Here is a 133,475-nt window from a genome sequence, read left to right as displayed (position 1 = left end):
TATTAGAACATAAGGCTATTCGATGTCCAAAATTTTAAGAACATTTTAAAGGCTTTGTCGACGCAAAAACACCCTATTTCTTAGGAAAATGGTCAAAAATACTCACAAAATGGTCAAAATAAGAACATTTTTAGGCTTAAAAGTCAAAAAGTTAACAACATCCGAACGCGTGTGCTGTGTAAAATATTCAAAAACTCATACTTAACGGTTTTTTTAATAAGAGTGAAATCGTATGCTTACTCATCAATATTAATTCACAAGCTTTTTGATATTGAATTGAAACGAATGTGGAGTAAGATTGGTTAAAAAGAAGAAAAGAACAATATTTTTTGCTTATATCAGCCTAATATAACAATAGGGAGACGCACGTCCTGATATGAAACGGAAACATATATGTAAAAGTAAAACCTTTAAGACAATAATTCAAAGCAGAAAAACGCTTTCGATGATATGATATTCAATTGTCAATTTTCGAGTCTCAAAATCTTGAAAAAGTGGCTTTTGACCAGATTTTCATCCCGATTTCGCGTACAAAAAAAGTCATAACTTTTGATACATCAATTTAAAAAATTTTTCGGAAAAAAAATTAGATAGTTCAATCTTTTGCATATAATTAAAAAAAAAATTGAAATTAGTATATGTAATCACATGATAACGAGTGCAATTCGAATATAATTGCATGAGTGATTTTTTTGTTATTAATTTTCCGAGTCCAAAAGGACGAGGAAAATTTGAAACAAAAAAATCACGATTGCAATTTTCGAATTGTACGAGTAATCGCACGATGAGTTATTTTTTCTTATTTGGCGCTTCTTCAGAGAGAGCATTTAATCGTTAATTGCATCCTGCAGAGAGCAATTAATCGTTAATCACACTCTTCGATGCAGCGCCAATGTTTACAAAATTGATTTGAATGTTTTTTCTCGCATTATTTTTTTCATCGAACGTTTTAATTGCATTCGAAATTCATTTTGTGAGAAAGAAAATCTATAGAAACGACAATAAAAGAAAACATAGAGAGAAGAGAAAAATATAAAACTTTCAGTGTAATTTCTGTAATTTACTTTCATAACTGGGAAAAAGTAGTGAAACCCATTGTGCGATTAGCTCGTAATCACATAATAGCTCGTACAATTCGAAAATTGCACTCGTGATTATTTTGTTTCGAATTTTCCTCGTCCCTTCGGACTCGGAAAATTAATAACAAAAAAATCACTCGTGCAATTATTCTCGAATTGCACTCGTTATCATGTGATTACATATACTTATTATGTGATTACGAGCTAATCGCACAATGGATTTCACTGCTTTTTCCCAGTTAGGAAAGTAAATTACAGAAATTACACTGAGAGTTTTATATTTTTCTCTTCTCTCTGTGTCTTTCTTTTATTGTTGTTTATAGACTTTCTTTATCACGAAATGAATTTCGAATGCAATTAAAAAGTTCGATGTAAAAAAATGTAAGAAGAAAACATTAAAATCAATTTTGTGGAACATTGGCGCTGCATCGAAGAGTGTGATTAACGATTAATTGCTCTCTACAGGATGCAATTAACGATTAATTGCTCTCTTTGAGGGCGCGCCAAATAAGAAAAAACAACCCATCGTGCGATTAAAAGGTTAATTACCCATTAAAACCGCTAAGCACTTTTTGTAAAATAAGGTAATATAACATTTTATCAACGTCTTTTTAAAGTTCATAATGAATAAACTCACAAACAACTTTTAAAGACAGTCTTTTGTTAAAAGTGTAAAGGAACTCAAAGCAAAAGTTTTATCTTCAAAGCTCATAACCGATCTTTTGACCATGGATTTATTATAGAGACTCTACTCTTGGGTAGCTAATAGCCGGGGAGTAGAAATAAGCGTGTACATAGCATGTTTTTTGCATCTTTCTCCCAATTTAAAACGTCGCATAACGACGTACAATTAGTAATTAACTAGACGAGTTTGAATCTCAGAGGAGAATTTAAAGTCTCATTGGGAATTGAATAAGTGTATTTTGATGATAAATGCAATCAAAATGCTATGAAGAATCATTTTACTGGTGGAAGGAGCGTGAACAATAAAACCATTACTGCGGACAAGGCTTGTACATGAGAAATCAGTAAAAATCAGTCAGTTGTTATTCCAGTGCCTATAATAATTCCATGTTTTGACTGTGGGTCAGAGCTGTTGTGCGCATATATGTATTTTTTGAGCTGCGCATTTATGTAATTAGTAAATAGTTTTATGATTACATTTTTGTGAATTTCAGTCATATGTGAAAAAAGAATTTCTTCTCGTGTACTTATTTCAGGAGACACGTTATACCACTTAATATTCAACGTCCACTTAACATCCATTTAACGTCTTTTTCATGATAAATATTTATTAGGTTTGAATTTTTAAATGAAACTTAGCATGGTAGGGCTTAGGTACATATCACACCGTTTGAAAATGACAACGTCCATTTAACATCCATTTAACGTCTTTTTCATGATAATTACTGATTACGACTGAATTTAGAAATGGAATTTAACTTAATAGATCTTTGGTATATACCACGCCCTTTACAAATGACCGATGGCTTACCAAACCCTTTGAAATTGGAAAAAAAATATTCAGCGTTCATTTACACGCTTTTTTTTTATAAGAATACACTTTATAAGAATGTCCATGATGAAAATGGCCTAAAAATTAAGAATATGCTAAGAATATCACCATCATGGAATTTTGCTATTCAAGCAAAGAATGTCATTTTTAGAGCATTTTAAATTATAAATAGCCAATTACCCCCAATCCTTGCAGCTTGCATTATCAACCGAATCAGAGACCGACTTGACGCAGAAATACCACTCTCTCAAGCAGCCTACCGAGCGAACAGATCCACAACCGAGCACGTCTTCGCGGCAAAACTTGTAATTGAACGGACTATAACATCAAAATGTGAAGCCGTTCACTTAATACTTCTTGATATGAGCAAAGCGTTCGACAGTCTTAATAGAAACAAACTGCTGCATGACTTGCAATCTACCATCTCACCAGACGAACTCCACATTATCGCAGTCCTCCTTAATGTATCGCTCAGTGTCAAATGCAACCAAACTCTAAGCTCTGAGTTCGCAACTGACACCGGAGCACCACAAGGAGACTGTGTAAGTGCTAACGAATTTACGTACTACCTAGCAAAAGCACTACACCCGCTGAAAAACCACCAAATACCCAACCATCCTGATGCACTTCCTACTGTACCATCCATTCCTGCTGACCATCTAACAGACCACAATTACGCCATTGTCACAGAAAAAGAACAAATCGATATTGAAATGGAGTATGCTGACGATATCGGGAAAGTAACTTCAGACTATCGCGCACTGCAAAAGTTTAAGCAGACCGTCCCAACAGAACTAGAAAACGAGATCTAGTAATAAATCAGGACAAAACGGAACAATTTACCATCACAAGAAATAACAACGAATGGAAAAAGTGCAAATATTCGGCAGTATGCTTGATACATCAGAAGACATCAAAAGAAGAAAAGGAATATCGATTTCAGCTGCCAACAAATTACGAACGTTGTTCTGTCATAAAAAGTTGACTACACAAACAAAAATGTCAGCATTCACGACCTACATCGAACCGATATTCCTGTATAACTGCGAGCTGTGGAGTTTAACAACCTGCCAAGCCGAAAATTCCATTGATGCATTCCAAAGAAGATTGTTGCGAACTTTCGTAAATGTGAGCTGGCCAGAAATCGTGAAGAATGCCGAAGTGTATCAAAAGACCAACGCGGTAAAGTGGAGCAAACGTATCAAAAGTAGAAGACTGAAGTGGCTGGGAACTGTATTACGAGCAAATAGTTCAACACCTATGAAAAAGCACTCGAATATGCCAACACTAAGTACCAAAGACCGCGAGGGAAACCAACTACAACTTGGCTCAGTGTTGTCAAAAATGACCTTAAAACATTAAATATTGAATGGGACGACGCAATAGAAATTGCAAAAACACTAAGGAGTGGAACATTATCATAAATCGTTGATAGTTATACAACTTTTTTCTACTGCTTCTTTTCGATAGTTATCGACAAAGCTGATAATGCCTCAATTCCTTTCGTCGGGAGATATTTTATTATATATTTTTATTCTTTGTACCTACCGGTAATGTAATCGTTTTTTACGGAAAGACCGAATTGAATTGAATTGAATTACCCCCAAGTAATAAGAATGCTGTAAGAATATTTTAGGATGATTTTCCCAAAAAAGTTAAGAATATCCATGATGAAAGTGATTTACACCATTCTTATGAAAAAAAAGCGTGTAGCATGTATTCATTTCTAGGTTATTTAGATTTATTTTAAAATAAAGTTTCACACAAGAGATTTAGAGTATATACATATACCTTTTTTGGAATGTGAAAACACTATGAAAAAGTGAAACACAATTGTGTTTTTTTTCTTTTAACTTTTAACTTTTAGTTTAACTTTTTATTTCAATCACACGTTACATTGAATTTTCAAATCGTTATACCTACCTTTTTTTGAAATGTACAGTAAATTATTTTCAATGTCAACATAATGAGCTTCCCATCCCCACTGGAAATTTGTGATTGAAAACACTAAAAATCAATATCCCCAGTCATAAAATGAATGGGATTTTCTATCCCCACTGAGATATTTTTCCTCAATTCATCCCCATTAGCGATAAAATTCACACCGGGTCAGTGAGGCAGGGGTGTTAAAGGGGTGTTATTAGGTTATTTTATAGGATTCGTGCATCTGTTACATGGTATTTTCTAGTCAATTTACGGGGGAATGCCCAAATCAGTGCTTCCTTTCATGAAAAACTTTAAGAAAAATTGACTTTTGCAATTATTCAAATTGACTGGAGAGTTTAAGCAGTCTCTTCTATTGTTGTTGGCTTTGTCAAATTTATATCCAAATTCTCAGAAGAGCGCTCCACAATAAAATTATGATTACTGCAGTGACTTTAAAAACATGGTATTTTCTAGTCAATTTACGGGGGAATGCCCAAATCAGTGCTTCCTTTCATGAAAAACTTTAAGAAAAATTGACTTTTGCAATTATTCAAATTGACTGGAGAGTTTAAGCAGTCTCTTCTATTGTTGTTGGCTTTGTCAAATTTATATCCAAATTCTCAGAAGAGCGCTCCACAATAAAATTATGATTACTGCAGTGACTTTAAAAAAACTATGTACTGAAAACACGAATCCTTTGAGGCTTTGAATTAGGCTAAATTTGATCGTGTACAAGAAAATACTAGTTTCTTTCATACATGCATACAAACTATAAATATAAAAGTCGTATGCGTGCTTTGAGGCAAACAGGGAATCGAAAATTTTAATAAAATTATCATAGAAAAGATATTAAATGGATGTTAAATGGACGTTGTCATTTTCAAACCGTATGGTAGGGTACTAAAGCCTTTTCATGCTAAATTTCATTTCATAGTTTTCAAGTCCATAAGATAAAATTTATTTTACATGCTGACTGAAATTTGCAATAATTTAATCATAAAACCGTTCGCTGATTACATAACTATGCAGCTCGAAAATTACATATCTGCGCAAAACGATTATACATATCTGCACAGAAATTACATATCTGAGCAAAATAATTACATAAATAATATTACATGTTCTTATTTTCACCATGAGTGTATTTGTGTCCATTTTTCTAAGAAATCGGGTATTTTAGAGTTCGCAAAGCCTTAAAATGTTCTTAACTTGTCCTTAAGATTTTGGCCATCGAAGCCATTATGCTCTTATGAAAAAAAAGTACAATGAATGATAAAAATAACGTACTTGACGTTGACATGGCTCTTGGTAGGAAGAACGACATCTAAAAAACAGTCTCACGGCGGCCATAAATAAATTTCTTCACTCCATATAGATGCATATTTAAACCAAGAATCAATAGAAACAAACAAATTTGCAAAAGATTTCATCCTTATAAAAATTGCAAAAACATGTACATGAAATTTTCATTTCTTTTTCTCATTTAAAAAGTTGGTAGGTTTGACGCCTTTTTATGCAAATGATAAGAAGCTTTTGTCTCTGAATAAAAAAGAATGGAAACAAAATGCTATGTATGTCAATTATTTACTTTTTCCATATTTGGGGTGACATAACAATGGGAAGCGATGTATTTTTTTTGACAAAAGTAATTTTGAGACTTTTTTGTTTGCGGTGATGTCTCAAGTTGCTCTGGCGTTGTTCCAAAAGTTTATCTTTGTTTTGTACATGTTTTTTCATAAGAAAAATGTCATTAAGGATATTCTTAACTCTTCAAAGTTCAGCCCAAAAGTATTCTTACGATTCTAGGAATCGAAAAAATGCTTTTTTATATAAGAAAAATTTTATAAGAACAACGAGGCTCAAAATTCCCAAAAGATAAGAACATTTTAAGAACAATGCTGACCCCGAATCTACTCAATTTCAAGTAATTTAGGGGACAAAGTAGTAAAATTGGGTATAACATCTAAATTTCTCAATTACATCCTATAAATAAGAACAGTATAGGAACAATTTGAGGCTCACAAGTGCCAAAATAATTAAGAACAGCCGAGCCTCAGAAAAACTTTACTGGTTCTCATAAAAAAGTGTATATTGCATTTTTGAGAAAATTTTGAGCATTACTGGGAAATAATTAGAAATTTAGAGTTGAAAATGCTGTAAGATTATAAATCCACGCCGAGTCCCATGATGGTGGTATTCTTAGCATATCCTTAGTTTATTTGGTCAATTTCATTATGAATATTCTAAAGCATATTCTCATAAAGAAGCGTGTCGTGCTTATGGTTATATTAAATTACCCACTTAAGAAATTAACTCAACCCACTCATTGCGAAACAACATCGCCTCGTTTACGCAAATAAGATATCATTTTCGATTAATTTTGATGACTTTTAAGAAAAATGAGGAGAAATGAGTACTAGTGATTTTCTCAGCAAAATCGTGACCGATGCCATAACACGTTTGTGGTAAATTTCCACGAATACAAAAAAGTTTCTATTTTGATATTTTTCTGAAAACGTCCGAAGATAGAGGATGGAACAGAACTTCTCCTTGACTCGAACCGCATGTACAGTATAAGTTGGAAAAACTGCTTACCTTTTCCGTGTCATTTGACCAATATACTTGTCATTTCGGTTTTTCAAAGAGAAAGGAAAATAACTTAAGGGGACACATTTTTGCGGAAACAAGTTTTGGCGGAATTTAATTTCGCGGTTCACAGCTCTAATTTTGAAAGTTTCGCAGAATTTAATTTTGCGGTTGAAAGGATTTTTTGTTTGAAATATGGCCTATTTTGCCCTAAAAAGATCGATTTTATAGGTTATTTTTTTAATCATGACAATATTTGTGTTTCGCGGATTTGACAAAAAACCGCGAAATAAAATTCTGCGAAAATTTGTTCCGCAAAAACTTCTTCCCTCCATTCTAGGGGTCATACACTGTAGGTTAGAACAAATTTTCTTTTAATGATTTCGTTGCTAAACTTAATACTGTCCTTAAAAAAAGTAATACATAGTACATAAATATCAAATCAAGTTATTACTCTTGGGTACCTAATAGCCGGGGGGTTTGGAATAAGGAGGGGGGTTGGAAAAAATCTCAAAATTTAATAAGCGGGGGGGTTGGAATAAAAATGGCCTGGGTGGAAAATGTTCGAAAAGGAGGCTGATACAGCAGAATTAGGGCAAAAGAGGGAACTTTCAAAAAAAAATTTCCCAAAAATCAATAAGCGGGGGGGTTGGAATAAGAATGTCCTGGGTGGAAAATTTTCGAAAAATTAACTAGCGCCCCCCCCGGCTATTAGGTACCCGAGAGTAGGTGGGGGGGGGGCGTACGAGGGTCCTGGCATCTTTAAAAAAATCACCGCAATATACCCACACATTTTTACGAAATACCGACACTGATATTTTTTCCAAGCTGTTGGTGAGGGTTGAATGGCATTTCCAAGTAGGTAGCATTTCATTAGCACTTCTGAGTAATAGCCCTTTGATTTAGCACCGTTTATCCGACGTTTTAAGCAAAATTACAGTATCACTGATTGAAAATTTAACATTTTCCGTCACCGAAAAGCATCTCAAAAACCGAAATACCGACTCATATCTTGTTGATCACCGAAATACCGACGCAAAATCAGCTTAATACCGACACACCGACAAACTGGTACGCCCCCTTGAAAGTGCCCATTATTCTGACCCATGCATAAAGGTGGATTCAACTGTTTGTTTGAAGACTTTGAGTTTGATTTTCTTTTCAATATCGGTTTTCCATTCATTGTACAATATATTGAATGCTCTCCAAAGGTTTTGCTAAGGTGGGTGTTCCTAACCCATCCTTTTCGGATTTTATGAAATCAACCAAGAATTTAAAATCATCCATCTTTTTAATGTCCACCAACCCGTTCTTATTTGGAAACCCCCGTTTAATGTTTTCAGCTTTTAAAAGCTGAATCACTCTTAAAAGCCTCGTTTTGGTATATAATTACCTTATTTTAGGTTTTAGACAATTTCCAAGCCCCGGCAAATAACTCCCTCCCGTTTATTGTATTTTGAAAAGATTTCGGCGCCCTTCTATTTGGGATCTAAAAGAGGTTTGAAAGCAAACGGTTCAGTTGAGCTTTTCTATCAAATCATTTTTGCGGTCATTAAATTTATGTCATTGCGAAATGGATAGAAAGAGGAAAAATAAATCATCTGGCTGTCACGAGACGAAGCCTCTCAAAACAAAGAAAGCGAAATGACATTTTCCCCCTTTTTTCGTAGAAAAGTACAAAAAATCTATCAATTTTCCCATGATTTTATCGTAAGATTGAACGATAATTAGATAACACACATCTGCAGATAATTCTCCCAAGCTTATAAAGAATAGAATATCTGTTTTCCTCTCCTGGAAATTTTCATCTGTTTCCCTTGCTTTTTGTGATTGATATCTGTTCCCCCCCAGAAAGTTCGATCTGTTTCCAATGCATTATCATCTTTTTGGAAACAGATATCTGTTTCCCAATATATTATGTCATCTCCTAGAATTATTGATCTGTTTCTCTCTCTGATGACGTCATCAGCTGGAGCAGGGAAACAGATAGTTTTAAGGGAAAGTTCTTTCCTAGAAAATCGGATCTGTTTCCCTTTTTTTCAAAAAAAGCTCTCTCCTGGCAATGGGAAAGCGCATTTGCATTTGCATTTGTTTGCATTTGTTTGTTAAGTCTGTTAAAGCTACCCTGAGTAGACCAATAATAGCATGTGTCAATCTAATCACTGTAGAAAAAAAATCTAAGATCACGGCCCCCGGCGTGCGAATGGAATTGAGGGGGCCAAAAAATATGTCGCCCACCATGGTTGGGCGACGAAGAAAATTTTCGACTTTTCACCCTTATTTCACCCCTCTAAACGGTATATGTAAGATCTTTTAAAGTAAAAAAAATTACTTTGCAAAATATTGGGGGGGGGGGCAGAAGATGAAGAGCAAATATTACCATATTAATGTCCAGCAGACTGTATCAGTATGCAGTTTACTATTTACGATTTCCCCAGAAACCTCCAAGTGTAATTGAAATGAGTTTCTTTCAAAAGAAATCTTTTACATAATCCCCAAATGTATAACAGTAATTACTAAACTTTTAATTATGGAAATGTCACTTTAATTGAATCGAAATAATAGACAGACTTTATGTTATGATTCTCTATCACTGACTCTTTTTAAAAAGCATTAATGACATTTTTTAGTTGTGTTTTCAACAACGGGAATAAAAATATCAACTTTGAACCCCATCCAAGATCTTGGATGGTCGTCATGGTTACTTTTGTCTGCGTTGATTGTGCGCTGAATAGAATCTGGATTGGTCGGCACATCGTCGATATATGATTTCGACCTGTGCTTTGCACGGTATGTTTCTTCATCACCAGCGGTTTGCGTGGTGGTGTGATTGGGGGTATTTCTTGCGTGGGCGTGATTTATGTTTCGAAAATGCGTGATGGCGTGATAAGAGTGTGATTTGTTTTCACGTAACGCGCGATGAGAGGATTCGTATTGGCCTGACGGCGTGATAAGATAATTTTTTTGGTGTGATGACGTGATTTGGGACCACGTTGGGGTGGGGGGGGGGCTCATTGCATGATGTCTAACCTCCGTTCAACGAGTTGTCACTACGCTGCTTATACAAACGCCTCGATGCGGCTCATTTTATCGCATTTGATCCGATTCTAGTACTTTCATTCCCTGTTAAAAATACGACAAATACGACAATTTGTCGTTTCTCATTGTTTTGATAAAATAACGCGTTCCAAACAAAGAGAAAAAGTTTGTAATTTCTAATCGTACATATAGCTCTTCGCAAGCGTTGAACCGGATCCGGATGAGTACCACCACCTGGGAAAATGGATGTTACACGTTTTTTTTTTTATTAGAACCCAGTTTATAAGAACATTCAGGCTGAAATTCGTCGAAAAATTAAGAACACTGTAAGAACATGCCCAGCCTCGGTTTGAAAAAAAAAATGACTAGAAACTACAAATTTTTCCTCTTTTCAAGCAGTTCTAACCGAACTTAGGGATGGATTTTCTAAAATTGAGAGTCAAATATTGTCCAAATTTTACCAAATTTAAGTGCTCTTCATTTTGCATATTTTTCCGATTTAGAGTAATCTGAAAAATTAAGAACTAAACGCATTTAAGAACATTTCAGGCTGAAAAATGCTAAGGAAATAAGCACATCCAGGCTCAGCCAAGTTTTAGGTGTTCTAATAAAAAAAAACGTGTATTTCTTTTTGATTTTTTTATATCTTTTCATTGTATAGGGTCGATCTTTATCAGATGCATAAGCAATCAAGAAAATGTAATCAAATACACCTTTTCGACCGTAGCCACCAATTGCCGCGCGGGCTTTTTTTTGTCCGTTTTACCACCCTAAAACTGTCCCAGTCTTTTATTTTTTCGCACCTATAGACAATAGAAAAAGGTGTTTAAAAAAGATTGGACGGAGTTTAGGGGGGGGGGTAATTGAATAATTAAGTTGTATAGAGTTGTGTAATAGTGTAAAGAGCACCTGGTCTCGATAGCCTTTCTCTCGATGATATCTGAAAAGATAGGCTTCGTAAAGAAGAATTTTTGACATTGTCATTCGACGTTCTAAAAAGTTTTCGACCACCAGAATTAGGAAAACAAACACTGATGCATTGAAAGTTGTTAAACGTAGAGAACTGTCAACATTCATTTATCCATCTTGTGCTCGGGGGGTTTGCGAGATGACGGGTATGTCCGAGTCAAAGTTTAAAAATCGACCCTCAGAGAGAGAAAATTTTCGAAAATTTTGCCACCCTTAGAGAGACTATTTACTCAAAATTTCAATTCAGCCAAAATTTTCAAATATCAGTCCAGTGATTTTTGATTTTCGTAATTTTGGAGCTCTTACAGTCTTATAGATACTCAATTGATTTAAAAAATTTATCTCCCCCACAAGACAAAACCTTAATGTCAGCCAAAATCACTCTTGTAAAACCACATAACATTTGCGTAATCTCTATATAATTGATCAATGCCCGGTTTCTATATATGGAAGAGAATAAATGAGATTTCAATTTGTTTTTGGTCTCGAAATCGTTATGAAAATTACAGAACATGATCCAAAGAAACAGGAGAAAAAATAAAATTATTTTAGATAGAAACAAAAACTTTCTCGAAAATCGTAAATTGAGTTCTTCAAGAAAAGGATTGAGCATTGGGGATATTTAACAGTCCGACGTCAGTGGAAAAAGATGAAAACCAGTATAAATTTACTTAATTGGATAGAAATCTTTTTGATGAGAAAAATGCCAAGGTTGTGAAAAGGACACTTAAGTGTTTGTTGGTGTCAAAGAAGTGTTGATGTCATTTCAAAACTCAAGCAGTAAAAAAGATCAAATATCGTAAAAAACATTTCCTGCCCATGACAATGTTATATCTGTGAATTTAATTCAAACGCGAAATTTGACCCTTGCAAGATTAAATCATATTCAACTTTGGACCTATATCGAATCTATACCTATTTCAGCCATTATTTTACTTACGATTTACTATCCAAAAAATAGTTGATCAATCGAATCACTATCTGAGCCCTAATTGGTTAATTTGGATTAATTACATCATAATTTTGAGTTTCAACCAATCAGATTGTGGGGTGGACTTTTGGATAGTAAGACGTGAGTACGGTATAGCGGTTATAACTCTTTATCCATTCCTCTAATAGTCTGGCTGATTTATAAAATAAAAGGGGTCAACCTTGAAAAAATTTCCGCACTAGGTTTCTTGGTACCGTTAGAAGCGCTATTTTATGTAGATTAACATACTCAGAGCCTCACGATGAGGCCCTTGGGCAAAAAATTTTATGAAAACAAACCTGGGGGGTACTTTTTTGCCCAAAATGCCCGGAATTCGAATTTTCGTAACAAAGTTGACCTATACGTCATGAACTTTTAAGACCTAAAAAACTGCTTTGATTAAATCTTAATTAGAATTTATGAATTGCATTGAAATAAGGACTTCCTAAAAATATAAAAAATCGGGTTTTTCGGAAAAAACGGGCCATAAAAATCGGAAAATCGGGGAAAACTGCTTAGAAAACCTCAATGAATATTGAAAATATGACAAACTAACGCTTATTAATAACATGACAGGTTGACAAATCTAATTCTAAACTTCTGAAAGCCAAAATAATGGTAAGGATCTAGCTCTTCTGGAAAATCGGATTTTTAAAATCGGAAAATCGGGAAAATGTTAGAAACTTAACTTCTCTTTTAGAATTTCACAAAAGTATTTCAAAAAGTGTTAGATATAAAATGGTCACAACTTTTGAAATTCTGTTAAGTAAAGTAACGTTAAAAAGTTATGAAATAGGTTTTCAGGGAATACGGGCTCACATAATCGGGAAATCGGGCACACAGAATCGGGAAATTGAGAAATGTAAGAATATGTTAAATTATGCTTTAAAAATTCATGAGATCTCTCATAAAATCTATTAGGAAATCTAAACAAGTGTTTCCAGAATGTTAAAGTTATTCCTCTCACTCATCAAGGGCTCCTCAGTTTCATAGCAGTATCTGAATTGGGTGGTGGAGCTTCTGAGTTTTTACACCCTTCACCATGACACCCACCACATGCAGCAACACAATAAAGCCCATTGCGACGGTACGAACATAAGTTTGAGTTAATTCACGGACGGGTTCCGACTTCAAAGTTGTCAAATTTTTGTTTTCCCTAAAGAAACAAAACTGACTTACTTGACTTATCAGCACACCTCTGGTTGAGGCTTCGCCCACTTGTGAACTTTCTCTCGCCATCTGGTTCTATCACGTGCGTATCGTTCGGCCGTTGCTAATGGAAGACCTGTGTCTTCCCTGATTTTATCTTGCCATCTTTTTGCAGGTCTACCTCTCCTTCGTGTGCCTTGGAACTCATCTTTCAAACATATTTTAGCTAGACTCTCCTCGGGCAGTCTTGCTACATGCCCAAACCAAGACAAGCGTCTCTTTTTGATCATATAGACAATCGGCATTTTGAGCTTTGCTCTCTTACGTAGCCGTTTGAGTGATATCCGGTCTTGGAGTCTAATCCCCAGTATGGAGCGAATACAATTGTTTTCGAATACTGAGAGTTTGTTTTCATCAAGCTTTGTTAGAGACCAGGTTTCCGCGCCGTATATTGCGATTGGGAGAATGAGAGCATTGTACAGTCGAATTTTAAGAGTATTTGAGACATCTCTCCTTAACCAGATCTTCTGCTTTAGTTTTCCAAAGGCAATATTTGCAAGTGCAATTCGTCTTTTGACGTCCTTGGAGGTACTAGGAACATTTGATCCAAGGAAAATGAAGTCTTGAACAGTCTCAACATTTTTATTGTCAATTATAAGTTGCTGAGGGCTGGCTGTGATGGCTTTGCATTTTGTAGTATTGATTTTCATGCCGTATTTCAAACAGGCGTCCTGTAGTTGAAGAAACAAAAACCTGTTGCGAAGGTACATTTCCTGGCAAAAGCTATGGTATAGAATCACCATCATCAGCTGCTAAATGCAAAAAAATCATTCTAATATAATCAGAATGTAATTTTATTGAAAAGAACTTGATACCTTTTTGATGTATGGTAGAAGTTGTATCACATCCAGACCATATATGCATGAGTAAATAACAACATATCACAAATGATCGTAAATAGCTGAAATTTGACTGATTTTCCAGTAAAACAGCTTGGGCTTTACTTTCTCTTTATTCTTCTGGTCATTGATGAAGAACATTTCTCCCATCCCCACCTTCCAATGATACAACATCAGGATGAAAATATCGGTGTCGTCTGCTGTTATTACAGCGTTTCTTCCTGCTTTGGCATAGGATAGTCTTTGTTCCACAATCAACACATGTGCATCACTGTCAATTTGGTCTGTCAGGAATTCTTGCTTTTTGAAAGCAGACGAAAGCATTTCGATCAACTGAACTTTGTTAGATGGTTAGATAAGAACAATTCTCTGTTGGTAGTCACTTTACCATCTAGTGAGATGGAAACAGAAGCTGATGTTTTCCGATCGTCGATCGTGTTCTTGTCCTTTTGTTGACATTTCATCCTCATTTCCATCGAAAACAATGACGACAGTAGAAAAAACACTTGAAGTTATTCTTGAGGAAGTTGACATACTCGTCGATCACCGCTGAATATGTTGTTTTCGACCACGAGACTTTGTGCAGCAATGCACCACCATCGGTGAGATTCTAGCCCGGGGGGGGGGGGGTACTAGGGCAAGATGGGTTACGGGGATGCTCCGCTGGTCAGGGTACCTTTTTTAACCTCCACGAGTCCCAGGTAGGGTCGCAAAAACACCAAAATAGAAAAATCAGTCCCTCGTAGGGTGCCTATTTCTGGAAAATTTGGGGAAAAAGTAGAAAATTTGAGAAAATTTTGGAATTTCAGTCCCATTCAGGGTCACTTTTTTTGCAAATTTCGAGTCCCACGTAGGGTCCATTTTTCGAACCTCAGCGGAGCACCCCCGTCTGTCGACAAGGGTAGTACCCCCCCCCGGGATTCTAGCTGGCAAGCGTTTGCTTGCATGCGTTTGCTTTGTGATGAAGTGGTTACGAAGGTTTGACTTTTGAGGTTTTCGCATCATTCCAAGCTTGAATAATGATATAGGTTCGGGGGTTAGGTCAGGACAGAAATTTTCACCAACATCCTCAGTGAAGTTGCCAAGAGCAATGAGTCGACTAAACACTATTGTCTCCAATCTTGATTGCTGAAAGCATGTCTTCGAAGGTTTTTGCTTTCTCCTTCTGTGAATCCTGACCTCCTCGAACACAACGTCGTCTTGCTTCAACGTCTTCGGCGACATCACAGTTAATCTCTGGCTCAGCGATCAGTTAACTCGAGAGACTCTTCAATTCAGGCTCTGTCTTGTCGAACGGTTTGTGGTTGCCAAACCAATCCTTCACGGTAGCGAAATCTGTATCGCCACGCTTCATTCTGCTCAGCGAAAGATTGACATGTTGCTCGCTCGTTTTGACATAGCGTTGTGGATGTCGGCAGATCAATGAATGCTTCCAATCCAAAGTTGACGTGTTGATGCGGCGATTCCCCTACTACAAGTGAGGCCTCCATTGCTTTTGATTAATTGCATCATAACCTGCTTGATGATCAAATCCGACCATAAACCAGCCCAAAATCTATCGCTTCGTCTCACAGTGTGGTTCGTCTCACAGTGTGGTAACCATTTGAAAACTGCTTGTAAACCCAAGGGTGAGTTATCTTGAGCTCGAGTATATTTTGGAGATGTAGCCTGGCGTTCTTAGCGTAGTGGATGTGAGTGGTTGCTGCAAACAGGTCGATCATCCGAGAAAAGGTAAAGCTTCCAATCTCCTTTCTTTCCTGATCTAATGAAATCCTTGACAACTTCCTTGTAATCAAGATATTGAAACCATAATTTCGCGGTACGTGAGCATGTTTTCAGATCATCTTTGTAATCTTCTAGAAGTTCCAGAAGTTTGGATATCTGCTCATGTCCAAATCAATGGTGGGATCAACAGAATTGGCAATCACGTTCAGATCGGTTGTCAGATCTTCGATTTCTACAGCCTCATCATCAGAACCAACAAGTGGTGACACCAATTTGCAAACAGGAGCAGATTCAACTAGAAAATGTGCCCTCAGTGCTCACTAGTGATGTGTGGAACAGTGTTCTTTGCATAAATCTGCTCCATCGATTCCTCCAAGCCACTTGCTTTCATTAACGATCATACGCTTTAATCCACAAGGGTTGATCAAACGTAATCACAGGGGTGTTGATGCCTGAGAATTCCGATTGAGATTTTACAAACATGAGCGTTGAGTAGGCACATGTCATATCATTCGGGTTTAAGTCGATGATCGGGAGCAGCGATACTGAAGATTGACCATGGTAGGTGCCAGCGCAGACTTTGCTCATATACCCGGGCAAGCTTGGTTGGAGCATCAGATGAAAGTGAAGGACGTGAAATATACTATCATATATGATTCCTTCGGGGAGAACGTTGAACTTTAATCGTGTAGCATTGTTTTATGGTGTAGATGAAAAAACGAGTCCCACCTCATGAAGTGTTCTCTTTCCGTCAATTGTGCAAAAGTCGTGATCGACGTTATCATCGGACCATCGCCCGAACTTACCGACTAGATTCGCGAAGCTTTTTTAATCCCTGGCCTTCAAAGAACAAAGTTCACAAACTCAAAACATTGAGAAATCTCATGAAATTTTAAAGCATAATTTAACGATATCTTACATTTCTCAATTTCCCGATTATGTGAGCCCGTATTCCCCGAAAACCTATTTCATAACTTTTTAACGTTACTTTACTTAACAGAATTTCAAAAGTTGTGACCATTTTATATCTAACACTTTTTGAAATACTTTTGTGAAATTCTGAAAGAGAAGTTAAGTTTCTAACATTTTCCCGATTTTCCGATTTTAAAAATGTGATTTTCCAGAAGAGCTAGATCCTTACCATTATTTTGGCTTTCAGAAGTTTAGAATTAGATTTGTCAACCTGTCATGTTATTAATAAGCGTTAGTTTGTCATATTTTCAATATTCATTGAGGTTTTCTAAGCAGTTTTCCCCGATTTCCCGATTTTTATGGCCCGTTTTTCCCGAAAAACCCGATTTTTTATATTTTTAGCAAGTCCTTATTTCAATGCAATTCATAAATTCTAATTAAGATTTAATCAAAGCAGTTTTTTAGGTCTTAAAAGTTCATGACGTATAGGTCAACTTTGTTACGAAAACTCGAATTCCGGACATTTTGGGCAAAAAAGTACCCCCCAGGTTTGTTTTCACAAAATTTTTTGCCCAAGGGCCTCATCGTGAGGCTCTGAGTATGTTAATCTACATAAAATTGCGCTTCTAACGGTACCAAGAAACCTAGTGCGGAAATTTTTTCAAGGTCAAATCCTATTTCAGCCAGACTATAATAGTTTCTTAAAAAAACCCGGTTTTATGGCTTTTCGTACTATAGGGAAGCCTCCATAATTCGACCGGTGAATGAGAAAATGAAAATGTTCGACTTATAGAAACTCTCGCGTTGTAAACGTTCGAATCATGATGAGATCTACTGTACTATTATTATTTTCCAGTTTTAAACCACTTCGGAGCGTCTTTTGGTTTAGCGTTGTACTTTTTGTTCACTGCTGCGGTGATCGTATTGCGTGCTTCGGTGCTGTTCGGTATTTTATCCGGAATGTGTTTTCCATTTTGTAGGGTAGTACTGAAATAAGAATTTTGTAAAATTACCGGGTTTATTTGATTAAACGCGCCTTAACTCTCTACTCTCGGGCACCTAATAGCCGTCCCCCAGCTAATTAATTTTCCGAAAATTTGCTACCCAGGACATTCTTATTCCAAACTCCTCCCCCCCCCCGCTTATTAATTTTTGGGAAAATGTTTTTGAAAGTTCCCTCTTTTGTCTTAATTCAGCTGTATTAGCCTCCTTTTCATTAATTTTCAGCCCGGGACATTTTTATTCCAACCCCCCCCGCTTATTAAGTTTTAAGATTTTTTCCACAGCCCCCCCCCACCCCCGCTTATTCCAAACCCCCCGGCTATTAGGTACCCGAGAGTAGGCTTGTAGGATTGGGGTGTTTATTAGCGGCGTTTATTAAAATGTTTTCTGAGCAAGGCCATTTGCATGATGTCAATCAAAACCTTTTCTTCTGCAGATTCGGGGTAAAGTTAGTTCGATTATATCTTCATTACTCATAAATTATATTCTGAGTTTTTTTTTCAAGAAAAGAAACGTAGACATTTATGGGAGTAGAATTATTGACAGTTAGTGTAGTTGCAAAGAAAAAAAAACGACAATTTCGAGGATAAACATAAAAACAACATCTATAACGTCCATAGAATGTTAGATGAACGTTAAAATAATGTTGTTTGCCAAGTATGAACAAATTATTCACGCCAATAGACAGTTCGCCATCAAGTACAATAACAAAAGAATCATCTTTCATCCTTCATCTTTAAGTCTATAAAAGCTCTTTCATAAACAGGGGCTTATAAGAACAAACTAAATAAGAATATAAGGCTTTGATGGCCAAAATATTCAGAACAAGTTAAGAACATTTTGAGGCTTTGTCGACTCTAAAACACCCAATTTCTTAGGATAATGGGCCTTCTGAAATAGGCCATACTGTAGATTGTAAGATGTTCTTACGATATCCTTATAAATAGGGGTGGTTGGAAATATGTAGGCGTTATTACCTGGGGAGGGAGTAGGGTTCAAAATTATACTCTAAATAAAGTAAATTTCCCTTACGTGAATTTAAATTAAAAATTAGATCTATATCTTGGGGCAAACGAGGGCCTTTTTCTCTTGGAAGCTGAACTCGAGACTCCTGCATGGGAAATGAAGCTAATTAATTTCCTATCCAGAAAGTCTGCGCGTGGTTTTTACACAAACGCCGGATTGAAAGTAAAATCTATCGCTAGATTAAAAAAAATGCAGTCCTCAAAAACAAAGGAACCGCTAGATACCATTCGTCGTCATGATTGCGGCGCGTTCTAGGTGCGCTCTGGATGGAAAATAAGTGGCTTCACTTTTTATTGCCTGAGAAAGGTTACAGATTCTACTCTAGTCCTTCGGGCTTTAAACTCAATGTTATTATCAGGGCACGCAAACTTCTTAAGCAGCCGATATAAAGATACACGTTTTTTTAAAGACACACACTTTTAAGAAACATTCGGCTCAGAATGCCTAAAAACTAAGAAACATCTAAGAAACATGCTGAGGCTGAGAAAGAGAAAATTTTTAATTCGGTTTTTTAAGAACCTTCCAATCAAAACAAATGTTTTTTTTTCTTTGCATAAAAAGTAGGCTGATTATGTCAAACAGTCTAGAAACATGTAAGAAACATTTAAGGCTCAAAAGACCGATTTCTTAAGAAACATTGAGGCTGCTTGGTAAAACTAGTTTCTTAAAAAAAACAAACTAATATATAGATATGAACTCGATAGCGGTTGAATGGGTTCTGTCACCGGAGACGACCTAATGAGCCATCATTTTTGATACTTGAATGGCACTTAGAGAGAGCGACGAGACTACAAGAAGCCGAACCACGTGAATGCCATGGTGCAATAGAATGCATATTATTCTTAGGTTCAAAATAAACGGGGGGGGGGGAGGTGTTGGAGAATTTTCAAAACTTTAATAAACAGGGTGGGACCTAATTGCCGGGGTGTTGGAAATTGTACTTCTGAAAACCCAAAAATAAGGTAAATATAGGCTAAAATAAGAAATGGAAAATTTTCGAATGCGGGGGGGGGGCGTTTATTTGGAACCTAACCATCTATTAACACTTTCTTGGTTTCAAAGGCTCCTCCTATGACAAAATTTGACCTGGCAAAAATTAGCATTCGATTACTCAGCACATTACAGCAACATGGGACATCTAACTCGGGCTTACAAAATGGAATTCAAGCATCGAACTACATACGACTACCCCTTTGAAGTACCGAGGAATAGAAAATGGACCCTCTTAACAGGGGATCTGCACAAAGAAAAAGAAGAAATTGTCTAACTAATTGTTCTAAGCTTTTCACAAACTGTGGTAGACAGAGGGGGAGAAATTTTGCAAATACTTAGAGCATAAAGCAAAGAATCACATTACACATTAAAACGTGTATTTAGCTTATTTCTTTCTAGAATAGAAATAATATGAAGGATTTCTATAAACAAAAATGACAAGATGCATAAGTAAGCACTTGAAGGAATTAGATTGACTCTTCCTAACTCTTCTAATAAGGGACCGCCCTGGTTCATTCCCTGCGGAAGCGGATGACTAGAAACCACTTATCCTTTAGTCTAATTAGTATTTTCCTAACCTTAGATCAGATTTTCATTGTTTTTAGTACACCCCGCGCGCTGATATTCTAAGGGGATGTGTGATAACAAACGATGTGAAGAAAATAAGCTCTCGGATTTGGAAAGGATTTCGCATCGTTTCAAAGGACTGGGAATGACAGTAAAGTTGCGTGATTGTGTTTAGAAATTGGGCAACGTATCAGAAAAAAGTCCCATTCTAACTTCAATTTAATCTAACAAATTTCAGGTCATTTACGTCAGCGGTCATTTGGCCTTCACGAATGATATTTTTACTTATCATAACAAAACAGTTTCATATTAAATGTCAACACTTACTTCTCAATGGATTTATTTTTGTTTAAATGCAACGTCAGCAGATTCTGTGCTTCCTCGACACTCTTGATGCAGTCCAGATAGGACTCGCCCAAGACGTGATCTAGATTAAAAAAACGAGATATGGAAACGAAATATTTTGACAAGAATAATCTGTGGCCCGTTAAAATTATGCAAGCAAAGGGGCTTCGAAGATTAAAAAATTTGACAAATTACACTAAAAATATTTGGTAAAAGAAGTTAGATAAAAAAAATTTGAATAAATTCCAAAAATTTGACTTATTTCTGCCAGTTTTAAATTCACCAAACAAATAATAGGATGTCTAATTATGTTGAAGAAGTTTCATGCAACTCCAGAATATCTAGAGTATCTAGCCGTGTTCTGTAGGCTGCGTGTCACCACTTTCGTTTTCGCAAGCAATGTTTCTGTTCTCGAGAAGTTTGTTTTGATTGATCCTTTGATAGATCGGATAGAGCCTGGTTTAGACTTAATTCAGCCTTTGTTTTGAAATTTAAAGCCCATCTACATGGGCAGAATGTGCAGATGGGACCTCCAAAACCCGACCCTTAAAGAGACTGGTTTTTGCTGAAAAGGTGTCCCTTAATTTTCTTTGATTTTTTAAAAATTCCTACCGATAGAGAGACTTTTTCAAAATAATGTCCTAAAGATCGTGAATTTTCCGACGCTAAAAGAGAGTAATTTAAATTTTTCTGATTTTTGCAACTCTTAGAGACTTACCGTCCGCACATACCCAGCACCCATAATACATCATTAAATGATAAACTTTTAAAATCTATTAATGAGGCTGCATCAAAGAACATATCAGAAATGCAAAAATCTACCAACCGTGCCATAATAATGATGAAAAGCTTCAGGAACTCTATAAACTGAAAGATGATCTTATGTTACAAAATTCCGATTAAAAAACTATAAAAGCTACCAGAAAGAAAATCCGACTATCTTAAAAACAAATACCTTGAACCAGAGGCCGAACAAATTAATCAATTAGCGGTCAAAACTTTTTCACCGTGCTAGGAATCAGAACACAACACTAAAGCCCATTCCCAACCTCAAAAACTTTTAGAACATTTTAAATCTCACTTTCAACCGAGATCTTTCTTCAGAGTTACATGAACCCGCCGAAGTAAGAACTGACCTACCCACCTTCATCCACGAGTTAAGGGAAAAATCGAGGATGTGTCCCATCGATGACAACTCACCTTCAATGGAAAAAATCGAAAAACACATCAAATTTTTAAAAAACAACAAAGATAATAATGACATTGATGCAGAGCTTCTCAAATTTTACAACGAACCAGCTTTGCACCACATATTGCACAAAATATCCCTTAATGTTTGGAATCAATTGGGTATCCCAGGATCGTGGTGGTAATTCACGCCTTAAAACATTGTGGAAGATGAAAGGATCCAAAAGCGACCCATCCAAATACCGTGGTTTAAGCATCGGTTCAACACTTTGCAAACTACTCGTTAACATTATCCTTGAGCGCCTTCAGCTCTGGTACAATACCCAACTTACCGACCAACAAAACGGTTTCAGACAAAACCGAGGAGCCACCGATGGAATATTCTTACTGAAAAGAATTTAACAGATCACTGACAGAAAATAACAGCCACTCTACCTACTATTGGTAGACCTTACAGCTGCATATGATCACATCCCCAGATCCTGGCTATTCCAGTCTATCAAATTACGATTCCCCGACAGCGAATGTCCTACAGTCATTCAAGTACTCGAAAAACGCTATGAAAATACTTCGCTAACATACCCTGAAGCCAACAGTACCTTTGCTACCACTTCTTGTGTGAGGCAGGGTGGTCCCGAAAGCCCCCTTCTCTTTAATCTACAGTATACATTGATAACGTAATGCGCATCTTCGTTGATAAATGCGAAAATGAAAATGTTGGTTTCTATGAATATTCTTACCGAATAAACCCTAGAGCTATCAGCCGGGATAAATGTCCAGAAATGAGAAGAAATAACGTCACAATGCATGGTACAAAAACGATCCCATGGAATGGATATGCAGATGATCTAATCTAATCAAAAAAACTGAATCCATGGTTTTCAATCACTTGCAGAACCAATACCCACAGTCAATTCTCAGCTTAAGAAACAACAGTCTCAAAAATGTTGAGAATTTCGTTTACCTTGGTGCCCACATTCGCTGTGATCAACCTAACACAGGAGATCCTGAAATAAATAACCGGATTCAATTGGCAGTTAGTAAATTTACTGACATGAACAATCTTCTTCAGAACATGAGAATCAATTTAAGAACAAGAGTCAAATTTCTGGAAAGTTTTGTTCGTATACACTGGCCTACGCTTGCCAAGATTGGAATGTCAACAAAAAAGCCCAAATGGAACGCCTTGATGTATTATCGGGGAAAACTTCGTCGGAGAAAAGTGACGAAATTTAGGCCAAGTGACGAATATTTTTCCCCGACGAAAATTTTCCCCGGCCTTAATGCGTTTACCAACTATCAGCAAGTGACGAATATTTTTCCCCGACGAAAATTTTCCCCGACGAAGTTTTCCCCGATAAGGTAACCTACCATGGTTTCCTCAGACGTATCGTTCGAGGAGGCTTTCGTTTCGTCAATGAAAGTGAGAATGACTACCGTTATCGCATTAGTAATGAACAACTGCACAACCTCTGTGGAAGTGTTGATGTTTCTTGTTTTATTCGAAAACAACAACAGAATTATATAAAACATGCGAATAGAATGCCCCTTGGATGATCAGTAAAAATGCTTGCCTTCAACTGTGACAATTATACATAACGTGGAAGGCCTTGTAAGACTTTATTAGATCGAATTGTTGAATCAAGTGGATTGTCAATTGATGGTCTGTGCAATCGAGCACTAGACAGAAATAGCTGTTTGAAAAATTTATGATGATTGGAGTGACTCACTCCTCTATAGTGCTATGATTAGTATTTAGCTATTTCAGTATTATAATTTATATATTACTGTTAAAAAGTGTGTACGTTATTTTACATGTTTAAATCGTTATGCCAAGGGTTATGAAGTTATGACAAGGGTTAAAAAAAACCAATTTAGAATTGTCTTATATCATTCTTTTTAATCTGATAAAAAAAAAAGAGTTACATTATTCTTAGTGACTTTCCCGCTTTTTTCCTGAAGAATTGTCATTTCAACTGGACGGCATATTTAACGCCGAGCGAAGCGAGAAAAATATCTATTAGCGGAGTCGTTTCGGACGCACGACACTGGTACAGTTTAATTCTAATAAATGATGCTCTTTCTAATAAGTTTTGACTTAAACAAAAAATTACGTCACGGGGACAGTACACAATCCAAATATGGCTAAATAATAAGACAAACGGGGGGGGGGACTAGAGTCATATTTTGAAAATATTTCTTTTTTTAGTTGATCGTGCTTTTAAGTCATCTTCAACATCCAAAAGATATTTAGTGCGTTCAGCTACAGCTTAACCGGCGTGCGACGCCAGGTAGCGGCTAGTATTAAAATAAAACTCTTGATTGAATTACCTGTTTTTTCCAAACTGACGTACACTCTTGAGGCTGGACATAATTTGGCCTGTAGTGATAAACGAAAGTATTATGTATTCATTCGGTGGCTTAAGAGTCCGGAACGAGTTAATCTCATATCTGAACATCCAATCCCATAGAATTTACCACTAAATTTAAACCCTTAAGGGGAGTTATTCTCTTGCTTGAGGGCTATTTTTTTGTTTTGAAAAAGTGCTGGGCTATGTTTTGAGTAATCGAACTGGGAGCTGAAATGATAATTCAAATAATTGTGAAAAATCTTTCTTTCTTTATTTTGGGAAGGGATAGAACCTTGACTCCCCCTTTGAAATCTCAAGATCGACTGATGCTGTGACCTTGAAATTTTGACCAGTGGAAGATATGGATAATTAGAGATGATTTACTAAACTTTGGTTCGGCCACCTGCCTGATCGTAATTTACAGACCAGAATGTAAATTAGCTAAAAGCACGTATTGACCGAAATTAACGGAAATATAAACTAAATAAATTTTAGAAAATTGAATCGTCACAAAAACTTTTGAGCTCTCCTACATTTTGGCGAGGTGAAATTGACAACTAGGTACTACGATGCATTTTCCCAGAGTCATTTACCAATATTACAGGGGGTGGTGGTACCTAAGGCAAATTTTTCTGAGAACTACGGTTAGTGCCTCCGTTGGGTTTAATACCCTTTGGATGTACCCATTCTGGACAAAAAAGGGCAATTTTGGCAATTTTGGTCTGTAAAATACATGATTCCAGCAGGTGGCAAAAAATTAATCTTGTGCCTAAGGATTACATATCACGAGTTGCCGTAGAAACAAATAATTCAATAAATTTATAATTACATTTACAATTTTCTAAGAGCAGCGGGGGCAAAACAAACCTGATATAACGTTGCTTTCTGGTCTTTCAAAACATTTTTCGGAGGAGTCGTAACTAAAAAGCAAAATAGAAAAGTAATAGAATAGGTAGACGAAGCTATCGTCCGTTTAAAGGTCAGTAAACGCGAGAAAGAGTTAGGGCGTCAAGGTGGTTTACGGGAAAAAAGTGGCGGTAGAGTTTTGGAACACTATAAACATCTCCGCCACTGCTTACTCACTCCACCCGAATTTATCACGCCTCTCCTAAACTATTCCCTTTTTTAGTGATCTTGTGTAGACGATAGGATCGTCTATAGAATAGGCCTTGGTAACGAAAGCTTCGTTTTGAAACCATTACCAAGGTGATTAAATCTCTTGAGTCTCCAGTGTTACTTTTATAAATGGTGTAAGCTCCTCATAAACTCCTCTGGGAATGAATTACCAAAACAATATTATGAAAACGAGGTAAGCGTTGCTCGTAACTGAATTTATAAAAAGGTCTATCGAATGTTTCACGAATTTGAAGAAATAAGTAACCTCGGTATCCAGACTCAAAATTTCAGAAAAAAAACTTAACTCCACATACAAAATTCTAAAATCATATAGGCTGCCGCACCTAGAACACAGTTTGTTTTGATACGGTCTGTGAGTTAACCCTTGTTTACAGAAATTCAATATTTTGGAAACCCAGTGTCAGACAGGCAAAATATGCAGATTAGATATCAGTAAAAGACTCTAAAGAAACTGTATAGTATGCAGAGGGGTCTAAACCCCATTTTTATTTCATCCCCTCTATATGTGTATCCCCCCTATTTAAAAAATTTTTCGAATCCACGCTATTTTTAGCAGCAGTCCATCAGTCATTCAAAACTAAAAACATTGAAATTTGTATTAAACATTTTTAATTTGAAGAAATAAGTTCAATACTTTGGAAACCTAGTCAGACAGACAAAATATGCAGATTAGGTAGATGTCAATAAAAGATTCTAAGGACTGTCAAAACTGCCTATATATCAACAATAAAGAAAATTAGCCTCCCCAGTTTGGCCCAATTTGGGTCGAACCATCCCTTTATAAGCATGTGTCATTCAGTTAAGTAGATAGAGTAGAAGGCGACCCTCCACTTACATAAATCAAATTTCTTGATACTTTTATGAATATACGGGCGAAGGAACTCTCTCAACGACTTGACTGAAAATGAAAAGAATAAAAATGAATAGAATGTTTTACATATCTGACGTCAAAAACCACTCTCCAATGAAATAAAATCATTTTTACTAAACGGTCCCACGAGTACCTTATCGGCCCTTTTTACGCCGGCCCCTTTTACGCCGGCCCTTATAACGCCTCAGCTCAATGCTTTTCATTTTTAGCCCGGCCCTAACCTAATTCTGACACCTTACGCCGGCCCTTATTACGCCAGCGACGAAAAAATAACGTCATGTTAATAAGGGCCGGCGTAAAAAGGCCGATAATATTTGGATTGCAGTCTGTAAACTAAATGTCAACCCCTTACCCCGAAACCATTTATTCGAGAGGATGAAAAAGCGCTTTAATTGATAAGTGTTACCATTAGGGTACCACATTAAAAAAAACTCCGATCAAAATTTTCCTTTGCCGGGATTAAGAAACTTCCTACAAGATAAACATATATAAAGCTCAGTGGTTCTTACCCGTTTCCAGGGGACAAAAAAAAAACGATTCAACTGAGTAGTGCTACCATTAGGGTACCACATTCAAAAAAAAAACGCTGATGAAAAGATTTTGCAGTGCGTCTTACCCGTTTCGAGGGGGCGGAAAAACGCTTGAATTGACTAGTCCTACCATTAGGGTACCACATTCAAAAAAAAGCTCTGATGAAAAGTTTTTGTAGTGCTTCTTACCCGTTTCGAGGGGGCGGAAAAACGCTTGAATGGCATGTTTACGATCTGGCAAGAGAAATCGGACCACAACCTGTAATGGAAAGAGAAAAGAAACGTAGAAATGACTTTTGAGTGTCGCTACAATAATAGAAAGGGGTTTGGAACGCTGATCTTTAACTACTTGACTGGGATTGGGCTAACTGTATAGAGAGAGAGAGCGTGTCCAGGTTTAGAGCTGACTAGTCCACCATATTGTTTTCGATTCTAGTTGCTAACAGCGCGATTCGCATGTTTAGAAATTCGAACGTTCAAAAACCTTAAGTAAATTTAAAACAACATGGCGGAATACAATCAAGGTCGAAAAATATTAAGATTTTAGTGTATTTTAACCTTTTTTTAGAATTTAAAGTGCTATTTAGCACTTCACCTTTTTTCATTGAATATTTCGATTTTGGAGGGGCTTGCGGTGGCTTCTAGGCTATATTCCAAGCCTTATTGGGGCAAAGTTTAGATTTTAAATCCTGAGATCCCAAGGTCCTAAGTTTTTGGTCTACTTTCCAACTGTAGTTTAACGCGCTTAAAAATAATTTGTGGTTTTTAAGATTTCGCAGGGAAATCCCCTTTGCCTCAAATATTTTGTCCATGATTGTAGTCGACTTCAAAACTGGACAAATTTACATGGGAAATCTGTGAGCCTATCTAGTGACTAAAGAATATGATATCTGTGGTTTGAAAACTTTTCTGAAGTGGGTAGGTTTGTGGGCTGACGCACGGTGACTTTTTAGATCTTTATAAGCACATTTACTTTTAAGGGGTTACAACTAGAATTACAACTGTTCGGAAGATGAAATTAATCATAATTTTGAATCTTCACTACCATCTACGGAATTTAAAAATCCAAAAGATGCAACCTTAATCGACATATAACCCACACCCTCCATTTTCTCAAGTACTGGGAGTACATGATCATAATTTTCCGTCTCTAGAGCTTGCTTTGGAGTTCAGTGACGATCAATCTAGTACCCATACCTTTTCAAACATGGCAGCTCGTTCCAAGTCCCTCCTCTCACGCATTACTTTGGTCATTAATGTTGATTCTTTTCTACAAAGAAAGTACGACTATTCATGATATGCACCACTGCAATGTCTTCTGACATTACGTCATGGAACCAATAGCTCATTGGTTGGAAGTGACGTAAAATCAGTCAATACGTCACTTTCAACCAATCAGCTATTGGGTGGAACGGAAGACATTGCAATGGTGCATATCATGAATTCGGAAAAAGAATTTACTTCCAATCTTTATTACATTACACTTTTTTTATAAGAATAGTGTACTTTGGATGAGGGTCAAGTATTCTTAAGAAAGTGCCAAAATTTGAGGGTGAAATATTCTTAACGTATTCTTACAAACATGAGAAATGATCAATTTGAGAGTTTTGGACTTTGAGTGAACATTTGGGTTAAAATTACATTTCTTCCTCAAAGCTTCGATTTATCTCTAACAAAGGAAGCAGAATTTTCTGTAAACCAAATACAAAATAACTGTATTCTTATTAAAGTCTGTAAAATTCATCCTAGAGGCTATTCTTACGATTTGGCCAATTTTCACCCTGATATTCTTATAGAAGATATTCTTATAAAAAGCGTACATTAATGGAATTATATTTCACAGGTCTACTGACTTCTACGAAATAATTTTAAATCTATAAAATATTGTCGGGATTTATAATATTATTGTCTTATCCTCCTCGGTAGCCCAGTCGTCAGAAAACTTTGTTCAATGTTTTCGGAGGAGGCTTACACGCAAAACGAAGAGACCTCTCTGTATTTTTCGTCTGATTTCGCCAGCGTACATTCTTTCATTTTCAGCGAAATTTAATCGACCCAACTGAACTTTTAACTATTTTTCGGGACCCCCGAATTTGAGATGAGGCAATTCTGTTGTTCATTTAGTTTTGTCAACACGAGAGGAAAATCTTTTCTCTATAGTAGAAAATGTAGTATTGTAGTATAATTTAATCCATTCGATTGAGAACACCTATATAACTAAAAGGTCGTATTTATGTGTTACTTAGTTATCTAAAATTCGTAGATTATCAGATTATGCGCCATTTTAAAAAGAATTGAAGACACGATCTTGCTTTCCCCAGCTATAAAATTTCGAAATCATTCACTAACTAGGTTACAGTGTGGATCTAAACCACACTGAAACGACCGTCTTCCGTCACGCATCACGCTCGCGAAAGAGCGCGCGCACATTATTAACGCCTAGCCTGCATGGTGCATGTCATCTCCGGTACATTCTAGATTATTCATTGAAAACAGATTACAATATAGTCATTTTTCATGTCTCAATTATTCAATTCCGAATAAAAGACATTCAGGGGAAAAAAAAGAAACACCTGGATAACCTATTAAAAAAAACCGAAAGTAAATGGTAGACAAAGTAATGAGCCAAGCCGAAACGAGATTAGCGTACCACTATGAAAGAAACCGCCTCCGGCGGCCGATAAATCTACCGTCTACTACTTCTATAACATGACATGATATTCAAATTTAAAAAAACTTACTTTGCTGACGTCAGCACTTGCATTCGTTTGCCCAGATCTTCGACTGTGACGTCATAAAAATCATCTAAAATGAATCCAATGTCAGAAAAGTTTTATAATTTCAAGTAATTACCAGCAAAAAAGTATTCAGTCAATAAGAATCTTTAACCGACTTTGTTTTCTGTAAAGATTTAATTTCACCCAATAGCTAAATTAAATTCTATCAAATTTTCTCATATTGAAAGGTCAGTTTAGAGTAGCCCCAAAGTCTTCGTTCTTAGCGATTGAAGAGGTCAGAAATTATGACCTGAAGTATAATATATTAAGGATTTTTTGGAGCGTGTTTACATGAAAAAAAATAAAATAAAAATGAAAAAAACTTAAGATCATGAAAATATGCAGGAAGGGGTCTCATGCGTTTCACCCAATCAAAGAAGACCTTCTACTAAGACTCTAGCTGGTGTCAATAGCGAAATTATGTATTTGCACTTTGACTGAAGCGAGAGAGAAAAGAAGCGGACCCTCCGATATCATCAGAACGGGCGGGGCCCTATCCCGGGATAGTTTCCTACCCGTAGATAGGAAAATTACAGCGCTTACTAGCCAGACATTGTACTCTGTGCTTGCGACACAGCCGTGCTGTATCGTTGATGATACTCGCACAGTACGGGAGAACCTTGCATTATCGCAGGTATTGAACATATGAGTACCATCACCACACCACATTCAATGTCCGGTATATATCCCCATACTCTTGTATAAGAGTGATGGTACCCTATTCCCCTCGCATGGTATGGGTTGACCCGGGCCAAGGTACATTCACTTGCCAAGTGAATCGTAGAACCGAGTGGGAATCGAACCCTGACCTCCAACACGGAAGTCAAGAACGATCACCACTACACTATTCCCTCTTTGACTGAAACGATTTGGAAAAAAACCGCAGTTCTGACCCGCAAAATTAAGGACGGTAAAAGTGTTGATTTACCGTTGTTCTCAGCTTGTCAAGATAAAGTCAAATTAGAACCTTACCGTTTCCGTCGCAAAAAAAACACACATACATAAACATGGTAATCAATGTTAAAAATTCGTACCATACATTGGTTTGACATCTCTTTGTTCTGCATCCGTTGATGTAGCCTGGTTTCTCATTTCGAAGAGAAGAGCATGACGATCACAGGCCATTGATAATAAAACTTCTTCTCGTCTGAATCAAGGTACAGGGTAAATATATTTAAAATAATTGTACAGACTACATGGTGTTCTAAGTTACATTAGATTAGAGCGCCATGTACAGACTACAATAAATAGTTCGCATTGGAACATGTTTATTAGAAGGGATTAGCATAAAAAACCGGCAATTTTCAGTTCGTTTCTTTGTAAGTTTGACAAAATTTAGTTTTAAATGTTTTGACGCAAATTCGATTTCAAAGCTTCGAAAGCTTAAAGTGACGTCAAAAAACCGAAAACATGAGCTCCAAAAGTCTTAAAGTAGAATAAACGTTACTGCTGTTACGCCTAGTACAGCCCAGGCGAGCGAGCGAGCGAACAAACGAACGAACGAACGCAAGAACAAAACTTACATTGCTTGTGGATCAATGGCTTCAATGTCCTCTTCACCTGCCTCCTTTTTGTCTGGAAACTATAAAATGATAATACAAATAATACTTACGTGTTTCGGACACAAAACCTTTAATATATCGGAAAAAACTCAGTCTATTGTTGCCGCATTGCAAATACTGTAGTTTGCAAATTTTGTGCTCATTGTCAATGAAATGTAGTGAGGTTGTATAGTCATGTAAAATTTACTGGGCAAAGAAAACGAGTTAAGTAAACACTATCGTAAGTAAGTCTACGACCACAGCTGGAGACAACCCGAAGGCTCCTCTTTCGAAAGCTATCTACCCGAAGTTAGGGGAAGGCGCCACTCTTTCTGGATTGCTCCACTTATCCTTGAGCTTTGACTTAATTTCTGACCATCAAGCAGAGAGGCATCAAGTATCATTTTGAAAATCTTTGCTATGGCTCGGCTGGACGTTGAACCCACGATCTTTCGCACCGTAGCCGGATGCTGTACCACTGCACTACGGTCGCTTCATACTTAAAGTTCCATGCCATACAGGATGCCAAGCTTCAGTTGTAAAATTTAGATTTTCTGGAAGTATAGACGAGTCTCTGTAACTCGAGAACAAAATCGTTCGAGTTTAAGAGAATTTCGAGTTACGGGGCAAGGTTTATAAGGCATTGTTAACTACAGGGACGAGAAAACTTGGTTCGAGTCAAGGAAACATTCGAGTTATAGAGGTTCGAGTTAAAGATTATCGCAAAATTTACGCAAATTGCGCCTTCCATTAAAAGCCTACTTTCTCCAATATATAGTCCATTTCACAGTCGAAATGAATCAGGACTGGTTGCGCTCTAATAACGACTTCCAGTTGTCTAGACGCAAAAATCTTCAAACTTTTTAAAACCTTGAACCAAAAGTAAGTCGTCATTAGTGCACATTGGTCCTGATTACCCATGCTGCTTTGCGACTGTGAAATGGTACATTATGATGCGCACCTTAAAATTTGCGAATTGGTTTTCCGTCCGTGAAGACTCTACATGTTGATGATTGAATGATGAGCTGTTAGTGGAAGGTGTTGTTTCGGGAAAGATGGATTGATTGCCAAATGTCGCATTGTCTGGAAGGATATTTCTTGCGAACGGGTTGTGTTGGTTGATTTGATCATTCTGTTGATTGTTTTGATGAGCATTTTGTGGAGTTTGTTCAAAGCGTTGCGAATCTTGACAAATCTTATTAACTGGATGTTGTTGGTGTTGTTTTGAAAGCACTTCATCACTTTCTCGATGATGGGGTGTGGCATCATGTAGCTTGTTATCAACAGTAAGATGATTGATGTCAGCTGTCTTTATGTTTGTAATGTCTCCTGTTGGTGTTGCAGTCTCGGTCAATTTAGCCTTTTTTTTCGTTGGTCCCTCCACATTTGTATGTTCTACCGGAGAAAATATTTTTCTACAAAAATCTAAAGCGATATAACTAACGAACGTTATGAAAAAGCTAGGATGTCTTTAATTCTTGAGGGTGCGGACCTATACTTTATTATTCAACTCGAAAAAATTGTAGTCAACTCTGACAGGGATTCGTGTATAAAACATCAAATTTGGTCAACTTGCTCCAAAATTACGAGGTTTTTAAGTTTTGCCTAAAAAGGCTTTCAATCTTCATAACTTTTCATAGGAACATTTTCAAGGCATATTTTATACCTCAATTTTCATCAGAATTTCATGCTCTTTCAACTGGGACCATCAGATTTTGAATATTTTCAAAAAATTATTTTTTTGCCAAAACACCTGATGACGTCATCTGGCAGGTGGCAAGGTGACAAAATTTGGTGTTACTGTTTAAAATTAAGTTTTAGACCCTCTAAAGATCGTCTGTGCCAAATTTCATGCTTTTATCACCATCTGAAGTATTTTTGTGCTAACAGACCTCAATTTCAAAACACTCGAATCATATTGTTGACGAACAGAATTGAAAACAAGATGGAGAACTAGTCAACTCTAAATCTGGACACGCTTCCTATATACGGGTAGCCCGATCCGAAGTAGTTAACTTTTATCACATTTAGAGTCAAGGAGCAAATTTCCTGGGGGGGGGGGATTCCCGGTGGGACTTCAATTAATCTTTCTTTTTTTTGAAAACTTACGAAAAATTCTGAAGGATTCGGAAGATCACTTAAACCACTCATTTTACTACCAATGTAGACAAGTACAACTTAAAAGGGATTACTAGAAGGATTTAAAGTTCTTTGGGTATACTTCCACGTCATCAAAAGTCATGAAAGGTCACCCCCCCCCTCTTTGAGCCAAAAAGGTTTTGTGTTAAGTTCTTACCATTTTCTTTGGATTCTTCAGTGTCTATATCTGTTCGATAAAAAAGCCTGGTAAAAAAATAAAGAAGAAAATAAATAAACAAAGAATTTGAATAGCATTCGAGTGAAATACAACAAGCTACATGCTGAATGGACCTACCTGGGAAAATATAGAAAATACAAAAAGAACGAGCACTCAGCAAATAGAAATTTCTAGATGTGCACTTATTGAATGGCGCTCAAAGAAACCAATCTGGTGGAATGCGGCCTTCAAACATTCATTCTCGATTATGAATGCGTTCGCGGGGCATTCATAGCGACAGCTACTTGCTAGTTATATCGATAATATGCTCGAATTTATTTCAAAACTTTTTGAGCAATTTGTAATAGCGTACCGCGATGAGTCTGAAAGTAGTAACAAATTTGCACCAATCTATTCGTTTGTACGATTTGCAATCCCATCCTGCTTAGCGTTAATTACTCTTACACGTCAAAAAGACAACTTTCACGGTTTTCCAATCATTTTCAAAATGAACTATGAAATTGAGACTCGTACAAATTTGAGTTAAACCCGATCAATTTCACTGAAAATCTGCCATGTGAAAAAAAATTCAACATACCTCAATGCAGCACGCCCTCCGGTGATACCAATACCTTGGAGTGTGGTAGACCGCAATACTGGCGTGCCCTTGTACTGTTTAAAGTTAAAAAGAAATACGCTTAGCTCTAGTTTAGACGGTCGACTTTCTGCATTCTATTTGTTAAAGTAGGAAAAAAGTGGGCACAACGTTGGCAGTTAAAATCTTTGCTTGAAAAAAAAAATTGTCTTTGTGCAAAAATTTACAAAAAACTATTGAAGCAAATAAGTTCAAAAAATCCTATTTTTAGGGAACGAACGAACGAACGAACGAACGAACGAACGAACGAACGAACGAACGAACGAACGAAACGAACGACGAACGAACGAAACGAACGAACGAACGAACGAACGAACGAACGAACGAAAACGAACGAACGAACGAACGAACGAACGAACGAACGAACGAACGAACGAACGAACGAACGAACGAACGAACGAACGAACGAACGAACGAACGAACGAACGAACGAACGAACGAACCAAGGAACAAACGAACGAACGAACGAACGAACGAACGAACGAACGAACGAACGAACGAACGAACGAACGAACGAACGAACGAACGAACGAACGAACGAACGAACGAACGAACGAACGAACGAACGAACGAACGAACGAACGAACGAACGAACGAACGAACGAACGAACGAACGAACGAACGAACGAACGAACGAACGAACGAACGAACGAACGAACGAACGAACGAACGAACGAACGAACGACGATAGAAGAAAATTAACTATAATCACTATATCACACCTCATTTCTCATGTACACAATGGTCAAACCAGGTCGCAATAAATCTCCATTTTCTCTGAAAAGAAAACAAAACAAAACTTTTTCAGAATTGATGAATGATTGTTGGACTAAAGAATCAATCTTTTTTTATTATCGGCGTTCGGTTCTCACTTTCACTTTTTTTCAAGATAATGTAATTGAATGGTTCGATCCCCCCTCACCTTTTCAATCAAAAATAAAAGTATGTATCATTTTGCGAGAACTAATTAGCTGAAAGAAATCTTCTGTGTGAACAAACCAAACTAGTGTGTCGATTGGTAGGTTAGTATAGTACTAGGCTGTACGCATCCCCTCTGATATGTTTTGTTAAAGAGGCTGCGTATCGTGTACAATATTTCTGTCCTAACTTACCCCCGTCTTGTATTTATTCTTTGTTCAATGAATGAGAATATATAATTATGAAAGCAATAACACAATGGCTTTATTTTTTTCTTTCTTTGATTGGGATGTGACGAAATTATTTAAATTCATGCATTTTGGTTACCCCAAACATGGGGTAACTCTTGGACGGGAATTTCATACACGATATGCATCCCCTATATCAAAATCAATTCTGGGGATGCGCGCAGCCTTGGTGAACTTGTATTAGACACTATGAACTAGACATTAACCCTTTAAGTTTCAATGTCGTATATATCAGACATGGGCTATGGCCCAGTTTGAGTTAGAAATCGTCATTTTTGGTCTAACTCGTACGAATTGGATTGGGCTTCATGGTCAAAAGTGAGTCTTTCCAGCGAGATTTTAAGCCAAAAAGTCAAGAAAATGCAAACACTTTTGACAATTTAGTTAACGAGTGATCCAAGAACCTCCAAATTTGGCCCTGCTTTACTTGATTCTGTCCTCCAACGAATTAATTTGAAGTTTTACCATTGGGTATCTTTCTATCATTCGGGCAGGCCCACGTAGGCAGGTCCGACTGCTTTAATTTCCCTTATTAGGCGCCGAAGGCACCTAAACTAAAGAGGAGACTTTCAGCTATCCAACGAGCTATGAACAAGCTTGTAACTCCTTCTAGATCGCGAGATATAAGAATTTAAAGTTTGAGCTATCGATTTTCTTTAAAAAACTTAGAAAAAAATGACCGTGGCACTTAAAGGGTTAAAAGTCACCGACATACATTTTATCCTGGAAGCATTTGATGACGTCATACAAAGTAGTTTTGGAATCGAAATCTTCAGTCAACCGCTGACCGCCTTCCAACTGTAGTGCAACTGTCGGTTTCGCATCAGCTAAAATAAACCATTGTAAAAGAATTTCATTGATGCCATCGTGGAGAAATGGTTTTACTGTACTTCCGTCTGAAACTCGAAAAGCACCAGTTTCTTTTTAAGGCGCTTTAATTTAAGAGGCCCCTCCCACCGAATCTTCAATTTATGCAACCACGCAATTCTTTTTCTAATTCAACGCATTCGCATTTTTTTTTCTTTTTCGAAATTCACGCAATTTTTGTTTCTTCCTTAAGGTTTTCCAATTCACGCATTCAGGAAGCTTTTTATTAAAAATCTTCACGCATTCACGCAAGTGAAAAAGCCCATTCACGCATTTACGCAGCTTTTTATAAAAGATCTTCACGCATTCACGCAAGTGAAAAAGCCCATTCATCACGCATTCACGCAATCCCATTTAACCACCCGGAATAACGTTCTATAAAGAAAGAACAAAACTGGTATCCTATTGAGCTAGTCCCAGTTCCTGTTGAGAGATATTTTGAAAAGCAGTCTTTTGAACAGAGGAAATAAATAATATAATAGTAATCCAACACATTGACTTTCAAGCTAGAGGCTAGAAAGGAATCTTCAGACTTTTCTTAAGCTAGATAACGGCAACGGTGAAAACGTATATCTTATATAATACACCAGATAGAGTTCCTCGATATCGCAAGCAACGGCAGGTGAAGCAAAATAATCTGCCCTCTTTGCTGAAAGTAGACCATAGTAGACCATAGGGGCCATCCATATAGTACGTACTTACGCAGTGAAGGGGGGAGAGGGGGGTTTACCGGGGGGTTTACGTACGTACTATATGGACGGCCCCATAGTTCGGTACCAGCAATTTGTTCAACCGAAAAAAAAAATCTGAATGGCGTGAAACGACGAAGTGAAGAAATTGATTTGATCGAGAACAAATTCCCGGTACCGAACTATGGTCTACTTTCAGAAAAGATGGCGGATCATTTTGCTTCAAGAAGGGACGGTGCATCAATAAAAGAAAAAAACAAAGAGAAGAGAAAAATATATAAAACTTTCAGTGTAATTTACTTTCCTGACGGGGGAAAAGTAGTGAAACCTATTGTGCGATTAGCTCGTAATCACATAATAACTCGTACAATTCGAAAATTAAACATGACAAAAAATCACTCGTGCAATTATTCTCGAATTGGACTCGTTATCATGTGATTACATATACTAATGCCTTTTGCTTGGAAAAAAAATTACGTCATAAAAATGTAGCGCGCGCAAGAACATAGTTAAATCCTTTATATACTCTAGATCAAGTTTCCCAGCCAAGCAAAATCTTTGATCGGAGTTTTTTGAAAAGTGGTACCCTAATGGCGGCACTACTCAATAGCGGTGTATTCTTAGGTTGCAAATAAACGAAGGGGGGTTCGAATAAACGGGGGGTTGAAAATTTTCGAAATCTCAATAAACGGGGGGACCAAATTGCCGGGAGTGTTGGAAGTTGTACTTCTGAAAACCCAAAATAAGGTAAATATAGGCTAATACCAGGCTTTTTGGAGCAACATAAGGGGCCTTCTTTTTTCCAACTAAAAATATTCTTGAAAATTAATAAACGGGGGGTCCTAATAAGGTCCGAGAAGGTTGGAAAATTTTCGAAAAATTAACAAGCGGGGGGGGGGCGTTTATTCACTCTTTGAGTTTAAAAATGGCCATACTTTTCCTTGGTATAGAAAGTGCAACTATTTCCAATTTTGCATTGTTTGATATATTCAAATATCTGATGATTGAACTTGTATTCAGAACTTTCTTCAAATGCCTGAAATTGTAAACAATAAATGTTTGATAATAAGAACATAATAGAGGGAGTCCCCCAAACAATTAAAGCTTTTTTTGAAATCAGCAAGCGGTCAGATCGTTTAAGTCTTGCTTTTACGAGGTTCTAAACTAGGCCTTCCTTTCCAAAAAAAATATTGGTCCAAGCAACAGATGTACAAACTTTAATCGTTCTAAAAAGTCTACAGAAAACTCAGACGTTCAAACACGTTCCTAGTTCCTAGTCCCGTAGCTCACTTTTTGATATTTCTGACAGCGCCCACCAAAGGCCATAGGAAACGCCAGAGATTCTCTGGCTTTTTTATTTATGTTGGTTCAATAATTTTTTTAAAACGTTCGAAGTTATTCATAATTTGCACCATATTGCAATGTCTTCTGGCATCACATCACGGACCCAATAGCTGATTGGTTGTAAGTGACGTATTGACCGATTTTACGTCACTTTCAACCAATCAGCTGTTGGGTCCGTAAAAGACATTGCAATAGTGCATATTATGACTTTTCAAGTAATATTGGCAACTTTACTGACAAGTGTCAATCAAACTGCGAATAATTAATGTTCACGTGTTATTAACAAAATGGCGTAAATTAAATGAAAGTATTAACCAAACCAAAAGAGCTAATTCATACATTGCATAAATTTATTTTCCTTGAATAACAAAGAGATTCAAGAAAAGTAGCGGCAGTATTTCCCAGAGCGATTGTATCAACGTCCATCAGTAAAATCAAAGAGTGGTACAAGTAGCCCTGGGTACGAGATCTCTCAGACGTTTTGAGGCACATGGGCAGATATGACATGAACAAGGACATTACATTGTACTAAGACTTGAAAAATCACGAAAAATCAGAAGAACATCTAAGTAAAGTGAAATGAAATGCAGTTTCCATGATTTACCAATGTTTTTCTCCTATGATGTGCAGTTAAATTATTATCATAAAATAATAATTTTTTTGGTCGTAGGTGCACAACCAACGGGACTCCAAAACTATCCCAAAAGCATGTCTGGTAATAATTGGTTGAGCCCCCTGTTATCACCTGTCAAAGGTTTACCAAGGAATGTAAAAATACTCACTTAAGGTCGTATAAACTTGGGTCACAGCCAAATTTACCACAAGCTTGATTTAAAATCTAAAAAGAACAAAACCTGTATAAATATTTTAGTAGGGTTATGAAAAACAAAATTTGAGTTTATCTTTTCCTAGTTCCAGTAAATAAAGAGTATATTACAAAAGAATATGAAACAGTTACATGCTGAATGGACCTACCTAAAGATTGACGTAAAAAGAAAATAGGAAAAAAAAGTGGCAGCAATAGTAAGAAATGAGACTGATAAAGATAATAAACAAGTTCATAGCACATTCTAATAATGATATATCTACCATATCATTCGAATCAAAATAGGTTGTGAAATGGGGTTAATGAAATACTGGTGAATCAAGTTTCTTTTAAATTAAAAATAATTGATCAAAGCTTACTTGTCATTACTAACCTGTAACCGGTAACCTGTAAAACACGTTTTATAGAAAATTTTATGCTAGGAGCATGGTAGGAGCATGAAATATGGGTCAAAAATGCAAAACATTAAAGAGGAGCATTTTCCATAATCTACAGTCAATCGGATATCATGCCCGACAGAAATATATTAAATATGTCGGTCAAACTCAAAATCTTGTTGGTCATTCAGTTGTATATTTTTTCTAAAATTATACAGTCTTGAAAGTTACAGAGAAAGCGAGTAGGTAAAATAAAAGTGACCTTGAAACAATTCGTTACAGGGGGGGGGGGTCGGTACTAAAATCCAAGACATATACTTTTGATATCTTTGACATAATACTTAAAATGTATTTAAGTTGGCCTTTTTTTATACTCCATAAGTATGAATTTTGTGCATTCGTTGCATACTTAAAGTATTGGTAAGGGTTTTCTCTATAGAATGAAAAAAGAAAAAATTTTTAACCGTAAGCCTTCAATATCTTGAGAAACTTGTATATTTTTTCTGGTGCACGTATATTATCAGATTATTTTCAGTTGGGTGTTTAACATAAAAACGGCAATTATTGCTCTTTTCTGCAACTATTGCTGAAAACGGCAATTTTTTAACGATGAAATGTTGAGTCAGCAGAAAAGTGCTGTCCTTATAAAGGGAAAAGATGTCAGGGGGTGTTTGAAAAATGTAAAATTATATCGAGGGAAAGGTTTTTCTGATCTTTAAAAGTGATTTTTTCAATTTTTCATTGCTCAATAACATGAAAAGTTCTAAAATGAGATGTAAAATGATCCTCACTCAATGCAAAAACACAGCTAGAAAGAGAAAACAGAATACCCCTGTTGTAAGTTTGTTTGCATATGACTCGATTTTGCTAGTCTGTATTCTAGACAGGCAGCTGACGACATCTAAAATTTGGATGACTTTGGGACAAATGCTGAGTTGGTTTTTCTTATTCCAATATATCTACTGATCCTAAAAATTTTACTCAGCGTCCAAAAATTTATTTAACAGACACGTCCGGTAATAATTTGTCAACTGATGACATCACCAGCAAAAGCGAAAATTTGATTTCCACACATAGTAATGATACTAGCCGTCACCCGGCGTTGCACCCACCGATGAGTAGATAAAGCTGAATGCATCATAAGCCCTTTGGATGGTGGGGAGGGTCAAAAGATCTGATTTGTAAGCCCAAACAACGAAAAATTTCCACTTTAAATGATTGAAAACTAAAAATATTGCAAATTTAATGTTTTGTGACGTTATTTGGGCTCTAAACTCCAGATATTGGATTTTTCAGGTTTTGATGACGTCATCGGACCCAAAATGCCTCAATTTGAATATATTTATTTTCGAAAGTTTCTATATACCCACTCTTACCACTCTTACCACCCTCCCAACTTGTTCTCTATTAAATTTCCGATCCATATATACACCATTCAATGCGTTTTTTGATGCAGATTCCAAATCACATCAGTCTCAATAAGTAAAAATTTAGATTTCAAAAGTTATGAATTAAATTACTAATTGCGCGCAATAACCCGATTTTTCAGAAATCGGAAAATTTTTTGGGAAAAATCAGGAAAACTGCACATTATCAGTGGAAAAAAGGGAAAATTCACGTATTCACGCACAAAATAGCCCAGATTCACGCATTCACGCAATCAAAAAGTACAGTTTTTTCAATTCACACTTTTTTTTTCAATTTCCACGCATTTACGCAACCAAAAATGCCCATTCACGCAATCACGCAAACCGCTGGGGGGTCCCATTCAGCATGTTATCCTTGAAAAAAAGTTTCAGCTATAGTTGCTGAAAAGAGAGAGCAATAATTGCCGTTTTTATGTTAAACACCCAAACTGATCTTTATGGGGTGTTTTAAATTATATATACTGTATACTTAACCCTATTTTTATCAGGGGGGGGTGTTTTCCACCAGGCTGGCACTCTTTTGCTAATAGCTCACTGAAAATTTTTTTTAACACTCTGAAAGTTTTTGACTTTTAATATAATTCTATTAGCAGCATGTACACCAAATTTTACAATTATACACCGACCAGATCAGGTTTTATGACTTTTTTGTGCAGGCATATTATAAAATCCAGCTAAAACCCTGTAAAATCCCAAAATCTTAAATTTAGCATAACTTTAGATCTAGGCATCTAACTGACTTCAAATTTTGATAGGTTCTAGGTGTCAATGATAAATTTTAAAAAATATTTTAAAAATTTTCAAAAACTGCTGACGTCATCAAAAATGACGTCATTGTTTTATGAAAAGATTTACTCATTTTCTGCATGGATTTTAAACCTCGATTTTATTCGTATGTTAAAAACCGGCAAATATGTTAAAGATATTCTTTTTGGCTTTTAGAATTTCAAAACAGAATTGAAAAATCTCCGTTCAACTTTAACTGCTATTTTATTGAATAGTACTTTTTCATTGGTAAGCGATAATTATGAAACTTTGTGATGACGTCATCATCCTTATGATGACGTCATCAACCCAAATTTTTTTATATTGACTCCTTTTATGGTAGAGAACATTTGTGCCAAACTTCAAGTCCATACCTTTTCTAGATCAAAAGTTATGCAAGGCTGGTGGAAAACACCCCCCCCCCCTTGAGAATACAAAATCCCAAAAAGCCTGATAATAATAGGGTTAAGGTTTAAGGTATATATATCTAGACGTCCGCGCTCGATAGGATCGATCATCGGAACGGCTCGATGACGGATCGATATGTGAGCGATGGATTACTTAACAATCCGGATAAGAGATCGATAGAGGATCGATACTCAAGAATTTTTTAAGCTTATGATTAGTTATCGATTATTTATCGATCCATCATCGATCTTTTATCGATCTTATCGACCCTATTGACTCATACTCGATTTACGATTGATAACAAATCGATTAACGATCGATGACGAATCGATATACTCGATTGAAATGCTAGCTTGATAATGGATCAACGAAGCATCGATACTCAAGACTTTTTTAATGGCTGAATCTTCCATCGATCTCCTATCCGGATCATTAAGTAATCCATCGCTCCGTCAACGAGCCGTTCCGATGATCGACCCTATCGAGCGCGGATGTCTGGATATATACTGTAATTTTTTCCCTTGAAAATATTGTTATTTCTTTACTGATCCCCTTACAGGTGAAACATGTTTGTTTTCCTCCAAAAAGCAATTTTAAACACAACGGTGGAGGGCGCATTTTTCTAGAGGTAATTTCTGAGAAGTTGGAAAGTTGTACTGGAGGGTACACCATAAAAAAGTTTCTCTCTTTGAATTACTCTATTGAAACTAATTTTTCTCAAAATCTAAAAATTTTAAAAGTTAACCATTCCTATTTCATTGGAAAGAAGAAAGATAGACTCAAATTCTTAAGGGTCATTTATTAGATTTGATTCATTAGATCAAAATTTATGCTCAATTTAATAATAAAAAAGTTCTCAAAAAAAAAGTGAAGACAAAAAACAAAATTTTGTTCATCCTTGACGTTTAGATACTTCTTGTATCATGATCACAAGCAAATGTTAGCTTACAAGCAAAAACGTGTTAAAAGATCAAAATTTCAAAATCACATCTAGCAATTATAGGTCATAAAATTTACATAATTGAACGCATACATATACTTATTCAAAAAAGCTCTAGAGGATAAGAAGATACCGTTTTATTTAAATCAGGTTTCAAACCCTAATGATTAAAGATTCTTTTATATAAAGCTCTTCATCAGTTTTTCCTTTTTCGTAAACTTTCATGTTCTCTAGGGACACGTCGTGCCCAGTTCTAAAAAGATGTCTCGTTACAGCAGTTGGTCTTTCAATATTTCGATGCTCCTTGTACCGTGTCGCAATATGTCGTTTTGTTTTCCCAATATAGAACTGGGCACGACGTGTCCCTAGAGAACATGAAAGTTTACGAAAAAGGAAAAACTGATGAAGAGCTTTATATAAAAGAATCTTTAATCATTAGGGATTTGAAACCTGATTTAAATAAAACGGTATCTTCTTATCCTCTAGAGCTTTTTTGAATAAGTATATGTATGCGTTCAATTATGTAAATTTTATGACCTATGATTGCTAGATGTGATTTTGAAATTTTGATCTTTTAACACGTTTTTGCTTGTAAGCTAACATTTGCTTGTGATCATGATACAAGAAGTATCGAAACGTCAAGGATGAACAAAATTTTGTTTTTTGTCTTCACTTTTTTTTTGAGAATAATCTGGCCCAGAAGAAAATTTTTTCAAATAAAAAAGTTATTTTCAGAAAGTGCTTGAAAACGTTTAAACCAGACGTCCGCGCTCGATAGGATCGATCATCGGAACGACTCGATGGCGGATTGATATGTGATCGATGGATTACTTAACGATCCGGATAGGAGATCGATAGAGGATCGATACTCAAGATTTTTTGAAGCTTATGATTAGTTATCGATTATTTATCGATTTATCATCGATCTTTTATCGATCTTATCGACCCTATCGACTCATACTCGATTTACGATCGATAACAAATCGATTAACGATCGATGACGAATCCATTAACGATCGATGACGAATCGGTATAGACCTTTTTTCAAAGAGGACGTCCTGTTGAATAATTATGTAGTCCAGCCATAAAAACAATGATAGAGCCATGCATAATTACTGTATCATGCATATTGTAATAATTATGCATGGTTTTATCATTGTTTTTCTGCTGGACTACATTAATTATTCAACAGGGTGGCCTCTTTGAAAAAAGGTCTATACTCGATACACCGTTTAGGAGTCTCGCTATCTTCACGGTACTCCATTGCAGAGGCCAGTAAAAATGGTAGGTAAAAATGCGCACTTTAGTACTGTGAAAGGTTAGAGGAATGTAAACATTGTGAATTTTTTTCTCTCCTTTAAAGAGAATGATTTAGATATTTGAACATGATATCAATGATAATTTTATAGGTCTCTCCTGAAAATTTCACAAAAATTCATCAATAGGAAAAGAAGTTATGATTAAAAGGAGTTCTTTACCTACCGTTTTTCTGCTATGTTTCCTTATGAGATATCCAGATGTTTACCTACCGTTTTTTTACGGAGGAGAGTGAATTTTCCGTGGTCGCTAAAATCAAAACAATGGAAAATTGGATTGACGCGTGTGCAGTGTAGACACTCCTAAAAACGGTGTATTGAAATACTAGCTCAATAATGGATCAACGAAGGATCGATACTCAAGACTTTTTAATGGCTGAATCTTCCATCGATCTCCTATCTGGATCGTTAAGTAATCCATCGATCAAATATCGATCCGTCATCGAGCCGTTCCGATGATCGATCCTCTATCGAGTACGGACGTCTGGTTTAAAAAATCGAGGTGGTCATCGCCACCCAAATTAGTAAAAAACATGTTAACAGTTAGATATATCTTACAATAAATTTACTTACATCCATTACTGTCATAGAAGGAGATGTCTTGATCTTGTGACGTCTGCCATTTGGAGAAATAATCTCCACTGATTTTGATGCCATCTTTTTTACCTTTTTTGCTTGTTTAATATGATTTTTCTTAACAGTTCTTAATTAAACACCTTTTATACGATTATGTGTTAGGTACATTTATTTTACTGTGTTGTATGCAGTGATATTCCAGAGGTTGAAGAGCTTTTTAATCAGAACTTGTTAAAGTCCGAAAGTCCAGTGTTTTTCGTGTCCATGCTAAAAAATTGCTGACAAAACCTACCATTTTTACTTTCGTTTTCGTGCAAACTTTCTGCTGACGATAGCAAACGTGGTTCGATCAAGGCACGGTTCTACGAAAAGCACGTACCTATTGCAGTTCGGCAACATTTCCGCAGGGTGCGTTGCTATTACCGAGTTTATGTATCGGCGGAGGATATCAAGGGCGACGGTAAGTGAAATGATACAAAACAAAGTCCCTCAAGTCCCCTTCCCTCAAATATCTGAGGCTACCAACAGATTCAGCGTGAAAAGTATCAAAATCAAGAACTTTCTTAAAAGTATATAACAAAATGGGGTTATTTGTTAAGTTTCTACCACACCCTGGTACCGAGAAATGGCATTTTTAAGGTGAAAAATCGACGCTTTGGGCGTTTTCCGATGACATCAGCATTTTTCTGGGAGCACTTTCAGAAAAAAATTACGGCTGGGTAGCCCTGAATTAGTAGTATCCGAAAATAGTATGGTTTGTTAACTTTCGATGTTTTGATCTTGTGAGATATTTCATTTTTAAGGTGAGTAAATATGCTGAAAAACTGCTGACTCATATAAAAATATCGATAGTAGTTTTCAATATTTAAACCAAAATATCTCGATGAACTAAAAATCGATTCACTCGAAAACTGCAGGAGATTCAAAGGGCAAAGTTTTTTTGTCAATTCTACGCCCTATATTAGGGCATGAACATATAAACGACTGGACATTTTATTTTATTGTCTCTTTGAAGCAAGCTTCGTTGGGCCTGTAATGTATTTCAAAATTGATATGAAAAATCCGACAATATTCCGTCATAATTTTATTTCTTTGAATTATTTAGGTAAAAGGATTAATAGAGCTTGAACATTACTCCTAATGTACAAAAAGAATTACTCTCGAATTTTTTCACAAGTTTGTAATACTACCTTATCGGGGAAAACTTCGTCGGGAAAAATTTTCGTCGGTGAAAATTTTCGTCGGGGAAAAATTCGTCACTTGCTGGTAGTTGGTAAACGCATTAAGGCCTGGGAAAATATTCGTCACTTTTCCCCGACGAAGGTTTCCCCGACGAAGTTTTCCCCGATAAGGTATATTTTATCAACATTTTCAACTCTAAAATACAGAATTTCAATTGCGTGTATACTTTTGAATCCCGTTTGTCACTCCAAAAATTTTTTTATGACTTGAAAAATAAATAGCTTGCCAAAGTTTAGAGCCTGTGTCATAAGAATATCGAAATTAGAATGCGACACTCTCTAAAATTATTAGACCTTTTAAGTCAAAATTTAGAAATATTAGTCGGAGTTTTGACAAGCTGACGATGATTTTGCCTCTGTTATCTTTGTTTTGATATAGATAAAAGACTTGAGAAGAGTAGAACAACAGAGACTTTTGTCGAAGTTTTGACGTGGTTTGCAAGATACTCCCAAGTGGTACATCATCAAAATTTATTGTTTCAATTTATGCTTTTAACGAGGCGGCAACAAAGCTAGCAGCCCTTTCTACAAAAAGACAAAGGAGATGGATGTCCAGTCGTTTATATGTTCATGATTAGGGGCATAATATCAAAAATTTGTCCTGATCTAAGGGGTGTGTCTACGAAGTGACGCAATTCACTATCTCGACCGCTGGTCTACTGACGAATTTATTACTCGGATTAAATTTCGCGAAATTTTCTGGATTTAATTTCGTGAGTCACGGTTTTGAAAAATTTCGCGTGGATTTAATTTCGCGAATAATCCTGAAAAAGCTGAAAAATGGCCATCTTTTTGCCAAAAATGGAGACTTTGCACTGGTTTCTCCGCCGAAAATGTGATTATTTTCTAGTTTCGACGTTTCGAGTTTAAATTAAAGGGATAGGATAATCAGATGGTTTGTAACATTTGCCATGCGTGGGATCCTTCTATTGTCCTGGGCAAAATCTCAAAATATTTCTGCCTAACTATTTACCAAAGTCAAAGTTACAAATTTTTTGCTTTTACAGTTTTAGGATGAAAACAATAGAATTTTAACGTGAGAACCGTGTATAAGAATCCCTTCCTGCGGGGCAACTACCGTCAGTTACTCGGATTTTTCTTAGTGGGAGATCGTTGAGTGGTTGGCAAACGATATCATACTCCAGGATGCATCGTCTCTTATTTTCCCCCTATTTTCTACTTTCCTATCTTCTATCCTGATTTTCTATCTTCCTCAAGTGTTTCTAACTGTTTTCTAAGTATTTTTCTGAAATTTGCCCGTACCGGTGAAACAGGTCACCCAACCCGGCTCGAACCACAAAATGCAAGCAACCTTGGTTTACAAACCCAATGCCTAACCGCTTGCGCCAACGAGACACGGCAGAATACAGTCATTCACAAATACTTATAGCGTGTAATTTACAGACCTTAATTAAGAAAGCTCCCAACCCTACCGGTGCCCCTACAAGGATCCCTACGGGATCCAAAGTTAAGTCACAGGGTACGAATGCCCCTAAAGAGGCCTTCGGCCTTGTATTGTGACTCTCGAGCTCCAACCCTAACCCTAACTGATAATAACCGAACCCCCGTCTACGTCCGCGGATTGAAAAATTTCACTTGCATCCTGGAGTATGATATCGTTTGCCAGAGTGAAAACATTGATTTTCTGCGATCAAAACACTTTTTTTTCTTCTTCAAAAAATATGCCTAAAATATGCCCATTCCATCAAGGTTAAGTTGAAAATCTAGCGGGAAAACGAATTTTTCAGTTATTTGAACTCTCGCTTATTTATATATATAAATTCTCACCCCCTCCCTTGTAGATTAACCAGGAGCCTACTCTACGAACGCCGACCAATTTTCTCGAAAACACAAGCAAAATCTCTCAATTTTGAAATTAAGGCTACTTTATTCAAAATAGCGAAAAAGTACCGGCAATACCTGACGAATTATCATCTCAACTGAGGAATTCTCACCCCACTAAAGAATTCTCACTCCCTGATGAATTCTTATCCAACTGATGAATTCTCATCCCCCACTGATTAATTTTCATTCCCACTAAGGAATTCTCAGGCTCCACTGAGGAATGCTCGTTCAACAATGAGGTATTGGATTATTAGCTGTGAGCAAAAAATATTGGAAAACCCACCGATTAAAAATAAGAAGAAATTTCTTTTCGTTAAACTCTTGTTCGAAATATTATCACCACACACCAGGGAATTGAGACAGGCTTTGGAGCCTCAATACCAGTCTCAATCTGATAGTTGAAAGCATGTTAGTTTGGAAGGATATTCAAAAACATTGAAAATGATGATGAAAAAAGTGTTTTCTTACTTGATCAAAAGATTTCTATTGCATACTTTTTTGACTTTTTAAACATCGCCGATTTCAAATCTGTATAGAGTCGATCCTGGTTGACTGAGCGGTAACATTCATTAGCTCCAGAATAAAAATACAAGTCGTGCTTTTGATTTTGACCGCAGAAAATATGTTGGTCTGGAAATTGAAAGCTTTGGAAACATTAAGAATAAACGGCCAAAGTTTCTTCAAGGAAATGATAACTTTTTGATGCTGCAGAATAAAAAAAAAACGACACTTGATCAATAGATGAACGTTTTTCATTAATCATGATAATATGACAGAGTATGCTAAAGTGGTAGTGTTAACCAATAAATTAATCGGTCAATCAATAACAGTCGATCAATAAATTATCATCAGCTTTTTTTGCCGAGTACAAAATATCCTGCATAAAAGAAACGCAATCATCCTTCACATTCTCATCCATTTCCGTTACGTCATCTAATGCTTTATGGAAATTGTATGACGTCACAAAATGGCGTAACGCGTCTATAGTCAATATCTCAAAACCACTTTCATTATATAAAGGTAACTCCATGAGAATGTTCGAATTGTGTTGTTGTGTAGCAAGTAATTGAATCTGGAATTCTTTTAAACATTCCAATGTTTTCGTACGGACTTTGTATTCAGCGTCTTTCAAACCTAACATTATGACGTCATTAAATATTTCAAAAACAAAATCCAAAAGTCCGGTTTCATCTTGTTTGATAATCGTTAACACCACATCGAGGCAAGCGTAGCGGATCTCCCAATCAAAATCAAGCGCAGCGTTTGTTAGAATTGTCGTCGAATCTGCGACGTTTGATTGGTCGAATACGTCATAACGCACCCAAGCGGAGAGAAGTTTGAGAACACTCCTCCGTGTGAACATATCATCCGCGCGGTAAGGGTCCAAAAAGATTGCCTTAATTCGTTCCCATACCTCGCCCTAAAAATGGTGGAATGTCACAGACGAGTTTATATGTCTATAGTTTTGAGGAGAGTGACTGAAACGGCGTAAACTGTGTGTGGAGTCACCGGCATATCGTTGTGATCGGGATCTAGCAGTTAGACATGGTCCAAAGATCTGGTTTGAAGTAGTCAGAGCCTGATTTAACAAACTAAACTTGAATGATTGAATATTCTTTTAAATATAATCTAGAAAAGTATCAGAAGAATGGGTACAGTCCACGGATATCTCTTGTAAAACACTAGATGAAGCTTCTCTTTTCCTCATTGAAATAATATCACAATCTTCTTCGCGCGAACCTTGAAATTTTGAAGTGTTGTGTGTAAAATTACTTTGATACAATAATGACCGGTTTGCGAGGGCTGTACTGAACCAGTTATTATTGTATTTGTTAACCCAAGGACACTTGTATAGCAAAGCTTCGCTATACAAGTGTCTTTGGTTAACCGTTTCCTTCAACTTAGATTTATTTTTCGCGCTTTGTCCAGAAAAAAATATTGAAAAAACTGACGTCACAATGAAATACGGGCAACTCCGTGTAGTGTAGGCCCGTCGTCATGCGAAAAGAACCAATTGCATTGCGCAAAAAGCAGTATAGCCTACTTAGAAAAAGTAACCGGTTAACAAAAATAGACCATATAATCTAAGTACTGTGGTCTACTTTCAGTAAAGATCACGCATCATTTTGCTTTATCTGCCGTGACTTTGGAAAGATAGGGAAGCTCGATCTAGTGTTTTTAATGTGATACCTTGAACAGCCCAAAAGTCTCTGCTGTGGTAGCCTTTCTTGTAGCACGTATTATATAATTCTTTTTCACAGGTTGCGGAAGAGTAAAGAAATAATTACCTCATTTTGAAGTTCGTTTTCTTGTAAGAAGATTTTCTTAACATCATCCGTTAAGACGACATTTTGAATGAGGAGACAACTCTTGGAACGAACAAAGCTTTCCTCGTTATCCAACAATGCCAAAAGTTCTTTGCACCAACACCTATTGTTCGACAAGATATTTTTGCTAACCTCGCATCCTGTAGGAAAGACAAAATTCGAGGCGGAGTCGATATTTACGTAGATATCTCGGAATTCTAAAAAGCTCATCTAAGTGGACTTTAAAGTTTAGAGTTTAAAGCCCGAAGGGCTAGAGTCGAAACTTTAACCTTTCTCAGGCAAGAGAAATTGAGGTCATTTCCCATCCAAAACGCGCATAGAACGCGTCGTATAATGACGACGGATTGTTTCAAGCGGTTCCTTTGTTTTGGAGAACTACATTTTTTGAAATCTAGCGACAGATTTTAGTTTTAATCCGGCGTTTGTGTAAAAACTACGCACGGGCGTTCTGGATGGGAAATGAGTGGTTTCATTTCCCATCCAGGAGTCTCGCCTCTAGCCCTTGGGGCTTGGAACTGAATGGTTCTGACAACTGACAACTTTCCAATGATACCGTGATTGATATTTTTAACTTGCTCTTTTAACTCACTATTAGCGGACCAAATAATTACGACTTTTGCGATTTCAATTTTGTTTAAAAAAATCTTGATACTATACTCAAAAATCTTCACAAACCTTTGCTTTTCACATTATGAATTAAAACATCGTACAAAGCCAGTACTGAATCTTTGATCTCCCAATTCTCATTCTGTAGCTTCATGTAAAGGATATCACCAAATTCCATCTGGTAATCACGTGCGCATACTGTCTTGATCACGTGCAAATGGTGGCCATTTTGAATTTGTTTTCGAATATTGTCAAGAGAAGCCCATTGAAACTGAAAGTTAAGAAATCCATGTCAGAAAGTTACACACACGCAATCCAAAGATTGGAGTTCGAAATTAGCCACCTAGTGTTGACTTGGGTTAAACACACTGACCTTTATATAGCCTGGACCAAGTTTCTCAATCCCAGCCAAGCAAAATGTTTAGCGGTGTAAATGCATCGAGAGCGCTAGATCTACTTTCCCCCGAAAACTTTTGATGGTGTAGCGCTGTTAATCTTTAGCACTGCAATGGCTTTTTTACGGGTACCAGTTCAAAAAAAAACTTCGATCAAAGATGGCGGATATAACTTGGTCCAGGGATATATAAAGGTCAGTGGTTTAACCGAAAGACTTATATATTCGTTCAAAATTAGCCAATATACCAAATCCCAGATTTAAGGCTACAACTCATGACCACTTGATTTAAAAGAGAACAGACCACAAGCTTTTATGTCAGTTTGAAGTTTTTGATTGCAAAAATAAGTGAAATTTTTCCTTTTCTTCAAAAAATGTTGCGGTTAATTTTATAATTTTATTCTGATGTAATATTGAGTAATTTACCTGAAGGTCCGTACCAAGTATGATATCCAACAAAACACGAACAAACATTGCACGGACTTCTTCGCATAAATCTAAACAAAAAACAAAAAAGTTCATATCATATTTTGTGTAATTTTAAACTGTGAAAGAGGCCCTCCAGTGGACCCTCAATTCACGCATTCACGCAAATTTTTCTCCAGTTTCACGCAAACCCGATTTTTTAGAAAATCGGAAAAAATAGTAAATTCACGTATTCACACACAAAAAGTGGATTTTCAAGTTCACGCAAATTTTTCAATTCACACATTCACGCAAGTTTTTAAAAACTTTTCACGCATTAACGCAACCGAAAAAGCCCATTCACGCATTCACGCAACCGAAAAAGCCCATTCACGCATTCACGAAACCAAAAAAGCCCATTCACGCACTCACGCAAACCGCTGTGAATGGAATTATCTGGCAATGGAATTATCAGATGGTGAAATTTTCGTCCGAGCGGCTAAAGCTCTGAAGGTCGAAAAAGAATTTTCAACATCTGGAAGGTTTACATTACGGAATTTTGTGAGACCGCGTCAAGCATTTTGCGGCGGGAGGTCTGGTGACCCAGCCCTCGTTTTCGGGGATTGGCGAGTCCAACCGAAATATTTATAGCTTTACGCACTAGGGCTGTTGAACCCAACTTGGGGTGCAGCACATCAAAGGCCGACTACCATTCCTCTCCGATGGGAAATTAGCCCGCTTTTTTAGAGATTTATCGTGGGCGTCCATCAATCCGCCATCGGAATATCAGATAATGAATGGAACAGGCCGATTGGAGGTCAGGTGTATTCAAACAAAACAAGTTTTTTTTCGAATAGTTTTTCCAGTGAATTTCAAACTCGTTGTCCCGAAGGCCTAAAGAGAAATCTCTAGCCTTTGTCAAGTAAGAAAAAGAATAAAGCTTCAACTATTACACCGCCCTTAGAATGACGGATGAGAATGACTGTTCTTAGTTTTAAAGCGGCTTAATTTTTTAAATCTGGTAATTGTTTTATTTTCAAACTGGCATTTGTGTGAAAACCGCCAGGATCAAGCGTTTTGGATGGAAAATAAGTGGCTTCATACTCAACAATGTTCCAGCTACTTTTCGAAAATTTTCCACTCAGGACATTCCAACCTCCCCCTCCCGCGTTTTTATTTTTGCGAAATGTTTTTGAAAGTTCCCTTTTGCGCCCTGATTCTGCTGTATTAGCCTCCTTTTCAATTTTTTTCTGCCGATTAAGCTTTGAGAATTTTTCCACCGACCCCCACTCGCCACCGCTTATTCCATACCCCCGTTTATTAGGTACTCGAAAGTAAACTGTGATCCGGACTTACAATGTATATCAAGCTCTTTCAAATAGAGGAAAACCATTCTTGACAACTTGTGATTGTTGATCATAGAAACATGATGGCGTTCCAGCTGTACATCCGCCATATTGTTTGTGGAACATCTCAACAATTTAAGAAGAAAGGAACACCATTGGTTAAGTAGGGCGGCGCAATTTTCGTCTTCATAAAGCTAAAAAGGGAAAGAATCACATTTGAGAAACACAAAAAATCAAAGTATAATTCGAACGTCCAAAATGTGCTTTTCCAGAAATAGTCCGTCCCCCCCCTGTAGAGGATATCGGATATCCAGGGGTTAACGACTTTTGTTCAAAATTGGATATCAAGGGGTTAAATATCTACAAGGAGCGGATATCCAGGGGGTAAAGTGTCTTTTCAAGTAAAAAATACGATATTCAGGGGCAAGCATCTGTATAAGAAAGGACATCCAGGGGGTTGAGCATATTATTAAGAGTCTTTACTAATAAAGTAGGATCCCCTGGATAGGGGGTTCGATACTTCGAAAAATCAATATCCTCGACAGTGGGGGGAAACTTTGCCTAACGAAAAGCGGCGCTGCATCATTAGTGTGCAAACGTAACTACATCTAGCGCTCTCTCCGCGGGTACCAATTTCAAAAAAACTCCGATCATAATATTTTGCTTGGTCGGCATTGATTAACTTGGTCCAGTGATATATAAAGGTCAGTGGATGTAAACCACGAAAACTACTTTCACGAAAAATTAAAAAAAAAGTATTTCGACAGGGAAGAGGTTCCGAAAAAGCGAAACTAAGTTTCTCATAGCCAGCAGTTTCATACATAGATTTATAAAGCCCGAAGGGCTAGATGTCGTACTTTGGCTGAAAAGTGTGCCGAGGTTAGGTAGGAAATCCTACCTAGGTCACGTGACATTATAAAAGAATTTCAGTGCTTGACCAATCAGAAGCTTCGCGGGTTTTGGAAAACAATTGCAGTAATATTTTTTTGCGATATTCACTTTTTTTTTGCTTGGAAGAGCTTAAAGCACGATATCTGGCCTTTCAGGCTTTAAAAATCTGTGGTTTTATATCGTTGTACCGTGAAAGTCAGCTGTCATGGTAAGAGAATGTAAGCTCTAGTTTTAGACGGCCCACTTTTTGCCCTGCCTTTCCTAATTGTGAATTAAAGTTGGCATAAAGTGGGCTGTCTAAAGTCAATACATTGCCCTCTTTTGACGTCAATGCAATGACTTCTTTCAACCTTTTCCAAGCAAAGATTTTAACTGCCAATTTTTTGCCCAACTTCTGCCTACTCTAACAATTAGAATATACAGGGCAGAAAGTCAACCGTCTAAATAAGAGCTGATGATTCTCAAGATTTAGAAATGATAAACTCAACTATGATGACGTCAATTTTATGGTTAACGACGACAAACCTCGTTTCCAATCTTAGATGACATATCAATAACGGTTAACAAATCGATTTTCCATTTTTTGACGTCACTGATGTTCGGTTGCATCACTGATGACGTCATCAATTTCAAGATGGTTATATTCCAATCATCAGGAAAACAATGTTCGCTGGATATAGAAGAAATATAGAAGATTTAGATATACTGCAGTACATTAATCGGATAGATTTCTCCCAGCTGGTACACGACGTTGTTTCAACGTTCATCTAACGTTATATGGACGTTGTGAACGCTAGATAGACGTCGAAAAAACGTTATGTGCCAGCTGGGTCGCGAGATATAAGTTTCGGCCTCATCAGTAAACAATTTGCTGTAATAATTTGTTGTAATAAATTTTTATCTTTTTCGCGAAAATAAAACTCGTGAAATCGATGACTCGTGAAATCGAATTTTCAAATTTGAAAGTCAAATTTTCAGTGTAAAATACAATGTAAATCTTGGCGTTTATAGAGTCACTTTCAAAAGGTGAATGCCGATAATTTTTTTTCTCGCAAAAAAATAAATCTGGCAAAGATTAATCCGATTAAAAAACTATAGAACCGTGACGTTTAAATGTAGACGAGAAATTTCAATTAAAACTAAAAAGGCTACAAATAAGAAGGCTTTAAATTCGACTGGACAGCAAATAATAGAATTTAACTTTCTCTAAATAAGAACCCGTTTACAATGACCATATACTGTCTTCCTAAATCAGTGAAATAAAGGAAAAGTTGACTCTCTTTAATTCGATCTTCAATGTACCAAGAAACTTCTTCGAGTTAGAAAAAGATTCGAATTAGAGAAGGTATTTTATACGGATTTCTAGATGAGGGGACCAACATTTTAGTTCGACTTACAGAAAGATTCGAATAGTAGATGTTCGAATTAGAGAGAGAGAGAGAGGGAGAGAGAAAGGGTTGACAGTAAACTCTCGATTATTCGAACTTCTATTATTCGAATCTTTCTATAAATCGATAAATTGTGTCCAGTCCCCGTCAAGGAGAAATCTTCTTAAAAAATACTTAACATAATTCGAATCTCTCTGTATTTCGAACAAATAAGATAACTCGTTCGAGTTCGAATTAGCGAGAGTTGACTCTCAAACCTTGCTTTCGAAGTGTTATTCTGTAGTAAGGATAAACAAAACATTGAAAGTGTTCCATCCTGTTTGTTTGATAAACCATCCAGTATCCTCTTCAAATAAATGTGCGGTTTCTCTTTGGTTTGAAGAATCTCTTTCCATGTCACGTGATCTCTCCTGAATGATGAAGCAAAGATAAAAGTCATTATTCAAAAGACCCTTTTACTCTTCGGGGTCGCCCACATAGTACGTCCACACTAAAATGTCGGAAATTGAGTACCCCCTCCCTCATGTAAGCAAGTGTACGGTTGAAGAAAATTTCGAATCCAAATCGTTTTGTTCGGGCCTTCATTTCATACATGAAACTCAATGTCGATTAAGAAACTTTTTCTTTTCCTTGATGTGTATAAAAAGCGTAAGGAAAGAAACAACTGGTATTTCATACAAACGATAATTCTATTCCATAAGATTTTAGAAGCAAAAAAGGGCTATGGAAATTTTTTCTCTGCGTACTTACATTTTCCTTTGACCCCTCTCCTCCCCCTGTACGCAAGCATACGCTTTTGAGAAGACCCCTACTCCCCCTTAGTGCGCACGTACTATGTGGATGACCCCTCCACTTGCTTGAAAAGTGTTGAAAATGAACGGTCACTCAAGAGAAAGAAGTATGTTATACCAAGCTGGGAAATCGACCGTCTAAACTAGAGCTAAGAACCTTGAAGTTTATAGAGGCATAATAGAGTAGGCCGTCTAAACTAGAGCTAAGAACCTTGAAGTTTATAGAGGCAAAATAGAGTAGGCCGTCTAAACTAGAGCTAAGAACCTTGAAGTTTATAGAGGCAAAATAGAGTAGGCCGTCTAAACTAGAGCTAAGAACCTTGAAGTTTATAGAGGCAAAATAGAGTAGGCCGTCTAAACTAGAGCTAAGAACCTTGAAGTTTATAGAGGCATAATAGAGTAGGCCGTCTAAACTAGAGCTAAGAACCTTGAAGTTTATAGAGGCAAAATAGAGTAGGCCGTCTAAACTAGAGCTAAGAACCTTGAAGTTTATAGAGGCATAATAGAGTAGACCGTCTAAACTAGAGCTAAGAACCTTGAAGTTTATAGAGGCAAAATAGAGTAGGCCGTCTAAACTAGAGCTAAGAACCTTGAAGTTTATAGAGGCATAATAGAGTAGACCGTCTAAACTAGAGCTAAGAACCTTGAAGTTTATAGAGGCAAAATAGAGTAGGCCGTCTAAACTAGAGCTAAGAACCTTGAAGTTTATAGAGGCAAATAGAGTAGGCCGTCTAAACTAGAGCTAAGAACCTTGAAGTTTATAGAGGCATAATAGAGTAGGCCGTCTAAACTAGAGCTAAGAACCTTGAAGTTTATAGAGGCAAAATAGAGTAGGCCGTCTAAACTAGAGCTAAGAACCTTGAAGTTTATAGAGGCAAAATAGAGTAGGCCGTCTAAACTAGAGCTAAGAACCTTGAAGTTTATAGAGGCATAATAGAGTAGGCCGTCTAAACTAGAGCTAAGAACCTTGAAGTTTATAGAGGCAAAATAGAGTAGGCCGTCTAAACTAGAGCTAAGAACCTTGAAGTTTATAGAGGCAAAATAGAGTAGGCCGTCTAAACTAGAGCTAAGAACCTTGAAGTTTATAGAGGCATAATAGAGTAGGCCGTCTAAACTAGAGCTAAGAACCTTGAAGTTTATAGAGGCATAATAGAGTAGACCGTCTAAACTAGAGCTAAGAACCTTGAAGTTTATAGAGGCAAAATAGAGTAGGCCGTCTAAACTAGAGCTAAGAACCTTGAAGTTTATAGAGGCATAATAGAGTAGGCCGTCTAAACTAGAGCTAAGAACCTTGAAGTTTATAGAGGCATAATAGAGTAGACCGTCTAAACTAGAGCTAAGAACCTTGAAGTTTATAGAGGCAAAATAGAGTAGGCCGTCTAAACTAGAGCTAAGAACCTTGAAGTTTATAGAGGCATAATAGAGTAGGCCGTCTAAACTAGAGCTAAGAACCTTGAAGTTTATAGAGGCAAAATAGAGTAGGCCGTCTAAACTAGAGCTAAGAACCTTGAAGTTTATAGAGGCAAAATAGAGTAGGCCGTCTAAACTAGAGCTAAGAACCTTGAAGTTTATAGAGGCAAAATAGAGTAGGCCGTCTAAACTAGAGCTAAGAACCTTGAAGTTTATAGAGGCAAAATAGAGTAGGCCGTCTAAACTAGAGCTAAGAACCTTGAAGTTTATAGAGGCAAAATAGAGTAGGCCGTCTAAACTAGAGCTAAGAACCTTGAAGTTTATAGAGGCAAAATAGAGTAGGCCGTCTAAACTAGAGCTAAGAACCTTGAAGTTTATAGAGGCATAATAGAGTAGGCCGTCTAAACTAGAGCTAAGAACCTTGAAGTTTATAGAGGCATAATAGAGTAGACCGTCTAAACTAGAGCTAAGAACCTTGAAGTTTATAGAGGCAAAATAGAGTAGGCCGTCTAAACTAGAGCTAAGAACCTTGAAGTTTATAGAGGCATAATAGAGTAGGCCGTCTAAACTAGAGCTAAGAACCTTGAAGTTTATAGAGGCAAAATAGAGTAGGCCGTCTAAACTAGAGCTAAGAACCTTGAAGTTTATAGAGGCAAAATAGAGTAGGCCGTCTAAACTAGAGCTAAGAACCTTGAAGTTTATAGAGGCAAAATAGAGTAGGCCGTCTAAACTAGAGCTAAGAACCTTGAAGTTTATAGAGGCAAAATAGAGTAGGCCGTCTAAACTAGAGCTAAGAACCCTGAAGTTTATAGAGGCAAAATAGAGTAGACCGTCTAACCTAGAACTAAAGACCTTGAAATCGTAAGAGGCAAGATAGAGCGGGCCGTCTAAACTTGAGATAAGAATCTTGAAATCGATAGAGGCAAGACAGAGTGACCTGACTTAAAGTGAAGTCAATAAAGGGTTACAAGACAGAGAGGGCCGTCTAGACGAGAGATGTGGATCATGAAATCGAATAGAGGCAAGACAAAGTAGACCGTCTAAACTAGGGCTGACTTGGAGTGATCACTAACCGGTTCTTTATGGAGGTCAGGAGATGAACAATAGACAGTTTGAACGTGCGTGGAACATTCTCAACATTTCCATCTTCTCGTAAACATAATTCTAACGCTTTTTGAAGGATGATTGTCTTGGTTACAACGTTGATGAATGACGTAATATTTAACTCGATTAGTAGGGTAAGACAATTAATGAAAGAGTCAATTACTGTAATAACCTAAATAAAAAACAGATGTGGAGCAAAATTGGTTAGAAAGGGGAAAAGAAAAACATTTTTTCTTATCTTTCTGCATATTCTTAGGTGCCAAATAAAGTTTGGAAAATTTTCGAAATTTTAATAAACGGGGGGGACCTAATTGCCGGGGGGGTTAGAGATTGCACTTCTAAAAACCCAAAAATAAGGTAAATATAGGCTAAAATCAGGCTTTTTGGAGCAAAATAAGGCGACTTCTTCTTGCTAGCTGAAAATATTCTTAAAAATTAATAAACAGGGGGGGGGTCCTAATAAGGTCCGGGGTGTTGGAAATTTTTCGAAAAATTTACAAGCGGGGGGGGGGGCGTTTATTTGGCAACTAAGAGTAATATAAACGATAGGAAGACACTGTCCTCATATGAAACAGGAACTCTTATGTAAAAAGAAAGCCTTTAATCAAATAAAATGTCGAGTCAAAGCGATCGAATGAAGTCGAGTTTATAGCGACTAATATCAAGTGCAATCAAACGATTGAAATCAATCGATTACCATCCAGGAATCGATTATTCAATTTCCATTCTATTACGTTTGATAATCGATTCACAATTATTCAATCATATACAATAGGGTCGATTTGGGATTTACAGCGTATCTGTACTAGTTTCAATTTTTCAAACCTTTGTTGTAGAGATTAGGTCAAATAGACTTTGTGCTTTGTCTTCTTGTAAGGAGTGATTTAAAAAGTTTGCCATGAAAGAGATGATTGTCTTTCGAATGAATGTACTCGTTGTTGACATGTCTTCCCAGATGACGTCCATGTTCTCTAATATGAATAAATGAATAAATGAATGAATGAATGAATGAATGAATGAATGAATGAATGAATGAATGAATAGATGGATGAATGAATGGATGGATGGATGAATGAATGGATGGATGGATGAAGGAATAGATGAATAGATGGATGAATGAATGGATGGATGGATGAAGGAATAGATGGATGGATGGATGAATGAATTGATGGATGGGTGAAGGAACCAAGAAACGAAGGAACGAACGAAGGAACGAATGAATGAAGGAAGCGAACGAGCCCCTTTCTCCCACTAATGAGAAAGCCTGTTTATTAGGGATAGTACAACATTAAACAATCTTACCTTCAACGAAAAGAAACCATTCTCCAGGGAAAGGTTTTTCAGAGAAAATCACGTTTAAGCCTTCATAAAAACCATGTTTAATGGGAACGATTGCGAACTTATCCGTCTTTTCGATGCATTTCTTGTACAATAGATGAATGGAGTTTCGCAGCTCTGTGGAAATGTTTTGTTGACAAACCATACAAGTAGACAATCTGTAAGTGAAAAGAGAAGGTTGTCTCAATGACATACTCATCAGATATTTTTAATGACCAACTACGTTAGAAACGGCTAGCTGATTTCAAACCTGTGTTGAGATTTCTGTTATCTTTATTAAATAAAAAGTTACAGCTATGATCTCTATTTTCTCCATAGAACGCCTTCTCAAGATTACTTAGGCAGACTTTTTTACACCCTCGAGTGTCTCTCGAAGAAGTACAGAGAAACCATAAATCAGCAATAGTCTCTGAAAGATTACGAAATACCAAAAATCGACTCGCTCATTTTGGAGTTTAAAATTTTACCTGAAATAGGATTGTAAAAAAAGTCAAAATAAGGGGCGAAATTCTTGAAACTCTTAGTCTTTCGAAGGGTTGATTTTAAAACTTTGGCTTAGACATAACTATCACTTCACAAACCTAGTATCCCCCTCCAGGAGTTGAATGTTATTAATCCACTGGCGGGACCTCAGTGCCATTAAAGCATTCTAGACCAAAAGTATTAACTGACCTCAGTGCAAAGGATGCTGATACTCCATTCTCCCATAATGCATCATTCTCCCAAAATGCAATGCAACTTCGAATAAACACATCATCGTTATGTGATTGGCTGTATTTTTGAAGCATCAGTAATAACCTTTCCACTGCTGTATCATCGACAATAGAGGACGGTTGGTGTAGCAGAACACGAAATATAGAAGCCAAATTACTATAGAAACGCTCCTCCATCATTGATTTTTCTATATGTTTCCAATTTTTTTTCTATTTCTATGAAAAACAAAAAAATGTAAATAAGATCATTATTACGTCTATAGACTTTGTTTGCCGACACTAAATTTATATACGTGACTTTTCCTTCAGCTCAAAACTTTTTGAACGTAAGCAAACTCTACATAAGTTTTGAACGGAAGGAAAAGTCACTTAAGACCCTCTTACGGGACAAAAACTGTACGTAAGGGCGGGGAAATTCCCAAAAGACAGCTTTACGAAAAAAATTTCGTAAGGTCTAAAGTAAGATTTTACGTACATGTGAAAAAAACTTAAGGTCTAAAGTAAGACTTTACGTATAGTATGAAAAAGTGTGAAAAAAGCTTAAGACACTATTGTAAGCTTAAGGGAATTCCGTATTCCTGAAGGTCTTAAAGTATAATTTTACGTGAAAAAAATTCATCGGAATAGGATAATAAGTGGACAGTCGCCATCGACCTCCTGATGGCCGCAGGAATAGGGTCAGACCTTGAAGTGGTGGATCCGGTACCGGTCTCAAAGACACGGTGGGACCCCCTCCCACTGGAAAAATTTAGTCCCCAGTTGAAAAATATACTAAATTTTTTATCCCCGTTTGAACATAACTCAGCTGGAAATAATCAAATAAACAAATCCTCACTGCAAAAATTGTGCAATTTCTTCCAACCCGACTGGATATTTCACACATTCACACTGGATGAAAAAATTCTGCCGGATCTATGAGAAGGGGGTGTGATAATGGTTGCTCCAAGCACTTGAGCAAGTCTATTCACTTCATAACATATAATGTATCAAAATATTCTCCCCTTTATTAATCTATAAGAAATTTGTGAAAAACAAAAAAAAGACTTTATAAAATAAATGTTTGCAACAAAAATGATATCAAAATGGTCTATAAAAATCTCATATTTTACATAAATTATCGAATTATATTAACACAATTATTTTCAAAAATTTACATTTAAATTAGAATACTCAGAAAGACTTCTTTAAAATATACCTAACTCCCTCCGGGTCATTGGAGTTTTGGAGCGTTGTAAGCAAGGAAGAGATTTGCCCGCGGGAATATCGACAAAGAGCCTAAAATCAGCTACAAATAAATATCCCTGAAAAAAGGAATTTTCAAAAATAGAAATTGGGGTTTTAGGCCGAAAATCTCATTTAGTTTTTATTTCGCAAATCAGCAACCTAATTCATGATATGCACCACTGCAATAACTTCACGAAATTATGAAACTTTTTTGTTTTTGTTCCACCCAATACGTCACTTTTTTTATTGTTTACGTGACGTATTTGGTGGAAAAGTTTAAAAGTTCCCGGAAGACTCTCCAGTGGTGCATATATCATGAATATGATGGGTAATGTGATATAATGAATTTCATGACACAACTTCGCGAAACAACGTCACCAAAATTAATCCGACATAAAAAGAAGGCGGAAGGAATCAATCTTCCAATAATTTTTCAAAGAGCGACTTCATGTCACCAACACACAAATCCTTTTCGTGTTTCACAAAAATTCCGCACCGCGAGGATGCTTCAAAACCAGCCTGTTGTTGATACATGTTCCAAAACTCCGCCATTTTGAAGGTGTCAGGTAATAGCGTACTTAATCGAGTAGCATAGCAACCGAGCAGCTTTTTTCCTAGTAAGTAAGCGAGCATTTGGAAAAACATGGATGTATGTTGAATAGGGTCTTCATTGCTTTGTGAATCTGAACACTTGTTCTGCAATAGGTGGAAAGCCTGCTCAACTATATCATGCTGTAGATATACATCAAAAGCTTCTTCTGATGGCAACTTTTGAACGAGTTGGCAAAACACTTGCATCCTCATTTCCTGGTTAACACTCTTGTTTTCATCTTCAGTTAGGGTGAAGGTGTTCCAAAGACGTCGAATGAATTTCTCAAACTATGGAAAATGAATTTATGCATGAATGAATGAAGAAACGAGTAAATAGTTCTATTTATACAGAGACGATTAATTTGTCTGAGACGAGCAATTTAGAAAATGAGCATTATGGAGGAGTGTACTTTCCATTCATGTATCAATAAATAGGATCTCCTCCACAGATCACATTTTACAAACTACTCGTCTCAGACGATTTTTCCGTCTCAGTATAAATGGAACTAATAAATGAAAGGATTGATGCCAATATTGAATTTATATTAATTCAAGAGCTAAAGAATATTACATGGACTGTATATTCGTTGTCTATCCATTTATGGCGATTGAAATTTACTAAGCACACCGAAGAAGTTATGGTTTACCTTGAAGACAATTGGAAACAGTTTTTCTCTATTCTCTTCCACAAATGTTTCTAAGCTCTTTAAGAGAATGACAATTTTGCCAGGATTGTGTTGCCAAAGATGTGAAATGATACGGCGTGCAAGCCTACATTGGTCACTACCAACGAAAAAATAAATACAAATTAGTCAATAGTCTCTATAATTCGTGTCTCTGTAATTCGATATCTTAGTTATTAGTAGTAGAATCTTTTAGAAGACTATCTTTCCAGGGTGAAATTAGTCTAAATTGAGGATAAAAGCACAGGTGGTATAAGGAGCACGGATCCGTTAGTTGATGCCAATCAGCCAAGGGTAAAGTAAACACCCCTTATAAATAAACATCTTACCTGACAAAGGTTTTCCAGATCTCCAATGTCAACCGCTCGTTATTCTCATCTCCAACGTCACCAGTCATCATCAGATTCAATACAAACTCCACAAAACCATTTGCATCCAAATCCATGACCAAACACAAATGTTTATCCAATACACGGCAATGATACTGTGGTGATGTCAACAAACTTTCCAAGGACTTCAACTCCTCTGTCATGTTGATTGGCTTCTTCTGGTGAACCATCTTGGTTGTGGTGATGTTTGGCTTACTATCGGTGAAAAAGGCTTTAATTTTGTCTTCAGTTGACACGTACTGTGTCAGCAATGTCAAAATACGCTTATCTAGTTTCTTCGTGCTTGAGTGTTGGAGTAATGTCCGAATGCGCTCTGTTAACTTCTTTTTGATACTATACGGGAATGATTTGTTTCCAAAAACAGCTAACAGTAAAACAGGATCTTTGATCACATCGACCAGATAAAAGATTTCAGAAAGATCTATGACCTCGTCCTCATTTTCATGTAACTCTTTGAGACGTGTTGCAAGTGAGATAGCTGTTTCAGCAGAGAAATTCCGGAGCTGCCACATATGAAGGATGTTGAAAAGCGATCGCATTGGAAAATCTTCACTCCGAGAAACACCCTGTTTAATTCGCAATTTCCTGGATCTGTTATTCACCCTCTTGTGTTCCGAATCAAACACATCGAGCGCAAAGTCCGGATCCGTGACTTTACCGGAATCCACCATAGACTTGTTATCCGGTACATCCTCATTTAACACTTGGTGTTGCTTGGCTAAGATCTCTTTCAACTGCTCAACGATCGGTTTGGGACGGATATTCCAAATTCCGGACCGATTCCAAACGCCAGCTGCCGGATAGTTTCCTTTCCGTATCCAAATCAAAGGAGCACCAGACCTGAAAGTTTGTGTTTTCCATAGAAACAAACCACCTTGGTTTTCGTAAATATTGACCGTGCCGTCTGACATTAAAAGTAGTAACATTCGTTGGAGTGGATAGAATTTGGAGATTTGTTTTGCAAAATTATCTTTCCCCTCTGAAGGTTCTTCAAGAGTACACAACAAAGAACATTCAACACCATACTTGGAAACATAGATGGAATAGACATTCAAATCATTTTGTAACACAACAAGTTCTTTGGACGTGGGATGAGTGGCTTGTAATAAGATTTTACTCTCGAAGTTTGTTCGGTTGATCCAGAGGTAGAGACAATCGCGTACAATGGTTTGATAATCACTTGTGGTAGCGATGTGATGATGGTTATTGAATTCATCACCCCACATTCGAACCTTGTGAACGAAAGAAGAAATAAAGTTCGATGCTAGGTAAGCTAGAGTATGTTCCGAAAATACCAGCAGTCCGTATTTTTCTAAACACTCCTCTCTAGGAGAAAATGAAAAATAATAACTCGTTGGGAAGATAATTTTAAGCAGATTGATATATGGGTTATTTTTGACAATTTTATATATATTTGAAATCATTCGAGGTGTCTGTCAGAAAAGTATACAATACTGTACAATAAGATATTTTGATCACGTAGAAGAAATCTTCAACTTTTTTCATCTTCAAATTTTTAAACTACTCTCAAAGTTTAAATATCTTTCGAGGTATAGCTTTCAATTATACTTATAAGTTTCTTTCCTCAAGTGCTTTTCTCAAACAAGTACGAAATGTCAGTCTTTATTATACTCACACTAGACGATGTTATCGTTCGTTACAATGATAGTAAAGGCGGGAAAATATGGCGGTATGGCGTTATGGCGGTATACGGGAAAAAAATCGGCGGTAGAGTTTCGAAGAAAGACTGGCAAACTCTACCGGCTGTAAACTCTTTTCGGCAAAAAAGCTCGTTTGCGAATTTTCTTCGGCTTTGGGCTTATTTCTTAGATAGTGATTTGTCTTATACTATAGCATAGTCTATACTCGCACTTCTTCATAAGTATCAAAGGCGTCTTTAAAAAGAGGCATTAAATCGGTCGGTAACTAATACAATTTCAAAACACTTATCACTTCAATAGTTGCAAAAGTGAATTTCCTGACAAAGAACTATATAGAAGTTTTTCAGGTTTTGTCAAGTTTCCTAATTTCCGCTATTATGGAAGCAAACGTTCGAATCTGTAGAGGCGATCCCTCATGCAAATCAAATGTTTGCTTCCATAATGGCGGAAGTTAGGTTACTTTAATAACAAAACATGAAGACTTCTATACAATTCTTATCATAGAAAAACAAACTTAATCATCTCCTTGAGGAATGGGAAAATCGTCCTTATCTTGGAAGTGTCCGTATTTTCGAAGTATCTGCGTTATTAAAAAGTGAGGTGTTTGTCCATTCTTAGCCCGGGGGTCACTTATTGCTTTTTGATATACTGGATGGCCGATCCATAATAAGCGTTATGCGAGTGTAAAGCTTCATCAACTTGCAGTGCATACAAAGTCATGAAAATAATCCAAAGGAAAATCCTTGATTACTGGGCTTAGGTTTTAGTTTGGATTTTGTTAAGATAACGCTGAAAACACCATGCGACCAATTTACAATCAAATTCTATTACTAGAAAACAGATTGAACACAGAGCCAGCCTCTGTGAAAAAGACAGCTCTATGTCGATCTTCCAAGCTTTTAGCAAAGAGAAAAAATGGAGAAAACTTACCGTGATTAGGCCATCCTTTGCAGACCAAAATAAAAACAAACCCAACGTTTTATTAGATACAGGAATGAAAGTGTAATGTCCATGTGATAATGAGTAAATATTCATGGGTAGACAGTTATGTAACACAGCTCTTGTCTCTTCGAACGTTACGTCCGCATCTTCATTAAAATTGATGCTGACTTTGCAAATACAGAATTGAGTCGTGGATCTCCTTTCACACCACAGTAGCGTTTCATTGTCGTAGACGTATGAGATGATTTGCGAATCACGACTTTTGAATAACCAAAATTCGGTCTGTAATTTATACCATTCATATTCGGGTCTGCGAAATGTCCACGCAATGACTTGTCCGTTTTTGAGTAGAATGAATAAATATTCTGTCCGGTGTGATACGGTGTGGAAGACATCGACAACGCCTGTGCTCTCTGGAACATAGATCCAAAGTAAAAATATCATTGAAAAACACACATCTCTGAGTATGAATAAGTACACAGTAGCCTAGACAGGAGGGGCGCAAAATTTGTGCAAGAGAGCAGATTTTTATGCCATTGTAGTTACCGTCAGCTGCACTAACTTGGGACTATCTGACGAAACATGGGACGGCAATTCGACCACCATTTCACCGAACCTCCAAAGTCATTTTATTTGAGTTAATGAACGACGTATTTAAAAATACACGATTTCTCTTTCGATTTTACAGTAAATGAAAATACAGTCCCATGTTTCGACCAATCGTCTCAAGTTAGAGCAGTTGACGGTATCTTTTTATATTATGAATAGATAATAACAGTGTCATAAAATATACTCTCCTACACAAATTTTGCGCCCCTTGACAACGCTATTGTGAATTATTCTGAAAATAACAGCTCTGTCGTAGCCGAAAGCTCGTATTTAACATTTTTGTAAGGGAAAATTAAATGGATCTGAGCAAAACCTCCAAAAGTTCTTTGCTTAGTTTTTTAGAGTTGATATTCAGGCTACAAAATTTGACTTTGGCAAGAAAAAAAAGAATTTCAACGTGAGAAGCGTGTAAGATTCAAACTATAATACAGTATCTTGATTTCGGAAATACTTAGCAAAAATAATTAACAGTTTGTTTTAATCAAGGCATGGGAAAACGTAATTTATGAGCAGATCTCAAGGCTCATCTTCCGGTTAAAACGCTCGGAGTTGAGCAATTATTCAGTAGATCGTCTGCTTTCTTTCCAAAGTTATAGAACGTACTCTTTAAATAAACGCCCTCCCGCTTGTTAATTTTTCGAAAATTTACTAACCCCCCCCCCGGACCTTATTAGCCTACCCCCGTATATTATTTTTTAAGAATTTTTTCATCTTTGTAAGAGAAGGTTTCTAATTTTGCACTAAATAGCCTGATTTTAGCCTATATTCACCTTATTTTTGGGTACCCCAGTTTATTAAAATTTTGAAAATTTTCCAACACCCCCGTTTAACCTAAGAGTAATGGGTTGGAAAACAGACACGGTCTCCTATTGCTTTAGGTAGGTAATACATCCTTTATTCGGAAGTTTATCGGGGCTTGAATCACGAGATTTACGTTTGGTTACGTTTCGAGAGATTCTTCTGTACCACTGTTTTGTATTAATACTAAAACATTCTTACCGTTCTCCATAAGTTTAAAAACGTTGTGTTTATTCGAAGCAGCCAGTCTCGGTACTTGGTCATAAGCTGAAATTTCCTCTTTACCACGGATTGAAACTAGCGTTATTAAATGGCTTGGTAAAACCCAAACACGTTTGATTGGAAAGTCTTGTGTTCCTGTGAAAGGAAACACAGAAGAAATTAATTCCACAATAGTGGAAGATGTAGTTAACAATGAATCACTTCGTAAAGAACTGACAAAAGGTTATTTATAGCAAAGAATTGACCGATAGTAAAAGAGCATTTTAAAAGAAGTAAAGACATTTCTTGAAAAGAAACACTGAGGGAAGCAATTTTCTTTAAGAGGTAGTCTATAATGCCAATTAAGGAATATAACATGAATATAACATGAGCAATGAGTTTGTGAGATACCTATGAGAGTTTTTGAGCTTGTACTTTTTTTTCTTGTTCGTGGGCGGTCAAACATTTTGAAGAGGTTTTCACTCCCTTTCAAATTCACCATTACATCTTGCATTGAAACTATACTGAACATCTTTAATGTCTTTATTTTGTCTTTTTTATTATTATTTCATTGTTTTCTAAAAGAAAAGTTAAAATGACAAAGTTTTATCTATCTACTGTAGCAAACCGAGAGACGTCAAAGAGAGTATTTTTTCCAAAAATGCGCTAATATGGTTGGTATTTTTCCCTTAAAAATTCAATGAATTCTTGTCATAATTTATTACATATTACATATGAGGTTGATACTGTATTATTCTTAAATTTACCATTTTCGTGTCTGTCCCTGTAAAAAGTTGACTTCACCTCGCCCCTCCTTCCTTTACACATTAGCGAGTTTATGTATTTGCACTTTTGAGGACGGTAGAGTGACTTAAGCGATTTGGAAAAACCCGCAATTCCGCCCCGCAAAATCGAGGACGGTAAAAGTGCTGATTTACCGTCGTCCTCGGCTGGTTAGGATCTAGTCAAATTAGAACCTTACCGTCTCCGTCGCTGAAAAGCACACATACATAAACTCGGTAATGAAAAGCATTATGGTAAATTAATTTCCCGAATCCATTCAAATACCCTACTAAAAATCCCTTCATAAAATAATATACAAAATTTCCAAAACATACAAATCTTCTTTACGTGGTCAAAACAAAGTTTCTTGTCTCAGGCGGAAAATGTACCACCTTACGTAAAAAACATATATTTTTCAAATTGTGTAAAATTTTGCGTCATTTCGATACTGAAGAGCCTCTATTATATACTTTGCTGGGAAGTGGATTCGTCTGAGACGGAAGAAGTTTGTTCACTGTCTATAAAAGCAATCATCAAAATACTAGCTGTCAAAACTTTCGTTCAACTTCAGAGAACATGAAACAGGTAATGACTTTCTCAGCGGCATGGAAAAGATGATCAATCAAATACCGTAAGTTGGTCTGATGTCAACATCCCCCATCTAATTCCGACACCCTTTTTAGGAATTTCGACCTAACTCTGAAGAAGGGTGACGGAATTAGAAGAGGGGTGTCGATACTAGAACAACTTTAAGGTAGGGATCATTCTCAAAAATGCCAAAAAGTTGAACCAATGTCCCCGATCCATCTTCACATCTAAATTCACCGAATCTTGACATTGAAGTCTTCTCATAATGAGAAAATATACCTATGTTATCGAAATCCTGCTTCGAGCGTAAATTACTTTTTCTTCCACTCTTTTTTCTGGAAGCCGAGAGTCGGCAACCTACGGTTTTATAGCATTTCTTTCTTACATACAAGACTCGGCTTTTCAAGTGTTTTTCATCTCTCTTCGTTTTTTGGCTAACCGATAAGCATCGATTGCTTTTTGTCTTTCGTTATCAAAAGAGGCTTTCTCCTTCTCGTTCATTTCACGTCGTCGTTTTTTAGTCGTTGTTTTTGATGAGGTGTCGGATTTGGTCGGCGGTTCTTTTTCGTCATTATCGGCTTTGTTAAATAACGAATGAAGTTGTAATGTTTTTGGTTGAGTCTGGAAAGAAAATATCGCATCGGGAAAAAGTTTAAAAGAGGAATATAACTACAGAAACGTCACTTTCACTACACAATACAAACTAGACGTAATTCCTTTTCAATTTCAAAAATAGATGTACGCCCTCCCAGTTCAGCCATCAACGACTGTCAGCAGAAAAAGAAGACCTTAAAATTTAAAAAAGGGAAATGAAAAAAATATTTGCTGTAGAGTCACGGTAATTAAGTTTAAAGCCCCGAAAGAGCTAGAGTAGAAACTTTTGGATGGGAAATAGCCCGGGGTCCACTTGAAGCTTTTTAATAGACTGGATGGCGCGATTAAGTGGCCCGGTAGTATAAGGTAATATGCTTTTGCTTAGGCGGACTGTAAAACAGTCCACCAGATTTTTGTTGTTTTTGAAAGGTAAAAACAGTAGAAAGCAATGTTTTTATTTGAGAATAAGAGATTGCAAATCTGTTATTGATGTTTGTTTCTCATTTTTGATTACATCTTTCAACTCCAAATAGTTTTTTTGTTATTTGGATTTTAAAATGGCGACCTCGCCAAATGCTTCTAGTCTACTTCACTGGACTCAGCGTCATCAAAAATTATCAAAAAGCAAAGTTCAGTCTAGATGGGAAATGAAGCTACTTAATTTCCCATCCAGAACGCCCGCGCGTGGCTTTCACACAAACATCGAATTGAAAGTAAAATCTATCGCTAGATTTCAAATACTGCAGTCCTCAAAAACAAAGGAACCACTACAAGATACAATCCATCGTCATGATTGCGGCGCGTTCTGGATGGGAAATAAGTGCTTTCACTTTTTCTTGACTGAGAACGGAAGAGATTCTACTCTATGGTCATGGTGTCCAAACGGGGTCTGACTGACCTTCAATGAGGCTTTTCGTGGTGCTGAAGTGATGGTTGGAGGTTCATCAACTCGCTCGCCGAATTTCACTTTATCTGAAAAAGAAAGACCATAAAAAAACAAAAAGATTCATGGATACAAAATCGGGGAAAAGCTAGTAGAACGACACTTCTTTTCTTGAACATTTCTAGCAAGCTAATAAATGATGCTAGGACTCTATTAGAAAATCTTCCCTTTTTTATATTCAATTTTTAACATCATTTTCAAAGTTTTCCTCAATTTTATGCGGAATTAGCAGTAGGTTCGTCTTGCAATTCCAGCATTAATAACACGCAAGTGTAATTTGTCGTTCTTTTAAATCACGTTGTTAATTCCCGTGATAAACAATGAGAAATTATTAAAAACAAGCTAGATGCTGAATGGACCTACCTGATGATGAAAGTTAGATAGCAATGCGAGGAGAAAAAAATCAGTCAGAAAATATATCGTTTAGCGAAAATGCATAACGCAATAAATTCATCATTGATTGTTGATGGGGGGAGAGGGAAGGGTTGTAGGGTAAAATTAATAGAAAGTTCTGGTCGCAAAAATCAGTTTTATTGACAATTGAATCATGCTTGATTGTGAGCATTGTTATCAATAATGTTTTTGTGTGAAGAACATAGAAATACAAGGAAAACATATAATGAAAATCTGCAAAGACGGCGATTTCCGGCATTTTCAACCGGGAAAATTTTTTTCTCAAAAATCGAACTCGGCCATGTTTTGAGCATTGCAAATACGCATCTTTCTACAAAAAATCAGAAAAAGCTAAAGATGAAAATTCGAGAAAATGTAAAAAAAAACGGTTTTCCGGCATATTTCTGGCATTTTCAGCCGGGAAAAAATATTTTTCGAAAATCGGGCTCCGTCACATTTTAGGTATTGTCATTTTGCATGTGCAAAATTTCATGAAAAAAATATAAAGTACAGCTCGAGAAATTCAAGAAATACCGTTTTTCCGGCGAAAATAGGCTGTTCCGGCGATTTTTAGAAAGTTCCGGCTTCAAAAATCACTTTTATTGACAATTAAACCATGCTTGATGGTGGGCATTGCTATCAATAATGTTTTTGTGTGAAAAAACAACGAAATATAAGGAAAAAGTCCGATGAAAATCTGCAAAAACGGCGATTTCCGGGATATTTCCGGCATTTTCAGCCGGAATAGAATTTTTCTCAAAAATCGGACTAGGCCATGTTTTAGACATTGTTAATACGCATCTTTGTGCAAAAAATCAGAAAAAACTAATGATGAAATCTCGAGAAAATGCCAAAAAAACGGTTTTTCCGGCATATTTCCGGCATTTTCGGCCGGAAAAGTACGTTAATTGAAAATCAGTCTCTGTCATATTTTAGGTATTGCCATTTTGCATCAGTGTGCAAAATTTCATGAAAAAATATAAAGTACAGCTCGAGAAATTCAAGAAATACCGTTTTCCGGCGAAAATAGGCTGTTCCGGCGATTTTTAGAAAGTTCCGGCTTCAAAAATCACTTTTATTGACAATTAAACCATGCTTGATGGTGGGCATTGCTACAAATAATGTTTTTGTGTGAAAAAACAACGAAATATAAGGAAAAAGTCCAATGAAAATCTGCAAAAACGGCGATTTCCGGGATATTTCCGGCATTTTCAGCCGGAATAGAATTTTTCTCAAAAATCGGACTCGGCCATGTTTTAGGCATTGCTAATACGCATCTTTGTGCAAAAAATCAGAAAAAACTAATGATGAAATCTCGAGAAAATGCCAAAAAACCGGTTTTTCCGGCATATTTCCGGCATTTTCGGCCGGAAATGAATTTTTTTCGAAAATCGGGCTCCGTCACATTTTGGGCATTACCATTTTGCATCTTTGTGCCAAAAATTAGGAAAAACTAATGAGCCAATCCCGAGAAAAGCTAGTAACGAACGGACGAACGGACGAACGAACGAACAGAGGTTAATTTATAGGACCTACAGCCCACCGGGGTAGGTCCAAAAAGGGGTGATACAGTCACTTTCGGTCGGGGTTGTGGACGGCTAAATATGAAATTTGTCGTTCTTTTTTATCGTTCCTTATGAAATTTGTCGTTCTTTTTGTCTGTTTTTAGTAGTGCAGGATAGATAGACCCCCTTTTAGCACCCGTCATGCATTACCCGTACACCGCTGTGGATACAGCAGACACAAAAAATAAAAGTGTTATCATTATTCTCGTCACTTATTCTATCAATTTTCCTCTAAATTGGTACTAGTTATCGCATGACTTCGAGTGCAATACGAGAAATATTTTACGAGTTCCGAGATTTTTCCGTAATATTTTTCCGAGCCTTTAGGCGAGGAAAAATATCGGTAAAATCTCGGAACGAGTAAAATATCGAGTATTGCACGAGAAGTCATGTGATAACTAATTTATTGTCGACTCAAAAAAATTGTCCTGATATAAATTTATTTTTGTTTTTATTTTAAAACTTACTTCCGCCTTGCTTCTTTCTTCTGTGTAGTTTCGAATGTTTTTATTCGAAAATCTAATTCGAACGTTAGATTCGAACATTAAAACATTCGATATGTTCCCGCCGAAAATATTGACACGAAAACAAATTAAACATAGAAGCATTTTTGATCATTTTCGATCCAGAAGTTTTGTTTTGAAGAGTTGCAGATTTTTCAGAGATGTATTTGAAAGTTTCTAGATTGATAATTCAAAATGCAGATGGTGTACTTTCGATAGAGAAGAAACCCTTCATCATTGGATTAATCAGATTGATAACATTCAGTCTTTTTCTATGTTTTTGTTTTGATGCATGGAAAAGAATAGCACAGGAAAGGAGTTCCATGATGGAAATGTATGCTTGTAATAATGGTTAAAGAACAACATTTTTTCAAGAGCAAAACAATTTGGATACTTTCTTGATTATCGTCAAGCTTTAAATGTTTCGAATTTTAGAAGGAAGATGTAATGATTGTTGAGTTGAAAATTCAAACAAGGACGTACCTCGTCGAGAACGAGAATTAGGAGAGAACTTTTATAAAAATCACTCGTCATTTGGTTTAATACAAGACATTTCACTTCCCTTGCTATGTTATGAGAAATCTTATTGGCAAACATTCAAGAATCTCAAGTTTTTTTGTATACATTGATAAAAAACTGTTTGGTTATTACACGGACGAATTTTATACCAAAAGCTGAAAAAGTTTAGGTGGTCTCAAGCAGTTTTATAATTTCTTATAGTTCATCAGATTTGATTTTAGTGTCTTTTATGGAAGTACTCCAAAGTAAAAGTTAATCTGAAAATATATTTGTTGCGTTTTTCCCTTTGACTCCCAAGTTAGTTTCTCCGAAAGTCAGTTCTTTTCTAGCCAGTACCTTCCCACAAACCAAATTGTTTCTTTGTCAGGGGGGGGTCAACATTTATAATACCAACCCATAGCCCAAAAACCTGACTTTTGACCTTTTGAGCTAAGTTAACACCACCACCCCAAAATTGGTATCGATACCAACTTGAAAAATCGTAATTTTCAGAAAAAGGGGGACCCACCCCCTTATTTTGGTATCGATACCAACTTGAAAATCATAATTTTCAGAAAAAGGGGGGACCCACCCCCTTAATTTGGTATCGATACCAACATGACTTTTTGAATTTGACAAAATATCATGGGACCCACCCCCTAATTTAGTACCAATACCAATCTGACAAATTTGAGTTTAAAGCTGTTTAAAGGGGACCCACCCCCTCCCACACAAACAGGGTACTAAGAGAAACTTCAAAAAAACTCATTTTTGAAATACTCTTTCTTCAACACAACACAAAAAATGTCATATGCTAAAATAGAAAATGACTGAAAACTGACAATATGATAAAAACAAACCCAATGAAGCTAGCAAAATCAATCTGAATCAATATTATCTGAATATAATTGATGTGCAAAAACTAGGAGAAGCTATTATTAGTACATAATTTTAGAACAGAATAGATTCATTACCAAATGCTATCACAGAAAAAATGTTTTTGCTTCAGGCTTGATCAAAAATAAAACTTGAAAATATCGAAAAAGTCCAAAATAAACAAACTTCAAAGTCATTTATACTTATTACTCATTTACAGTCATTATACTCGAAAGCTAAAACAAATCCAATTGAAACCTGTTTACACTGATATGTACCCCGGGGTATTTTCTAGCTATAAGGGCAAAATTAGGAAAGTTTTGCTGTCATTTTGATATGGATACCAACTTTCTGAATCATATTATTTAAAAAAAGGGGTACCCACCCCCTATTTTGGTATCAATACCAACTGAGGATAACTCTTTTTTTCTAAAAAAAGGGGGACCCACCCCCATCAATACCAACTTGACTTTTCAGACTTTTAAAGGAAAAAAAGACACCACCACCCGGCTATGGGTCTGGTATCTGGATGTTGACCCCCCCCTGTCTTTGTTTTATCGAGATAAAAAAGCGGTTTTCGTCTAACAGGCTAGTTCTTTTCCTGTTTTCGGCATTTTTTGTTTTGATTTTTCTCCCGCCGCTTACCCAGTCCCCCAAAAGTCAACGCGGTCATATTTCCATACTAGAGAAATATGAAATATCGCAAATATCTCGATGCTCTCGACCAATCAAAACGCTGATATTTTGTTGGGTCGGCAATAAGTGCGGATAGACTATGGGTGCCAACGATATTTAAAATAATTTGTTTCCTTTCATTATTAGGAAAGCACCTCCGAAAATGATTTCTAAACGTCCGTGTTTTTTAAATTATAGGAATGCCAGAATCATAACAAGTACAGAATTATTTATTAAGGAGCTTTATATAAGAACATATATTTTACCACTCAAGGAGGAGAAATCTTTCATCCCATCACTAGATGTTTGGTTGACTTGTTTTCCTTTGTTCTTACGTTTCTCGTCTCGCGCCTTCAAATGCCTGAAAACGAAAATCAGCGAAAGAATTTAGAAGGAAACGCAAAACAAACTATTCTGAAAAAAAAATACAACGAACAAATTTCTCAATCCCTTCAAAAGATACATTAATCTATACTTTAATCGGATTAATTTTCGCAAGATGTTACCTGTTTTTCGCGAAAATAAATCTCGCAAAAAACACCAAATTTTTTTCAAACAGACTTTCCGCATACCATACACTGGCAATTTATATTTTTGACGATAATTTTTTTCCAACTCTTATTTGGCTGATTTGCGAAATTAAATCCAAGCTAAAATTTTGAAATTGCCGATTTGAGAAAATAAATCCGCGACTTTTTTGCCTCATGCAATTAATTCTTGTGAAAATTAAACTGATTAAAAACTGTTCCAAGAAAACGGCAGTCAAACCATTGGAAAGTAAAAGTAGTTTTTATCATTTTCATATTTTTAACTAATCCACATAAAAGGTATTCATTTAAGCTTTATTTTTCCCTCTCACAAGCTGTACTTCAAAAAATATGTCCATCTTTATTGGAGAAAATAAAGTTGACAAAAGATCTGACAAAGATCTTCTCAGCTGGCACACAACGTTGTTTCAACGCCCATCTAACGTTATATGGACGTTGTGAACATTAGATGGATGTTGAAACAACGTTGCAAGCCAGTAAGGTTACTCTTTTCGTTTCTTGCGGACAACTTTTTCTTCTTTGATAGCTTCAGTCATTGCATTGTGGATATTTTGATCCAGCCTTCGGAACATGTCTTTCTTTGTTTCACCAGGTTGTTGCTGACAGTTCTCAACCACTTTCGAAATCTTTTCTTTTGCTTTTCCTTTACTCTTCTTTTCTGTGTAGATAAAGTGTTGTTGTGAAAAATGTTACCTTATCTGTCCCTTTTACGTAGGCCCTTGAGCGCCGTCGCAAGGGATCGGACTCAAATAAGTGCCAAGCCAGAAAAAAAAAACAATTCAGCTTTGGCGTAATAAGGGATGTCGCAAAAGGGACCTGCGTAGAAAGGGCTGATAAGGTATGTAAAGAAATAAGCATTGAAAAAATTTGTACCCCCCTATGTTGAAGTGACCCCCTGGATTTTTTTCCCGATTTTCAGGACTCGCTTGGATTTTTTTCTCATTTTTGGACCACCCTGGATTTTCCACCTCGTTTTTAAGACCACCCTGGATTTTTTATTTTTCAGACCACTCTTGACGTCACACCTCCTCAACATAGGCGGAATAGACTATTTTTGGAATAGCCCATTCCTTGATTTGGCGGATGGCGGAAAAAGTTTTTTAGAGAGGATTAATTTAGCAAATGGCTTGAAAAAAGATAGTGGGAATTTTATTTTGCAGTTTTGGGATATTTAACAAATATTAACAAAAATCCAACAAATTTTCTTCTCTCGAGTTTGAAACATACAAATACAACCCAAGACTTCTATTTGTGCTATTTTCCTGTTCTTTTCTGTGGAAATTCATCGCAGAAACATTTTTGAGATTTTTGGCAAAAATTGAGATTTTTTATTTAATGTAGATTATTAAAATTTGACATATGCTAAGGAAGAGGACACTGTTACCCCTAATAGTGATTTCTAAAATGAGCGCCTGAGGTCCGCATTTAATTTGCAAGGTGTTGGGCTTCCTAGAGTGTGGCGCTTTTCTTTATTCAAAATACATACTTCTAAAAAAAAAATTCAAAACAAAAATTACTAAAAAAGCATTTTTTTATACCAAACCTGTCACTGAAGAAACACTTTTTTTCTTATTTTTTATGTTTTGCTTGGATGCACCTAATTCAACAAACTGTTGAAAGCGTTGAAATTCTGTTACAGAGTCTCCAAAATTGTCGTCCTTTAACTCAGCTTTGGATGGTGGTTTGTCGTACCTGGAAAGGAAAGAATCGTTCATTATCTTTACGGGTTCGAATTCATCCATGTCACAAAAAAACCATTATACATCCATGTCCATCTCAGATATATCTCATATAAAACAGTAGATAGAGCTTTTCCTACCCTCAACCCTATTTGAGGCAAAATAATTGGATGAAGTGACGTCATAATTTAGCTTGCGAGATCCTTGAAATTTTGAAGTCATTGCAGTGTCAAATAATTTTAATAGTGAAAACAAAAGGTTTCTACTGTGACCTACTTTCAGCAAAGATGGCGGACTATTTTGCTTCACATGCCGTTGCTTGGGATAAGGTAGGGTAGCTCAATCTAGTGTTTTTATATAATAAGATATGTGGTCGATCCGAGCAAAACAAAAATGGGCTTTTCTAGAAATATTAAGTGCCGATACTCCGTTGAGGATATCGGATATCCTGGATATCCAGGGTGTTAAATATCTAGAAGGAACCGGATATCCAGGGGGTAAAATGTCTTTTCAAGTAAAAAATACGATATCCAGGGGTAAGCATCTTATAAGAGATGATATCCAGGGGGTTGAGCATATTTTTCAGGGGGTGCGATACTTCGAAAAATCAATATCCTCAACAGTAAGGGTAATTTTTTTTCTGGAAAAGCCCATTGTTTGTCCAAAATTATATCAGTTTCGTATCTATCTAAATTTTGCGCTTACAACATTGATTGACACCAATCGCCGTTACATTACAAAAATGCCGGCGTAAACCAAATTTAGCATTCTTGATTCATAGTAAGGAGAAATTTGGCATAAATGATTGATACTATCGGATAGAGCATGGAATTTAATTATCTGGTACTCGATGTAGAAATTTTCTTCCGGCACGCTAAAGCTCTGAAGGTCGGGAAAATTTTAACATCTGGAACCTTTGGGTTACCATTTTTCATTTTTCTGCAAGGTTTCTCAGGCAGCCAGAGATTTTCATGCTAAATTCAGTCGGGTGCAACCGATAGTCAAGCAAAAAGTGTAAGGACAGCTAGACACGACTGTGATGCGGTACATCAAACGATGACTACTATAGGTCTCCGATGGTGATATTGACCCGCTCCTTCAGAGCTTTAGCGTGGGCGGCCGACAATACACCATCGGAATATCAGATAAGGAATTTAAGAGCTTTTTCTTTAACGTAAAAGAATTCACAAGATTTCAAACTTTGAATGAACATATAATTATATGTGTGTTCGTCATGTTGTAGTACACTTTTTTGCGCAGAATTTCATGCTTTATCCGAAAATGGTAATCATTTTCGTTGAGTTTTAATTCTAAAAATTGTCAATTATTCACTCGTTTTAGGGGTTAGGAGTTTTGCTTCTATTGTAACTTCAGTTTTTTTGAAATTAAAACTTTTACCATGACTGATTCGCGCCCTCCTCTGAAAAAAGTTACAAAATCCTATCTAATTTCGAACCAATAGCATGCCGTGGCTTCCCATGTAAGAAACTAATGGATTCTAAGGGTTGGCCCCGGGGTAAATCTTAGTTCAGATGCTTAAAACAGAGGTTATAATTATACTTACTTGTCGTTCACTTTATCTCGTGATGCATTGATGTTCTGTTTATTGAAAGGGTCGCAACTTTTCAGTTTTCTCAATCTTCTCATACGACCCATCTTTATATCTCTCTTTTTTTATTTTTCGTTAAATTCTAGTCTGAAATACGGAGTAAAAGAAATGTGAAAAGGTTAGGTTAAAGTGTATTCAGAATTCAGATACCTTTTGTGATGTGACCACATAAAAAATCCGACGGGAAACAAGCGGTAATAGCAAAAGTTGATTTAAAGGACCTCCGAGGTAGGTCCAAAAATAGGTTCAAACATTAGATAAACACAACGTCAAGACAACATGTTTAAGCCTTACCTAATATGAAACGCTATCATTTCAAATCGACCAATCAAATCAAGTTTGAAAAAAGAAATAAAAACAAAGAGAAGATTTTTAAAATTCTGTTTTTAAACCAATTTTACACAATTATTATTTAACATTTTTTATCCATCTACGCGTCATCTTTATGATTTGTTGGTCCAGTCTACCGGTTTGTGTATAGCCTGTGATTACATGAGTTCGTCAGCATATGGGGCAGTGGCTATGTTTCCTGTGACGGACATGGTGGACTTTCCGGCGAACAGTTTTTTGGCAGCCTATAAAGAACCAAATGTATCAATAAAGAAAAGAACAAGCGGTCCAAAAGGATTGATATTATTAGATTGCCCGCTTGTCATGACATCTCAACGGTTTTCCTTGATTCGAAGCATAACCTCTCCACAATTAGTTTAATTGACCCCCGATGTGGACTTCTCACACGCTTATTTGAGTAATGTAGCCGATACACGCCACGACACAGGGTCGACGGTGTCTGGCAAGCGCTGTTTCCTTATCCTAGAATATGTAATAGCCACCCCAAGAGATAGAGCCAATGTCACTCGCACTGGCGGGATGATTCCATATTTATTTTAACAATGATAAGTATTCCAAACCCACGATTCATACCCAATAATTGAAATATGTATTCAAAGCTCAGACCTGTTTGACCTCTATTATGTACAATGTTTCGCGAAATCCCAATCCAAAATGGTTATAGTTTTGCTGGCCCCGAAGTAGAAAACTAAAACCTTCATAGGGAGTAGAAGCATACGTTCATACTTAACAGAGACCCTACACAAGAAATGGATTGAGCAAACGTACTTGTGCGATATTGTCAACAGAGACTTTATCGACAGATGAAACAGCTTGAGAAGGCGAAACATAACTTCCGTTGAACGTGATCTAAAAGGTATATAAAAAAGGTTGCAAGGGAATTCGATTAATGCTAAACCATGAGAAAATAGGAGATAAGTGGTTGATTGATATTGGTCCAGCAATAGATAAAATTTTCCAAGAATTCTAGTCTAGTTTCTGAAAATCCTAAAAGTTTGCCTCCTTAAAAATTTAAGCAAAAGTTTCAGTCAGCCCTTTGTTAGGGTGGAGAACCGAAACCATTGAAATGGATTATAAATTCATGAGATTCCTTCAATAACATGCTGCTTTTCTTTAATGTTAAAATGTTGGACATGAAAAGAATGATTATACTCCAAGCTCCTCAATAACGAGCATTAGTTTCAAATACATTGTCTAACCTGTTTAACGAGGTCGTCGAGTAGATCGTCTTTGCTCTCCCCTAGCATCAAAATAGTGGCTTTGGCTTGAGTCCTAAGAATATGAAGATAATGAAAAATGTAAATAAGCTTTGAACTAAACAATCAAACAATTTGTTTCAAATAAGTCACACCTAGTGATTGTCCGGGAGTCAACTATCACAGCATGGTTTCTGCCCCCCTTAAAATAAGGGGGGGGGGGGGTCAAAAATTGCCTTTTAAAAAAGGGGGGATTTTTGTCATTTTTTTTAAATAAGGGGGATTCTTTATCAAGGGCTGCAAGAATCTATCAAAATAAGAAAAAAGGGGGGACTAAAATATTTGGTTTTATTGACAATAATTTTCTTTGTCTAATAATATCTTCTTTCCCGTTTTTGTGCTCACAATCTCATGCCCACTATTTTGCAGACCATGCTATATTGAAAGTTATGTACATTAGAATGACCTTTAACAGACCAAATCAAACCATAAAAACTATTATCTCCCCAATTAGATACCGCTTTAAGCTGTTTTGAGGGTGTAAAAAGTGAAAAATTTTCTTCGTCGCCCAACCATGGTGGGCGACATTTTTTCCCTAAATCTTGCCCCCCCCCCCCACTCAAATGGCTCGTCGGGGCCCATGAATCTGCATACTCTCTTCTCTCTCTCTCTATTGACAAAATTGTTTGCTGAAGGGTACAAAGATTTTCTTGAAATATTTGGTCGACATCAATGATCTTTGACATTTTAAGCTCTGTCACATCCAAAATCAATGTCATAAGCATGAAATCTTACTTGTGTTTTACTGCCTAAATTCTCTACTTGGGAAGACCACTTACTCGACCTAACTTAAACTAGGACTACAATCAGAAAACATTCCCAGTTCAAATTTAATGATAAAGATAATTTACAAGGCTTAAGATATGAACAAAACACAACTGTTATACCAGGTACTGCATCTTTTGTTTTGTTTTATTCATAAAAAGTTTTATTTTTATCGTTTGATTATAGGATCCAGTTTATTTTCAATGATTTCTTTTTATTGAATTTTATTTAGTTGGATATCGTTATGTACCTAATATAATGTTGATGGTATTGATATCAAACCAATCGTTGTACTTTGTTATTGTCAAAGTCTAAAAATAAAAATCTGAGGGGGATTCCTCTTTTTTTTCATTTTAAGGAGGGACATTCTAACAAGGGGTACCGGTAATTTTTGTTTGATTTAAGGGGGAGTTTTCTTTAAGGGCAAAATTGCATTTTAAGGGGGGGCTGAAAAAGTAGGCAGAAACCATGCACAGTTGTAGCGGAAAGGGTTTAATTAGAATCGAAGAGCTTAGTGAATTGTTCGACTCTAAGGATCGAATTTCACAACAGTTAGCATTCGTTGAGTAAATGATATGCACAAGTAAATTGTTTTCTGACTTTGCATCATGTACCAACAGCCGATTTGACTGATTTCAAATCACTTACAATCAATCAGCTGTTCGGTCTATGATGTAATGTCAAAGGTGTTGCAGTAATGCATATCTTGAATAGCAGATTTATCAAGATCCGAATGTTACATAAAAAACGAGAGGGTTGCGTATAAACAATAACATACTTAGCACGTTCAAGCTCTTCAGTGGACAGTTGTCCTTTAGAGATATTCCCAATCTCAGTCACAGCACTTTTCATAACCTAATCAGAATAAAAATAGGAATATCGATATGAAAGTGAAATAGGAGCAACAACTACCAAGATCCATAAATCAACAGAGGAATCGGCATAACATTTAAGTAATTCACTCTTTAAGTAAAACAAAATCCGTTTGACGGAAAGATCCTCAGTAACCCAAATTTCAAGCCATACTATGCAATAAGCACGATGTTCTCGAAATAGTGTTTTCGTAAAAAGGCATTCTAGAAAATGGCAGTTTTGTAAGCCCGTAAAAAAAATAAATACATTAACGAATTGATGCAGTGAGAACCCTGCTTGACTCGTAAATTCATCTCACAGAGCCCTAATCTCAACAGATTAAGGACAAAACGTCTCTCTGGCTTAAAACTACAATGCTCAGCATATATAAAGTAAGTAATAAAAGGGAAGGGTCGATGTTAAGTAGAGCAATCCAGGAAGAAAGAGTAGTGCCTTCCCTTCTTTCTACTATCTAAATAGGAAGGAGTCTCCGGATCAACACCAAACGTGGCCACCTTTTACTATCCTTACTGGAAGAATTTTTCGCATCAGTATTCTCAGGGTACAAAAAATCACCTCTAAATTAAAATTGGTTATTTTAGGCATTTCGCCCTAAAATAACCAATTTTAGAGGTGATACCTGAGAATATTGGCATACTCGCATCAGTATTCTCAGGGTACAAAAAATCACCTCTAAATTAAAATTGGTTATTTTAGGCATTTCGCCCTAAAATAACCAATTTTAGAGGTGATACCTGAGAATATTGGCAGTATTCTCAGGGTACAAAAAATCACCTCTAAATTAAAATTGGTTATTTTAGGCATTTCGCCCTAAAATAACCAATTTTAGAGGTGATACCTGAGAATATTGGTACAAAAAATCACCTCTAAATTAAAATTGGTTATTTTAGGCATTTCGCCCTAAAATAACCAATTTTAGAGGTGATACGTAATAGTTATCGGACAGTTGCGAGTACAATATGAGAAATATTTTACGAGTTCCGAGATTTTTCCGTACAATATTTTCCGAGCCTTTAGGCGAGGAAAATATACGGAAAATACGGAACGAGTAAAATATTTCCATATTGTACGAGCAAATGTCTGATAACTGGTTTATCGGTGACCCAAAAAATGCACTTTTTGTGTTGGAAAAAAGCGCAGGGCACTTTTGTAGCAAAGTGACGTTAGATTGCTGCTACCGCTACAATGCAATAACATCTTTTCGTCAATTTATATTTTTACATGTAAAATACAAGATATATTGTACTCTTTTTAACCAATCAGATTGCAGATATTTTTTGGATCGCCGATAACTGAGAATATTGGCAGTATTCTCAGGGTACAAAAAATCACCTCTAAATTAAAATTGGTTATTTTAGGCATTTCGCCCTAAAATAACCAATTTTTTGTAGCCTTGATAGAGGTGATACCTGAGAATATTGGCATTGCTCTAAAGATTCTCAACGGGTCACTGGTGAAACAGGGGTGTGGAAAGGGGCTTTAGTACAATACTGTCAACTTACAGCACCAATATTTTGAGGACTGGTGATAGCGTTGAAACCAAACAATCCACTGTCTGAATAACTGACATTTAAAGCGTTGATCTACGTTGAAAGAAAAGATAGGTTTGAATACAATAGATTTTAGAAGTGATCAAAATTGGTAAGGAGGACTGATAATCAAAAATTACTTTAAAGACAAAGAGACATTATTTGTGAAAGTAGTAAATCAAAGAGAGATTTTAATAACAATAATAATAATAAGTAATAGTTATCGGAAAGTTGCAAGTACAATATTAGAAATATTTTACGAGTTCCGAGATTTTCCCGTACAATATTTTCCGAGCCTTCAGGCGATATTTCCATATTGTACGAGGAAATGTCTGATAACTGGTTTATCGGTGACCCAAAAAATGCACTTTTTTGTGTTGGAAAAAAAGCGCAGGGCACTTTTGTGCTTTTTGTAGTAAAGTGATGTTAGATTGCTAATACCGCTACAATGCAACAACATCTTTTCGTCAATTTATATTTTGTACATGTAAAATACAAGATATATTGTACTCTTTTTAACCAATCAGATTGCAGATATTTCTTGGATCACCGATAATAATATAATATGTTTGAAGTGGCATGCCCCAAAAAATTTATTAGCTTTTAGGCAGCTAAAAAATTATTTCCACGGAGGGCCACTAAGAAGAGAACGAGAAAAATTAATCATGGTTGATTGATTGATTGATTGATTGGGTTGAGAGAAGAACAACTTACGGAAAGAGGTCCACTGACAGCAGCTTGGGCAGCTTTGGCTAATCTGTAAGAAAGAATCAATAAAATAAGTTGTTCAGTGCGTTTCAAAAGATTTCTCTAATTTTAATAATTGAAGGAAAAAATATGGTAGTGTACCCTATAGTGTAGGTAGGTACTCTCAACCTAAGTATGAAAGAGCTCAAAAATTAGTTTCTCTTCTGAAGAAAAAGGAAAGGAAGAATACAGCATGATTGTTATGCACTACCGTAACTTCTAATTTCGACATCCCTTCTCTAATTCCGACACCCTTTTTATCAGCTGAAATTGATAGAAAGGTTGAAACTGTTTTTCTTTGCTTAGTAGTCAGAGAGGAACAATCCTTTTTCAATCAGTGATTTAAACTTTCATATTATTCCTGTCTCTAAAGAAGGGTGTCGGAATTAGACGAGGGATGTCGATATTAGACCAACTTACGGTATAAACCAGACACAAACATACCTTGATGATTGAGTGTTATCTCCCCATTTGGTGTATGGGCCTACTCCTAAGATTCTCTATAAAAGAAATAAACGAAATATCAACGTGATGTGCATATGTATACCATATATCCTCTCATCATTTTCTGTTTCTTACTTCAATAACATTTGACTACCGTATCGAAAACACAATCCTAGGAGCGTTCTCGTGAAAAAATACACTTGCATTGAAGTGATTCAGTAACATCGATTTAGTTACAGGTTACTTCAATGCTAAACATAGTTTGCATTTTAAAAAGGGACTAAGGAATTCTTCTCTCTTATTCTAAATTTTTGCGGGAATTATGGTAGTTTGTTAAAGAGGTAGTATAAAAATGCTGTGTGCCGCGGAAAAAAACATGACCTTCCGGCTTAAGTTGATCATTATCTTTTGAAAAGATAACTGTGAGCAGCTCCTTGGAGAGGTCCAACTCTGACCGTGAAGACTTTGTAAAACTATGTTTATCCCTAAGGGAGGTTCTTTTTTTCTAAATAATTAGAAAAATCTTTGATGATTCAACGGGTTTTTTTGAAAAAGATTATTAAGAGTAAAGACAGAATCGATACCCTCTTTCATGGCTTTTAACTTCCGTTCAAAGTTCTTGAAAATTCTTAAGACCTCCCGATCCCCTCCTACTAAACCTCATCACTCTGAGAAAGACAGTTTATTTAACTATTAGGGCCAAAGATAATTGACTTAGGTTCATACCTGTAAAACCAAGTAAGTGGCAAGATCACCATTAAACATTCTACAAAATATAAAAAGAGACAAAATGGTGTTGTAAATGGCCTAAAACAGAGTTTAAGAAAGTCACCATCGTTTTCTAATACAACTATTTCATACACTATTACACTTAGACGGACGGGTTGATTACCCGAGGATTACCCGAGCCTATTTTCTAGATCATAATTTATAGTTTATCAAATGAAGATCTTCTAATACCGCATGGTTATATTAAACACATTGAATTATAACCTTTCAGTTCTTTCAATGGCTTTTGAGTATAAAACCACTCATAAATCGAACTTCTAGGCTCATTTATTATTTGAGAATTCACACTTTGCTCACTTACCCAACACCTTCCCCGACCAACGAGGCGTAAGTAAACTCATTACTAGTGTGTGCCCTGGAATCTCCACCGTAATATTTCTGTTGTGGGGTCACTTGTTTATCGCCTGCTTGGATAGAGCCGAATAGATCATTAGCGTATCGGACAAGTTCATCATGGCTGACATCTGAAATTAAAGCAAAGAAGATACATCATCAGTTTGAGTTGAAAGTTCAATGAAAACATAGTCTGTCAGAAGAAGCAAGACATGAAAGTTCGAAAGTTTGTTTTTTTCAACATTCAAAAATTTTAACATAAAAGATATTCCATATAACCCTATAAAAATGTGAATGTTTGAAGTTTCAAAATGGAAAAGTGACAGGCTAAAAAGACGAGGATATCAACTGTGTGAAATGTACAATGCACAACCCGCACACATTCTACCTTAAACTATAATAGTGAATGAAACAATCAAAACCAATTAATTAACAGTAATTAAGAATGAAACGAAATGAAATAATGACAAATAAACTGATGTTTACCTGTTCCTACAATAGTCATCTTATTTCCAACAAAATTACTTTGTGCGTATTCTGCTATCTAAAATTTAAGGGAAACAGCTAGATGAACGTATATAAAAATATATGAGCGAAAAGTTGGCGATTAATTTACTAAAAAGAAAGTAATAAACACTATAGTAATAGTTATCACACGGTACAGAGTACAATATGGGATATATTTTTCGAGTTCAGAATTTTTGTCATACTATATTCAAAATATAGAAAACTCTGACCAAAATATATCCAATATTGTTCGAGTTAAAGTGTGATAACACTGGTTTATCGTCAATTTGAAAGATATCAACAAACTTTCTCTCTCCATATTCGTCTTTCTCTATTTTTTGTTTTTTAAAAAACTTTCATCGAACCACTCAAAATTACCTTTCTTACAAGTTAATATTTCCTTCTCAAGAGGAATGTTTGAAAATTCTATGAATTATGCAATGAATGTTATGCTTACCTCAGTTGATGAGTAGACACCCAAGGAAAGATCATCGCAATACAATGAGTTTCCCAGACCAGTTCTATAACAATTTTATTAAAGAGGAACTATAACCTCAGCCAAATGAATTGAAAAAGAACTTACAATTTGAAAAGATGCCCTTTTGTTAATTTTCGCGCGGAGAAAAGTTTTCAGAAAAAATTTTGAATCCTTAGTTCTGAGCATAATTGAACTAACAATGCTTTTGACTGACTTGTCCCCAGACTAATAATGGAAAGAAATACAAAAGGGTATAAGTCTGAAATTACTCTTAATACCTGTAAGCAGCTTTGTGTAAGTTTTCAATATTCACTGAAAATAAAGAAAAATTCAAATAAACTTTATGTTTGGAGCGAAAGTCCTTTTGTTTATATTCAGTTTTTTTGATGCATGGACTTCTGAAGCTTGAAATTTTGAAAAAATAATGAGTTCAGAACTCCTTAAAGAGAAAGTCTATGAAGTTGAGCCTGATTGTCACAAGATGAGAAATTTAAGGTAACAATGAATGAAATTCTGAATTAAGTTAACATTACAATTGATATCATTAATAATTGACCCACATACCGGCAGAATCATCGCCCTTGACTGTAATGTTCTGTTGATTGCTAAAGTTCCTAGCATCTGTTATCTATAATTTAATATATTGAAAGAAAGAATACAGATAATAAAAAATGAGCTCATGATAAAGCTATTAGATGGCACGACTGACTTGAGAGGTAGAGGAGGTCAAGAATTAAGAAACCAAAAGACTTAGTTTTGATTGAAGACTCAGTAATTACCTCCCATGCTTGGTAAAGTGGTTTGGTAATTCCAGGTGCAATGTTTTCCATTACTTCAGGACTAAAATTATAAAATGTGAAACATAAAGCCGAAAAATGATGCTTACAATGTCTTTGTCAAGCACATTGAGCTTCATTTTGATGCACAATCTGGCACAATAGGCGATATCGTCTTCATGTGAAAACTCATATTTGACCCTCGAAAATTGTCCACAATGCTTTGCGCGGAAAAAAGTTTGTGGTGAAATTTTCATCGCACAAAGCATTGTGGGGAATTCTCGGGGGTCAAATCTGAGTTTTCATATGAAGCCGATATCGTCTATTAATGAAAATAATCATTTTTAAAGCACTTCACTTTCTTACATCCTATTAGAAACTAAGTTAAGGGTTCTTAGAATAATAGAAGCCTTACTGGAGGACCCAAAATTCAAACCAAAACACCAATTTTTTCCAGATTTAATGTTACGACAGAAAAATTGGATTTTCATGATCAATCCCAGGCCACCTTCTTGCATGTTAAAAACTTTATTTTTGCGAACGAAAATACTCTCGGGTGCCTAATAAACGTACATGTACGTTTATTAATTTCAACAAATATTTTCTCAATTTCAAGAGCCTACTTGTGTTTCTAAGGCTAATACCCTTCTTTGAATATGGAGGTTTTATCTATTCGTCAAATGAAAGCAAAAATAACCATTATTTACCCCCTAACCGAACCGGAAAAGACCCTTCAATTAGGTTTTTACGCCTCTATTTTCAACCCTGTATGTTTATTCGTTACTGTACGTTTATTAGGAACTCGAGAGTAGCATGAATATAATTTCATGCATGGTGTTTTAGTAAATCAAGGCATGGGCTGTAGTTTGAAGGGAATAAAATGCAAGAGCTAGGAGGCCACGACCATGGTTTTTACAGACTGTGAAAATTTCAATGTTGACTCTTTTAATTTGCATCAAGTGGCACTATTTTAAGCTGGTTTGAGGCTTTCAAAAGATCTGGAATAATTAGAAATATCTGGCTTTATCCATTGACATCAAAATTTCACCTGATCAGACCAGGCATAAAAGTCAGCTAATGATTGTTATTTTCATGATCACAAACTTTAAATTCACACTATTATTGTAAAAGTTCTGTTTTCCCAATCAAGCTGTCAACTCCTTTTCATACTATCACCTCCTTCACACTTTTACAGAATCATGCCATGATGTCAACCACTTGGCGGAGGGGCTCTTAGAAGTTGGATTTTTTTTAAGAAAACAATTTCATCTCGACAGCTTCAATAAAAAATACATGAAACTGCATGAAACAAAACCCTTACAGTTTGTTGCGTAGAAAAGCTGCAGTCCTTGAGCTGACCTCCCTGGAACTGTTAACCCTAAAGAAATTTTAACAGAATGTTAACACAAGTTACATAATTGGGTAGTCATAGGAAAGGAGATATCAAAATCAGAACTAATATATTTATTATGAGACGAGTGTTGTATGAGGAGGTTTTTTAGGAAGATGTACATGTTTTGGATTTTTTACTGTTTTTTTAAAACTGTTTTTATATTTTTCTTTTTAGATATTAATCTGAAGATTAGAATCAAATCTCGAAATATATTATTAATATAAGAGAAATACAAAATTGTTGGTCACATCCTGTTCAAGAACTAATATAATTTCCATGAATATTGAGCCCTCGAATTAATCCACAATAAAAGCTAATGAACTGGAGATGAATCAAGTCCCCAATCTAGGATTTATTTCACAAATTTTGTTTGATTCATCCATCTCAAGAAAAAAATCATTTGGAATGGAATCAGAAACTCTATTAAAAAAGGCTTACAAAGTACCATTTTTTTATTGAAAATACAAAATCACTGAAGTAATAGAAGTTTTCAGTTCTCTAGAGTCTTAACAGAAAGCTGGAAAAATCTACTCACTCCAGTGATCCTCCAACTTCTTGAACCTCACGGACAGTTCTCAAGCTGGTCCTTTCTCCATTATCCTGAAAGATGGCAAAAGTATTTAAATGTTTAATATGACCAGTTATTACACTTCTCATTTACAAAACAATATCCACTACGAAATCCTGCAACAATAAAGAACTTATGATGAGAGTACCAGACACAATGGTGACACAATGACACATAAAGTCAAACGGCTTGAGATCTTTTGCTTGAAGATTCCTTAGATGGTCCTGAGCAAAGTTATTTCCTTTTTTTTGTTTGAGTAGATTCCTTTAACTGCTTTGAAGAATCCACCTTTAGAGATTTTAAATTGCCATATATTGACTTTGGAAAAGACTTAAACGGAAACATTTGGAGGTTTTGCTCAACAATAGAAAGAATCTACAAGCAAAAGATTTTAAGCGAAGAGATTTTGAAGTTCTGATGCAACCTTTGAAGAAAACTAGAGGTGATATATCTAAGACTATCTGACTTTATCTTTCAATTTTGTTGACAGTGTCAAAAAACTTGATTGCAACTTTGGAGTTTCCTTGTCTTTGGTCAGCCTCGATATATAGTTTGGGAACGTAGTTTAACCTTAAGAGCTCAAATGGATTTACTTAATAGATGAATGGAAGTAATGATAGATAGAAGCAAAATTTTATAAAACAAACTCACCAGAAATGACGCGTTCTTAAGTAAATGATTAATGCCAAGATTTGCTGCTGTTTCATGTCGGCTACCAACATTGGAAGAAATGCTAAGACGGCTTACAGTAGCTCCAGTATCCACACTGGCCACGCAGATTCCATTGCTTAGTTTTGTTACCTTTAAAGAATGAAAAGAAAAGTGGTATAGTTTCAAAAATGACTAGAAACTTTTAAAAAACAACTTTGGAATAAAAATGTACTTTAATGAACAACCCGTCATATACTTTTCAGAACCATTAGTAAAATAACAACCTTGACTTTCAACTCTAAATGTTAAATGGTTTAGTTGTCACTAACATTTTATCAAATTGTTTTAACTTTGACAACCAAATTACCTTCAATTCAGAGTTTACCACAGGACTTTTTCTGGATATAGTGTCCTCCTCAAGTGATTCTGTTAATGGAACTGCTGCAGCCGAGTAGTTTTTCTGAAAGCAAAAAGAGAATTATATTATCATCTTAGAAAAACTATCTATAAGTTACTAAATAAAAATAATGCATAAAACCTGTATCAGGCATCATTTAAATTTTTCAGAATTTCAAAAAGGAAAAAAAAAGAACTGCCCTGCAGAAAAGAAGTGCTTTTTCAGAATTATTTCAACCTAAAGATACTGTAACTTTGTGTAATGTCAACATACCTTGCCTAATTCTGTCAAAGCAAATACATGTTTATAAATAAAACTTTCTCAGTAAACTGTTAAAAAATCATTCTAAATACTTTGCAGAACAGATAGTTGCTTTAACCGAATTAGACAAGGTATGCCTGCATTACACAAAGTTAAGGTAGATTTATAGATTTATAGTATGAACTTTCATTTTGCTAGGATTTGCCATTACAGTAGTGAAAAATTGATTATTTTGTAAAATTCGAAAAGTCTTCATACACCTCATCAATTTTAAATTTTAAACTGTCATGTGATTTTATGATCATTAGGCAAGATTTTTCAAATTTTGCAGAATTGTGTTGAATTTGGAGACAGAAAAAGCCAGGAAACGCATCTTTTTGTACCTCGCTGGACAGAAATCTGCCTGATACAGAAGAACCTTGTATATAACCTGCTAAAATGGCCCTCATGGCCATTTTTTTATTGTCTTTAAATATATCAGGCGGTCGTAATTGATAAAATCAATCATCAATTCAAATTGATAGATAATGGATATTAATTGATCGATCAGTTATCTATCTTAGAATCTATAATTATTGATAGTCAATCGATATTCACATTTTTTTAACCTTAATTAGCTATTGGGTAATGATTGCTATTGATCTAATCGATGTAATCAATTAATTATCAATGTCATAGATTATTAATTGATCAATATTTTGTATTGATTATCAATTGATACCATAGATTTAGAATCCAATTTTTTTTGCTGAAGACACCTATCTGTCCATAGTCGAACGTGCGCAACGCACTGGGCTCAACTTCAGTGGCTTCAAATTATTCATAGGCCCAATTGTAGACCCCCAGATATTTACCCAATGAACAAGTGTGCCAAATTTCAACCAAATCCGACCATTTTGGAGGGCTGTAGGCTGCTTCAAAGCTTTAGCCTCGTTTTGGCAAAAAACTCGTCCCCAGGCCCCAAAAATCAAAATTTTTGAAAAATGAAAAAAACACCCCCAGATATTCACCCAAGGAACAAGTGTGCCAAATTCCAGCCAAATCCAAGCATTTTTGAAGTCTCCAGGCTGCCCTAAAGTTTTTGTGACAGACAGACACACACACAGACACACACACACATAGACACACAGACATTGTCAGATTGTAGCTCAACTGAAGTTGAGAATACCGCAATTCCTGGAAAGCGCTGTGGTAGATTTAGACATCCCTTCTAATGAAATGAACGCAATTTTCCGACTGGCTTTTTCCTTTATCTTAAGAAAGGCTCTTTGCCACTCTGCGAAACATTTTACAGAATATCTCAAGGGAAGAAAATTTTGCCGGAATTTAACTTTTCAGTCATGCGGTCAAATTGTTTTCATGGGAATTTAAAAATTTCTTGACTCATCAAGTTTTGCAGATCACTGTAATAATACCCTTTATATATAATAAGAAAAATCTAATTGATAATACTCCATTAAAATTGATAATATCAATCAGTCTAAGCTTAAACTCCCATATATCAGGCTTAGAAACTAGGCTAGTCTTACCTCTTTATCTTTCCCTTTACAACAATACAATGCTGACAAGTTGACACAACACATTGACAAGTAATCTCTTTGAAAGAAGTTTATATCAAAATCTGCAACAAAAATTATAGTGATCTGTTCTACTTGATTGCTACTTGGCGCTCCTTTGCAGTTATTTATCAAATTTCCACCAATTGCTGCATTTCAAACGGCCATTCTTTTTTGCACCCGTGGCCTGTCAGTGCCTTGCATGACGGGCGGCTGTAAAATCCCACCCTTGATATATTTTGTTTCAATTCGTGATCAAGGCTTAGGTTTCAAGCTTACCCCTTTCTCATCTTTAATTTACTGAAGAAAGCGGGAATTCGATGCAAGATTTAGATTGTCAACAAAGTATCGTAAAAAATCATTGAATAAAAGAAGAACTTTAAATTTTGAAGAATTGGTGCAAAAAAGTGAAACATGAAAAAGTTTCATCTTTTATTGGTTCAATCGAAAGGGGATTTGGAAAACTTTCTATGTTTGTTTTTTTGCACAAACTCTTGTAACTATGGGCGAGCACTCCGTTGCTAAGATTTTGGCTTGCGATCGATAATGTAACCACTGAAAACGAAAGTAGAATTGGCCTGTACTCAAAATCCCGTAATCTTGATATACAAGTTTTAGTCTAAACTGTGGATACTATAAGGTAATCAATATTGATGATAGTTGTTGATAATAATTGAGGGCTCATCAATAGATAATTGATCAATAATCAATAATAGTTGATACCTCAAGGTAATCAATATTTTAAATATCTCATCAAAAATAATCAATTGCTGGTCGATATCAATCATTGGGTAATTGATTGCTAATCAATATTCACAATTTCTTTATCTCAATATTGATTATCTCTATCGATTATAAATTTTAATATCAGTTAGAGTCAAATTATCAAATTTTGAGTTATTACAAAAATCGCTTATTTTTTAGCATTTTTTGTAGTAACCAATTTCGTAATAACATAAGGTCTTAGCAACTGAAACTAAGTATATTTGCCAGCGCGAGAACGCGAGCTAATCAACTTTTTCTCGCGTGCAGTGAAACAGTGCTATAATTTTGCATAAATTATATTGTAGATTGTGGGGAAATTCCCTATTTTCAATCAATTTTTGACCACATAATTGTCTATAATTTTTGATCTAGAAAAGTTGAGAATTTCATATACTATAATATATTTTTTTGCTCAGTTTGAAGAGCTCTATCACTTGGTATAGGTATTTTTAATTTTGAAGACCCCCTACACAAATGGGAAGTCATCTCAGTAGTCCGACACTTTCTAGTCAGAAAGTAAAAATGCCTGACGTTAGATTTGACAAATGCGTCAGTATTCCAACAACAACTTTGTCCAACAACAACTTTGTCCGACAACGAGTCAAAAAAAAGGCACATCTCTCGCCGAAGAGGAGGCACATCTTATATAAGCAACCAAGTGCTTATAAAAATCCAAAGTTCCGGCTTTGAGATTGGCCTGACTTTTTAATAGTCAAGAAATTGGATTTAGCTGCTTTTACGACCCTTCTTTTTTTGGAAAGCAATCAATTGAATGCAATTGAACGCAATCAAATAATTGCAATCAATTGAATATTACCCAGGATTTGCTGTTTGATTGCTTTGATTACGTTCGATTGTATTGGATTACGTTCAATTGTATTCGATTACGTTTGATTGATTCAATTGTATTAGAATTTATCTGATTTGACCCTGCCTATGCCCCGGACAGTCCGGGGCAAATGTCTGGGGTCTGAAAAAAATAACTTTTTCCCCGGACCTACGTCCGGGGCTCCAATTTTTGCGCCATAAATTTACCCCGGACGTATATCGCCGGGGTAAATATAAGTATATATACTCTTTTATATATAAAAAGTTAGAATTATAAGTCGATTGACAATAATTTTTTAACTTTTTAGATAACTCCTAAACTAACTTTACTTACCTTTCTCTGTCTGATCAGGATCCATTTTTCAGCTTTCAGTTAGATTTTAGAATTTGATTGCTGAACAAACCACGCTTGAGATTTAAGGTTCAAATACAGGCCTCACACACGAAACGCCAAAATCAGGACATTACAAGATCTTTTGGAAGACGGCGTTTGTCCACGGAAGAATATTTCAATGAATTAGAAAAAAGCCCGCGCGGTCAGCGATAGACCTTTTTTCAAAGAGGACGTCCTGTTGAATAGACCTTTTTTCAAAGAGGCCACCCTGTTGAATAATTATGTAGTCCAGCAGAAAAACAATGATAAAACCATGCATAATTATTACAATATGCATGATACATTAATTATGCATGGCTCTATCATTGTTTTTATGGCTGGAGTACATAATTATTCAACAGGACGTCCTCTTTGAAAAAAGGTCTATAATTATGTAGTCCAGCCATAAAAACAATGATAGAGCCATGCATAATCATGTATCATGCATACCGTAAGACGGGGTGAATCGGATACCCGGGGTGAATCGGATACTTTGTTTAATCGCCTCTCATACTTCACTGACGATGTCTTTTTCCATTCTGTTTTCAGATCCCGTTCACTGATTGATCAAGCTATCGGAAAAATATGGCTTCGAAGATTTGGAACATGTTCTTCGGAAATTGAAGAAGAAAACCTTCTGATTTTCGGACCCTTTTTTGAAATGCCGAATAAGAAATAATGAAGCGACCGTGATTGGAGATTCCTTTGGCATCGTGTTCTACGAAAGCCAGTTGTATACAATCTTTGGTTCACTAAACGAAAAACGATGTCTATTCTTCGTATTTTCATTCTAAAGTTAGGGCGGAAAATTGTTCGCGTTAAAACGCGAATCGCCCATTTGCGCCCCAAGTTGAAGGCGTAGTTAAGTGATACGGAACCGAGAAATGGAAAGGAGTTAATTATTGAATAATTAAAAAATATCAAATGCCGTCATCATGTCATTTTTAATTACTGCCACACTATCCCAAGAGGCTTGTTAGTGTTCAGAGTAGCTAGGAATAAATGTTCAAATGTTAATAGTCACTCATTGTTCATTGTTGTTCATATGAATACAATGTCTTTGTATATTTTGTATAGTGATAATTTAGGAGTTTATGTGTTATGTATTATTTTCCAGAAGAAGATAGTGGGAAGGGTAAGGCTACAGACACTTTACAGCACCAGGATAAGAACGTTAGTAAAGAAATGGACGCCTCGATCTCTCGTCCTTCCTAGGAAATATCTTTGACGAAAGGGATTATTTCTAAAGGCTTGATAATGAGACATGGTACAGTATGAAGCAAGACATAATTTTCCGTTCGTTCATATGCTGTTCATTCTCTCGGAGGTCTCGCATCCCCTGGCTTAAATCATCTCTGACTCTGAGACAGGGGTGTAAATATTTCTGCAAGCGGAAATTGGAAAAAGGGGCAAAAAAGTATGACACGGTGGAGCCCCTTCCTAGTGGAACAATTGGCAATAAATAATCGGCCCGGTGAGAAAATATGCCCCAGATATTCAAGAACACGAGAAATTTTTATTTTCTATATTCCTTACCGTTTTTTATCCTTCATTTTCCCAAAGGGTATAAAAGTTCTCACCCGGCACTGAGAGAGACAATGTTATAAAGTAATTTCTTTCGCTAAGAAAAGAATAAAAAGTACATATTTTCCAAATAAGAGCTTAAAAAGTTTGCTGCCAACTACGAGTATACTATGCATCTGAGCATTGAATACCATATAGAATTAATACTGTCTCCTATCTTTGTGTTCATGGCGATTCCACGCTGGTTCTGAATTCTTTAAGTGCCACTGTAACACCCCTGTCTCAGTAACTCAGTGAAAATTTGAAATCGACCAGCGGAGAAGTTATGAAACAAGTAAAACGTCACACACACCGGGTCTGTATTTGTAATCTCTCAATTCTCGCTGGAGTATGGAAAAATTCACTTTCAAGCATTATTCCTAGAATTCATTAATAATTTTTTTCGATTTTGACCGGGTTGACCTTGTTGCAGTAGAGGTGTCAAAATACCGACAGTTCTCCAAGGGCCGTAACCTTCGATACAGATACTTTTGCTTGCTTCGTTTTTGTATTTTTGGAATCTTCCTTAAATTCTGCGTCGATCGGTACGCACTTAAAGCAGAACCAAGGCAACCGGAGCCTTTGAAAGTCAAACTTTCGATGAAATTCAATGAAGTCAAATTTCTGAAAATGGTTTGACAGTGAACGTGTTAGAGTTAGGTTATTCTTTGTATTTTTTTCACCGGTTTCCATCGAGACGGGATCTGTGACCGGGTCACTGATACAGGGGTGTATCATACGTTTTCTCTTATCATTTTGTCGACAAATCTTAGAGTCAACCAGAGCGTTATTGATAATCTTCCTCCTCTCTCAAGTATCTAAGATTGTTCAGTACCACCTGAAATAACGGAAAAACAAAAATATACGATGATCAGGTAAATTTCTCTACTCTTTTTATCGGCCCAGCTATATCACACCCAGTATCGCTGCGAAACTCGAAAAAGTTAGCTTTTCATGGGGCATTAGTAGAAGTTCAGTGGATACTTGAGACAAGGGTATTCTATGGACGCTAAACGTCAAAACAACGTTCTTTTATAACGTCCGTAAAACAACGGGATATGTACACTGGTTTTTATCGGGCGAATTTTCTATTAACCTAACCTAGCCAGTGAATGTGAAACAGAGGTGTGGGTATGCTAGACTCTTCTGGGATTAAAAGAAATACGCACCTGCTGGGTATGATATTTTTCTGCTTTTAAATTCAATGCTATCTATCGTAACCGCGGAATATAACGACCATGTGTTTGTGTTGACTCTATCGGTCGATGCTTCGATGTAAATTTAATATTTTCGTAAGTTGTCCAGTTTCTCTAATGGGCTCTTCCAGAAAAAATCCGTTCATGGGGGGTGGAGGATATATTATTTTTTTCATGATTTACCCCTGGACATTTTGATTTTTGATCCCCTGGACACGGGTTATACCCCTGGACAAACATCAAATCAACCCCGTGGACACAAAAAATTACCCCTGGACATTAGAATTTACCCCCTGGACATTGCAATTTTTTGGCATTTTTTTCAATACCCTGGACAATTCATCCTCCACCCCCCATGAACAGATTTTTTTTGGAAGAGCCCAATGCCCTTCTTTTTTAATCATTTATTTACTTCTCCCTTTTCATTTTATCTGGAACGAAACGCAAACGTTAGATAAAAAAACAAACTTGGATTTAGCTAATGTAGTCAGACCTTTCAGAGACGTTTCATTTTCTTACATTGCACTTTCTATCGTGCATTCAACCAACACTTTTCATAGCGCATACTAATCAAAATTTTATTATCAATGATACTAAACGTACTACCCAAATATATATCCCTTAAGTATTACATTTTTATGACGCTCCATCTAATGAATAATTAATTTGTGAGAATTGCATGAATTCAAATTATAACTTCGGCAAAACGTAATTTTTGACAAATGGTATTGCTCCACCACAGAATATAGAGAGTGTTTGTTTATGTTCCGAATGGCGCCCCGTCAATTTCTATCCACTTCACCCCGAAACGAGTGACTCGATTTTCTTGTATTCGATTGAAGATTGTTCCTCGTAGAAGAAACTTTTGAAAATGAAATTTTCTACACTCGCGAATTAGACCCCAGTGGTAAAATAAAACGACTTCATTTAGAGGTAGACTCATTTTGGAAGAACAAATTTTTGGAAAACAGTCGAAATCTATCCGAATCACCCCGTCTTACGGTAATGTAATAATTATGCATGGTTTTATCATTGTTTTTCTGCTGGACTACATAATTATTCAACAGGGTGGCCTCTTTGAAAAAAGGTCTATTCTATAAAAAGCGACTGCGCCGGCTGTCTGGGGCGTCCGGGGTAGTCTCTCAAAAACAAATAATACGGACCCCGGGCACGCATCAAAAAAACCCCGGGCTGTCCGGGGCATAGGCAGGGTCGTCTATGGTAGAGGGGGGTGCCCAGTGCACGAACGGCAAACTTATTTTTTACTTTTCTCACTTACTTTTAGTTTTTACATAAATCCTTTTTGACCATCTCGTAAACAAACTTGAAGTCCTTCTTTCAGTTTGTTTTCACTTTATTTGAAAGCTTCTTCTTGGAATAATAAGTCGTTAAAGGGACATTACAGTAGTAAAATGTAAACATTGCGCGAACCACGTGTCATTAAAAAGAACAATTAAAATCACGTGTCCAAAACAAACTTGTAAAACAATTGAACAATCAAAATTAGCCATATTTGGTTTGATTTTTTATTTTGACATGTGACATTTGTTTTGATTTTGTATCCGCTGCATACAGTTTGTTTACAAATTTCGCAAGTACTGTTATGTCCCTTTAAAGCGAGCGCTATTCGAACCCAGTCCACGAACGAGGAACCAGTTCGCGAACGATCTTTTGAAAGAAAAATTAGAGCTCTGCTCGCAGGTAATACTTTAACTCTCTTCCGAGATGATACAGGGGTATTTGAACTTTTCAAAACCACGCGCTTTTTCACTAAAAAAGCGTCTTTTTTATAAGAACTTTAGTGTTTTACTAACCTGTTTATTTTTGTAAATATTTTCTTGTCGTCCATTTTTTTGTTTTTCTTTTCAAGTTTTGCTCATCGAAAAGCGCGGCAATGTAGTGTCTTCTTTTTTTAATTGAGATCGCCAGCGCTTTCGAATGTTTTGACGTTGCAATGTCTTCATTTTGAATATGGTGTTCGGATCGTTCGCAGACTGGAACCTTTTTTTATATCAACTACTGGTGATATGTTTTTATTGATTTTGAATTAACGAGCTAACATGTTTCAATGAAATTTTGTGTGATGGAGGATAAAAGGTTTTTAAAAGAGGAAAGTCATTTTCAGAACTCTTCTTGCGCAAATTTTCTTATAAAAAACATTCTCTCTCGCGATCAGCCATATTTACAAAAATCCCGAATTTCGTGATTTTTTTACTTGGCCTCGTTCAAAATCGGTTTGGTGTTGTTCTGATGCTCCGTTTATTTTAATTTTTGGAGAGATTGCAAGGAATAGTTTGAGGATTCTGCTGCACAAAGGAAGTTCTATATAAGTTTGTTTTTGGTTGTTTTTTTCAAGTTCAAAGACGCTCGTTCGTGCACTGGGGCCGTTCGTGCACTGGCGAACTGACTCTACTTCAAGCACTCGGCCGCCCACACGACCAATCAATCTCATTGAACATAATCGTAATCGAACGAAATTGAAGATTAATCCAGTGTAATTGACAATCAATTGAACCAATCGAACATAGTCAACATCATAATCGAACCAATCTAACCTTACTCGAACGCAATTCAAACACAATCGAATATTACCCAGGAATCGGACATTCGATTGAGATTCGATTACGTTCGACAATCGAATTGCAATTATTTGATCACGTTCGAATACGTTTTCGATTGGTTTGATTGCAATTTTTGTTCGAAGACGAAGTTGTTCAATTGACACCGTCTGGGAAAGCTACTATAGGTAAGACTAGCCTAGTTTCTAATCCTGATATTTGAGTTTAAGTCTAGACTGACAAAGTTACCAAGCATCTTTTAAATGGTGTTCAACAACAATATTTCAATTCTTGTTTTTGATTGGAAAAAGTTATAGATTGCATGTATCTAGTGGGGAGGGCTGAAAATTAGAGCACAAAATATAATAATTCGATGAGTTTACTTACAGTGGAGCTTTTGAGAGATCTTGCAAGGGCTGATGCTAGCTTTTGTCCTCTTGAAGGCAACATGTTCAAGAAAAATCTCTCTCCAAAGAGCCAAAAAGATGACAGTTTAGTATCAACACTGCTTTGGCTGCAATTTTGAACTCGGACACAGAAGGTTAAAACTACGGAACCGAAAAATATACCGTGAAGTCGGGTAACTTGCATATTAGTGGAGGCTAACGAGGCTAACGTGCATAGCCCACTCTGATGCAAGTTAACCGACTTCACGGTGGTACAGAGTAGTATGTGTAGTCCTTATCAATGATTTTAAAGCCCCACTATGAGAGCTACATGCGAAACTCCTGGATGGGAAATGAAGCCAACTAGGGGTAGATTTATTTTTCCCTCTCCGACTTCCGACTCCGAGCCTGAAATCATCGCTGGTTATTTAGAAATCTTCAAGTTGAGTTAGCAATTTGCGAGCTAGCTAAATTATGACATTATCACTCAACTTTTACCCGGTTTTTAATATTAACGGTGAAATTGCTACACTTGGTCGTCAAAGGTTGACATATTCTTTGAAAACTCAACTTCTTATCTCTATCTGATACCCGCGGAATTTGCTAAATTTTTGTACGCCTAAATTGCCTTAAAGTAAATGCCTATGAGAATTCTCTTACTTCAGCTTCAGGGCTAAAGATACATTGAAATTTTATTGAAAAAGGTATATGCCTAAAAATGTTACAAAATTTTGTTTCAGAATCGTATTCTATTTGTATATTTTGTCAGAGCCGGGGGGGGGAGGGAGTTCACTCGATTCAAACTATTGAAATGTTCTAGAAACGAAAAAGTCTGGATTAAGATTTTTCAATCATGAATGTCCAGGGTTTACTATTCTGACGCGTTCGAACAACGGAAGTTGTAATCACCGCCTGGCGGGATTAACAAATCAAAATCTATCTACCGTGTAAAACCGTCTTAACTTTACGAAAGTTAAAAACCGTACTTCCTCCATTGAAACCACCTATTGAGAAAGCTCTTCAAAGCGGTGTAGTGTATATGATTTCGTGTCCGCGATGTGATTCGCGCTATGTCGGACAGTCAGTTCGGCATCTAACTACCCGAATTAAAGAGCACGCAAAACCGTCAACTCCAGTGGGAATTCATTGTAAAGCATGTGACGTAAAAATAACAATGGAAAACGATGTCGTAATTCTTGCAAGAGCAAAGTATCAAAGACAATTACTCATTAAAGAAGCGTTGTACATAAAAGAACTGAGACCATCACTCAACACAAAGGATGAATTTAAAAGCCACACATTAATAATAAAATTTTAATTAGTGTGATGACGGGAAATGTCCCTTGGGATTGCTTGCAATTTTAAGCGACATTATTCGTTTTACTTTTAATTTGTCAATATGTGTATAGAGAGAGTGCTACGAGAAAGAGAGTATGTACATATTATATCGTGTATAAAGTTTGTTTGTTTTTAATCTGTTTTTAAACTGATTTTATTTGTTTTTAGACCTGATGATGACAAAAAATGTCAAAATATATTGTTAAAATTGTTGGTTACATTCCTTATTAATGTATGAAAAGCCACAATGTTTTTGAGCTACAAAATCTATCTAATCGCGATTAGCGCTAATCGATATTTGTTAATCTTTATAATCGATTTTTCGAACAATCGGACAGCGGGGTTCGAATTCGTGCAACTTATAGTATACTACGGTTTTGTGTAGAGTAGAGGTCTGCGATTCATGCCACCTCTCTAAGTTAGCTAACAACACATTAACAAATTGAATGGTCTTACTGTCGGCGGATTTTTGGCCATTTTAGGGGGTCTAAATTCACAAATCTTTTTTGTTATTATTATTAAAAGGAATATACAGGCTGTAGGCACTCAGTGGGCCTCTAAACCGATCTCAATTTACAAATTTCGTGTATCGAATTTCTGGATGACTTTTCCATGTTCCTTTCAACTTATCTTTGAAGTCTTTTATGGAATCAGCAGCTACCACCTCAGACGGCAACTTATTCCACGTAGGAATGGTTCTGTAGTAGAACGACTTTGTTTGCGGACCGAGGCGAATCCATCACTTGCAAAAGTTCGGCTGGAGTTCATCTTTGTGTTGTCGATTCAGACGTGGTCAATGAGTAGTTTTCTTTGGAATCGTAGCTTTATCGTAGAAATGAAGATGCTTATTTATAGTACAGTAGACTTTTGCACCATATCACAGAAAGTTCTACGAAACTCTAGTGTTAGTAATTGTAAATTTCGTAGCCTATCCTCTAAGAAGAGAGATTTTTGTAAAGTTTGACAAGCCTTGTCGAAAAATCTATGGGCTAAGGTTTTGGAAGCCACGGTTGTTGACTTTTGCTTAGAGATATTTTCCTCGACATCTTATATAAATGTGTTACTGATTTCTATGATCTTTCACAGTTGAATTTTATTTTTTCTAGAAAAAAAAATTTTAGATGCAGGGATTTGTACTGGAAATTGACGTATCATAAAAAAATGCCCCAAATAAAAGAGGTCCAAATACAGTAAAACCTCTTATTAACGGACACTCTAAAAGGCGGACACCTCTGATTAGCGGACAATTCAATTTTCCCCGGCCGTTTCCTAGTCAAATCCTCATAAAAAAGTTTCTAAAAGGCGGACACTCAATTAGCGGACCCTCTGCTGATTAGCGGACAAATTTTTTCGCACGAAATGGCCAAAACCAAGCCAAATCAAGCTCCGGCAGTAAAAACAGTAGGATGTTCTTTTTTCGAGGCGGAAGACGTCATTTCTTCGAGAAACGTATGTAGTAAATATCCGTACGGCGCTCTGTTCTCCTTGTCGATCGGGCAACGTCAGCCGTATGAAGTTAGATACCTTACAAAATTCGACCTTTCAATTGGATGGTTCAATTTGACAAATCGACCCTTCAATTTGTCAAATCGAACCTTCAATTTGTCAATTCGACCCTTCAATTTGACAAATCGACCCTTCAATTTATCAATTCGACCCTTCAATTTGACAAATCGACCCTTCAATTTGACAAATCGACCCTTCAATTTGACAAATCGACCCTTCAATTTGACAATTCGACCCTTCAATTTGACAAATCGACCCTATTTGACAAATTGATCCTTCAATTTGATGGTCGGCTTGTCAATTTGACAAATGGACCCTTCAATTTGTCAATTTGACCCTTCAATTTGACAGTCGGCTTGTCAATTTGACAAATCGACCCTTCAATTTGATGGTCGGCTTGTCAATTTGACAAATCGACCCTTCAATTTGACAAATCGACTCTTCAATTTGACGCTAGTCCCAGTCCCTCTTTCAAAGAGATTTAGTCTGTAAAATGGGCTAGTTCTCCATGTATCTTGCCTATTAGATTTAGGAGATAATGCTTTTTATGTATTTTTCTTATTCCCCATAGTCCCTCTTTCCCCATATTCCCTCTCTCCACATATTCCCTCTTTCCCCATGTTCCCTCTCTCCCCATATTCCCTTTCTCCCCATATTCCCTCTCTCCCCATATTCCCGTATTCCCATATTCCCTTTCTCCCCATATTCCCATATTCCCGTATTCCCTTTCTTCCCATATTCCCTCTCTTCCCATATTCCCTCTATCCCCATATTCCCTTTATTCCCATATTCCCTGTCTACCCATATTCCCTCTCTCCTCATATTCCCGTATTCCCATATTCCCGTTCTCCCCATATTCCCTCTCTTCCCATATTCCCTCTATCCCGATATTCCCTTTATTCCCATATTCCCTCTCTACCCATATTCCCTCTCTCTCCCCATATTCCCGTATTCCCATATTCCCTCTCTCCCCATATTCCCTTTCTTCGCATGTTCCCTCTCTCCACATATTCCCGTATTCCCTTTCTCCCCATATTCCCATATTCCCTTTCTCTCCATATTCCCATATTCCCGTATTCCCTTTCTCCCCATATTCCCATATTCCCTTTCTCCTCCTATTCCCATATTCCCGTATTCCCTTTCTCCCCATATTCCCTGTCTCCCCATATTCCTGTATTCCCATATTATGGAAATCAAACAGTGTCTACGAGATCTCTGCGACCAATTCTATTTTTAGAATTTTTTCCGCTCGGTGAATGAAAACTTTACTCAAACCTCTCCTTAATACGAGCAAATGTGTTGGCACGGTGAAAATTTCCTAAATTACTCTACCTTAATAGTACTAATTTTCGGGGTTGGTGTAATTTAAGATGCACGATCTAACGATTTACGATGCACGATTCGCGATCCGTGCATAAAATATGTTAATTCATGCGTAATTATACTAATCATGATAAAATATTTAGGCAATTTACAAACTTTCATTCGCTGAAACTCAATTATTTTTAAAAACATAATTTATGTAAGATTATACAAATTATATTTAAAAAAGCTTTCAGCTGTGCGTTTTTATAGATTAAAAAAGAAAGTGAAAGCCACGTGCATTCACCTTCTGTACTCTCTCTCTATTTCATAACTTGAATCAATATAGGGAAATTGTTTACCGAAAGAAAATTCTTTCTCATAATAGAGCATCCGTTTTTTGCTTCGTACATTACGGTCCGCAAAACATATTGTTCTCCAATATATTCTTTTATTTGCTTTAAGAAGGAAATTCCTATATTCGATTATTGATTGTTAAAACTGAGAGCAAAAATGTTTCTTGTGCATTGTTTATTACTTTCACTTTCTTTCTATTGTAAGATTATGCAAGTTATTTTTTTCATAATTTTACGGTCGTAATTATTCGTAGTTCCATTGCTTATTTATTTCTTTTTTTTGGATAAATTTACTGTGGTGAACAAAAGCGAGAAAATATTATGCCATTGTTTTAGAATTATGTTATATAATTTATGTTTTATGATAATTATTAGGAATAATCAGCATACTTTATGCATGGATCGCGCATCGTGAATCGTAAATCGTTAGATCGTGCATCTTAAATTACACCAACCCTAATTTTCGCGCATCAAGAAAAAAAGATTTTCGTGCAGCAGCCAATTGTCTTATAGACTAGCAAGCGTCTGGTTTTCCTGAGACACAAAACGCGGGAAATGTGCTTATAAAGTGATGCGCGCGGCTTTAAGAAAAACGCCACGGGAATGAGAGGTTTCTGTATTCAGCGAACGTAGTGTGCGTGTTGCAAGCGGGGCTGCAGCGAAATACAACGGCTAGTTACTAGTCTAATTGTCTTCAGATTATCGGTATTAATTTTCGCGCACAAAGGCCTCTCTTTTCTATGCATATAAACAAAAATAAAGAACTTTTTAAAGATAAATGCCACTTTCTTTTAAAATGTGGTATTACTTTTCTCTCACTTCCTGACTGTGCATAATTTCGGTATTTAATATCGCGCATTTTTGGGCCTCTGCGCAAAAAATTAGTACGCGCTAAAATTAGTACCTATAAGGTATTACCAGTAAACAAGCCTTAAAAAGTACCATTGTACGCATTAATGCCTTTTCTGTGGTCACAAAAAGTTTCTTAAGTGCCGAAAAATGATTTTAATACAGAGCTAATAGATTGTCGACCAGAATAAAGTTAAAATATTCCAACTTTTTTTCATATCTATGCCATTATTGACAATTATGTCATAAATGATGACACTTAAATGCAGTCAAAATTGAATATTTTTTCCATATTAGAACCCCCTAAATCTGAAATTAAATTCTCAATCGATACATTTTAATAGAGATTAGACCTTGTGTTTTGGCTACAATGTAGTTATTTTACCATGGAGTCTTTTCTAGTTATTGTATTTATCCTTATCTTGACACGATTGCATTGTAATTTTACATGCTTGATAAAGCCTGGTAACAAAAACATATTATGGCTCATTTTAGGCTTTCAATGAAACAACTATCTTCGAAGTAAGTTAAATCCATTAAAAAGTGATACTGCGAGCATTTTCCAAGATGGTTTTTCTTACGAACAATGTCACGACAGTGCTTAAAAATCGATAAAAGGTTCCATTTTCGTTAGAAATAAAATGAGCATAAAACTACTTTGAAAAAGTAATTTTAATAATATTTTTGTTTCAATGTAACAATTAAATACCAAATAACTGAAAACCTAAGTTGAAATTATGAACTCTTTTGTCTACAAAAGTACAACTCGCTCTACATATTGTACTTTTTAAGGCTTGGGTTAAGTAATTTTCAAGGCTTATTTTGAATTTTTTGTAAAAAAAAAAAAATTAAAGGTTTGCAAATGTCTTTCTGATTTTAAGAGTACTTTATTCGGGTTAACTTTCGCAAGATAAACCTTTGCGAATTTCGCGAATTTTACCCTTTCGGAAAAGTTTGTCTCGCGAAAAATCTAAAATCATTGTTTCGCGAAAGTTTATCTCGCGAAATTATTTGATTTTTCCTATCGCGATCTTTAGTTGTAGTTTTTCATCTTGTACGTTAAGGCTTGCTTACTCGTACTCGAACTTCCGTAACTCGAATGATTTTCTTGGTCCCTTCTTGGAGTATTTCCTCTAGAACTCAATTTTTCTGATATTGTGATTAAAATTTTAATCCTATTCTCCCGATTCGGGGAAGCAATGCTGGTTCCTTATTTGAAACAAGGCTGATTTGAGCTCTGATTCGAGGGAGATGGGGTGGACTGTATTTTTTTAAAGCAATTTTAACACTTATGCATAACACGAGTAATATCAGCTGGTAATATTGTGTATTCCCTTAATACGGGATTAAAGGGAAAATGGGAATATGAGGAGAAAGGGAGTATAGGAATATGGGGAGAAAGGGAATACGGGAATATGGGAATACGGGAATATGGGAATATGGGGAGAAAGGGAATATGGGAATACGGAAATATGGGGAGAAAGGGAATACGGGAATATGGGAATATGGGGAGACAGGGAATATGGGGAGAAAGGGAATATGAGAATACGGTAATATGGGGAGACAGGAAATATGGGGAGAAAGGGAATACGGAAAAATGAGAATATGGGGAGACAGGGAATATGGGGAGAAAGGAAATACGGGAACATGGGGAGAAAGGGAATACGGGAATATGGGAATATGGGGAGAAAGGGAATACGGGAATATGGGAATATGGGGAGAAAGGGAATACGGGAATATGGGAATATGGGGAGAAAGGAAATATGGGAATATGGAGAGAAAGGGAATACGCAAATATGGGGAGAAAGGAAATAAAGGAATATGGGGAGAGAGGGAATTCGGGGAGAAAGGGAATAAAGGAATATGGGAATATGGGGAGATAGGGAATATGGGAAGAAAGGGAATATGGGGAGAGAGGGAATATGGGAATGCGAGAATATGGGGAGTGAGGGAATATGGGTAGTGAGGGAATATGGGAATAAAGGGAATATGGGGATAGAGGGAATATGGGAAGAGAGGGAATATGGGTAAAAGGGAATACGGGATTATGGGAATATGGGGAGAAAGGGAATATGGGAATACGGGAATATGAGGAGAGAGGGAATATGGGTAGAGAGGGAATATGGGAATAAAGGGAATATAGGGATAGAGGGAATATGGGAAGAGAGGGAATATGGGAAGAAAGGGAATACGGGAATATGGGAATATGGGGAGAAAGGGAATATGGGAATACGGGAATATGGGGAGAGAGGGAATATGGGGAGAAAGGGAATATGGGGAGAGAGGGAACATGGGGAAAGAGGGAATATGGGGAGAGAGGGAATATGGGGAAAGAGGGACTATGGGGAATAAGAAAAATACATAAAAAGCATTATCTCCTTAATCTAATAGGCAAGATACATGGAGAACTAGCCCATTTTACAGATTAAATCTCTTTGAAAGAGGGACTGGGACTAGCGTCAAATTGAAGAGTCGATTTGTCAAATTGAAGGGTCGATTTGTCAAATTGACAAGCTGACCATCAAATTTAAGGGTCGATTTGTCAAATTGACAAGCCGACTGTCAAATTGAAGGGTCAAATTGACAAATTGAAGGATCGATTTGTTAAATTGACAAGCCGACCGTCAAATTGAAGGATCAATTTGTCAAATAGGGTCGATTTGTCAAATTGAAGGGTCGAATTGACAAATTGAAGGGTCGATTTGTCAAATTGAAGGTTCGATTTGTCAAATTGAAGGGTCGATTTGTCAAATTGAAGGGTCGATTTGTCAAATTGAAGGGTCGATTTGTCAAATTGAAGGTTCGATTTGTCAAATTGAAGGGTCGATTTGTCAAATTGAAGGGTCGATTTGTCAAATTGAAGGGTCGATTTGTCAAATTGAAGGGTCGAATTGTCAAATTGAACCATCCAATTGAAAGGTCGAATTTTGTAAGGTATCTAACTTCATACAGCCGTTTTAGAAGCGTATTGTTGATCGGACTGTCAAAACAAAGATGGCAGAAAATAGACAACAACTTTTGCTCTTTCACTTCTTTTCTTTGCTTTGGTTTATATAAATAAATTGTACCATCCCCTAAGGGGAATTGGCCTAAAAATTGTTAGGAAAAAAAACTAACAAATTTAGGATATTCATTGCGCTGCTAGGTAAAGAAAAAAATCAAGAAATTATATTGCAAGCATCTCTCCAGTTGTTCCTGTCCATAGCGAGATTATACCAGTTGTCTTTATCAATATTAGCCTTTTTAAGAGCTTTAAACAAAGAGCGACCGTAAGTCATTTCGGGAGAACCCCGCGGTCGTTTTTCACTGACCAACGACGAAATCATTTTCCTTGGTAGACGATTCATATCCATGCGTACAACATGGCCAGCCCATCTTAACTGCCTTTTAACAATATAAGAATCGATACATTTGACATCAAGACGATTAAACAAATTCTCATTCGAAATATGCTTTTCAAAAACATCAATCATATTTACTCCACACATAGCTCTTACACATCTATTGTGAAAGGAGCGCAACCATCGATATAACTCCTCTGTCAGACACCAAGATTCTGATCCATAAAGTAGGATCGACAATATAAGGGATTCATAAACCTTCCCTTTCACTTTCAAATTTAATTTTACATTTCCGAAGATACATTTCTTCAACGAACCAAACATATTTCCCGCTTTTTTAACTCGAAGTAGCACATCTTCTCGATCGGAACAATCGCCAGTGATAACAGATCCAAGATAGGTAAATCTATCTACGACAGGGAAGAATTTTTCATCATTGAGATTTACGTCATCACGGTCACATTCAATCGGTTGTGCATTGCGGCGTGAAACAAATAATACTTCGGTTTTTGAAGCTTTGTCATGAAGGGCACGAATTCCAGCATGTATCTCCATGCCGAATCTGTCGAAATGAGTATTTATAACAGGGGCATCAGTTGTTAAACTTTCTCTTGAATCGAATAAGGCGGCTGTATCATCAGCGTATTCTGAATCTCCTAGTTCGAAGTCATCACCTTTTGTGTATGGTCTCCTGCCAGTTAGTACGAAATCCTTTTTGGTACGAAAGATGCATTGTGGGTGGTTGCGAGTTTGCCTCCATGTAATCATAATAGCAGCAATGTACATCGAAAAGAGTATTGGGCCGAGTACATCACCTTGTTTCACTCCGATTTTACAATCAAGGATGTGTGATATGGAATCGACAGTAAATTTCACTTGAATGGTGTGATGAAGTGCTTTGATAACACTTAGTAATTTTGGCGGTACGCCAAATCGTTCGAGAACTAGCCAGAGAAGATCACGCGGAACACGATCAAAGGCTTTTACTAGGTCTAGAAATAAAACCCACGTTTGCTGGTTGTGTTCGCGTCTCTTTTTCAATGCAAGTTTAACAGTAAAAATAGCGTCTGTGCATCCTCTTCCTGGGCGAAATCCGCACTGTGTTTCATGGTCCAGGCTTTCGGATATCGGCGTAAGTCTCTGATGAACAATTTTGGCTACGATTTTATAGGCTATTTCCAGTAACATGATACCACGGTAGTTACCAGGTAAACTCAGATCACCTTTTTTGGGTAAAACTTTTAGTAATCCGACATTCCATTGGTCTGGTGGTTTCTCAGTGTTCCAAAATTCTAATACAAATTGTTTCAGAATAGTAAAGGTCTCTGGGAGTGCAATTAAAGATTTGAACATTAGAGGAGTTAAACCGGATTCTCCTGGGGCGTTATTCTTAAGTGATTGTGTTGCTTTAGTAATCTCATCATCTGTAGGATCATGATCGACACCTTCAAACACTGGTTGTCGTTCGAGCAGTTCAATGACAGTTGTATCGTAGATTGGTTCACGTTCATACAATTTTTGAAAGTGGTCTCGAAACACCTCAGCGTTTTCTTCGGCGTTGACACATTTCGATCCATCTGACTTTTTCATCATTTTTTCGGATGAAACTTTTGGTTTATTTAGTCCTTTTCTAAGTAACTTTACTTTATCCCAGTAAACTTTCGACCCTGACCCAGGATTGTTTATATCTTTACATATGTCAAGTATCCATTTGTTTTTAGATCGAGCAATTTCTCCTTTCAATTGTTTTCTGGCCTTTTTCAAGCGGTCATTAGAATGCCTCGTGGGTTTTCGGATTTTAAGAGATACAGCAGTGTTTCTCTCTTTAATTAACTGATTTAGTCGAGTTTGATTGGAAGCGAACCATCCAGGTTGTTGTCGAATGGTTTTAGGAAGTGTGGTAAGAGCAGCAAGCTCCATAGATCGTTCAAGTTTAGAATAGCTATCGGTATCGTCTGACTCCAGATACAAGTTGTTGACTCGTTCACAGTACATGTTCTTAATTCGAGGTTTAAGCAGAAGTTTTTGATCGAGACGTGCCACTCTTTGGCGTCGAGTGAAACGTTTAGAGAAATTCAAGTGTATACGCAATTTGACAAAAACAGCACGGTGGTCACTATCAATGAGGGGTGTCGTAACTCCAGCATCGGTACATCGGTTGAAAAAACTTTTACTGGTGATGAAGTGATCAATTTGATGTGGCAGTTTGGAACGGGGGTGTGTCCACGTTACGTAATCGTTTTTCTGGAAATACGTCGTGAGAGCCACTAGACTGTTGGTTTCGAGGTAGGTTGAAAATCGAATACCAGCGTTGTTTCTGTGTTTAAGTCCAAATTTTCCGATAGAGTTCAATTCAGACTGATGTATTTCGTTACGTTGGGAGATGCCCATACTTGAATTTGAGTCACAACCGATGACTAAAACGTCGTCTCGATGTTTTTTGCTTATACAAGAGTCTAACTTTATCAAAAAGTCTTCCCATACATTATCATCAGCTACCCCGACAGGAGCATAAGCTGATATCAGGAAAATGCTGTTAACTTTAGTTTTTAAACGAATAGCAATGATTCGGGCACCAAATTCGTTGTAGATTACAGAGCCTGCGGCTTTCCAGGCTGTTAATGCGTCCGGATTTAAAGCGATCCCAACACCTTGCTCACCACGGCGACTTCGATGTTGGTGTTTTTCAAGTCCGTTAAAGAGAAAACGAATACCTTTGTGATCGATGTTTTCTATACTACTTCTCCAGGTCTCCTGTAAACACACTGCGAAGTATCCTCTTTGAGCGATTGAAGTGGAAAGTTCGTTGATTTTATCGTTTGACTTAAGTCCTCTCACGTTCTGTGATGCAATATGGATGTTATTTTTTCTCGCTTTCTTCATTAAAATTTGATGGTTCGCGACACCTTCAAATTTGTAGCTGATATGACCAAACCCAGATGAAACGTGGCAGAAACGAGAGCAGCGTGACAATCATTCCTGGCGAACGCAACGTCGTGTAGGGGTGGACAGCTTGACAGAGGTTCAATTCATCATGGTCCTTGTCTTTCTGTTATGTTATTCCTGAAAGACAAAGGACTTGCTCCCTCTTGCTGGGACACCCGGCTTTTCAGCACAGGCGCCCCAGACCGATGTGAAGATTTCGTCCCCGCTTTGGTTTATATGGTTTGGTTTTTATGCTTTGATGAGTTGAATTGGATCATGATTTTTGTACGATTGTCACAAGGAATGGTCGACAGTCAACTTTTCTTAATATTCCTTTCTGGATTTGATGTTTCGTTTACATTCTGTTGGTTTGGAATGAGCTGGAATGAGAGATGATACAATCTCTTGAATGAGCTGGAATGAGAGATGATACAATCTCTTGAATGAGCTGGAATGAGAGATGATACAATCTCTTGGTCTTGGAAAAACAGGACATTTTATCAACTTTCACAAAAAACTAACTTCAATTTTGTTTGTATATTTACATAAATCATACGAAGGCAAGTGACTGTGAATAAATCTGACCATGTTATACCTGAAAAATTACATACTTGCAATATGAAAAAAGTTTGCACCCAACGAATGCAATGTCAATCTCAACATTGTCACCAAACTCTGCTCCAGGTCCTGATGGATTTCCTGCGATTTTGCTGAAAAATTGCAAAGAAGAACTTGCTAAGCCACTCGCAATATTCTGGAGGAACTGTCTGAACCATGGAGTAACAGAGGAGATTCACAAAAGAAATCATATCACACCAATATCAAAGGGTGGAGATCAAGGAGAGCCATCTAACTACAGGCCAGTATCAATTACGTCCCATCTCACCAAGGTGTTTGAAAAAATAGTTCGAAAGAAGATAGTCGAATTTATCAACAACAATGACTTGTTCAACCCAACACAGCATGGTTTCCGGGAAGGGCGATCATGCCTTAGTCAATTACTCAGCCACTATGACAGTATCCTATCAAAACTAGAAGAAGGATTGGATGTAGATGTTGTATATCTCGATTTTTCAAAAGCATTTGATAAAGTCGACCACAGGATACTGCTATCAAAACTGAAATCTATTGGAATAACAGACAAACTACTTAAATGGATTAAGTCATTTCTTCAAGACAGAAACCAAATAGTATTTGTAGACGGTCACAAGTCGTACCAGGCAAAAATTCAATCAGGAGTACCTCAAGGATCGGTTCTTGGGCCATTATTCTTCATCATCATGATATCAGACATTGATGAAGGGACAACCAAAGCAGAACTTGCAAGTTTTGCTGATGACACACGAGTAAAGAAAGGAATCCAAAACATCATTGACCAGTTTCACCTACAAAACGACCTTAACAATGTTTATCAATGGTCGACCATAAACAAAATGATGTTAAATGGAAAAAAGTTCCAGCATCTCCATTATGGAAACGGACCAGCCACCAGTTATTTCACAGGTGAAGGAAAGATAATCCAAACCAAATCTTCAACAAGGGATCTTGGTGTTACCATGTCAGACGATGCGAAATTCAACCAACATATTCTAACCATTGTAGAAAAAGTACAGATACTCATTGGTTGGATTCTGAGAACATTCAGCTCAAGAGAACATGATGTCATGCTCACTCTTTGGCAGTCTTTAGTCATACCACACATCGACAACTGTTCTCAACTATGGTCACCCAATGAAATTAATCTGATCCAGCTGATCGAAGATCTCCAAAAATCATTCACAAGGAGGATTAAAAACCTACACAACCAAAACTATTGGGAAAGACTACAAACATTAAAACTTTTTTCACTGCAGAGAAGGCGTGAAAGATATATTATCATATACACTTGGTGTATTATTGAGAAGCTTGTCCCAAATCCTGGGACAATCACGTTCTATGCCAATCCCAGACAAGGAAGAAAATGTCACATACCACTAGTGAAAAGGGGGCCCTGGCAAAAAGTCATATACTCAAGTTTTAAAGTCCAAGGACCAAGGCTTTTCAACTCGCTGCCAAAACGTCTGAGGGATCTCACTGGATGCAAGAAATTGAAATTCAAAACTGAGCTGGATAAATATCTTTTTACAGTTCCCGACGAGCCACTCGTGACTGGCTACACTATGATGAGACGAGCTGAAACAATCAACAATGAATTAACTGCTGGGGTTAGTGACAGTTAAGGAAAACTCGTTGCAGTTATAAATTTCAAATTTTAAAGCTGATAACCGGATCCGGAACACCACGGCCCCAATATGAAGAATGTTATGTTATACTTCGTAAAAGGTTTATTGCATTGAATATGGATGTTAATAATTTGAAAACACCTCACATGTACAATTAAAATTTTTCTTCCCCGCGTGCATTTTAAAACGTCTAAAACTTGACTTTAGTTGTGAATTTAGAGATCTTTTGCAACGTGTGTTTTAAACGTGGAAACTTTTGTCGTGAATTTGGAGATTTTCTTACCGTCAACTGCTCCAACTTGGGACTATCTGACAAAACATGGGACGGTAATTTGGCCACCATTTCACCGAACCTCCAAAGTCATTTAATTTGAGTAAATGAACGGCGTATTAAAAAAATGGAGCGTTTGACGTCACTCGCCCAGCAAGTTACACACACGTTATTTGTTAATCCCATCGGGTGATAGGCGGTTAGGCAGCGGGCGTTCTCTAATTCTACAATCGGCGCTATCAGTGAAAGTTATCGTGACATGTTATGAAAGGAAGTATGATTGATAAACTTGGTGGAGTTATCAAAACAAATTTGTTGTCAAAGAGATTTAACAAGTTAGTAGTGAAAATACAGACCAGATATCAAACAGTCCCATATTTCGACCAATTGTCTCAAGCTAAAGCAGTTGACGGTATGTACATTTAAAATGTGGAAACTTTTGTGATAGATTTGGAAATTTTCTTACACGTGCATTCAAAACGTGGAAAACTTTTGTCGTGAACTTGACATTTTCTTCCACATGCATTTAAAAATTGAAGAAAACCCAAGTGATTTCCTGGCATGACAATTTATTTTTTTTTTTGACATTTTTTTGGAAATTTTGATTGTTTCCAAGTATGTGACATTTTTTGCTCTTGCAGCATGCTTTTGGAAATCATAAAATGGCTTCTGTTAGGAGAATTTTTTCCTATCGACATTCTTTCAGATTATGAAATGTTTCCCAGTATATAAAAATGAGATTTTTTTTTTTTTTTTGTATTCTGTCGGAAAATATGAAATTGTTTCCCTGATTTGAAAGATTTTTACTTTTTAGCACGTACATTATTTCAAAAAACTCCAAAAGTTACTTTAAATTTTTACATTTCTTACAATATATTTTATATTTGAAAGTATAATGCAAAATATTCCATCTCATTTTGAAAATATATAAAATTTTCTCTGGTTTTCTTACTGTGAAATATTCTCCTTTTTGTCATTCTTTCATTTTAAATATTTGCCCTTTTTGGCTATATAATATTTCTGGAAATCACCGCTTAAAATAATAATTATATAATCAGGTATTTTGATGTGTTCAACAACACTCTACTTGGGGGTGCGACGCCGGGTGACCGCTAGTATAATACTAAAATCCATTTAAAGTCCACCTAACGAAAATTAAAGTTCCAGCCAATTTGATTACTGCATTGTTGTTCTCAGTCGGGTTCAGCTTGGATATATTCTGTGATCCGTAGCTTTGAACCTACAGTCATCTTATGAATGATCCTGTAAATACTTGAAATAACATAAATGGAATTTTGAAATTCTTAGGGACTTGTGTTGCTTGATGTTATCTGAGATTTAAAGCACTTTGAAATCTTTTGAGGACATCAATTATTATTTTAACATTTGTAAAGGAAATATTTATCCGCATCTTTGCGGCTCTTGTTTCTATAAATTTCCAGTTTTCCCTTGACCCATTGTATTTTCAATTTTGGTGTTATATTTCTAGATTTTCTTTTATTTGTTAAAAACTAAATTGTTGCGTTTTAATAACCTTTCTCTTGTTCTTATGGCCTAGTGTCTGCAGATTTAAGTACTTTAGACCCCAATTTTGTATTTTCGACACCCTGGAATGGCCTAATTTCAAAATTGGAGCTCCGAGATCAAAAGGCTGACACTTCTAATTAGCGGACACTAACCCCTTTCCCCGATGGTGTCCGCTAATTAGAGGTTCCACTGTATATCATACCGTGAGAATCACAGCTCGAATAAATAATCTCTATGAAAACTTGGTCTCTGGTACCCATAGTAAAAATATCGGGCTTTTTTTTGATCGAACGAATGTTTTCTTGCGATCTCGCGTATAAACATGCCTTTACTTTTTTTTATATAAGAACAATTTTATAAGGACAACAATGAGGCTCAAAATTGCCAAAAATCTTAAAAACAATTTAAGAACAATGATGAACCTGAATTTACTCAATTTCAAGTAACTTAATAAGGGTTAACGTGGTAAAAATTGGATATAACGCCTAAAATACCTCAATATACATCCTATAAATAAGAGCATGAAAAAAAAATAAGAACAGCCGAGCCTCAGAAAAATTTTACTGGTTCTTATAAAAAGTGTATATCCCGAAAAGCAAAAAGACAACGAAGAATTGCACAACCTCGTTCGCTGTGTATTATCAGCTTTCTTATTGCTTACTGATGGCGCTAGATAATATAATATTCTCTGGCGTCCATCATCAGTAACGTAAATAAAGCCTGGAATACACGGGGACGAGATTGAGAATCGCATGTATCGCAACAAAGCAACCAAAAAAGAATTTTAAGTGATAGAGTGAAGTAGAGGTGGATGTGATGATCATAAATTGCTCTGCTGTAACAAGCAGGTTTCAAGGGTTGCAACCTTTACATTTTGTTTGTAAGAAGCTCATTTTTTAGGCTTTAAAAGTTGCGTATTATTGCCCCCGCAGGAGCGCAGCGACGAGGAGGCACTCATAGCTTCACGCATAGATATTGGACTGGAATCTCGAAATTTTGTTGTTTGTTGTCGCGCAAGCATCCCCGTAGTTAGTCTCTTCCGTAAAATTTTCGGTTTTTTTCCGGGACGGTTGTATAAATATTTTCATATTACGTTATTATATACTATTACCATTATTACATATTACATGTTATTAGTTTTGATTTACCAGTGAAAAGCTGAAGCGAGTGTTATAAATGCAAATTATAACAGGTGTATGATATAACACAAATTACAATATTACTTGTGCGAATCAAAACAAACAAAATGGCAGACTGGTTATAATGATGAGCTGATTCATTGACTGGAAAAAGTGTTTGGTATGTCAAATTTAGTTTCTTGTCTTTGAAACTGAATACTAACTACTGTAATTTAGTCAGAAGTTCACTTCAGCAATGATTTGAATTCTTTTTCCAGAATCTTTAAAGAAATTTGCTCAAGTTTTCAAATGTACAGTTGATATTTTTGTTCAAACTCTAATTTATTTTTGTCTGTTATTTTATTAATAACTACCTTTATTGTTTATAGGGCTTCTTGAGCTTTAAATACCATCATATGGTCGTAACTCGAGAAAGTCCTTCTTAACTTAGTAAAACAAGATACCGGCAAAGTACAAAAAAGTTGAATGATGTACGCATAATGTAAAGTTGAATCCAAACGTGGTTGAATGAATGTTGAATGTCAATCAATGTAAACAAACTTTTTCTTTCATGGTCTTCAAAATAATTTACCTCACTTAGAGTGTTTTTACTGTCTTTTCAGTGTGGTAAATCTATTTCAAAAACCTGAAAAAAGTTTGTTTACTCGTTTAACTTTACATGCGCACGTTCAACTTTTTCATGCAGTTGTGATAGCCTAAATAACTTACGCTCCAGTGGTTTGGTGAAATAGCTCCAATTCTGGCTTTCCAAGTTAGGAGAGACCTTCCCGAAGGCATTTAACAGTGGTTAGACTAGGTACACAGGCAGTCATACAGAAACACCATAAAGTGAAAGTATATAGCTAGCTATAAACTCAAAAAGTCTAGCTTCCTGAAGGCACGTCTCTTCATTGTCTGCGCTGCAATCATCTTAATGGATTCAATCCTTTCAGCTTGGAGAAAAGATTGCATCATGAAAAAGTACTTATGCACTTGAAAAGAAATTTAGGCGCATTTTACCTTTTCTCGACTGTACGTCTGAATGAAGCACAATGGCATTCCTTTATTTTTCTTTTGACCAACAACATAAAAGATTTTGCTTGAGAAGTGCAATCACAGCGTACGCAAGTGGAGCCCGGGCCTTAACTAGGATTGGTTTCTATTTCACCCAATTTAAGATGGCGCAGAACTTTTTGATAAATTTTATACGCAGTATTCTTGAGTATTGTTTATTAGGCAAAGTAGCAACAGAGAAATGTTGAAATATTTCTGATTGGTTGCCTTTTTGATTTATTCAGTCACCGCTATATATTTTGCCTACAATCTAAGATGTCTGCGGCATTATCAGAAAAGGTCTATTGTGAATAATAATAATGACATATATTGTTGTAAGAAAGAAACTGGGAGAAAAAAAACAAACAAGATGTGAAAACCAGTAAGTTAATGATACTATAATTTTTGAAATATATTTTTGAGAAGCTTTTCCTTAAATTTTATCAAATTATCAAGCTGTATTATATATTATATTGTATATGAATTCTTCAAATATAGACCTTTTTTTAAAGAGGCAGCCATGTTGAATAATTATGTACTCCAACATAAAAACAATGATACAGCCATGCATAATTTTTGAAATATGCAAGATACAATAATTATGCATGGCTGTATCATTGTTTTATGCTGGAGTACATAATTATTCAACATGGCTGCCTCTTTAAAAAAAGGTCTATTGTGTTAATGGAATATAATGTTTTTTTCAAGCATATGCCTCAATCAATTAATTAATCAATCATTCAATAATTAAATCAATCAATTATTCCTGATTATTTTTACTACTTTAATCTTTAAAGCATTAAAAGCTTTAAGTGCATGACATGATCTTCTGCGTGGGCATTTAGTGAAAGCTATGACTAGTTGGGTAGAATTTTTGTTTACATCAGTTTAACATGTTCAAATTATTGATAACATCAATTTTTGCGATTTTGCGATGGCGTCATGATTCTAAAATCTTAAATGATAGAGATGGCAAAAGTTTTAAGTTTTTAGGTTTTTATAATGTCATCATCAAAATATCGAAAAATTGATGTATTGCGAATTACACGCTAAATAGATGGTTCAAAACATATCTGGCTAAGTTTCAAAATATTTTTTCAATCCTTTTGAGCCTTAAAACGTCATAAATGCGACAAAATATTCAGAAAAATATTTATTGGGTAAAAAAACCAGCTTTTCCCTGGTTGGCAAGAAGTAGGGCTCTCCTTTTTTGTTGCTTTTTGATGGTTTTTTGAAAATTATACATCTGAGGAAAATAGTCCTCCCGCGGAAAATTCTACAACAAGAATCTTGTTGTGTGTGCGCCGGAAAGTTAAAAACTGATACGGCGCCCTATTCATAAACACAATCACACAACTTTTGTTGTCGTTCTTTAGTTCTTTTAGACGAACAAGTTCCTTACGATTTCGAGATTGCATATTTGTCAGATTATTTGTTTTCACACATCCTTTACTTAGAGCTTCAGCGTGGTGTGCATAGAAAACATTCACAGTCTAATCTCAGGTTAAGAGAGGGGGCACTGACCATGACGGCCGACGGGGACGTGCCGCTGGAATTTCGAAACGTTGACCCTGGGAGATATGAATTTTTGGTAAAATGGTGACCTTGTCAGGACGAAAACTTGAAAAAATTTTAATTTCTACCCTAACAAGTGGCAAAAATGACTAAAAGTAGACGAAGAACTGAAAAACTTTCAAATTTTTACCCTGAAAATTGTCCAAATAACCAAAAGTGAACTCATTTTGAAAATTAGTAGATTTGGGACTCTGTCAGATATCTTCAGAGGCTAAAAAAGGGATCCTGACCAGCGGCACGTCCCCTACCCAATTTTGCCTAACCCCTCACCGGGGTTACAGTTTTTTTCTTCCACTGCGCATTAATGTTATCAACAACCCTCTGTCTCAGCTTCAGTCGTTCCTAAAGCTATTTTAGCCAACCTTTCTCCAAGCAAAAAAAAAGTGAAGCCTTAAATTAAGATTTGCGCCGCATTTAGTGTTACCGTGAGTATCTCAGCTAGGTATTACACATCACATACAAAAACGAAGCAAGTGAAAAAAAGAAAGAAAATCATAGTTATAAGTTCGAAATCTTCAAACTTTACCAAACATAAAACAGAAGAAAATTCTCTTTTGACACATGGCGGAAAATTAATCAAAAAAATTAAAAATTCTACTTCCTATTTCTACTTAAAAGTCTAAATATTAGATCTAATCGCACCAAATATTCAATAAACCTAAAGATATTCTAGTGCAGAAATATACTAGACCTGCATCAGGGTTAAAAGCAATTGCTCAAAAACGCTGTGTACATGATGAAGTTTTCGCGCACGCAAAAACCGGTGGAATATGTCGAAAAAGGGATAATCAGGCTGCACACCTCCACACACATGTCTGAGGAATGGGCTCTTCCAGAAAAAAATTGTACATGGGGGTGGAGGATATAACAATTTTTAGTTCTTTACCCCCCGAACAGGGTGACTTTTGGCCCCCCGGACAATAGGTTTTACCACCCGGACAAGCATCTGCTGACCCCCCGGACACCCCAAATTACCCCCCGGACAGAGCAAATTCACCCCCCGGACAAGGCAAATTTTGATGATTTTTTGCTACCCCCGGACAAAATATCTTCACCCCCCATGTACGAATTTTTTCTGGAAGAGCCCAATGTGATCAATAAAGTTAGCTTCACAGCTGAATGTTGTGTGCAGACAAAGCACTTGAATTACTTGAATAAAGGTTTTAGTGGAATTTCCAAATGATGCAGCCTGGATGATGATATTAATAATTGGGAAAAAGCCGTAAGATTAGTAGTTGGGAAATAAAATATAGGTATTCGTTAGCTGCAACGCCATTAGCGACTATTTTGATAGACTTAAAGAATTTAGCTTATTTTCTAAGGTGCCACTACTTTTACTCAGTATTACTGTAACTAAAAGGATCATCAGATGGATTTGAAATCTTTCACCTACTTTGAGCGCTGCGGTCCCAAGTAAAACCTCCAATAACTATGTCTCCAAAAGACGAACTAGTACAATTCGAAATTTTTAAGTATGGGTTATTGGGTTACATGGGTTAATATTACACGATTCTTTTTTCAAAGTTCTAATCTATTGTTTTTTCAAAGTCTAAAACTTGAATACAGTACTCTCGGGTACCTAATAGCCGTCCCCCCCGCTAATTAATTTTTCGAAAATTTTCCACCCAGGACATTCTTATTCCAACCCCCCCCCGCTTATTAATTTTTGGGAAAATGTTTTTGAAAGTTCCTTTTTTTGTCTTAATTCTGCTGTATTAGCCTCTTTTTCAAACATTTTCCACCCAGGACATTTTTATTCCAACCCCCCCCCCGCTTATTAAATTTTGAGATTTTTTCCAACCCCCCTGCTTATTCCACCCCCCCCCGGCTATAAGGTACCCGAGAGTATATATCTCGACTTTGGAAAATAGTTTGGCCGAAATACTTTCAGATCTTGTACAGAACCAGACAGAATGTTAGAAAGATTCCCCCAGAATTAAAGGAAATAGTATCCTACATTTAATGAAAGCACACAATTTTAAAAACTGTCGAAAAACGAAAATTATTTCCAAATACTTCAAATAAGGTTTATACTATTAATTTGGTAAGATTTGTGATTCGGAAATTAAAGTCTCAGGTAGAGCCTCTGGTTCCAATCTCTGGCGCTTCTCTAGAGAATTATCATCACATAAAGGACCCTCCTCCACAAGTTTATGTTTTAATTGAAAACCCAGGATGTCTGTCTGTATATTCTCTGCCATCACAAAATGTGCTGTTGCATCTTTATGGTCTATTAGTGGAGTTTGCGTTGCAGTGTTTCCCGTCACTGCTTCAAAATCGATTGTGTATGATGGTACTACAGTGGGTTGTGGTTCACTTTGAATTATATTTAACACAGATTGAGGGTCTGTAGTAATCACTAAAGGTTTATTGTTCACCAATCCAGTTTTACTTTTTTTTTTACCACCCTGCGTATATGAATGGTCGTCTTTTACTGTCTCTGTTAAGTCTTTAGGAAACTGCACACCAACATCTTCCATAAATTTAAACTGAAAATTAACTTGTTGTCCAAAATTCTTTTTACGTAATTTACATCGACATTTACATTGACATTCAGTTTGTGTGCTTTTAAAACGATCTCTGTATTCTTTCTCCAATCGTAAACGCTCATACTCAAGCCTCCTTTGTAAAACTTTATTTTTCCAGCTTTCTTTAATATGTTGCACTTTCTCATGATAAAACATGCGACCAGGAAATATAGTTGGAACAGCATCAAGTTTTAACTTTCGTTTCACTTTTGTTGGTCCATATTTACGTTTATATTCTTCCCATTTTTCATCAAAACAATCTTCAGTAAAATGATCAGAACAAACTGCAACATCTTTAGGTAATGTTGATCGATTAATAGCTAAGATCCACAGCTCTCTTATCTCCATACGGTCTTCACTTGGTAGATCATGAAGAGAATAGTTCCGTGTATCAACATGCCATTCTTCTTTCTTAGTTTTATGGTGATGTGTGTTCTTACAACCCGGTATACAGCAATGAACCATTTTGTGTATTTTTTCACTGAAATTAAAAATGTCAAAAAAAGTTAAGTTTTATGAATTATTATAGTAAAGTCGTATTTTCCTTGACATAATCGAAAGACACTGGACTGTCACTGTCAACAGCAGAGAAGAGAAGTGGATTGGGGATGCATAGCAAGTAAGGAATAATGGCAAAGAGCAAGGAGCACTGATACCTAAGCTGAAAAGTAAGTCAAATTTGAGACCTTGTCAGAACAAAATATTGAAAAAATTTCCCATTTTTACCCTGAAATAAAATTAATAATAGAAAAAATCCAGTTTGCAGATCATGTTCCCCTAGTGTCAGGTACAAAAAGCTTTTAACTTTAAACGCACAACCTATCCAAAAATTATACACACTCGTGCCCTTCTTCTTTTTTTATAAGCAACATAGTTGCTAGGAGTCAAGCCCTGAGAATGGCCAAACAAATGACCAACTAGGCTTTAGCAACCTAGCCCTGAAACTGAGCATGAACCAGGAAAGCAATAAAAATACCTTAAACCTTATTAACCCCAAGCTTTTTAAATTTTTGTAGCCCAGGGGGGTAGAATCTATCCCCCTCGATTATTTTTTATTTAGAAGAGCTATGGCCAAAAATTGGTACATGACACAAACTTCCAGGGAGGAAATTTTTTTTGATGACGTCCAAAAAGCAATGACCTCATCACAAAATTTCGACCTGTTGGAAAAAAGTTCAAATGTATAGCTCACTAAAATATCTCTCACAGTTGAACCAATGATAAAGACATATTTAGATTCTGTTTGAAGATTTTGCTGAAAGAAAAAGAAGTCATCATTTTCAAAAAAAAATTTTGATCTTTTTTAATTTATGTCAAAATTTGAATATGATTGGATAAATAGTTCAGAAGTTATCAGCATTTTAAAGTTTTGAGTTTTTAAGCAATTTTAGCTGGGTTATATATCATGTTTCACAATAAAAGTCACATCTAAAAGCTGATTTTAACGAGCTATGACCCTAAAATCTTTCACAAGTACTCTTAATAAGATTTTACTAAAAGTGAGCCAAAAATTGGGGTTGCTTATTAAAAAAAATGTGTATAAAATATGATGTAACTTTTTTCCAAGTTGCAGCTTGGTGATTATGCCTTATAGCTCTATGGCACTATGGACAGTTGATTGTAAAAACTCAACATTTAACAAATAAGTGCTCCCCGCCTGATATGATGAAGAAATAATCCAGATTGAAATTTGTCACACGGCTTACTTGTTCTTCATTTTCGACAAGTGTAAGTTGGGGGAGGTTGAAAATGGAACTCCTATTTACAAACTTTGAAAACCCCAACAACTTGCTATCAATTGCAATTGCAGTTTTATTAACAGTAAAATTCTTTGATCTTTGACTTCTTTAGTCCTTTGCAATTTTTTGGGAAAAAATCACAATTTTATAATGACACCCCATTTTCTGAAATTTTCCTGAAAAATGTGCCAAAATCTCTATTTATATTCCTAGAGCTTTTTAGAAAAATCAGCCCAAAATCACTTAACATTGACCCTAGCCTAGAGATCCGTGCTATGATTTCTTATTTTATATACTGATGGTGAAATATATAGCATGGTATGGGCTGACAGTTTGAATTTCCCAGCTCCTAAAGACGGTTGAAAACACAGCCAATCAAATTCTTTCACTGGTCACACTTTCTTAGAAAAGACGCAACTTCCAAAATTTGGTTTTTATTTAAGTAAGTGAGGACAGCGCTAAATTCGAATTTCCCACTGTAAACTTTTTGAGGCGGAAATCAGCATCACAGGTCACACCTGTCCTGTATACATCAGATTATAAAAAAATACAGGACGGTTCTCCTGTCTACATTGACTCTCTCTCATTTTATAGATTTTCTCATAGAGTACCAACCCTGCATCTGCTTATTCCACCCACCCTTATAATTAAGCACAAAAGAGTATTTTGTTTTGTTTCATGCAGCAATTTCTAAACAAAATATCAAGCTAAAAAAATCGCTCTGGAGGTCTCCTTTACGAATAGTAATAGTGTTGTATATCATAGGAAAAAATCTTCAAACCTCAGGAAGGCCTGGGAAATGGCCATTTTTGGGGTTGGGATTTGCCATGGAAAAGTGAAACAACTACGGGCCTGGAGACCATATCCCAGAAAACCCCAGGCCTTTCAAAATTTCAGGGTGTAAAATGACCATTTCTGAACAAATTCTCTTTCCAAATTTCCCAGTCCTGGGAATCTAAATTACCCAACTTTGAATTACGTTTAATAAATTGTTAAATGTATTTGATAATTTTGTGAAAATTGGCTCGATAGCTCCGTTCTGTCACGTACTTGCGCTACTTTGAGAATCCCAGCACTTTTGTCACAACAGCGGAGTTGCACCTGAAAGCCAATTTAATGACCTCAAACCTGTCTCATCGATCCACTGAGCCCATATAACGTAAGTCCATTGCGAACAAATGAGGCCGCCCTTGCGGGAAGCCTCACCTTTAGCTTTGTGTTACACACTGACGGAATACAACCATAAAATGTTTTGGTTTAGATACAATTCTTAAATACACTTTTAACTAAATAAACACTTGTAGTTTCAACTTTGTGCATGTGTACATTTTACATCCTGAGAAATCCCAGGCCTGGGAAATGCCCATTTTTGGGGTGGGTTTTCAAATCTCTGAATTTATAAAAAATAAATCCCACCCCAAAAATGATCATTTTACACCCCGAGAAATCCCAGGTCTGGATAAGGGACAAGATAATTTGTTACTCAATAGGCTGTCATCACATTCTTGAAAATGACTATTTTATGCTTGCATTTTTAATCATCCCAACATGACATTTGGCCTAGCAAAAGGTAGCTATAGAATAAAAACTTAGAATGAAGTAGAAGAAATAGAAAGGGCTCACTACTGTCGATCAAACTGGATCAAAGGTTTTTTGCGAATAGCTGAAATAATATAAGACTGAACTTTCTTGATTAAAAATGAAAACACTCTTGGCGAATGCTTTTGCAGTTGTTCGTCTTTTGTAAATCCAAGAATTTCACCTCTGACAACAAAATACGGACTTATATATATTGATAACCAATCGATTGATTCCGATAATCAATAGGTAATCAAGACTTTTCTAAAATCTTGAAAATCGATTGATAATTTTTGTTTTTTCATCAATTGGCTATCGATTGTGATCAATAAATCATTTTAGAGTCAATCAATGAATAAGAATATCAAGCCTCCCTTGTAACTGAAAATGAAAATGTTTCCGTTGATCAATTGTGTACATTGCTTTAGTAAAATCAAATGACTTGGAAGATCGACATAAAGCTATTTTCTTCACAGAGGCTGGCTCTAATGTCCAATCTGTTTTCTAGTAATAGAATTTGATTGTAAATTTTGCAGCACTGCATAATGCACCCTGGCTAAGCAGATCGAATTGCCTAGTATCTCACGCCATAAAACTTATTGTGACGCAGACTGAAAGAAGAAGCGGACAGAAGGGAGGGAAATCCCTGGGGAATTCTGTGAATGACTCCTCTGGAGTGTTGTTTGGGTGAATGCAACAACCTAACTGACTCAGGTGTTCATATTAATTATATACTTCACCAATTCAGACCGCAAATTATCTGCTCAGTATTACAGAAATAAAACCCTAATACTCAAGCTAATAATACTTTATTTATAGGATGTCACGCGGGAAGATTTGCAGAGTTATCTTGTGCTTATTTGAGAAAATGTGTTAGCGTGTCAATCTGAACAAAACTTATTTATAGGTATTTTCTAATTTCCTGCTTGTTTTACTTGCATCCACTAAAGTGCAGAGTAATTATTATAACTGTTTGTCATTTAGACCATCGTTTTCTCTTGATTGATCAAATCAAAACTGTTTTTCTTTGCGTAGTGGTCAGAGAGGAAAAATCCTTTTTCAATCAGTGATTCCAACTTTCACATTATTCCTACCTCTAATGTCTAAGGCGGTCATCGAAAAAATGCTATGTTCGCGTCGCAACGGGTGTTAAAAATGCATGCGGGTGGACGGGCGGTCAAAAACATTCCCGGTTTTTTTTTAATCACGTCAGTAACTCAGGGGCGGGTGGTAATGCGAGCAAAACAATTTTTCGATGATCGTCAGAGCAATTGAGAAAAAAGCTATACTTTAAAAGAACAAATTGCTTTTGTTTTCCGCATCTCCGCACCTGAAAATTAACGGAAAATTTGATGTGGGCGGGTGACGCGAATAGAACAATTTTTCGATGACCACCTAAGGCTAAGGAAAGAAGATGTGCTGGAATAATTGTTAGGAGGCGAGGAGAACGCGACAGTCTATCATCTATACTATTAATTAAATAATAAATTACTCCACATATATGTACATACATTACTTTTCCTCGGCCAGTTCAAATGGGATAAATTTAATGACATTATAATTAAAAAAATATCTGATGGAGTGTTTAAAACAAAAACCATTGAAAAGTTGAAATTTGGGCTACCAAAGTCTCAAATATCAAACAAACATACTGTTGAAACTGTAAGGTGAAAGTCGTTCAGAAGAATGGATGGGATGGATGGTGGCTTTGAATAAAATTCTCTAAAATTACCAAAAATTGAACATTTTGAATTTTGGCTAGTCAAACTGACAGTCATTGATTTGTTTTTGGAGAAGATAAAGTAGGAAGATCCTCACATTTTAAATATAGATTAAGAAACTATCTTAGAGAAGACAGAATACGACAGAATAAATTTAAACCACACAGCACAGCTGAATATCATCACCAGAACTCAAATCAAATTCCTAGAATTACGACCAACTTCAAACTTTTTGCACAACAACAACCAGCTGAAAACTTTTTCATTTCCACCACCCTTGTACCCAGTCCCAAGGACAAATCGCGCGGGGAGCAAAGTGGTCGCAGCGAGCGCGTGTGGATCTTTGCTTCAGCCGTTCTGATCACAGATATCTGTAAAGCCCGAAGGGCTAGATTTGCGGCTTTTATCAAAAAGTGAAGCTCATCTTTGGAAGGATTTCCTACCAGAGTCACGTGACTAAAATATGCAGTTTCACCGGTTTGAGAGATGTGAAATAGCGTTTGCCGCCTACGTTTTTTGATCTCGCGATCCGAAAACAATTAAAATGCTAGATCCTATCCATCGGCACGAAATTCAAAAAGTCAAATTTTTGCTTCACTTTGTTTTGCTGGAGAAAGCTTAAAGTTGCAAATCTAGCCCTTCGGGCTTAGATATCTGTGGTTCTGATATTCCGATGGCGGCAGATTGGCGGCCGCCCACGCTAAAGCTGTAAAGGGAGGGAGCGGGTCAATTTCTTATCGCTATCGATCGGAGAGGAATGATATTATATCGGAGAAAACTTCGTCGGGGAAAAGTGACGAAATTTCGGCCAAGTGACGAATATTTTTCCCCGACGAAAATTTTCCCCGGCCTTTTAATGCGCTTACCAAAACCAGCAAGTGACGAAAATTTTCCCCGACGAAGTTTTCCCCAATAAGGTAGTCGGCCTTTGATGCGCCGCATACTCAGCTCTTGCCCATTTCGGTTGGACCACCCGCCGATCCCCGAAAACGAGGGATGGGTTACCAGCTCCCTGCTTTAAATAATGTTTAGCCCCTTTTGATAGGCAGTTTAGGGGCCACTGTGTTTTAGTTCCTCTTAAGGCCAAAACTGCCAAAGGACGAATAGAACATACCCGTGATCCTGCAGCAAAACTCCATCTGTTCTCCTCTGTGATTTTTCTAGCTGTTCGACTTTCTTTTGTTTGAAAAAAAATCTCCTGGTCACCTGCCCTGGAAAAACGATCTGTTGTTCTAGCAGACGTCATTTTCTTACCTAGAAAACTCAATCTACTGTTCGCACACAACATCCTTACGGAAATCCTATCTGTCTCAGGCAAATTAAGGCACGTCCAAATTTACCATAATTTTTTATCACCGTTTCCACTTGTCATAGCATATCACTTCATACATCGATAAGCCTATTGGAGTGTAGATCACTGGAATAGCTGTGCCATAATTAATTTTTTCACCCAAAAAAAGATATTAGACAAAAACCAAAAAATGCTGACGTCAGCAAAACTTGTTTTTTGAATAACTCCAGTTTGGCTTATGGTATAAACATGAAATTTGGACAAAAGCTGCATATCAATAATAGGAACATTTTTGCTTAATATTTTTTGTAAATTTTGCTGACGTCAGCAGAAATCAGCAAAATACGAAATTTTGCAATAAAGTGCAGACGTCAGCAAAATTTTAAATAATTTTTTTTTAAATGATCTTTTAATGGTGTGCAACTTTGGTCCAAATTTCATGTTTTTACCATAAGCCAAATAGTAGGGGGAATTTTGTTCGATTTTTTTGAATCGCTCGACTGTTTTGTTAGAAGCACTTGTTATACATTTTTGTACCTAACTCGAGATATTAACCCTTGAAAACCGTGTTTTCAGCCAGAAACAGCTATTTTGTTCAGTTTTTGCGCTTTTTGAAGCTCAATATCTCGAGTTATACTGAAATCACCTATACTTGCAATATATCTCTAATCTTAATTTTTTGAGAGCTTTCCAAAAATATATATACAACAGGTCTCCGTTTTCTCGAGCTAAAATTTTCATTAATTCTTAACCCAATGATTATTGCCTGAGACCCTCATATTTGTCCGAAAATCACACCAAAGTGTCCGAAAAAAAATTGGAAACATAGTAATTTCGATTCCCCTATCCCTTGGCTTTCCAAAAATGTATAACAAGTGCTTCTAACAAAACAGTCGAGCGATTTTCCAAAATTCCCTCTACTAAAACTGGAGTTATTCAAAAAACAAGTTTTGCTGACGTCAGCATTTTTTGGTTTTTGCCTAATATCTTTTTTTGGGTAAAAGAATTAATTATGGCACAGCAATTCCAGTGATCTACACTCAAGTACGCTTCTTTCGATGTATGAAGTGATATGCTATGACAAGTGGAAACGGTGATAAAAAATTAAGCTAAGTTTGAAAAATCTGGACAGGCCTTGATTTGCCTGAGGTTGTTCACTCATGACGTTATGCTCATGTAACGTAAGCGACCAGCAGATGTTTTGAAAGAAAACGAACTTCCTAGAAATTAAGATCTGTTGTTCACTTTTTCATCAAAAAGAAAAAGCGCTCCCTTGGCAAAGAACAGCAGATATTTCGTGAAAATGGCTCGCCGAATGCTTCTTTAGGTTTGGAAGGTTAGTTTTGCTACTGAGTATTGCACTGAAGTCTAATAGTATATAGATTCCGGTGATTGGATTAAAACATAAGATTTTAAGTTAATTTGCATTATCAATATTCTATCACTCAAGTTCATAGTAGGCATAGTATTTTCAAATCATGAGATATCATTTGAAAATTAGTTGATTTCGCAATCATTGACTTATTATAGATTCTGGATCAAAGCGATAGAACTTTAGGAAATAATTTCAAAACGAGGCAAGTGAAATGTTCGTGAAAAAGTCTATTATAGAAAAATCTGCATGTTATGCTCTGACACCCCCTTCTCACAGACCCGGTAGGACTTTTTCAACCAGTGGTGATAAAAATAACAGACTGAAACTCGATGGGGTTGATATTTCCATGTTTTTTATCTTTTATGGCTGGGGGGATGTCAATTCTTTTGTTTTAAGTCAGAAAATTCAGTGCACAGTGGCGATGGGAAAAAAAGTAAATATTTTGCAGCAAGAAACATAGGAGAAATATATCCTATGTTATCTTGTTTGCAGCAAGGATGGGTTATTTGATTATTTTCAGTGGGGACAAAAATTGGAGGATAATTTTCCACCGGGGACGATATTTTGGCCAATTTTTCCAGTGGGTCTGTGAGAAGGGGGTGTTATGAGATTGCACTATTTCATTTTTACGTCTATTACTTGCGATTTGATGGCTTCGGTTTTTAACCAACATCCAGAAAGACCAAGATCCTGGATGGTTGTCATGCTTACATTAGTTCCCATAGAATGCGCGCTACCGTCGTTTTGTATTGTATAAGATTCCCATTTCCGCACTAAGATTCTTGTCACTTTTTCGAATTCTTTCTGCTATTTTTCCCGGGATAACCGGCATGAAATTGGAAAGGGTTTATTTTTAAAGTTACGAAAAATCTTGTGTCTCGTCACGAAACTGCCTAACTTTTCGAAGCTTACTTTTTAACTACCCGAAGTCCTGGTCTTTTTCCGCTAGAAAAGAGTGGCAAAGGAATCTTAGTGCGGATATGGGAAACTTATAGTATAAGCATAGTATAAGTTTCCCATTTCTTAGTTATATAGAAACGGAATTCGTCGTCACAGTTTCGAAGTAAATCCTTTTAGTTATATCCAATTGGCTACATAATTATTTTTCGAAGTCATGATATTTATACGAAATTTTAAATTATGTTCGAAAAGAAAAGAATTTTAACGCAAAGTGTGTGTGAGCGAGTATTAAAATCTGTGGTTTCGAATCACTACCATAAAGTGGCTTCAGAGTATTATTTGCAAACTTTTAGGTATTTATTCTCACAATAATGAAGAAAATTCTTTATCTGGTAAAAGGGTCGCTAAAATTCAGGTCAGTCTCAGCTGTTATAAAGTTTTCAGTCCTTTAACAGTGCAAATGTTTTCATAAGCCAGTAAAGAGATGTCATAACAGGGTTCAGCCCATGGAGTTTAAAGCCCAAGAGAGCTAGAGAGGAATCTTCAACCTTTCTCAAGCAAGAAAAAACGCCGTATTGAGAAACCACACATTGTCACGCGGTACATTTTTCAAAACCAAAGCGATGAATTTTATTTTCAATACGACGTTTGTATGAAAACTACGCAGTTTGGATGGGAAAAAGTAGCTTCATTTCCAAGCCAAGAGTTTCCTCTCTATCCCATTCGGGGCTCTGAACTCAATGGCTCAACCAACTATCTCTCTCTTATACAAATCTTGCACCCTGTTGGCTACGCAACTGATATTACGTAAGTAAAACGTGTGGAAGTTAGTTAATATTTAATCCATCGGAGCGCCTCCTCTTCCGGACAACGCACGTATAACAACGCATGCAACATTCTTTCAAGGTGAATATAAATGATTCTAGCTGACCATCATGGTTGGCCCATACGCTTTGCCTTCAAGAGAGTCTTTACCAACGGACGAGTAACCTGTTCCACCACGTTTTAGCTCGATGACATCCTTTTCTTTCAATTTCTGTCCAGTGATCGGACATACCCAGTCTTTCTTTATAAACTTCTCAACGCATTCCATCGAAACTACATTACCGGACGGTTTCAGCACCGCCGATCGGACAGTGTTACTTAACACGTCCCTAGTAACCGGACAAATATAACGCTGTTTCCTAGCGACAATCGATTTCTGCTTATCTGATTCGTCAGCAGGCGCCAGAGTGAATTTTACGGAAATTAAGTCTTTTAGTTTGATAGGTTTGCCACTCATGGGACAGTACACTTTACTGTCTGGCTTCTCTACTCGTGACTGGCTGGCTTGTGGTGTGAGGGAGGGAATCCAAAAACTTGGAAGATTCTTCTTCTCCTGTGCGTCTGAAAGATTAATAGAAATAAACAAATGTTATAATGTGCTTTTCCAGAAAAAGATTTTACTTCCACTGTTGAGGATATTGATTTTTTGAATCATCGAACCCCCTGGATATCCAACTTTATTTGATCCCTCTGCCCACAACGTAGTCTCTGGAACTAAAAAATAAAATCTACTCACTCGAAGTAATGTTAATCAAGGATAAAAAGGTTCTTTGAAAATTCTGACGAAGAGGCTAGACTTGTGGCACGAGAACTTTCACTTATAATTTCTCTAATGAATATGAATCGACCCTCGAACCAAAAGGAAATATTACAGGTATCATAATTTTGCAAAAGTTCTCAAAAGGATTTCCAAGTTGCTTGACAACCCTCCTCGATGTTGGATTGTTAGAAAACTACAAATGCCAAAACCGTTGCCACGGGTAACTTAGGACTTCAAAACTTTACCCCTCTCGACCAAAAGTTTTTAAATTCATCATAGAACACTTTTGCAAATTTTGAGAAAAGCCATGGCATTTTGAAATATGCCTTAAATTGCAGTGGACTAAATAATGACATCATAGACAAAATTTAAACAGTCAAAACATTCGAGCATGTTTAATATACCTTATCGGCCCTTTTTACGCCGGCCCCTTTTACGCCGGCCCTTATCACGACACGAGCCCAAGTATAACGCCAAAAAGGGCCAGCGTAAAAAGGGCCGATAAGGTAACTAATTTATCAAAAATTTGTGTTCTTTCGATTGGCACGAACAAATTTTCATTTTTTAACGAAAAAGTTTCCCGTTACTAAGGAAACTCGAACAACCGTTATTTCGGTTTCCAAGGGTAATGAAGGCCCTATAAATTTTGCCTCTCTCGGCCAAAAGTTATTACATTTGATATAATGTTAGTGTGCAAAATTGAGTCAAAAAACCATTTGCAGTTTTCTTATACTAATTAACCCCACTACCAAATACCTACATATAAGAATAACTTCTATAAGAATAAAAGGGTGAGATTTCAGAGTTAGAAAAATAGGCCTATTGTTTAGAACAATAGAAAGATAAGAATAATGCTTACCCTCAGGCAAATTACACTATTCTTATAAAAAGCGTATAATTGCAGGGTTTGAATCAACTTTCGAACCAAAAGGAAACTTTACTCACTCGTATTGATATTCATGGTTTTGATTTCCTCTTCTTTGTTTTTCTTGTTGCATGAAGGGCCAGCTTGGTCTTCACTTTTCTCACTTTTGAATGGATTTTCGCGTTTTGTTTTGATGGCTTTTTCTGTTGTGAGAAATTTGGTGACAACTTCTCCCTTGGCGATCTCTTTCTCTTCTGTTTGTGTTT

The 133,475-nt window shown here is 36.4% G+C and overlaps 7 protein-coding genes and 1 long non-coding RNA gene across 8 annotated transcripts in view; 1 reads left to right on the top strand and 7 right to left on the bottom strand.

Moving 5' to 3' along the window:
- Window positions 1–11,781: 11,781 nt before the first annotated feature.
- On the bottom strand, window positions 11,782–45,033 carry LOC136801445 (tether containing UBX domain for GLUT4-like). The gene is made up of 19 exons (XM_067058085.1): window positions 44,748–45,033; window positions 38,898–38,953; window positions 37,707–37,807; window positions 35,931–36,042; window positions 34,772–34,826; window positions 33,993–34,066; window positions 33,395–33,441; window positions 32,060–32,493; window positions 31,081–31,139; window positions 30,592–30,704; window positions 29,522–29,585; window positions 27,978–28,050; window positions 26,970–27,039; window positions 26,215–26,277; window positions 25,110–25,162; window positions 24,223–24,271; window positions 20,686–20,785; window positions 17,460–17,757; window positions 11,782–12,227 (listed from the first exon to the last, which is right to left on the bottom strand). Exons 1-18 carry the CDS (start codon window positions 44,829–44,831, stop codon window positions 17,616–17,618), a joined length of 1,749 nt encoding a protein of 582 aa, XP_066914186.1. The 5' UTR covers window positions 44,832–45,033; the 3' UTR covers window positions 11,782–12,227; window positions 17,460–17,615.
- A 3,533-nt stretch (window positions 45,034–48,566) lies between these two features.
- LOC136801443 (uncharacterized) lies at window positions 48,567–60,772 on the bottom strand. The gene is made up of 11 exons (XM_067058081.1): window positions 60,509–60,772; window positions 59,801–59,994; window positions 59,324–59,469; window positions 58,468–58,670; window positions 55,451–55,603; window positions 54,331–54,475; window positions 52,925–53,108; window positions 51,590–51,660; window positions 50,839–51,040; window positions 50,125–50,303; window positions 48,567–49,256 (listed from the first exon to the last, which is right to left on the bottom strand). The coding sequence occupies exons 1-11, from the start codon at window positions 60,727–60,729 to the stop codon at window positions 48,657–48,659; spliced, it is 2,298 nt and encodes a 765-aa protein (XP_066914182.1). The 5' UTR covers window positions 60,730–60,772; the 3' UTR covers window positions 48,567–48,656.
- Window positions 60,773–61,512: 740 nt separating this feature from the next.
- On the bottom strand, window positions 61,513–68,221 carry LOC136801442 (uncharacterized). Its single transcript, XM_067058080.1, has 6 exons — window positions 68,059–68,221; window positions 67,648–67,803; window positions 66,028–66,452; window positions 63,377–64,668; window positions 63,012–63,147; window positions 61,513–62,652 (listed from the first exon to the last, which is right to left on the bottom strand). Exons 1-6 carry the CDS (start codon window positions 68,177–68,179, stop codon window positions 62,188–62,190), a joined length of 2,595 nt encoding a protein of 864 aa, XP_066914181.1. The 5' UTR covers window positions 68,180–68,221; the 3' UTR covers window positions 61,513–62,187.
- Window positions 68,222–69,179: 958 nt separating this feature from the next.
- On the bottom strand, window positions 69,180–78,979 carry LOC136801441 (coiled-coil domain-containing protein 137-like). Its single transcript, XM_067058079.1, has 6 exons — window positions 78,857–78,979; window positions 77,157–77,305; window positions 76,100–76,271; window positions 75,332–75,426; window positions 70,511–70,584; window positions 69,180–69,639 (listed from the first exon to the last, which is right to left on the bottom strand). Exons 1-6 carry the CDS (start codon window positions 78,946–78,948, stop codon window positions 69,421–69,423), a joined length of 801 nt encoding a protein of 266 aa, XP_066914180.1. The 5' UTR covers window positions 78,949–78,979; the 3' UTR covers window positions 69,180–69,420.
- A 289-nt stretch (window positions 78,980–79,268) lies between these two features.
- On the bottom strand, window positions 79,269–100,413 carry LOC136801440 (cytochrome b-c1 complex subunit 2, mitochondrial-like). The gene is made up of 19 exons (XM_067058077.1): window positions 100,246–100,413; window positions 90,729–90,821; window positions 90,362–90,511; window positions 89,678–89,742; window positions 89,071–89,127; window positions 87,753–87,813; window positions 87,538–87,601; window positions 87,252–87,285; window positions 86,953–87,016; window positions 86,475–86,532; window positions 85,957–86,119; window positions 85,593–85,632; window positions 84,867–84,922; window positions 84,390–84,432; window positions 83,649–83,729; window positions 82,052–82,128; window positions 80,452–80,524; window positions 80,021–80,101; window positions 79,269–79,476 (listed from the first exon to the last, which is right to left on the bottom strand). Exons 1-19 carry the CDS (start codon window positions 100,306–100,308, stop codon window positions 79,390–79,392), a joined length of 1,410 nt encoding a protein of 469 aa, XP_066914178.1. The 5' UTR covers window positions 100,309–100,413; the 3' UTR covers window positions 79,269–79,389.
- LOC136801439 (uncharacterized) lies at window positions 96,136–97,608 on the bottom strand. Its single transcript, XR_010845856.1, has 2 exons — window positions 97,274–97,608; window positions 96,136–96,942 (listed from the first exon to the last, which is right to left on the bottom strand). It is a non-coding gene; the product is annotated as an uncharacterized lncRNA (long non-coding RNA).
- Window positions 100,414–107,150: 6,737 nt separating the features above from the next.
- On the top strand, window positions 107,151–107,558 carry LOC136801476 (LWamide neuropeptides-like). The gene has a single exon (XM_067058120.1). It carries the CDS (start codon window positions 107,151–107,153, stop codon window positions 107,556–107,558), a length of 408 nt encoding a protein of 135 aa, XP_066914221.1.
- A 23,536-nt stretch (window positions 107,559–131,094) lies between these two features.
- LOC136801438 (nitric oxide synthase-interacting protein-like) overlaps window positions 131,095–133,475 on the bottom strand; it is a 6,854-nt gene continuing 4,473 nt past the window's right edge. Inside the window, exons 2-3 of the mRNA XM_067058076.1 lie at window positions 133,290–133,475; window positions 131,095–132,145 (exon numbers count right to left, since the gene is read on the bottom strand). The exon at window positions 133,290–133,475 is cut by the window's right edge and continues 16 nt beyond it. Coding sequence (XP_066914177.1) covers window positions 131,682–132,145; window positions 133,290–133,475 — 650 coding nt within the window. The 3' untranslated portion in view covers window positions 131,095–131,681. The remainder of the gene's footprint in view (window positions 132,146–133,289) is intronic.

This window comes from Clytia hemisphaerica, unplaced genomic scaffold, assembly GCF_902728285.1.
Source record: "Clytia hemisphaerica strain Z4C2 unplaced genomic scaffold, Clytia hemisphaerica genome assembly, whole genome shotgun sequence".
Taxonomy (NCBI): Eukaryota; Metazoa; Cnidaria; class Hydrozoa; order Leptothecata; family Clytiidae; genus Clytia; species Clytia hemisphaerica.
The sequence above is the reverse complement of the archived record's forward strand: the minus strand, read 5'-3'. Positions and strand labels throughout refer to the sequence as shown.

Coding starts and splice junctions, on each gene's coding strand:
- LOC136801445 (XM_067058085.1), bottom strand. CDS start 44,831: ATGGCATCAAAATCAGTGGAGATTATTTCTCCAAATGGCAGACGTCAC. Junction 37,808..38,897: donor CCAAGTTTATACGACCTTAA/GTGAGTATTTTT, acceptor TTACAATTTCAG/GCATTTGAAGAAAGTTCTGA. Junction 20,786..24,222: donor CGTCAGTTTGGAAAAAACAG/GTAATTCAATCA, acceptor TTTTTAATCTAG/ATCACGTCTTGGGCGAGTCC.
- LOC136801443 (XM_067058081.1), bottom strand. CDS start 60,729: ATGATGGAGGAGCGTTTCTATAGTAATTTGGCTTCTATATTTCGTGTT. Junction 59,470..59,800: donor ATGGTTTCTTTTCGTTGAAG/GTAAGATTGTTT, acceptor TATTCATATTAG/AGAACATGGACGTCATCTGG. Junction 51,661..52,924: donor GAAAGAGCTTGATATACATT/GTAAGTCCGGAT, acceptor TTTTTTGTTTAG/ATTTATGCGAAGAAGTCCGT.
- LOC136801442 (XM_067058080.1), bottom strand. CDS start 68,179: ATGTTCAGTATAGTTTCAATGCAAGATGTAATGGTGAATTTGAAAGGG. Junction 66,453..67,647: donor TTTTAAACTTATGGAGAACG/GTAAGAATGTTT, acceptor TCTATGTTCCAG/AGAGCACAGGCGTTGTCGAT. Junction 63,148..63,376: donor ATCTGGAAAACCTTTGTCAG/GTAAGATGTTTA, acceptor TTTCGTTGGTAG/TGACCAATGTAGGCTTGCAC.
- LOC136801441 (XM_067058079.1), bottom strand. CDS start 78,948: ATGGGTCGTATGAGAAGATTGAGAAAACTGAAAAGTTGCGACCCTTTC. Junction 76,272..77,156: donor AAGTGTTTCTTCAGTGACAG/GTTTGGTATAAA, acceptor TTATCTACACAG/AAAAGAAGAGTAAAGGAAAA. Junction 69,640..70,510: donor CACGAAAAGCCTCATTGAAG/GTCAGTCAGACC, acceptor TTTTCTTTCCAG/ACTCAACCAAAAACATTACA.
- LOC136801440 (XM_067058077.1), bottom strand. CDS start 100,308: ATGTTGCCTTCAAGAGGACAAAAGCTAGCATCAGCCCTTGCAAGATCT. Junction 90,512..90,728: donor TGGTAAACTCTGAATTGAAG/GTAATTTGGTTG, acceptor CATTCTTTAAAG/GTAACAAAACTAAGCAATGG. Junction 82,129..83,648: donor GTCCTCAAAATATTGGTGCT/GTAAGTTGACAG, acceptor TATTCTGATTAG/GTTATGAAAAGTGCTGTGAC.
- LOC136801476 (XM_067058120.1), top strand. CDS start 107,151: ATGGGGAGACAGGAAATATGGGGAGAAAGGGAATACGGAAAAATGAGA.